Source organism: Aythya ferina, assembly GCF_964211825.1.
Source record: "Aythya ferina genome assembly, chromosome: 2".
In the NCBI taxonomy this organism is placed as follows: domain Eukaryota; kingdom Metazoa; phylum Chordata; class Aves; order Anseriformes; family Anatidae; genus Aythya; species Aythya ferina.
This window is the reverse complement of record NC_140297.1, coordinates 51,142,904-51,287,082: the sequence shown is the minus strand read 5'-3', so window position 1 is coordinate 51,287,082 and position 144,179 is coordinate 51,142,904. Positions and strand designations below refer to the sequence as shown.

At 41.7% G+C, this 144,179-nt stretch overlaps 1 protein-coding gene across 1 annotated transcript; it reads right to left on the bottom strand.

Annotated features, from left to right (window-relative positions):
• Positions 1 to 84,785: 84,785 nt before the first annotated feature.
• On the bottom strand, positions 84,786 to 141,627 carry MBOAT1 (membrane bound glycerophospholipid O-acyltransferase 1). Its single transcript, XM_084507665.1, has 13 exons — positions 141,440 to 141,627; positions 120,150 to 120,295; positions 119,515 to 119,592; positions 115,697 to 115,792; positions 105,808 to 105,863; positions 102,493 to 102,547; positions 99,502 to 99,685; positions 97,606 to 97,798; positions 94,521 to 94,624; positions 91,498 to 91,562; positions 90,003 to 90,135; positions 88,625 to 88,776; positions 84,786 to 86,579 (listed from the first exon to the last, which is right to left on the bottom strand). The coding sequence occupies exons 1-13, from the start codon at positions 141,617 to 141,619 to the stop codon at positions 86,447 to 86,449; spliced, it is 1,575 nt and encodes a 524-aa protein (XP_084363791.1). The 5' UTR covers positions 141,620 to 141,627; the 3' UTR covers positions 84,786 to 86,446.
• Positions 141,628 to 144,179: the final 2,552 nt, after the last annotated feature.

Below are 144,179 nucleotides of genomic sequence, written 5' to 3'. Positions count from 1 at the left end.
CTGCTGTTGCACTGACTTCTGTCTCATTAATTTAATAGGCTCCTGGACTGGGGATGAGAAGGTGGAGAGGCAGCCTTTACAGGCAGATTACTGAGCAGGGCTCTCTGTGCTGATTGTGAATCCAGATCAGAGTGAGAACTTACACTAAGCACCACCGCACTTTAGATACCCGTCCTGACTGCTGCAGCTGCCGCTTGGTGAGACAAACCAGGGAGAGGTGCTGAGACAGGAGCAAAATTAGCTCGTCATATACACAATCAGTACTTAGGTTGTCCTCAGCCCCTGTGTGAAGGAAAGGAGAGCAGCACCAGTGCCTTTGCTGACTGTGTGCATATACTAGTGCTAAAGGAGAGCATCAGACAGGGAGTGCTGCATTCGGATGAGAACACATTAGCAGAACGGGTCCCGCAGTAGTGCAGCACAGCTCCACTCTTTTAAAGGGGCTGGTTTGTTTTCTCCCTCCGAAGAAGGAAAATTCATTTGTGTGGGGAGGTCCAGCAAAATGCACAGTCCTCCCTGAAGCTTGTGAAGGACCTGAGCAGGGCATATATCTTCTGGTGGCCCAGGGGATCACTGAAACAACACGTTTAAACAGCTCTCACTTATGCTGAAGCCAATCAGTGTGTGTCAGTGAAGAAAAATGGATACAGGCTTCTACTTTATTAACTTGTCAGATTTCACATGTGAGATCACCTGAAAGAAATTTGGAGATTCAAAACATTTCCCATTTCTTTTTAGTTACATCAGGTGAGCTTGTGCATTGAAAGGACACTATAGGGGATGTCAGTGGAAGCAGGACAGGTCTGCAGATGTGTATGTTGTGAGAGACATTGAATCAACCTCTCTGCCAAAAGGGTGCTTGGGTAGTTGTGTGCGTATAGGTTCTCCCTCTCTTTATGTGCATGGGTGAGTGATAAAAAAGGAGGCAGAAACAGAAGGTGGACTCATTTTTACAGCCTCACTCCCTCATTCAGGGTGAGTAAAGCCATTTTACTCATCATACAGGATCTGAATCTTCCCAACTCCACTGTTTCTCCTCTAGGTTTTGTAGGGGTTACTCAAGTGCTCCAGGATCCCTGCTGAGCTATGGGACAGAAAACGAATCCATCAGAAAGTATGTATGTTGTCCCTTTATCATGGCATTCAGTAATGCGGAGTTTTCTGGACCATATAACAAAAATGCAGAATCTACATTATCCAGAAGCACAAACAGACCAATGACAGCATGAAAAGCAGGTGGAAACCTTGTTTTGAAGGCCCTGTGAGAAATGCTGCCAAAGGAATTGCAGTTTGAAGGGCTATTAAAAATAATAAATAAAATAAAATAAAAATATGCACTCATATGGTCTTAGCATTTTCAGTATATCCCCACCTCTTGGAAATGTTATGGATCCCAGGGGCTACACACTTTTCTGGAAGCCCACAGTCAGTAAAAAGGGAAACTTCCTTCAATGTCCCACCTAATGGCATTCAAATAAATATAGTTAAGATTTTTCTAACTGGAATGAACTGGAAAAAATAATTCAGGAAAATCTTTCCAGAATTTTTATCCAAATTGATTTCTTGGACTGTTTCCTAAAAGTTTATAGCAATTACAGACATTACTCTGGTATACTTAAGATTTGATCTGGCTTAAGGAAACAATCCCACATAGCTTTTTTTTTTTTTTTTCTTCCCAGGTTCTTGTAAAAGCACTCGCTACAATAGGCAGTGTACTTTTGGTTGTTTCCACATCACTCCTGCGTTCATCCTCTGGGCTGACACTCCCCAGATGTCCTTGTACAAGGGCAAAAGTCTTAAGAGTTTGGGGCCAGGGTGGGGGTTGAAACAGTGATCAGAAAGATTGGGATTATCTAAACATTAAAAGCAAACTTTCAGATGCTCATGATGCTCGAACTTTTAAACCCAATTCTAAAACCTCACTTTTAGAAAAACCTAATCCCAGCAGGACACAGAATAGAAAAACTCTTCTAGCATGTGTTAGAAGAACTGAGGAAGTGGTGGAGGGGCTTGAAGCTCATCCTTTGCCCAACAGCTATGGATATCTTCCCTCTAATTATTCAACAGTGCATGGAAGAGATAGGCCTATAAATAGGTTATACCTGACTGTGCAATGATTTTTGCATAAACACATATATGGTAATATCCTGGATAACTAGAAGTCATTGGGTTCAGTAGCAGCAGAGGGAGGTACTGAATGGTAAATCCAAGGGAACTACATGAGGAAATTGTCCATGTCTGAATGTGTGTCGTTATATCCTTTGACTTGATGATGATGGTGATCTTAAACTATAAGCCTGGTTTCTTTGCAAAACCACTTCTGGGCAAAGATAAGTACCTAACTCCCATGTAGGTGCTGCAAATTCACATACACAGGAGGAAGAGGATAGCATGTTTACATAAATACTTGTTCATGAATGCACCTCTCTTCTATTTAGATAGGGGATTATCTAAATCTATTTTTCTGTATTGCTCTTTTTCCAGGCATTCGGGTGGTGGTAGTGGTGAGGGGAGACCTTTTTTAAACTAAAGAAAATTACAGGAAGACGTGTTAACTGAGAGTGAAAACAGGGACAGCAGAAAGGTAGTGATGCCGACATCTTCATTGCTGTACGGACAGCTTGCAGTTCCCTATACCTTTTGCAACAAAGGTCTACAGTGTGAGTCTTACAAAACACTTGTTCACTTAGAGGTACCCAACTGAAAGAAATATTTGGTTGCAAGAAAACTGGGTAAGGCTCAACCCAAATAAGACAACAATAATCCTCTTTGACCAGAAAAAAAAAAATGTCAAAACAGGTGAGGTATATGCAGGGGGACACAGGACCAGAAAGCATCACCTGTGTCATTGAATTCAGTCTCCTCAGCCATAAATGAGTCAAATCCTATAATACTCTGGGATCTGGGAACACTTCCTAGATTCCTGGTCTGGGAGCGAGATATTCCCTGCTACTGGCAACGTCTGCTTCCAGAGAAAAGGAAACCTAAATGCAGGGGGAGCACAGGCTCCCCTATACCACTTACAGCTGCCCAGCCTGCCCCTCCAGCAGACCTTCACCACCCCCTGGTACCATCCCCACAAGCCATGTCTCCCAGGTAATAACCCAGTGTTGCTCCTAAAAGCCTCCATCAACTTTACCCTGCCAAAGTGCCTTCTTTCACTCCCTTTGGCAGGACAAGTCAGATGGCCCAGATGGTTTCCATGGGATGGGTACAGGCGACTTCTCAGCTGGGGCATACCAGAGGGCCAGCCTAGAGCTCATACTTCAGGGACACACTGACAATATACGCTGCACAGACAATATCTCCAGGTTCACAATATACTATACCTCATCGCTTATTGGTTGTAAGACAGAGAATAACAAAAAGACAGAGAATAATGATAAAAAAATCCTTTCATTTTCACTGGGAATTTTGAAGAGCTTTTATGTCCAGTTACAAATGTTGGATCTGTTGCACATTTCTATTTTGAAATTAAGCAAGGGACAAGTTGTGGGGAAAGGTTTCTAAAAAAATGTCCCTTTTCCAGATGCAGGGAAAAAACCTTGTTCTAAACACATGAGTGTGGATGTCAGAGTAACAAGATGGAAATTCCAATAGATGATCTCTTTCAAGCTAAAATATGGCAAAAGGCATTTGTATTAAATACACAGCATTACCTTACATTCCTATTTCTACTTATACCACTGTATCCATCCTCCCACAGGATAATTTTGGATAATGCACACTAAGGCAACCATAGGTAACACTACCATAGATAAAACATATGCTCACATAGTGGACAAAGGTAGCTGAGGCAAGTCTATAAGCTAACAGCCTCATCACACATATTCCTGCAGCTTCATGACCATACCTTTGTTTGGGCAGCGATGTCCCCATGCTGTTCAGTGGGATTCGGATGCAGGGCATTCAGAATCATTAGTTCATGCATTGAGCTCTCAGTTTATAGCATGCCCTTGGAAGCACTCATTCGTTCAAAGCAAGGGCACTGCCTCTAGTTTTCTCTGGTGGTTTTTCAAGTTCCAGTTCAGAAGTTTTTAGGATTTGGGGAACAGGGGATAAAGGTTTACTTAAGTCTAACTTACTCCTGTTTGCCCTCAAGATATGCCAGGGGGCTTCCTCTGATGCCTGGCATCTGATTCCAAGTGCACAAGCATAGCTGCAGAAACTCCCACTGCTTTAAGTGGTGTTACGGAAGATTTACACAAGCATAATTAAAGGATCCTTTTTATTTTGAAAATGATCTGGGTCAAAACCTGGAAGAAAACATATAGGGATTAATATGAACTTATCACCCCTACATTAATTTCCAGTGACAGACCCATTTCTTTCCATTCCATCTTGCTATTGCTCCCAAGGCAGTAAGTTGAGAAAGCCAGCTCTGCCCATCTCAGAGGTAATTGAAGTCACGTCTTCTTCACTCTTGGTGTTTTAGGTCCCCAAGGAAATGGACCATTATTCTGTCCACATTATCCAAGAAGACCATAGCAATTCTGTTAGAAATTGAAATTGAAAATAATCTAGGCAATCTGTTTGTATGAACTGCATTTTGCCTGTCCAGCCAAGTAGAATACAGGCTGCCTAACCAGCTTGTTCTGAATGCAAGCTCCATATTGTGAGGCTTGCAGTAAAAGGAGAAAAGTTGTTTAATCTTTTTCTGCTTTTCAGTGTGTCACCTGGAGCCCAGATATTCTCTTTGCTTTTTCCTGCCCCAATGAAATGTCTCTCCCTTTGAAGAATTTCTGCTATATGAATTATAATCTCTGCTCAGAGAATTAATATATTTTGCCAGTTTGTAGCCAGTATCCCTATTAATGCTATCTAATTGACTTATTTTAGAAACACACATTAAACATATGCTTTCAAAAAAAAAGCAAAGCAAAACTATGTACAAATCTTTCAGGAACTGGAAGAAAATATAGAAAAAATAAACTTTGCAGTCATCTCTCGGATGCTGGATCCTTCCAGACTCACAGCTGCTTGAATGCCTTCTGCCAGCTGAGTGAAGAGTTTGATGTGATAACAAAAGAGCTTCCCTGGAAAATCCAAAAATATGCCTGTAGCCCAGCAGCTGACCAGCTCAGCAGCACGGGTGACTGCAAGCACAAGCCGACAGTTTCTGTGTTCATTCCTCCAGCTCCTGACTAAATGCTGAGTCAAGTATAAGGGCACAGACCATATATTCAGACCATTCATCATGAGCACTGCAACCACTTCTGTCTGTTGATTGTGCAGGAAATCCTGGACAACAGATATTGTGGGTCACCCATAGCTCTTTTGTAATTGAGTACCACAGGGGCTGAAAGCCTGAATGCAGAGAGACACCTTCAAGGGTTTCTGAGTATGGTCCCTCATCCTGTTAAGGGTTTCTGGGGCTAGGGAATCTCTCTGTTTGTGGGGATACCCTCTCCAGCTGCATTCCTACAAGCAACAGCCATCAAAATGGGCACTGGGTACTGGGGCAGTGCCCCACAACTACAAGACCTGCTTTGTCTGGGTCCAAGCACTGAATGCACCCCCCCAGCCCCACTGACCCCCCTCTGCATCAGCTAGGACTCCCAGAGACTGTGTGAAGAGCATCTCTACTGACATCCCCTCAGGGCAGGAGAGGGGAGGATGATATCACAGGTGAATCATCCTGCTCAGATTATCTTCCCCTCCTGAGTGGTTAAAGATACCTCAGCAACATCAGCTTGGACTCAATAAAATTTTAGGGTGATGACAAGGTTGGTTTTAAACCTTCAGAAATGGGTGAGAGCACTTTTTTTTTTTTTTTTTTTTTACCAGGTAAGAGAAAAAGTGGTGGGAAGAGGGGGCTCCCCCTCGGTGCCTGCCCCTGCTCCTACTCCTACTCCTGTGCCTCCCCCACCCTGCTCCTGTGTTGGGGAACAGAGTCAGTGTGGGACATGCAGAGGAGGTCTGCGTGGAGGATGAGAGAGCTGCAGAGTGGGCTGTAAAAGAAAATTATGCTCTGATAATAGAGAAACACACAGGCCTTTCCCTCGGTTCACAGGCTGCGGTACTCTCATATTATTAACCTGATTTATTTCAAGGGAAGGGTCATTTTATGAAGAGACTGTGTCTAAACTTGATCCAGATAAAGGGCCACTAACAAAAGGCAGGCTTTGGGAAAACAAGCAAAACTCAGGCTGTGCACTCAGTAAGCACATTTTCTCGTTTTCAGTCAAGAAGCCATTGGCAGCATCAGTGCTTGAAAACTGCATGGCTCAGACATTTCTAAACCCTTTTAATCCATCACAAAGGGCTCCCTTGATTGTTGCTTTGTTTTTTTTTTCTGCTGCCCTACAGTATGGCTGCCAGTGTGTACTCCTGATAAGCAGTGAGCTATGCAGATGCTGCTAGGTTTCCCTGCCTTTGGTACCACACAACCTGCCAATGCCCATGAGAGGGACACATTAATGTGTCACAAACAATCGGGAAAGGTGACACTTCGTCCTCCCCTTGCAGTCCAGGAAACTTAAAAGAATACAAGATTAATTTCCATGGGCCAGAGCCTGCCACCCGTGAAAGTCCCTATTGCAACACATGGCGAGTTCTGCTTAAGCACCAAAGACACAATGAAACCCCCACGGTATTAATGCCGTTTTAATCCCCTGAGATTCAGAGTCTGGCATTGTAAATGTAATAAATTACAGTATAAGAGAGAGAACACCAGCTCCAAACATCAACATGTGCTTGAATCCATCCTGAGGTACGTGGGGAAACTGTGTCTCTTTTCTTGTATGACTGAAACTCCAGCATAGCCTGCCCTACTCCAAAAGTACCACAACAGTCTTTAAGAGACATATTCAAAACCATCAGAAAGAGCTCAGCAGATAGCTGGGCAGCCTCAGCACACCTGCAAGGTGACAACCAAGGCAAAATGGCCCATTGATCGCCAGGGATATCATGGGTCACACCACACAGAAGTGCCTACTGGGCTAAGTTACCAGGAGAACAAAGGAGGCATCACTGCTTTCAGCAAGCAGAGCAATTTCTGCTTATTTTCACAGTCCTGCTTCTCCCCCACAACATTAGCAGAGCAAACATCCCAAAGGGGAGACTGGCACAAGAGAAGCCCCACCAGCACTTCTGTGCACTTAGCCCAGAAGGGTGCACAGATGAGGGAGCACCTCTGCTTCATCCCAGGTGCAAAACTCAGTCATAAGTCTGGGAAAATGAGCTCTTTGACTCAAAGCATCTTTTCCTGAAGAAGCTGAAGATGCTCAGATCGTCTCTTGTTGCTGTTTGTGAAATGTTGTGGTTTTATCTGTAGGACGTGAGCATCTGTTGAGGTTGACCATGAAGCATTTTTTTCTTCCCCTCAAACCTCAGAAGAAAGAGATTATATTTCTGCCTGAGAACACATGTGCTTTTTTTGAAACTGTGTCTACACAAAGAGACGAAAAGCAGATTGACGCTCCGTATGAACTAGGTTCCTTGCAAATGTTACCCTGTGCCCTAGGACCTGGCACAGGCAGAACTGCTGTGCTCATATCTTTAAGCTACAGCAAAGAGGACTAAGCAGGGAGAACAGCAGGAAAGCAAACAGGGACAAACAGAAGCAGAAGAATAGCAGGATAAGGGGAAAAAATGAGAAAATGAAATACAATATGCTGATCTCTGAAGGACCTGGTGAAGCACAAATGGGCAGTGGGTTAAAGAGCATCTGCGTGGGGTGAGGGCTGCACAACACCAGGAATAAATCAATGCAGCAAAAGAGATAGAAGTGAACACATGCTTTATGTTCAAAATTCAAATGGAAAGACATTTCCTTGTCACTGCTTTAATACTAGATGTTAAATGTTCAACTTTAGCAGGAGAAATAGCCACCCTATCAATTTTTGATAAACACTAATGAACTCTTAAATTAAATTCCTAAATTAAAAACCATCCTCAATATCAAACATTTTTGAGACAGATGAAATCTTTGCAAATATTTATTAAGGGCACTCATTGCCATACCTACCACACCAACCTGTGCACACCTTTGCTTAGTTGTTGGACTCCCTGCTCACATTTTTACTGCTCAGCCCTGGCACACCTCTCCCCTGCAGCCGCTTGCCCTGCAGTAATGGTATTGCCATCCAGCCCAAGCTCCAAACACCAAACACTGCAGAGGTGCTTGGGTCTGCACTGCCCTTCCCTGGACGACATCTCACTAGAGGTGAGGGGAAGCAGGGTTAAAAAACTCAGTGTGGTTTTAAAAACATCATTTGATCTTCGGAATGACCACAGAGTAAAACACCTGATTTAGGAGTAACAGCTGCTCTTCACCCTTTAGTTACTAGCAGCCTCAGCCTTTAGTCCATCTTTTGTCTTGGAACAGAAGGAAGTAGTAAAGAGGATGTTTTAAAATGTTACTGCCTTCACTACAAGCAGTATGGACAGGAGATGAAGAGAGACAAACCCCATATCTAGCTTCTCTAGCCTGTGGATACCCCTATCTTAATTTTCAGTTTACCTATTCAATGGGTTTGCCCCATTAAAGCTGCAAGCTCCTTGATATGGGGATTGTACATCCTCCTATTACACAATTCTTCTGGGGACCTAGGGTGAGGTGAGGCTAATTAACCTGGAGTTATGATGATATGAAACATCACATGAAAAATATTTCTGTAAAGAACAGGAGTAAACACCGTAAGATGTAAAATTTTCAGTAGTGTGTTTTTTTTTTTTTTTCTTTTTTCTTTTTTTCTTTTTTGGCTGTTTTAGAAGAAAATTTTGTACTACAGCATTTTCCCCAGCCTGACCAATGAGTATTAGCTGGAATAAAATGCGATATTAATTTCCCTTGACAATAATTGAAGCAGCCTATGATCTTAGCAACCCTCTGGGTATATTCCTAAGGTCAAAATGAGAGTGTTGCAGTTGTATTGCTCTTTTATGACACTCCCTTCCCATCTGAAGGAAAAGCTACTAATCTAGTTAAACAATTGCCTTTCAGAAGACGAGGCTCAGGACTTTGTATGAGGATACCTAATGAAACACTCAGCCTGTAAAACACATGAAAAGCTCACAGAGCAAAGCAGTGGAATACAACTATTATCTAACATGTAGCACCAACAAATAAAATCGTCACCAGACTGAAACTGCTTGTTTTTTTATTCATGTCTGCACTGCAAAGTGGTTGAAGCCTAAAGCTAATGAAGGAAATAATATGCAATTCATCATGGTATATAGAGAGAAAGGCAGACAAACATAACTCTTGACTCGTGTCACGCCAGTGCCTTTCAACCTTTTCTTTACAGCAGCTTTCAGAAAAGGACCACATTCAGTGTTCCACTTCTCAGCTTGCTTTCATCCTACGGAGGAATGGCATCCCCAAACCCTGCTCCAACAGCCAACAGGAGCTTTGGAGAACTCTTCTTATGAACGTACACAAAATAAGGAAAGACAATCAGCAATCAGGCCTGACTTTAAGTTAATGGGGCATAATATAGGAGGAAAATAGCTAATCCACTGTCCCACATGCTGACGGCAGTGCAGACCATGAGCTGTGTGCTGTACCTGGTGAGGGATAATGCACGCTGGGGCACTGCTGGACTGGGATAGCACTCAGTCCAGCCTAGCTTGCCTCCTTCTCCCAGAAAAATGTTTTTTCTGGACACTGGGGGAAATGCAACTCATGCCATAGCTGGCACTGCCTCTATGTTGTGCACAAGGGTCCCAAGGGAGCAGCCTTTGCTGTCCCAGCCTTACTTTCCCTGCCACCAGGCAGCAGTTGCAACCAGCTGAGCCGGGGGCAATGTCCATTTCCAGAGCGTGGCCCCCACCCTAGGGGTCCCACCTGGGGACAGCAGCAATTTGGAGCACCAGGCACCTGCAGAGTCCCACAGGTGAGGGTGCTGAGCTCTTGCAGCCTCCTCCTCCACCTCACTGGCCTACGCAAAGCCCGAGCCTGGATGCATGTCAGCCCCTCCACCTGCCTGCTTTGCTGCTGGTGGCAACTTTGCAGCAGACAGCCTTCTTCTGGGATATTTCTGCACCTTTTTCAATAACTGGACCTGCTGCTTGTATGGGTATTTGGGCCACTGTAAGCATGCCTGCAGATGCAGATTGGCAGCTCTAAAATTTTAGTCGTGATTTCACTCAATTTTCATATTTCAGAAATGGAGCAAAACCTCATAAAGCACAGATCTAATGCATATAATACCAATTTGCTGAATGTCAGTGTATACTGACCTTCTATTACAAACACTGGCAGATGGCCATTCCTTTAGTACTCAAGAGTTGCCTGAATAGAAAATCAAGCGATGGCTTAGCCTGTATTTTGCCTCTGCATCAGTGCCCATAGCAACGTGCCGTGGTGGCCGCCTGAATGCGATGCCTCTGCCACAACCAGCTCCTATCCAGCACAGAAAAAGCCATTGGTGAGTGTGTGGTTACCATACCCAGTTCTGCCAAAACACCAAATAGCAAGACGGGGCAGCTGGGGAGCTGCTGGATGGCAAGCCTAGGTTCAGCCGCAGCAACCTGCATGCTTCCTGCAAGAGCTGCTTTGGTAGTAATGCTTGTAGGGTAGCCCCAGTTTTGTGGCTGGGATAGTCCTCCAGAGCCTGACATGCATGGGAACCATCCACCCCCTATATAGATAGTGTGTAATGTGCACCACCTGGAATTTGTCCATCCCCTTTGTCAGCATCCTTCAGCTCTTGCACACCAGAGCACATGCAACCTGAAAATTCTGGAAATTATAAATGCACTGTGGCTGCTGTTGGAAACCTCAGGTGGTGTGGCCATTTGCTGGGTGCTGCAGTATCCTGCTCCCCTGACCTCTTTCCTCCAGGACTGTGCTTTCCCCCTCCAAAGGGAAGGTACTCAAGAGATTTGAGGGCAAACAGGGCAGTGCTCTTGTGCAGCAAAGAGTAGATAGCTGCTCTGCTTCCTGATGGGCTCAGTGCCCGCCTCCTGGTTTGCAGGCACGATTTGCTTGCAAAAGAAACTGTGGGTTGAGGAGGCTTCATTTCCGCAAACCGGACTGGACCAGTGATTGAATCTGCAAGTCTGCTGGCAGGGACACTGCTGCTTTCCAAGTGTTTTCTGCTGATTTGTAAAGATGTTCAAGATCTCAGGGATATTCCCTGCCAGACTTTAGCAGTTCTTTTAATAGGCTGTGAAATTTTGGAATCAAACTATTTAAATGTTCTGACAACATAGCACATCTCCAGGTGCCTCACTCCACAATAAACATCCATTGTATGGCCTTCTCCCTGTACAATGCGGATTAATTTTAACCCTCACAACAGCCTAATGGAAAGAGCGTGCTGCACTCTAAATGCCAAACACTTGCTGAAAGCTTTCCTTTGTCAGAGTCTCCCAGTTTAGTCACCAGCAGCTTCTGAAAAGATTCCACAGAGTTAATGTTTCCATTTCTTTTAATTCGTTAGCAATGATGACACAGCCATAACACAGCTGTGCTCCAGCTCAAAGGAGCGAGAGCAAATGTTGCCCAGTGTTCCTCCATCCCTCTTTGCTCCTTGGCTCAGCAGTGGGACTGTGCAGTGTGCTGCTGTGCAGAGGATATGGTGACATTTTCCTATCTTGGGTGGAAAAGTTCTTCTGGAGGAAGCCTTTTTTTTCTTTCTTTTTCTTTTTCTTTTCTTTTTCTTTTATTTTCCTTTTTTATTTTATTTTATTATTTTTTATTATTTTTTTTATTTGACATTTTCTCTGTGAAAAGCTGACCTAATTTTCTGGGAATAATGTAAATGGTTACACACTTGAAGTATTGTGCTTGAGAGTTTATAGATAAAGCTGAACTATTTTATGGTTCAATTATTCCAAAGTACAGGGGATCCCTGTTGCATTAACACTTCACAAAGACCGTACGGGGGGGCTGCCTTGCTCTTTTCCATGCAAGTGAGCTGGATTTCTCCGTAAAGCCTTCAGCTTTGTTACTACAAAAGCCATTAGCACTATTAGTTTTAAAACACACATTAAAGATATTGTCCCCAGAGACTGTGTCTGGTGTTAGTGTTTGTACCAATACCCTGCCCTTTTCTGGACAAAGTCATTAATTGCCTGTTCTTATGCACAGAAGGTACGGGGAGAAAGAGCCTGAAGTAATTTAGGGATGGGAAAGAGGCAGAGGAACAGGCAGGAAGCAGCGCCAAGGTTTCAAGCCAAGGCAGGCAGTGGTACAAATAGTGAAGCAGCAGTTGGTGCACAGAGTAACCCTGGTGAGATGTTAGCAGGTGGCTGTCCAGGTTATCCTGACAAGTGCTCCCTTCCCACAGCAGCATACGGGACACAATGTGCTGGCAGAGCCCTGCTTCCTATTGCCTGGGCTGTGGAGGCCACAGGAGGCTGCAGTCAGCATCACATCATGGTAGCCTGCTAGGTTATGTTGTGGTAGTTCATATTTTAGACTAAAATATGGATGATCAGACCCTTTGCTTCACTCTGGCAAAGGACGAGGGTAGTGTTAACTACAGACTAGTGTGTGCTAAGTTGAAAATGTAGGGCAAGAGGAAGCATTTTCCAGCCTACCCTGCTTATTCAGTGTCTTGTCTTTGGAGAACTGGGCTGTACCAATGACCAAGATCCTTTCTTGGATACATTTTCTGTTGATCCAAAGAGGTGTGCAATTCAATGGTAGATTTGCAGTTTGAACAGGAGATTTTCTGACATTTCTGTGCTGTTAATCCATAAAAGCATGTTTTTTACATTTCTAACTTCTCATATTTGTAGGTTAATGTATTCCACCAGCTGGACATGCTGGTGGTTTGTACAAGAGTAGCTGTACCACCATCATTTCTCTTGTAGCTGTCTTAAGGGTGGCTCAGGTGCAGGTTGGCTACCTGTTCCCCAGCCATACCTGACTGCCTTAGAAACAGGACTTGTGTTCTTGAAGGAATTTTTTGTTCATTTTTTGGTAGTATACACTTTAATTTCTACAAGAATCTAATTAGTTTCAGTGATTAGGAGCACTTGTGGGTATAACAATCCATGGAAATATAACCTTTCAGAAAAATAATGGTGGCAAAAATATCCAGCAAAAGAACAAAAAGAAAGAAAGGAAAAGAAAATGAAACCCACAATTTTATGCAGAATGAAATAAATAAATAAATATATAGCCACTATGCAAATGCCTCTACCTATCTACCAGAGATTGTTGTAAAGACAAATTAGTTAATTGCTGCAAAGTGCTTTGAAAATGAAAAGGGATATATAAGAGGTGATTATTATTATTCACAACAATCTGGTAGGTGAAGGCATCTGTCTATTTTGTTTTATATATCCCCAGAGCTTTCCCAAAGCAACATTAGAAGAAAGGAAAAGACCTAAAATAGGAGAAGAACAATCCCAAAAGGGAGAGAAAAGGCCTGTGACATTTGTGAATAATAAAAATAATAAGCTACATATCAGATTAAAAAAATACCATCAGGAGTACAGAGTGAGAAAGCTACGCTGAGGTGCATTTGAACTGTTCTTAATGGATATGGAGATCATTAGCAGTGTGCTGATATTGCTGAACTGACACTGAAAATATTAAGTTAAATAGAAATATCCTAGGTTGAGTCTGTGTTACAACGACAGAAAAAAAAAAAAAAAAAAAAGGTAAAAACAAACAAAAAAAGTCTAGTTTCTGTGAGCTACACTTTGGGTTCTTTTTGGTACTAACCAGAAGGTCTGTTTTGTGTCCAAAGCCCCAGAATGATATGGGTTAAAGTTTTTATCCCATTAAAGGATCTGATGCAATTCTGTTGTCTTAAACACTGAAGAATGATGCAATGAAATCTCTAATTTAGTTTACGTCTGAATTTCACATTTGAGTCCAGAGTCTGTAGGATAGGATACAAGCCTCTGAACACTTCTATTAAGTGTTAGCTCCACTCACAAGGGCAGTTGCACCAGTCCCCAGGCAGATAGTCACCCACTTATGTCAAGCACTTGCAAAAGTGCTAGCGAGATCACTACACTAATTTTCAACATCAGAAAGTAAAATAATACCTGTACTGAGGCAAGACTCTTGATGAGTCTGTGGACTACAACATTTCATAGCAGTAGATTTCATAGTTGTGGAAAAATTAACTCATTTTTCTTTTTTCTCTTTTTTTTTTTTCTTTTTTTTTTTTCCCTTTTCTCAATATAGTAGCTAAATTATCACTTGCCCTAGCTATGAATCACTTCAGAGCTCATTCCTTAAAGGTACCCAAAATTCCCTCAGGTGTTTTGACATAATTCTATTACATCTTATTTCTGTTTAATATTAAATTCTTTTTTGCATGTTTAAATAAACCTGGAAACCTTTTTAGGGAACACAGCTTAATGGGGAACTAAGACTGAATGTCGCTATCTTACATACATTTTATTATTAATGGTAATTCATGCAGAACCAGCCACTTCACAAGAAGAGACTAAACACTTACACAAAGCTAGGTGCTTCTCTCTGACCTTAATTTGTTTCTGTACTTGAACAGTGGATTCCCTTTCAAAAAATAATTATTCCAATAAAGATTAAAAACCAATAACACGGTCTCTTTCTAGGCAATAAACAAAAGCAGGCTTTTGAGGGTGAGTGTTAGGAATACTTTTTTGGTGGTTACTCCAATAAACTAGAGGGGAAAAAGTCTCTTTGTAGGTCAGTATGGGGTGTCCTGAGACAAGAGAGGTGGAGAAAGAGACCTATTCATTCCCCTGGTGTTTTCTCCCCTGTCGGTAAGTCATGTTTTCTTGCAGCTTCTGGTAACTATTTGTTCATTTGCAGGGACCCAACAACACCTTGGGATTTTCTATGGCATAAAAGTTTTAATTTAAGTCCCTGGTAACAATAATTCTGGCATTTCAGCTAAGTGAGACTGGCATTTAGCATGCCAGAGACTGGTTGGACCCAGAAAAAAAGAAGAGACTGTTTGAAAGCTCATTCAAACCAATGGAAAAGCTCCCTCATTAAGACAGGATGTCTGGGTGGTCTTCTGGGACCAGGAGTAGGAACCTTCTGCTCTTTGGCTTCTGCACAAGCAGGAGAGGTTTCAGTGTGGTCTCTCTCAGAGTTACTCTTCACTTCTGGTGAAATGGCACTTCCTTCCAGGCACAGCTCAGGATTTTTATCTTCTGTCTGCCAAAACTGTAGATCCACAGGCACTTCTGGTCTCTCACAGTCTGTAGAAAGAGGTTTGCGATTTGTCCAGAGGAGCAAGGAAAGCAGAGAGGAAAGGGACAGGTTAGCTGAAACAGAACTTCCACTCCAAATCATTTGAAGGCAGTATTTATTTAGGATGCTTCTTCATTCTTTTGAATGAATAGTGAAAATGCTAACTGCAGTGCTATGTGTTTTTTCCCACCAACAGTCAAGAATGATACATAATTTGAGACATACCAGGCTACACATATAGAGATGGAAGGGTTAGCAGTAACTCCAGAAAATTTACTTTACCTGAAGTATTTATGTGTTTTCTGCTACCATAAAAGCTGGTTATTAACAGTTCTTAAAGTATTTCTTCAGAGAACATAGGGGACTTGGCCAAGGCAATGGCTAAGGAGGGGCACACAAATTGTAGGCCTACAAGGAGAATGTTCTTATGTCATTTTTCCCCTGCTTTTGGAAAAGATAGTGCGTGCACTGTGGGGAACAACTGCAGATGGAAGAACGTAAAGTGGCAAGGGTGCCAGAAAACAACAGGAAAGACAAAACAAGGATTCTTGGATTGGAACAGCCTTTCTATTAGAAATAAAAATAAAAATCCAAACAGTGTATGGTGCCTTTTGCAGTCCTTTGGTATTACATAGCTGTTGGCATAAAAATGAAAGCTGCCATATAAATCTGAAGCTGCTTGTCAAGACTCTGGAATATTATTCTAATAAGGCATCTACTATGGTCCTTTTCAGAATCCAAAGACATCCATCAAAGCAAGAGACTGAAATGGGTGGTTTGCAGTTTATATTGCTAGGCACTGTTTTGGAGAAAACACATTTGTGTTTTTTTTCTCTCCTAGGAAAGCAAAGTTGGAATTTGGACAAAAAAGAGTCTGACACTTTCTGAGTACTGGAAGAAGGGTCTGTAGATGTGCTTTGTATTTTCCATTCCATCTTTGACAGTGGCATAGTCACAGATATCTGCTGTTAGGATATAGTGGGTATTTCCCAACTGGCTAGCTATTAACGAACAGTACAAGCAAACAGTGTAGAACAGACACTATGAGCTGATATTTATGTCTCCAGAAGTTTGCCCTCTCAAGTCCATACTATGCACTTTGGACAATATGTAATTTTTATGTGTGGAAGGAAAGAATAAATAAGGAAGGAAGGAAGGAAGGAAGGAAGGAAGGAAGGAAGGAAGGAAGGAAGGAAGGAAGGAAGGAAGGAAGGAAGGAAGGAAGGAAGGAAGGAAGGAAGGGAAAGAAAGAAAGAAAGAAAGAAAGAAAGAAAGAAAGAAAGAAAGAAAGAAAGAAAGAAAGAAAGAAAGAAAGAAAGAAAGAAAGAAAGAAAGAAAGAAAGAAAGAAAGAAAGAAAGAAAGAAAGAAAGAAAGAAAGAAAGAAAGAAAGAAAAGAAAGAAAGAGAAGAAGAAGAGAAAGAAAGAGAAGAGAGAAAGAAGAGAGAAAGAGAGAAAGAAAGAGAGAAAGAAAGAGAGAAGAATGAGAAGAAGAGAAGAGAGAAGAAGAGAGAAAGAAAGAGAGAGAAAGAGAGAAAGAAAGAGAGAAAGAGAGAAGAAGAGAGAAGAGAGAAAGAAAGAGAGAGAAAGAGAGAAAGAGAGAAGAGAGAAAGAAAGAGAAGAAAAGAGAGAAAGAGAGGAAAGAGAAGAGAGAAAGAAAGAGAGAAAGAGAGAAAGAGAAGAAGAGAGAAGAGAGAAAGAGAGAGAGAAAGAGAGAAGAGAGAAGAAGAGAGAAAGAGAGAGAAAGAGAGAAGAAGAGAGAAAGAAAGAGAGAAGAGAGAAAGAGAGAAAGAGAGAAAGAAGAGAAAGAAGAGAGAAGAGAGAAAGAGAGAAAGAGAGAAAGAGAAGAAGAGAAAGAGAGAAAGAGAGAAAGAGAGAAAGAGAGAAAGAGAGAAAGAGAGAAGAGAGAAAGAGAGAAAGAAGAAAGAGAGAAAGAGAGAAAAGAGAGAGAAGAAGAGAGAATGAGAAAGAGAGAAAGAGGAAAGAGAGAAAGAGAGAAAGAGAGAAAGAGAGAAAGAGAGAAAGAGAGAAAGAGAGAAAGAAAGAAAGAAAGAAAAGAAAGAAAGAAAGAAAGAAAGAAAGAAAGAAAGAAAGAAAGAAAGAAAGAAAGAAAGAAAGAAAGAGAAAGAAAGAAAGAAAGAAAAGAAAAACAGAGGGTTTGGCCAACACTGGTACACTAACCATGATGAGAATGCTCCCTGAGGAGGCCACATGAACAGCTCAGTCAAAAAAATGCTTGTGTGGCAAGCCAGCGTCATCTAAAAAATCCTTGGAAACTGGGATAAGCTTGACTAATTTCTGTGCCAGCCACAGGACCAGCTTACAGTTGAGCTGGTTGCCAAGCCCCATAGGCAGAGCCCATGTCCCCTATTCATCACCCAGGTTCTCTGACCACAAGGCTTAAGCAAGGCAGTGCTTCCTTCCTCTGTTTATCCACCTGTAAAGCTTGCGTATTACCTGTCTGCCTCACAATGACATTACGAGGGTAATTTAACCACAGCTATAAAGCTCTTCTGAGATATTTGGAGGAAAGGTGCTATATTGGCCATCATGCTCTTCGTTATCATTAGAGGTGGCATTTGAGTGCCAGCTGAGTGCTGCGGGAGTCTGATCCAGGCATCAGCTGTGGCTATCGGTGGTAATGACCCAGATGATGAGAGTGGCTGAATGGGGAACAATTTTGGTGACCTGCAAAACAGTTTCATTAAAAATGCAGACTCCTGTGCAGTCAGGATTTAATTCAGTGCCTGGAGAAACCAGAGTCTTCTTATATCTTTTTAGGAAGAGGAAATTAATTAATGCTTTTCCTTCAGAAGTACTTTTCTGAAATAAACCAAGACTAGAAAAGAGATGGATAAAGATACTTGGAGGATTTTGCTAGGAGGCCAGAAGGCAGCAGGGGTCACAGGGAGTCTTCCCACTACCCGGGAAGGACACACATTTCCTTCTGCTGCAGTCTTTTCACTCCTCTTGCTAGCAGGACACCAGTGTGTAGCCAGCCACAGGTCTCTTGCACCAAATTTTAGGTTTACCTTGTGAAAATGAGTGTCCCTGTTGCCCACCCACTGCAGCCCAGTTATCCCACCTCCTGCTTCCCACCCCATGTTTTCCAGGACATCTTGTATGACAGAGGGACTGGGAGTGAGTGAAGGTAGATCAGTGTTTGCCTCAGGAAATGAGACAAAAACAGGAATCATACGTATGATGGAGCCAGCACAGAGACACCTCCCCACCCCCCAGCTTCTGCCCTGGTATCTAACAGAGAGAGCTTTTTGAATAAATATTTATACTAAACATAGTCAGGAATGAGAATTCATGATCTAAAATTACACAAATATTTGGGAATCTAGACACTGTAACTTAAGTGTTACTTAATCTCCAAGTGCAACCAAAAATATATAACTCCTTGGTTTACTAGCAGTGTCAGCTCCCCAAGTGTGGAGCTGAATAATTTAGGACAGAGGAGGAATTGAGAGGGGCTGAGCACAGAGCTTGCTGGGGAGGAGAAGAGCTCCCCTCTGCCTTCACTGGTGACTTTTTCTGGCCAGGAAGGCTCCAGGTCACCTTCAGGACAACCCCTGCAAATACAGGAGTGGGGAAAGAAAACAAAGGTAAAAAAGCCAACCCCAAAGCCTCCAGCCTGCACAAGCAGCGGGAAGAGACGGAGGCGGTGAGCAGCATGAGGTGCTGGAGCCTTCCTGTGGCTGTGGAGGCTGCCCAACACCTGCCACCAGCGAGGCTCAAATCTGAGAACTACAGCTGTAGCATAAAGGCGGATTATCACCCATCCAAACCAAATTCAATTATCATATCTATGCTGCTTCTCTATTTTTGTAACTGGAAGGCTATTATTAGGCTCTCTTCCTCCCTCCCTCTCACTCCCTGGTTTTAATACATCTCCAAGTAATGCTGCTGTAAAACATTCAAAAAAGTAAACATTAGCTTTAGGCCATTTGATTATCAGTTTCCCAGAACACTTCGTTCTGCCCTGCTTTATTCCATATTCCTTTAACACCAAAAAATAAAAAAGAGATGGGCTGAGATGGCTTTAATGAATCCACACTACAGTGATTCCCCTCTCTGTCTCCAGTGCTGGCCCTGGCTCTCTCTGACAATGATAAAAAGCCACCAGTTTACACGTGGTTGGAAAAGAGGTGGGGAAAAAGATTTTCCCTGGAAAGCATTGATATTATATTCTCTCTTGTATAAACTATAATAATAATAAAAAAAATTAGCAGGGTGCTGATCTGTAGCCCAGTTAGTGACTAGAGCACATTCTGCGCTAAAACAGGCACTGAAGAAGCGGGAGGTGATGGGGTGGTGGAAATACCTTTGAAGAGGCAGCCCCTGAGATGGGAGCACACTTGCCCCTGCACAGCATGGTGCCTTCTGTGCTGAGGGCTAGCACTTTGCAGTGATGAAGAATATTTTGTGGGACCATGCTATGTTTTTGCTCACATTAAACTGACACTCTGGAAAACTCCTGAGCAGGTATTGCCCCTCAAAGGCATGGTGAAATAAAGCCTGAGTGCTTTTTCCATGCACATGTGAGCAGTAGGAACACAGGAATGAAAGTGTTAGCAACAGCCCAGTTAATTCCTTGGGACAAGCAATGTGTCTTCCAATAACTTTTAGGACACCCACATGTGACTAAAACACAAAGAGGCCCAACCATTTGCTGAGTCCTTGAGGAGCTACTACAAATATGAGTAATAAATCATGATATCATACCCTAGCTTTTTGGTTGTAATTGGGTGGTTTTAGCTTCACAGCCTCTGCTTCAAAAGCTGCTGGTTGACTTAAACTCCTTTATCTCTATCTGTGGCACGACTCAGAGAGTTTCACAGGCAATAAAGTGTTTGGAACAAAATATAGAGATTGAGGAGGTAGGGTCTCATTTTCATGGTCTTGGGAATGAGCAAGGAGCAGAGCTCTGCCCTCAGTGCTATGAACTGAATCACATTAAGCATCTCCTATTCAAGACATGCCCCAAGGCCGCACAGGCTGGAGCAGGACTGCAAGCCAGGCATGCTGAGGTGTAGACTGTTAGTCGACTCACAGAAATATCCTTTCTCTATTTCTTACATGGGCCTAATTGAGAGAATTTGGCCCACTGAACACGCTCAGAAGAATCAGCCCACAACCCTCCACACAGACTGCTGCTTCTTGCAGGGCTGATAACACTCTGCATAAAGGCAGGTCTGAGTCTTCTGCTGGCATCCTGCTTTACAAACACATGAGAAACATGCGTGGTCCTTCACTGCAATGGGAAGATCTCAGTGGCTGCATATTGAAATGTGAAGCTGAAGATTTAGGTATTCCCTGCTTTGTTCTACTGTGAAAATGTAGCCTCTTTTAAAAGTTAATTTTAAAAGCTTTTCTATAAGATTCTTATTTACATCATTCTGATCATGTAAAGAGACAGAAATGAGCCAAGTTTTTTAATTAATGCCTGAAGTAGCCCTGAATTCTGCATTATATGAAGAGGTACTTCCCCTCTGCTTTGTTTTGTACACGTGCAACCGTAACACCATGTATTACTAATGAGGATGGCATGACCGCAGTAATACACACCAGAGTAAAACCTCCCAGGGAGTTAAATGCTTCTACAGTAGGTATTTGCAACTCTCATCATGTCTATGAGTCTGGATAAGGCAGGGGGGTTAGCCACACATTGTTTGGTAAATACGGAGAGGGTTGCCTTATTGCCTTTGTTTCAATGCCACTGATTAAAAATTTATCAGCAAGGCTGTGCAAAGGTGGGCAATTCATCTGAGAATATCCTTCAAGACTGAGGTTGGACTTTACTGAGGGTGGCCAGAGTGCTTTGGGTGAGGAAGAGCCTATCCCCAGAAGTTGCGTCTTGGGTGAATTCACATTGTTTTCATCAAGTCTCAGAACAATTTTGATTTCCTACAACAGGAGAGCAACTGGAGAGGCTGAACAGCTGGTGTAGTTTTTCACTTCAGCTGTTTCATGCAGTGGCTGTGGCTCAGTTTGCACTGTTGAAAATTTGGGTGAGGCCAGAATCAAACTGTCCTTGTAAGCAGTATCTCCAGGTCACCCCAAGAAGCTCTGCCACAGGGAAATCTTCTCCCTGCCCAAGGAGCTGCTCTGCTTCACAAACATGTACTCCTCATTGCTCTGAAAAAATTCGAAAGGAAAGGAAAGGAAAGGAAAGGAAAGGAAAGGAAAGGAAAGGAAAGGAAAGGAAAGGAAAGGAAAGGAAAGGAAAGGAAAGGAAAGGAAAGGAAAGGAAAGGAAAGGAAAGGAAAGGAAAGGAAAGGAAAGGAAAGGAAAGGAAAGGAAAGGAAAGGAAAGGAAAGGAAAGGAAAGGAAAGGAAAGGAAAGGAAAGGAAAGGAAAAAAAAAAGAAGCAAACTTGTTCAGCACTGTTGCTGTGCAGTTGTGTTTAACAATGTCCAGTTTCCTCACTGAGGGTGATGAGCAAAGGCAAAATCAATAATTCTCAGTGCTGTTTTCTCAAAAACATTTCCCACAGAATGAGAATGTCTCGTTTCTTGCAGGCAGATGGACAGAGCCTGCAGGATCACATTTGCTGGAGAGAAACCAGCTTTGAAAAGTTTCGACAGCCGGCATCGTATCTGGTCCATCTCTATCAAAATGAGTTCATTATCATTCATTTTTTGCCAACTGCCAATCAGTTCTTAAATCACTCTTCAAATTAGGATGTTACAAAAAAAATCAAAAGAGTCTCTACAGATACAGTTTCAACATTTACAGGAGTATTTCAGAAGTATTGTTCCAACAGCTGATGCTATATAATTAATGTATAAAATAAAGCAAAGTGACAACAGACCTCTGAAATTAGGTCTTTTTTTCATGATGTGGGTACAGAAAAAAAGCATGAAAAGATCCCCAATTCCTTCACCTACTCATCTACTAATAAACCACATTTCAGGGGAGGTGAAAATGTATTATTCTGAGAGACTGGTGCTCACTGTCCATACTTCTGTTTATGTCAAAGGGCTACACATCAGAATCTTCTGCAGAGATTCTGACTTTTCACTCAGAAATTTATCATCTTGCTAGTACTGTTCCTCCTAAACAAGTGTTTGTCAACATACAGCAAAGAGAAGCACACTTAGTCATACTGGTTTACCAGATTAAGGTATTTGCATATTTTCCTGCAAAATAAACTATTGTCACAGAGGATTAATAGGAAATAAGGAAATCTAGAAAACACCTCTTTTAGTGCAGATTTTAGCATGCAAGCCCATGTTTTTCACCTAATGTACAGCTGGTCTGCATTTGCTGATTTTTAAGTATGCAGTTCTTGGAACACAAAGTCTTGCCACTTTCCTCTCTTTTCATAGAAAATGCACAAAGATAATATAGGAATGTCACCTCTTAACAGTCCTTCCCACAAAAACAAAATTGCAGCAAAATCACAGCCCATCAGGTTTCTGAAGTACCCTGAAATCTAAGGAAGAAAGATGCCACATAAACAATGCCATTATGAAATGGTACAACCAGACTGTTTGCCTGAAAGGAGAGAGGACTAGGGAAAAATAAATAAATAATAAACAATAATAAATAAATAAAATACAAATATAAATACAAATAAACAAATAATTTTTAACTGAGTGATTTAAAGATAGATTTGAAGTCTAGCAAAAGCAGCACCCTTATGGGTAGTAGGTCTTTGACCTTATTCACAATAGACATGAATGACCTCTTCTAGCTTGGTCTTCCCAGGGGCTTTTCAATGACTCTGTGTCACCTCCTGCCACACCAGGAGTGCCCAGCCCCCAGCTCTTGGTGGCCAGCTGCTGCAGACCTTGGCACGGATCTCCTGAAGGCCACCTAGGAAGTCATGCCCAAGCAATAGAGGGAAGAGTTTTTCAGGCCATGCCTAAATTAATCTTTCTACCATCTTCAAAATTCATGTATACAGGTTAGATAACATCATGAGTTTTTGATGTCTGTGTGTGTATACATGTATGTATGCGTACATATGCACAGTGGCACCAGCAATACCCTGATGGGAACATAACACCTCAGGTTCACCCAGACTGGCTCTCCAAGACACAATGGGACACAGGTGGGTGAGCAACAGCACAACTTGAAGATAAATAAGATGAACCAACATAGGAAAAAGCTGTGGAACTCTTAAAGAAATGTTGATTGTCTAAACAATATCAATGCCTGATGGAAGATGCCATGATACAGGGCTGAAATGATGACCTGGGCTACTTTAGATGCTAGAAGTATTGCTACTAGCTGAAAAGTTTCATCCAAAAATAAACAAGGTTAAAACGACCTATTCCTCAAGAGCAAGTTGATGCATTTTGCATTTCGACATCTTCCTTCTCCCCTCAGCTCAAGGTTATTACTTTCACAGGGCGCTCTCCCCTGTTTTCTGCAGTGTATATTTTCTTAGTTTTCCTCACCTCCCCATTTATTTTTTTTTCTTCTTTTGGTCTCAAGAAAAATAAAATAAGAAACTGTTAAAATGGGGTAAAGAGTACAAAACAGGAAAAAGGTGCTTGTTACTTACTTTTTCCTAACAAGCAGAATACAGTTCAGAAAACAAAACAAACAAACAAACAAACAAAAACCCCACACCTTTATCTTTAAAATGCTTAAAGCGGGAAAAAAAAAAAAAAAAAAAAAAAAAAAAAAAAAAAAAAAAAACTTCTCAAGCAGCTTTAACATTTGATTAACAAGATTTGCAAATGTATTAATGTATTTAAAAGGCGTTTAACATTGCATCTCCCTGGTTTTGATGTTTCCAAAGTTTAAATCAGAGTCCCAGTCTCTCTCCCTTGTGCATTTTGCAACAAGACAAAATGGTTTCCTCTGCTCTGTGTTTTCTCTTCAGGTGTCACATCATTCTCCTTTGTCTTAATCCAGCACTACCTGTACTTGTCTTGCGGCATGCAGCCTGGGTGCCATCTATAGTGTCATCTTTATTTCCTCATTTGTGCTAATAAGGAGCGTTTAGGAGCTGCTCCTGCTCAGATGCTGCATTAATGAAGCACTAACATTTGTTAGGAGATATTCAGCGATGTTGACAAGTGACTTAGCTGATCAGAGGAGTGTGGTGGGGTTGGAGGGAACCTGTGTTCTTGAAATGTGGGAGGTGAATTATCTCTGCATTCAAAAAAATAAACACAGACAAGTTTGATGAGTTTAAATTCACAGAAGAGCTTTTTAATATTTCCTGAGGTCCTAATCAAAGAAGCATCTTAACTGGTCCCAAAGGGAAATGAAAGATGAAAGGAGCTGACACTGATGCCCACTCTACCTTGCCTGGTTACTAGTATTTTTTTTTTCTTCCTTTTTCACTTGTTACTAAAAATATCTCAACGGGTAAGAATTAGCAGTAGGATATTAATGCAAAGTCACAAACAAAAATCCATTGCAAAATGTAGCATACCTTTAAAATTTTAACATCTAGTAAATTAAAATCAGGGAAATTGACATAGATCGGATGAAAGAAGATACAGCACCTCTAGCTTATGCCAACTAAAAATAAGAATTATTAATGAAGCTAGGCTTTCTTCTGCTGTGCACATTAATTATTTATGATAATAATACTCTGCACTGCCATATTAAAGAATTTTCTTCACCCAGCTTCCCAGAAAACTCCATCTTCTGAAACCCTCAACATGTTAAAAACCACAAAAGAATGAATTCCTTTCAGTGTATTTATTATACTGGAAGATGAATATAGTCTTGGGTTATTAAACTGGAATGAAAAACACATCTTATTAGAACTTACATGGTGATTTTTATTCTCACTAGTTTCATATAAACTTAATGATGCAGACTGCATTTTTATGCTCATCTATTTTAAAATGGTGCCTGGAGCAAAAAAAGCTTCCATTAATGCCAGTTTGGTATTTCAAATACAATTTGATGTAATTTACTTCAAATATATGTGAACAGAGAAGGATAATGTTGAGAGCATTTTCTGGATTCAGATCTGGGTTAGCTCATGGCAGTGATTTGTTAAAACACAAGTTTTATGCTACAGAAAAAAAAAAAAAAAAAAAAAAAAAAAAAGGAAAACTAAACTGTTTTCAAAAAATAGAGTAAAATAAATATCTTTATATTAATTTTATTATTTTTTTTTTAGTTTGAATTGGCAGAGTTTAAATAATTAGTCCTGAAAATAACAACATTGCTTATAAATCAAAAACAAATGAAATTCATTTAATATGAGTATCGGACCACATTTATTTAGAGCTGTTTTGTTTATTGTGATTAGTCTACAATAGACTGTGACTGATTTTTCTTTACTTATATACATTTACATATTTACAATCCAAGTTTCATATAACCATATCTTTTGTATCGCTGTACTAATATTTCCATCTCTTTTGGCCCTATTTCTGCAAAACCTACATTTTTTATTTAATCCTATTTGCCTCTATACTGCTATTGAATTTTGTTTTTCTCATTCCAACAGTCCCACCAGTACAGATGCTTGTATTCGAATGCACACAACAGAGTCTGAGGGACTGGGTCCTGAGATATCACAGAGGCAGGTTTATCATGCAAGTAAAGGAGTTTTACAGCTAAAGAATTCATAGCTGAAAAATACCCATTATGGTAGAAATGTGTAGTTAAAAATGGTAGCTCTGTGTGTGTAATATTACACTATAAATTCATAGATGTATTACTTGAATATACACAGGGTCTCACACTTGCAGTGTATGTTGATATCTGAAGGAAAGGCAAAGCCTGAAGTAGAAATGATGACAGCGTGTGCATCACACAGGGGTTGTGTCTCCTGTTACAGTGGGCCACCTGCTATTTCCAAAAGCTAAAAGAAGGTAAGTCACTGCCTCGCTGCTCTTAGTGAATTCCTACCTATTTCTCTCTGTGGGTTTCAATTTTTTTTAATATTTTTTTCCCCTGAGGATTTGCAGAGAGTTAGGGGGAACCTTGAGATCAAGTAAATGTCTTAAGAGTAAGATTACAAAAGCATTGGAGAGCAGTAGGCATAGAGAGGATGGCAGCTCTGAAAGGGAGGTGACTATGTGGGCTCCACAGTGCCATACAGCTGGAGAAGGCTTATTTGATTTTATTTTGAAATCTGGATTTTAGGTCTCTCACACCAGCCAACCCAGTGACATGAAATGTATCTTTACTTGTGCATTTCTTTATAGATGCCGTATGTTTGTGTGCATAAAATGGCAGAGGCACAGCCTGTGTTGGAGAGCTCTTTGGTGGGCACTGAAAAAGAGAGAGGCATTAAGATACATTGTACTATTAAAAGCAAACAAACAAAAAATAAGCAACTGTCTGTTTGGTTTAAGTTTTCATTTCTGTAGAAACTGTGCCTATTTTGACCCAAGGGCTGACTCTGTGGCAGCACGTACAGGCAAAGGGTAGGAACCGGACCATTTGCTGGATCCTGACCTTTGTTTGCTCGGGCACTTGGCAGTAAGGGTAAGTCCCCAGTCAAAAAATACCCACTAAAACACTACAGACCATTCAGTGACTGCAGAGTCTTTGGGCACCCAAAGGAGAGCACAGCCTCAGTGAAAATGCTGGTGGGCACCATCTGTATTAAAGGTGATGACATGCTAGTATGTCATAGCTCTTGTTGAAAACTGGGTAGTTTTCATCTCTCTGTTTCTGATATAGCAAACAAGATGATTTCTGCAGCATATTCTTCTCGAGTTGATACTATTAGACTGATAGTGCTATTGAATCCAGGAAACCTCTTCTTTCACCTTGTCTGAAATGGTCAGCTTTTATGATTGCTCTTGGAGAAAACCTTCTCTTGGTTGAACTCAACTCCCCATCACTTCTACCTCTGATATTTAGAAAACACATATTCAGGCAGGATAGACTAACAAGAACTTTGAGTTACCAAGCTCTTTAGCTCCCACTAGATGTTTCCAGTACACTTAACATCAATCATTTGCTGATCCACAGAAGGAAAAATACCACTGATGTTCCACTGATTTCCAGAATAATGAAGGCAATAATGTAAAGAAACAAAAAAGCCTTGTACCGTGTAAATAGATAAATAATGCTAAGCCTTATTTGCTAATATGATGGAAAGTGTCTATAATTAAAGCATGGGAATGGGTATTTTCCCACAGAACAGACAAAACATTTAATCCTTCTGTATATTTTGTCAGATTAGTATGATACTATGCATTACCCCATCCACCCAGTGAATGCCACCATTGCCCACCAGTCTGGTGACAGCAGGCACAGGAGAATTTATCTCAGGCCCATATTGATGCTCTTGTCCCCTGGAAGGTGCCAACCAGGTCCAAGCTGGTGTGGTCCTGAGTGCAATAAGGCACACTGCGCACCAGGGCTTTCTGAGCTTGACACAAGTGGGAGACTCATACCTGTGTATGAAGATGATTGTTGCAGTATGGACTCATCTTTTTCTGTCTCCACTGCCCCAGCTCTGATGTTTTCAAATGAAAGGGGGAGCAAACAGTAGCTGCCCTTGGACCTCAGCAGCATCAAATATTAATTTGTAGAAAAAGAGTTGAAATCTGTGGCAGTTCTTTCTGCCTGTACAGCTAAATCCTGTACATGGAAGGGAAGAGGGTGACATTCATGCAGTAGAATACAGATAGAAGTCTCTTCCTACTTTCTGAAAGATAAGTGAAGTGAGAAGTAGCAACATATCACTGGTGATTTACAACACTTGCACATTCCGTTGTTTTTTGTTTGTTTGTTTGTTTGTTTGTTTGTTTGTTTTTGTTTTTTAATAAAAATCTAATCTGTGATTTACTTATTTAAATGAAATTTCAGTTCACCTATAACGCCCTCACCTTGTCCATAACAGTAAGACATGTCATGCGGCATGAACAGAATGAACCTCTTGCAAATGTAGAAATGGATTAAAAATGAATGTCTGTCCACCCTACTTTACTACTGCTGTGATTTAGTAAAAGACTAGTTGCTGTCAGATCCAGTAATTTGAGACTCATCTTACAACGAAGTATATATGCTGATGAAAAGCTGCTTTAGCAGCAGAGAGACTGCTAATTGTTTGATTATACAGGTCTTCACATTAATGAAGCACTATTCCATGGATTTGGAGCATGGCGTGCAACCAAATTACCACCCCAGCACTCAAGCTGTGAAATCTGATTATTCATTAGCCAGTCAGTGAGTGGTACAAACATCTTTTCTTTTTTCAAACCGTCAAAGGAGAGTGACTGCTTTTTTTTTTTTCCTCCACTCCTCTCTTTAAGAATATGAGGTTTTGGACTTTTATCAACAAGAGTACCTTACTCAAGATTTTACGAGCAAATGTGTTATATAAAGAAGGTCCCATTATTCTTCAAACAGTGCTCTTCTAGTATAATTTATCTTCCATGTTTGCTTAGTCCTGGCCTCCCCCGAGCCTGTCACTAACTGACAATTGTGGTGCACTTAATGAATTGAGAGTAGACTATATCCTCCCTAATTGACAAGAGTTACTAAAAGGCAAGAAACCTAAGTGAGGAAAGATCACAGTGCATCTGCCTTTACCAAGCAGACATGACTGAAAGCGAATGGCTGTGAAAGTCATTTCCAAACTTATCATATTAATAATTATCTTTTATAAACCTTTCTGCTCTTTTTTTTTGTTGTTGAAGGGAAAAATCCTGTCTCATGTAAACAATGAGATGGAGGGAAAAATGCACTAGGCTTTATTGGCAGAAAGGGCTCTCTTCTTTATTTTTTTTCTCTCCTTCCTTCCTTCCTTCCTTCCTTCCTTCCTTCCTTCCTTCCTTCCTTCCTTCCTTCCTTCCTTCCTTCCTTCCTTCCTTCCTTCCTTCCTTCCTTCCTTCCTTCTTTCCTTCCTTCCTTCCTTCCTTCCTTCCTTCCTTTTCTTTTTTCTTTTCTTTCTTTCTCTGCCCCCTTGAATTTCTCTGCCCACAGCAAACTTCACATAAGGGAGATTCCAGCTACAGATATTCTATTTTGTACAGTGAATGTAGCCAGGATCAGTTACAAAATGAGCCGAGTGGAAATCCTTCCTCACATAGTGGAGAAGTACTGACATCTCCAGCAAATGGGATTATCTGTAATGAGATTACATACAAAGAGATTAAGATGTGAACTGACACTCCTAGGAGATACAAAAGAGGCTCCTGAGACAACAGAGAAATGAGGTGTCAGAAGCAGAAGGTGGAATTGCTTCCTTGAGAAGGTTTTTCATGATAATGATAATGATCTTACCCGCATAATAGTGCCTTTCATCCAGGAAGATCCCCAAAGAGCTGTACAAATGCTGTACACCAGTTCTTTTCAGACCTTCATGGAAATGCTTCCACCTCTGGTCGGAGTACAGCAGCTGTTTAACCACGTATAACCTGACCTCACAGCAGCATTGGGCAGGGACTATTAGGATAAAGGGTGATCACTGAAAAACAAAATATAACTATAGAAATCTCAATTCTGGACACAGTCATTCCACAACACTAGATTGGTTTTTGGTTTTCATTTCTTTCCTTTTTTTTTTTTTTCTTCTTCCTGTTTTTCACCATTTACACTATGTTCCTATTACAATATTGGTTTTGTTCTACAAATGTTCATTAAAAATGCACTCTTTTTCAAAAAATTTGTGGAAAATTTAAGAGGCCAAAGCAAGTAGGAAAGAACAAAGCTGTTGAAAGTTTTGTTATGTTAATGCTTTGGCACTCTGTTCAGGTTCATCTGGAAGTGTAGTGCATTGACTGACACGTTAGACCCACACATGTCTGTTGAGAGACGCAGTTCTAAAAAACTTGACAGATCTTATTTGATTGACAAGGTTGTGATGGAAGTCACAACACCCCAGTGCAAATCAAGGAAAGACCTCATTTAAAAGTAACCTGTGACGGAGTCTGGGGTGGTTCGTTTTATCTCACAGAACATTACGTTACCTGGTGAGCCTTTTAACTTCTCTCCTTAAAGCTGGCTGGCAGCAGCTTTGTATGGAAAGCCTTAGAAGACAGGCAGTAGCTGTTGTCCAGAAGAAAAAGGTGGTAGAAAAAACACCCTTCAGTGCAGGCTTATAGCTCATCAGAAGAAGTGTCTCTACTTCAGGCAAGCCTTGAAGAAGTTACAGCAGTACACAAAATCCTCAGGTATAGCTCCTCTCTCTTGTGTTCTCTGAGTGCTTCATCGTTGTTCTCAGTAGATTTTATTAGTTTCCTTGTCACTCTTATAAATGGAGTTTAACAGGAAAACAAAATATATTTAGGCAATATGGTATATACGGCTTTGCAGCAAAAAAAGTCTCCTGTCAGATTCTTTCAACTTTCTGGCAAAGATAATGAAACTTTTTCCTCACTCCTCTGCTCTTGTTTGCTCTACTAGGCAACCCACCAACACCAGTGCCCAACGGACAGCTTGGTTTCAGAGAGTAGGCATAGCCCTAGCCCTGGATATTCTTCTTCTTCTAGCCTCCAAGTCTGGAAGCCTTAAGCCAAATTTGCTGTTCCATCAGTTGCAATGTGCCTGAATGACTGCTAGCTGCTCACGACAGCCCCGACACCCTCCAGCATCACGTCTGCTTGCTGCTCCTGGCCCTGCCTCTGCTAGCACTTGGTGACCCTGCCGTGACTACGAGCAAACCCCTCTGTGCTTCAGCATCCCTGTCTGAAGAATGGGTAATAATGCTACTTATCCTGGTAGGGGTGGCTTTTATTTTTCTGGCAGTCACAGTGGACGAAAGAAAAATACGGATCCTTGTAGCTTCCCTCAGGCACCACAGACCGTTAAAACCAATACAAATCACAACTCTTTACCTGCTGCCACTGCAGTTCGGTAATCTACCACTGACCTCCCGAGAGCATCGTACACATGGGAAATCTTGTTTTTATGCTTTCATTTTTGAACTGTATCACCTCATCCTGGATGAAAACCATGTGGTTATTGATGTTAATAGTGTTATAATGTTATCCTCATAAATGAAATCATTCTCTCTCTCTCTCTCTCTCTCTCTCCTGAACTTTTCAAACACTAAGATTAGGACTCTAAAAACACTTGCCAGAATGATCTCGTAATTTAAGGTTGTGGGCTTTTTCCTGGAACTTTTATTATACTGGCAAAAGTCTTAGGTTTGACTCACTTGTCTTAGAATAAAGCTGCCTTCACTGACGTAGCTTGGTTTACATGAGCAGAACATGCACCGCTTGTTTGATGCCACAGGCTGTATCTCCCCCAGGAAGATTTTGCTCACCTAAGCATCTTGACAAGACCTACACCAGCACTGAGCACAGGACTGTTGTCTGTCCTGCCCCAGCTCTGGGATGCTGCCCCCTGTTCCAGGCTGTCCCCTCGGTGCCACTGAGCCATCACCTCTGACCCATTGGGGTTCACTGGCTCCTGCACCCACTCAACACCAAAGGGCATGTCAAGAAAAGGAGGGCTGAGGCTCACCAAGCACTTCTGAAGTAAAGAGCTGTCAGCGGCTGCTCACCTGGGTGGGCACTCTGCTGCTGTCAGAAAGCAAATATTCCTGGCAAACCCTGCCATGTCCCAGCACGGACAGGAATCCATTACCCACTGGGGAGGGTCCTGCTTATCACTCTTGCTCTGCAGCATTCAATGATTTTGATCTCTGTCTGGGCTACTGACAAGTGCTTCCAGTCCAAAGCAAGAAATCCAGCAGCTTTCATCACCCACACAGAAGCTTTCATTTTAAAAATAATGCCTTTCAATGTCAGCTTGGCCAACAGCTGCTTCTAGAAGATTAGAGCTTTTCTCTGCCTTCTCTGGCAACCCAGATGGATTTGTTTGCCTAGTTTACATTGCACTGCATTGTTCAGCTATCTGTAAGCCTGATCAGTGCTGGCTTCCAATATTTCAAAGCCCATGGCACCATCATCATCTAATACCAATTATGGGGGGAAAAAAGCCTCTTCCAAGTAGCAGCTGTTGAGTTTGGGAGGGGCAGCGGGGTACCCTTTGTGCCTGTGCACTTAAATCAGCAGGATGAGAGTTATCAGTGCTCACATGACACAGCACTTTCAGGACAAGATGCCACATCTGATCGATTCCCAGATTTTCCTGGGTACCTATCCCAGTGGTGTCTACATTGTCATTTCTACATCTGGATGATTGCAGTTTTCCAGGAAAATCCAAGACAGCAAGAGTAGCGTTTCCTGACTGACTTGATTTTTGGCATCACCCCTTTTATGTCAGCTCCCAAGCATCCTGCACCACTTCCTGCTGAAAGCTGGTGGGCTTTTGCACAAATGTCTGAGAACAGAAAAGTTACACTGGAGATACTAGCAAATTCTGCATGCCTCAGCTTTGCCTTCTGACCAGTATTACAGTACGATAAGCATGTGCTTAGATGTCTCCTGTCACACATTCGTGGAGGACAAATGAGAACAGACGGCCAGATCCCTCCAAAACTCTGTTTTTTGTGCCTGCAGCTCAGCAGCTGACTCAGTATAGAAGTACCACCATCAGTGTCTGTTTTTTTGGAGCTGTTGTGTGCCCACAAGTCCCACAGACATCACGTACAGATTCTCCTCACTCAACTTCCTTCCCCAAAGCTTTCACAGCTCTGCTATTATCTTTCTGCTTCCCTAGCCTGCATCAACTAGCAAGTGTTGACGTATGTACTTCACTGTAGAGCACAAAGTCCAGTCACTGCAGAAATAGTCCATGACAGATCAAAATGCCTGTAACAATACAGATTTTCCTTGACTTCAACTTATGCCACAACAAAGCTCTTCATGAGTCATTTGGCAGAGACATTGTTCAGTCAAGAAAACATTCCTTAACTTGGGGACAATAAACACCCCTATTGCATATGCTGTCACTTCTTTCCTTTGTTTTATTTATAAGACCTTTAACATGAGAATAGCAGATTCTCTGTGGTTCTTCATTTTTCTAACTTTTTACACCTATTAGGAATAGTTCATTTCCACCTGCACATCAAACTTTTGCATGCACATACATGCAAGGCACCATCTATTTTTCATGGGCAAGCACAAGCTGTGAGGGAAACACTTGGGCATTTGAGATATAGACCCTAAATATGTGCAGCCCACGAAGAGAGAGATTATCATTTTGGATAGGAACCAATATTCAATCTGGGGTAACATTTGCACTGCCAGATGTCATAAAACTTGTTATTCCACATTCCTTATGCTAGAAAGTGCTACATCTGGCTCAGGAACACATCAAAGGCTATGTCTACACAGCATTTTGCAGGCAGACTGGAGCTCGATCTGACTGCACTCCAAGCCAGTCAGGAACCATGTGGTCACACTAGTGTGTGCCAAACCCCAGAGAATCAACCCAAATGAGAAAAAAAAAAAATGTATGTGAGAACAGTGATACATCAGAACAAGTCTGTGCCTCCCTGCAAAAGTGGCCTGTAGACATAACAGACTCAGGTTTTCAGGAAACCTCTGTGGGGTTTTAGACTTAACCTTCTCCATCTACCTGGCTGGTGGCAAAAGTAATGAAGTTTATTTTCATACAACTTTTTTTTTTTTTCTAAAATTCTTTGCTACAATGACAAATGATACATTTATGTAAAGCCAGAAAAACTTGACAGGCACCTGCTTCATGGGAGCTCCTTCAAGAAGGCCCACAGATCCAACAGTCTGGAACACACAACCTCAGTTCAAAGCAGCAGGAAGAACAAGGACCTTTGAATTTCTTCTTCTGGGAGCTCTCAATTATTTGCATGCTGAAGCCTTTCACATTTTTGAAACAGATTACTTTTTTGAAGTTCAGGTAGTATTCCAAGTTGGTTGCTGAAAAATTATCAACAGCTGGGACATGAGAAGTTGGGCTGTGCTAAGCCAGAATGAATTTGGTGTGGATGATGTAGCTAAACTATTATTAGCCTTCTTAAAATAATAATAATAATAATAATATTAACAACAACAACAATAATAATGTTTATCTCAAAACTCAATCCCATTAGTTTAAAAAAAGATTGAAAATTTGTGAATTATGTAAGCTCAGTTGCCATATAATATCACACAGACTGTGTTTATTAATCACCTTTATCCATGTGTTTGTGAAGCAGTTCAAGGTTTGCTTTTTCTCCCAGTTATCTGCATTTGGACAGAAGTCAAAAGTTGATTTAAAACATGGGAGAAGCGCTGAAGATGTACAGAAGCAAAATGGTTTCTTGTCCTTGGTTTTGCCATGTGTTGAAGCATCTGCCAGACCTGGAGCAGAGGGGAGAGTGTGGTAGACCTCAGCTTCTGATGTTATTTCATGGGGTCTGCTCATGTGAGCAATGGGCTCTGACAGCTTGAGATCTACCTTCTCTCCAAAGACCTTTCTCCAACACCCCCTTTATGGAAGAATGAATCTCATCCTACAATTCTATTCATTGTCCAAATGCATGCTAGGTGCTTTGTAAGTTGCTTGCAGAAAGCCAGTGTTCCTGACACAAAAGAATTTTCTGTATGAATGCAAATGATGAAACACCAAACAGATGGGTGACAGCTGAAGGACCACAGTGGAGAAGTCCTGCCTTTCCGCAGTGATGCAAGGTGTCTTTTTCTAGTCTTTGTGTGGGGAAACTGGCAATCTGATCTCCTCACCTGCATTTAGGAGTGGACGCCTATGTAGTGAAATAAGCGTGGTGTGTGGGTTTGTTTATGCAGATTTAAGCATAACTCATTTCCTCGGGTGAGAGCTGTTTGCCCAGACTTAGACAGTACAAATGCATGTGATTTACAACAAATTCAGTGGGAAGTCAGCATCTGGATCTGCAGTATTTCAAATTATTGCTTCATACTGAGAATGACGTGCCTCAGCTTTTACAGTGTTTCATGTGAGATACCCAAAGGAAATTTTCAGACTACTGAGTTATCATTGCTGAACTACTGCAACTACTATCATTAAATCTGTGTTAACATTTCACGCTAATGAAGTAATATTTAAGTTACCACCAAGGAGAATCTTGCAATACATCCTTAAGCCAAAGTGTGGGTGAGCACCCAAGATGGTTCCAGATTTTGTCACTCCAGGGATGGATTTTGCAAGAGGTCCATTTCTCCTTGAGTCCACATCCTGAGATACTGGGTGATATAACTTACATTTTTCTCTGGTATAAACTGGCTACCAGCTGTCATAAAACATGGGGCAACATTTATTGATCAAACCTTCTGGAAATTTGATATTCCCAAGCAAAACCTCAGCACAACAGATTTGACAGAGAAGAAATAACTCTGCCTGGGCAGAGCAGTTTTGTTTTTTACTTACAGTCACCGTGAACATATTATGGTCACCTCTCACCTATATTGCAAACATAAGGTCCCTAAAAGCAGTGGTAACTGAGATGTTACCATAGAGAAACACTGCTCAGATCTCTCTGGGTGACACTAAGCAGCCCATGTCTAAATTGCACTGGTGGGAGCCTTCTCCTAGGGCAGATGTGCAGTAATTGCTACCAGTCCCAGTGAAATCCCCACAAGCACCAGAGATGAAAACAGGCATGGGAGAGGGAGACTTTTGAAGAAACAGAGGATACAGTGAGGGAATTTAGACATGTTTTACAGTTGTCTTCTGGCATTTTTCTCCGAGATGGGGGGAGCAAGCATGTTAGCACCACAAGACCTGTCTCTGCTCATTTAGAGGTGAGGACTCCTGTGGACAACGAACAACCAGAAGCTCTCTTGTGTGGTTTAAGACTTCTTGAGGTCTAGCAAGGGGAAATGGGATTTTTGGTTCTGTTTGTGAGAAGAGAAAAGGAAAGACTACTTAAAAGAGACTCTTTGCTTGTCTCTGGAAAGCAGAGATCCTCTTGAGCAGCCTTAAGCAAAAGACAGTTGTAGTCATACAATACCATATTATAAGTCCATCTGCTTCACAGAAAGTTATGTTCAGTAGGTATTTACAAATCTAATTTCTTGCTTTAGTTGTTTTTCATCAGGATAAATGTGATGAACTTTAAGAAGTATGAAGTTGGGAGAGTAGGGACAAAAGAAATATAGATGAATTTCAAGGTAAAAATGTACACTCCATCCTCAATTCACTTAGCTTAAGTACTCCATGAATATCTGAACAGCTGGTGATTTTGCATATTGTATCATCTGCACAATGGTATGGAGATAGAAGGATATGTATAATAACAACAGGCTTTGGGGCTTAAGTGAGAATTGCCCAGGATTTTGTTGATATAAATCAGCTATCTTAGTGTAAGGGAGGATCTTATACTGAATTTTTCACTTTTTGCATTTGAATTTTCATTACAAAGCTGATTATTATAATTTCTTCTTTTTTTTTCTTTTTTTTTTTTAACCTTTTTAAAATCTTTTTTTTAAAAAAAAAAAAAAAAAAAAAGAAGAAGAAGAAGAAGCAAATCATCTCTGCAATAGAAATAAGAACAATGCCTCTTACTGGAGTTTTATGAATCCACTTCAATGTCACTTGAAAGTCTCCTGAAGAGTCGAGCTGTTTAGTTTCTATGAAACAGCCCAGGAGTCTCTCTCTGTCCAGCTCACGCAGCTAAGTTAAGCTCTTATTAAACTCAGTTGTTATTTTTCTAACAGATTCTTAATTACTGTTTTTTGAAGCAACAATCATCCCACGCTTCGCATTTGCTTTGTTTCTCCACCTCTTCGTGCGGTGCAAGCATGTGGGCAAAGCGTGGGAGGCTCCAAGAGCCCAAGCAATTGAAAATTGATGTGGCGCTTTAAAATAAAGGAATGATCCTTATTATAAAAGGGGAAAAACAAAGTAGCACACTGAGATAAACAAAGACACGCAGACAATGCAAGGAAAATAATATTAGCAGATGTTGAGCCAGCCGTTAATGATCTGTTTTATATTTAAATCTATTGCTTGAATGCTGGAGCCAGAACACCAAGGAGCGAGAAAGAAGCCTGGCAGCAGCCATGCACTTCACTTTTATTGCTGTGACTCCAATCATTGATGTTGTCTTTTTAAGTTATCAGTACACATTTTTTGCATGCAAGCTCAGTGCTGATGGAATTGCTCAGGCAACGTCCTGAAGAGAGGGAGAATCTTTCCTGAAGACCCGGCTCAGCAACCAGAGCAAACCTCCCCACGTGCCCCAGCGGGGAGCTCCTCTCAGGGGAATGGTGCTCGGCACTTCTTTGCTTGTAGGAGGGCGACTGAACTCTTCTCCAGGGCTGGCTCACCACACTGCCAGACCAGAACTTCTTGTCCAGCAGCTTTTTGACCATCACACCTGCCTCGCTGGCAGCCACTGCTGACCGAAGCCAAACCCTCCTGACTGTTTCTATAAGCCTGGCCTGCGCCAGCAAGCCCAAGATATTCTCCAAGCCATATCTCAACCCTAAAAACAGAGGCATTGCTGAAGAGATGCTGCCTCATGTCTGCAAGGAGTGGCTCCCCCACGCTGTTTTGGCAGCCCACTGGAGAGCACATCACCACTGCCTAGAGCCACACAGCTTGTGTCAAGTGATACCAGGTTCTCCCTTGTCTCATGTGTGATGGCTACCCATCCTCCCACACTCTCTCCTGGGGCAGCCCAGAGCTCCTGGTTATTGGCTTTGTCTCCTTCTCCTTTTAATTTACATGTACATTTGCATTCACTAATAAATACGCTGCTCCTACCTTTCAGGGTGGTATTTCCTGCTTATGCTGTTCTTGTGACTTTGGTAAAACTTTGTAAATCACAGATCCTGAGGAATGGGTGCAACTCAAACAACATATCAGCATCACAGTTGTCTGCTTGCTGTCAGCCTGACACAGAGAGGGAAAGTGATCTGTAAAAACAGCAGATTAAAAAAAAAAAAAAAAATCAACAACAACAAAAAAGGAACCTAACTGGAAGTGGTGGTGCTCCAACATTTACCTTGTGCTCCTCAGTACCCAATGCAAGGTTTGCAAGGCTGCAGGCAGCTTTTGACCCAGCCCCAGCCCACCAAGGTCAGACTGCATTTTTTACTACTTTCTGTCCCTTCAAGGGCAGGGATGTCCTCACTGTGACCTTTTAGGATCAATTCAATGTTGATTCTCCATGAAACTTTTGGATCTGTCAGGCCATTTTACTTTCTTATGTTACTATTCTTTTACTACAGTTTTTATTATTGTAATAAAAATATCATTACAATGTATTATTCATACCAATAATTCATACTAACGACTATCTAACACGTTAATAATATGGTTGTTTTTAAGCTATTTAGAACAGAAAAACTGAATCCATTTTACTTGTACCATGCTGATTTTAGGTCAGTGCATATTCTTCAGGTAAGGCAGGACGATACCCTCCAAATCGTGCTCTGGTTACAGTAAGAAGCTGTGCAAGGTACATGGCTCCTGCTCTGCTGCACATCCAGCTGGATAGCCATGGGCATCTGCAGGGTGGCAGTCCTCCAAGTTGATCAAAATGGATCAAGCATTAAATCAAACACTCTATAGATGCCTACTATGATGCTGAGGGTACCTTTGTTCATCACTCTCGAAATCCCACCTCTAAAAGATACCAAGTTTCTTCAGAAACTAATAATCAGCCATTACATGTTTCACAGATAGCCATTTTAATCTGTATTGATGTTAGTAACAATCCTGTTATTATCAGTGCGGAATCTTCTTCAAGCTAAAGGTAATTTTAGTTACTCATTTGGGATGAGGAGTCTCTTTTAATACTGAACTGCTCCCACTTTACTGCAGACTCCCTGTTGTTTAGACATGAGAGGCTCAGCCAAACCCTTAAAAACTCTTCAGTTCAGGCTATGTGAAACTGCTAGTTTTAAAATATTTAATCATTTTTTGGTGCTTTTTAACATTGAATAACACTACTTCTGACCTTACTTTTGTAACCCAACAGCCCCAAAAAATTAGATGCACATCTCTTTGGTACATCCTTTTCCATTCACTGAATGTCTGTGTTTGCAATTATCTCTGAGTGAGCAGAGTCAAGTAAAGTCAAAGGAAACAGAAAGCAGATCTGTGCTTTGAATCTTTCACTCACCACACTTCAGTAACACATTGCCTTGCAAGTCACTGTTGTGAATGCTAACATTTGGTGGTGAACAATTGGGACATTACTGTACTCATTATATATTAATAACACATGCATGTGTATCCTATTTTTTCTCCTCTTTCTCTCCTCTTTTCCACTCCCCTCCTCTCCCCTCTCCTCCCCTCCCCTTTTCAGGATAATTAACAAGGCAATAAACACGTAAAACTTAAAAATCACAGAAGTGGAAAACTGATAAAGGCCTCTGAAATGATACCAAGGAAAAAAAAAACAGATTCAGTGAACCAGAATAACACATAAAGTTATTGCTGTTAAGCTTTGCAGACAGCACAAAAATTGAAAGAATAATAAATAACAAGGGCAGGTCAGCTTTCCAGTAAGATCTAAATCAGAGGTGAGCTGAGCTAACTTAAACAACCTATGTTATGATGTAAACGAACCAAGAAGTTCCTTACACAGAAATAACAGATGCTGCTCAGGTTTACAGGGTGGGAGTAGGAGCTCTATATTTTCAGGAGCTTGCATACCCCAGAGAACCACAGCCAACAGAGAGCTGGTCCTCCCAAAGCCACTCCGAGATGAACAAAACACAGAGATAAAAGGTGCAGCGACAGTAACATCACTGCAAGAAGAGTAGGTGGGATTCAGACCTCTGCTGTAATAAGCACTGGGTTTGTCTCTCTCGTTAGCTATTTCCCTGTTGCTTTTTCCCCAGCTGAAAGTTCCTGGACAAAGTACCTATGCCAAGGTCTTAAGATAGGTGTAATGAACCATCATGACTAAATTTGGCAAGATTTCCTGCCTTGCTTCTTTTCTGTACCTCAGACTGTTTTGATCCATTTGTGAGAAATTGAGTTTTGGCAAGTTGAAGTCCTTTATTGCTGCCAGTGGTTAATCTCCACTGCAACGCATTCATTCAACCAGAGAAAATCCAATATTGACATTTGTACCTTGGGGGGAAAGGAGGTTAAACGCTGGATGTAAAATAAACTCCTAGACTATGCCAAACAACGGTATAATATCTGTATCATGGACGGGTGTGTTTCCTTCCCTGAGAACTCAGATGTAGCTCAATCACATCTGGACTCCACTATTACTCGACATAATCGGTCAAACGGATGCTATTGGCCAACATCTGTGCGTGTCCCTGATAGCCCATCTCAGCTGCTCCAGCCTTTTTGTGGTCCGCTGAGAACGAGCTGCTCACATGCTGCTAAATCTCTTCCTTGTTTCCACCTGCTAAATAGCATTAAAAGGCAGCTTAAAAGACATTAAATGCTCTCCCAACATTAATTTCCTCTGTAAGCAATTACTGTGCTGGCCGCAAGGATGTTTTGCAGTTCCTGGTAAGAAGGAACTGGTCTGTGTGGCCAGACGTTCGCACATGGGAAGGAACGACCCCACGAGCCTCGCTAAAGTGTGTTGTCACTGTTAATCATTTTCATTACCACTGTGCCTAAGAGTCAGCCAAAAATGAAACCCTGCAGTGTAAGGCACTGCACTAGCATACATTTGTGTGAGGCCATCGCTCCAAAGAGTTTGAAGCCCAAGAAGTCCGTGTCAGTGCCTTACCATCTATATTTAATTCTTTCAGTTGATTTCTAGAGCTGGGTTTAAAAGCTGTGAAATCTGTGTATTGAACAATGCCTTTTTTTTTTTCTTTTAGTTTATAGATTTATAGATTTAAACCTGTTTTTTAGATTTATATGCTTTTTTAGGCACATGTATACATACGCTTGAGTACACATGTATAGCCTGTATTTCAGATTATATACAGACATAAATATGTTGCTCTGGAGACTACTTCCCAGAGGAAGAACAGAGCAAACAGTATTAAATTCTCTCTCCCCAAAATTAACCATGCTTTATCTTGTGTATAGTGCTGCTGAAAATAAGCAGGACTTCTCAAAGGCTGTGTTTGTCAATGTGAATAAAGGTAGCAGGATAATACTTCAAGAATGACCCAAATGGGCTGGTTTTTGAACTGTGATTAAGCCTCTCAAACTGTTTCACTTAACTTAAAATCTCCTAAATGAGAAAATGACCTTTTATACACATTTTCATAAAAGGAATATTGTGGAAATGTTGGAAGTAACCTGTGATTCAGGTTTAACCATGTAGACAGAAATCTGAAAACCAGATGAAGCTAGAAATATACCAGTATTTCTGATTTTTCTGACGAAACTGAGAGCCTTCATATAAAGCTAGCTGTTAAGAATCTATGAACTACTTCTTTTTCTTGTTCCTAGAACTTCACCCATTCATAAAGAGTCAAAACAAAACAGTTAAACAGTTATTTATGCTACGGCATAGACTGTCTTGTCACCATGAACTTGTAGTACTTATCTAATGCCTTTCAAAAATTCTTGACATTTGCTGAGGCCAGTGTTACTCACCCTACACTTTGAATACATGACACTGAAGGGCTTAACTTATGATGAAGAAAACAGAGCTGGGAAAGTCAATCCTGACAAGCAAGTTGTTCTAAGATAGATGTTTTGGTTTGAGAGAGAACAAAAAAAAAAGCGAGGTGAGCAGCAGAAACTCAGATGCAGAGCTAATGATTAAAAAGAACCTTCACAGTGTAAGTTTGATTTCCATAACAGAGAAGACATCAACCACACAGAGCGGGAGTGACGCAGTAATTGGTGGGGCCTAGTCCAGCCAGGGGTAGATGGTGCATCTTTGCCAAGAAATACTATGGTCAACAGAGCTGGAAGAAATCGTCACAGGTGTAACACCCAGAATCAACAGGAGTAAGCTGAATCTTATTTACCTAGACAACAAGGAAGTTTTTGAGACAGCATCATACAAAAGGCTGATTTATATGAGAGGATTACTACAATTTGCTCTAAAGCATGATGCTTTCATTCTTAATTGGGAAGTAATTTATTGATTATAAAATGACATAGAGGTTTTCTCCTGCAAAACGTTCCGAGTAGAAAGACATTTCAAGGAGTGCCATTGGGATTTCCGCTGAGTCCAGTTTAGTGTAGCTCAGGTGAAGATATCTGTAATAACTGGGGAGGACGGTGATTGGATCCTCAACATGCAGAAGGAGTGTTTAAGAACCAAATTTTAAGAAACAGTTCATATATATGAAAACAGGTCAAATAAGGAATATATAGATTTTAATGGAGAGGTGCAGTGAATGAGCATGATACTGAGAGCAAAACGACATGTCTAAAACAGACCCTTCAAAGCACAATGCTGGTCACAGGCAAGGTGGGTAGAACAGTATCTTCCCATCACAAAGCTTAAAAATTGAAAAACTCTGTATCCTGCAAGACATGGGATGTAAATCAGTTGTGCTTAGCAAGGACCACAGTTCCATAGGGTCCTCTTCCTGGACTTTAAATACCCGCACACCCATTGCCAGGGGGACTACACAAGTGAGAGAATAGACAGTATGTCACCAGAGCTACCCTTTGTTGAATATTAAATTATATGACAGGCAATGGAAGTCAGCATCGCTGTAGCAGATAACCAGCCACTGGACCCTTGCCCATTGGCTAAGATATAGCTTGAGACAGTGCCCTTCTAAATCACCCTGGCATAAGCCAGTGGTAGGGCAAAGCAGCCACCTAGTCACCTTCTTGACTCTGCAAGGGGGGCTCCACTTCTAGCTGTGTTTGCTTTCACTTTGTTTCCTGTGTTTAATATACAAAAGCATGTAAAGTACAGGTCCTGCAGTGAAGACAAGATAGAGTTGTTTGTTTTCTGCTGGAAATCAAGAATTGGTTTCACCAGAAAGAAAGTTGTCCTGGTGCCATACAGGGCCAACTAGCAAGGAAATGACATCTAATCTATCGTGCTTGTTATCAGCTCCCTTTAATCTGGAGGCTATTCTAGAGATAGAGAAGGTGCATTACCAGCAAACAGGGTGAGCCTGTGATCCTAGGTACTCAGAGGCTATTAAAACTGCAATCTTAAGAAGAATAAGGGTAAGGTCTATGATTATCCCAGAGCTTCTGTTAAATTAGATGCAGTCATGGTTTTCCTTCACCTTTAAGGCCCCTCTTCATGTGCAGGGAACATTTATTACCAGCATCATCTTCATAATCTTGGGATGGAGGCTCATCTGGGGCTGGTGTCTTCCTAATCTTCATTAACTCTAATTTCATTATCACCTGTCCTGGAGTGACCCTCAGATCACTCACTACTTCTTTCTTTCTCCTCTGGGAAATGAATTTCTGTTTCTGTCCTCAGCTACTGAACTGCTTTTCTGAGCCCAGCGGCAAATAATTAATATCAGCAGTGTTCCCTTCATCTCTCACCAGTCTGGGTGCCCCACTCTGTCTTAAAAACTCTGCTGGTTTCTTGATTCATCTTTCTGTTTCTGCTATATGTGTTTTCAAAAACCCCTAGAATATTCAACTTGGCTCAGTAGTGTTGGTTCATCCCTTGTATGAGCTTTTCTCTTTTTTTATTTTTTTTTTAATTCCATCCAGTAATCTTCCTTTTCCCCACCTTCCCTTCCTTCATTTGACATTTGGTAGTGCTCATATGTCTTTTGCACGACACAAGAACCAATTTTTCCAGTTAATCATTCAAGTTCTTCACATGTTCCCCCTCTCACAAAACAAGAGTGTTCCAAAGGTGTGCTTGGGATGGCAGAGCATTGCCAGATTAAAGAAACAGAGTGTGTTAAAGCTTTTCCCACAAAAGAAAGGGTTCCACCAAAAAGTGCGGAGGCCCCACCAGCTGCAGGAAAAGTTTTTTAAAAAGCAGACAGCCCACCTCCCTCCCCTGGCAGTGGTGGAGGGTGTTGTCATCTGACAGCACGGCAGGGCAATAACATTTTATTTCTGTCCCGTACCTAACTAATGGGGCTGTTTGGCACTGAACAGAAATAAACAGGGCTGCGCAGGGGGACTGAGGGAGGAGAGAAAGGGAAGGAAACCTTTTCTTCAGCTCTGTCTTTGACAAACATCTGAGGTAATAAACAGGGAGTTTTATGAGCTAATTGCATTTTAATCAATTTGAGCTCTTAACTGCATTGGAGAGGCTGCTAACTTATATTAGATTCATGCCCGGTTTTACACCGAATCCTCACCAACAGCAGCTTTGTTATAACAAATCTTCCGCTGCTATCATCAACGAGGGCTATTGCTCCTGAGGAGCAGGCGGGCAAGGAGACCTTGGCAGAACAAAAACAAAGAGGAAGAGCAGGATCCTGTGCATAAACACAGGGAAAATGGAGCGATTGTGCCGCACGGCGTGAGGCGAGGGGGAAGTTCAGCAGCTGGCAGCAACCCACAGCCACCGGCCTTTGGAGAAAGAAATCCTGGCACGAGGGATTTAGAAGAGCCCGATAAAAATGCAGACGTAAATGCAGAAAGCTCCCTCCTCGCGCTCGCGTGCGTGTGTCCACACAACCGGCATACGTTAAGCCTTTAAATGAACATTTGGCCACGGGAACAGTAGCTATGGCAATACGCAGGCATGAATTTATGTACTGTACGTACATATCGCACAGAAAAGCTCTTCGTTTCTGAACTGGACTGGCAGCTGCTGAAATTTTCCCCTTCGCTTTCCCTAAGGTCTCAGGTGTGGGATTCATGAGCCAGTGTCTCAGCTAGAACAGGTGTCTATCGCTGTGTAAATAGCAATTAGGCCCAAATTTCAGACTTTTTTCAAATCCCTATCTGAGGAAAAGCCCAGGAATAAATAGTTGCTGTAACGGCCAGGGGTATTGTGTAGCATTATAGCCTCCAGCTGGGCTATTACATACTATAGACGGGTGAAGAATACAAGCACCTGACAGATGTGTTCTGTTAGCTTCATTAGAAAAGAAACAAAGAAACTCCTCAATTAATAGCAGTGGAGCCAAAGGGAAGGGGGGTGCGGGAGGGAGGAATCATAGCCTGTTATTTAAACAGAGTCAGGGAGCCTTTCACTGATGGCTTAATATGATTCATTAATAAAAACAGCTTTTTGAATGCCCAGTTTAAGTCAAAAGAAATCACTAGCGTGTTGAGTTGTTTTTTTTTTCTTTTCCTTTTTTTTTTTTTTTTTTCTGGTGGTGGTGGTGTGTGTGTGGTTTTTTTTTGTTTTTGTTTTTGTTTTTTTTTTTTTGTTTGTTTGTTTTTTTGCTATCAAAAGAAGGGCAAAATGACAAACTGGAGTTGTTGAATTCATCTGCTGTGATACTGCTCCTTCTCCAGCTCCCTTTTCATGGGGTGTTTGTCCCTTGGTGGTGGTGCAGTCCTCAAAATGGACTGGGTCACACTGTCTTTGGGTAAGAAATGTGCAGAAACATCCTAAGTCTCATCCAGGAAGCATTAGTGATTTAAAGGTGTCAAAATAGAGCTCTTCATGTAATAGAAATCAGATGTGTCTAGAAAGTCACACCTTTTTGTCACAATATGTTATTCCTGATTTAAGGGTCTGAATAACTGGTAGAGCCATGTTGAGTGTAGTTCTGTCTATCTCCTATTTAAAAGCAATGGAGTTCATATCTCTTTATTTAATGCAGTTTTAATCAGAAAAAAATATATATGTGTGTGTGCAAATATTATTGTACTGCAGCTTTTTCTTGTGCACAGGCATAGGAAAGGGCAGAGAATCTTGTGGCTGGCTACATAAACCAAACCTCTGCTGTTGCTTAAATGAAGATGAAGCCATCACCACCTTGTTATAACAAATGACAAATACAGTGTGATTCTTAAGCTGCAGTGCATACTGCTGTCGCTGGTAGTAGCAGGAACTCTCTTGCCAACACACATCTGAAAGAGAGGGAGGCATTTCAAGCATTTGCAAGTTCACAGAGCTTGCAATGTAAAACTGTGTTAAAGGATTTTAAATAAGAAATCATGGCAGTATCTCCATAGAGTTGTGTAAAATAAGTGGGAGGGAAAGGATAATTCAGCATATGAGGGTAAGGAAGGAGCCATGTGCTAGAAGTAGCCATCTTTTGCATCCTGACCTCCCAAGCTAGCCAAGAGAAGTCACCTCCAGGTTCACCAGCCTCCACCAGCACAAGGGGATGGTAATTGTGTGGTTCTTGCACAGCGACTGCTGGATCCATGTGGTACAAGTGTGGTGGTAGCAAAGGTAGTGCACTGAGCTGGTGGGCTGATTTGATGAGATGTATTGCAGAAAGATGAAGCAGACTGGAAATACCTATCAACTCCTTTCACGTATTTCCCTGGAAGTTGTTTTTCCCCCAGTGCATTAACTGAGGTTTTGTCAAGCCTGCCTCTAAATGAACTGAACGATGGGTCTTCCGTCACTTCCCAAGGGACAGTCGTCCACAACCAAATAGATCTCACTGTCAAGAAGATTTCTTTTATCTATTCAGCCTAATTTTTCCTATTCTTAATTTCATCTCATTGCTCTTAGTTAAACCCACTCCCATTGTCCTAAATAATTCACCTCCCTCAGGAATTTACCCCTCCAATTATTTGTAGGCCATTCTTTTGTCCCACTGTAGTCTTCACTTAGCTAAGCTATCTATATTTAATTCTTTTAATCTCTCTTCATAAATTAGTCCCTCCAGCCAGAGAGGGGAATGGTGTATTTGAGACATTATTCAGTGGTGAGCTCGGATGCTCCATTGCATTCTGGGGATATCTAGAGCATGGAAAATGCCTAGGGGAGGCCTAAACATTCATGTTATTACTTTTTTTTTTTTTTTTTTCCCAAGTGTTTGAACTGCCATAGACAAAGTGATATTTCTGAAGGAGAAAAATATAACCAAAGATCTCTGTTTCATTTTCCCTTTTCTGCCCCACTGTTGTAAATGTCTGCTTTGTCCTTAGTTAATAACCTCCATCACCAGCTGGCCAGCTCTTTCTTACAAGCTTTGCCTTCCTTTACATCCTAACCTAGGAACTTTTTATCTGGGAGAAAAGCAGAAAACCAGCCAGTTAGTGAAATAATAGGTTAAACTATATATGATAATACACAAATGCACATCTGTTGCAATGTGCTGGAGTTTTCTTCCACTAGGGCAGAAGCAGCTTTTTACTTGTGATAGCTGGTATCTTTGTAACAAAGATACAGTTTTTCTAACACACATAAATCCCAATGAATTAGAGAGCACCATGTGTCTCCTTTTTCTTACTCTACAGACAGAATCAGACAATAACTACATTCCTGTTTTTCCCACCCAAAACAAATGATTTGGAGGATTCAAATTTACAAGTTAGATACAAGCTAGGAACTGGTGTGTTTGAATTGTTGATTTCCTTTCTAAGGACAGTTTGTATGTCAGATCTGATAGCAAATTCTTCCCTTTAGGGAAATGATATACAATTATGTCTTACATTCACATGCTGCAAATTGCTCTTAGTTCAATTGCACTCTACACCTGAAGAAATTGAAGTGATTTATATCGGTCAGTGAGCATGGTGCAGTCTTTGAACCAGCTTTTTAAAATTAAAAAAGTAAATATTATTAATACTTTTAGTTTGTGGCACTTTTCATATGAAGCTTGAACACTACCTTATCAGCAAGTGGAATTTCATACTAGAGTTTATATCCTACTACAGTGTTAAGGTAACTATTAGTATTTGTTAAAGGGACTGCAACAATATTTGACTTTTGCACTGAAAAGGGATTTTCAACTGCTTTAAATAGTCAAAGACTTGGAATGACTGGGTCTGTGCACTGAAATCATTTAAATATCTAAAGGAGAAATGCAGAATCCAACACATGAACCAGTGCCCATAATTGGCTCTGATACTTCAACAATTTATTTATTTTTCTCTACAGCTGACTTAATACCATAAAATGGATTCAGTACTTGCCAAAATGCCTATTACAAAAAAAAGTCAAACAATTCATATTTGGGTCATGCAAACCTGAAAAACATTAGAGCTCAATAAATGATGTCTTCTGGAGGATATGAAAATAAACAGACTTGCATGTCATATGAACCATCTCAATCTTTAATCCATCTGTGTAGTGTGTTTTTTTCCCCTCTTTGCATTGTGGTAATACTTAGGATTCCCCTTCATGGACTCAGACACTTCTGGGTATAAATGCTGTACAATCATGAAACCCCAAATAATCCTTACCTCAAATGTGTTTACATTAAATAAGTATTTGGAGCAGGAGGAAGCTGGGGATATGAGTGCATATGCACAATAAAAGAAAAAAAAAATAGTGGAGTGCACAAGATGTTCTAATAAGAGATCCTTCCTTCCCTTGTTCCTTATCTTCCACCACAAGGCCTACTTTTCTGCTCAGTGACCAGAGTGATGGCTTAATGAGGCTGATGGTGGCTACCTCCAGAGTCAGGAGATGCCCATGGAGAAGACTTCTTCCATGAATTGTGAGAGTCTCAATTCCTTCCCTCTAGAGTCCTAGGGTCAATCTCCTAATGTGCTATCACCCCACATTCAATGGGTTTGCTCCAAAAGAGAGGAGGAGCGTCCATTTACTTCTCTTGCTATGTTTATGGGTCAACTTCAGTGAAAAAAAGAGAATATACACAGCCTAGAAAGTCTATTTTAATCTCTGGGTTTGTTATATTTTCTTCTTTCATCATACTGCATTGCAAATTATTCTAGTTCTATTTCTCTGGTGTATTAAACTAGTGCATTGCCAAGCCTCAGCTCTCCGTTCAGGTTCTGGCATCAAAGCCTTAGGCCAATTTTATTTCATTTGTATTTGCTGTCAGAGCAATGTCTTTATTCTAAAATGCCCTTCTCATATCAACTTCTCAGGTAGCTTGACAGAAGTAGAAAGTGTTAGGAAGAAAGCCCTCCCCCACTGCAGTCTGTAGTACTGTTTTAATATTTTTACCCTCTCTGGCGGGGGGATGTACAGCACTTTTCTATAAAATGGAGTGCAGTGTGCCATTTAGCAATAAAGGGTATTTTCTTCCAATCTTAGCTAAGCACTTGACCTGTTCACACACCCTTGCCATTTTATATATGTATATGTGCCTATACAGATATAGATGCACATATACGTACATAAAGCACACACTTTTTAAACACAGTCATGCTGCTGTTGCTCAGGGCTAATTTTTAACAGCATTTATTTTCAACTGCTAGTGGCACATTCATTTAATCACAAGCAAAATTTAAGTAAGGCAGGGTGAAAATCTATCAAGTCAAATTATGATGACAATGCAGTGCAGTGAAGCTGAGGCTCAAACTGGGACTGGCAGTGTTTTGCTTGTGGACATCAAGGATTGTGATGGAGCTGTGCTCCAAATTTTTTTTTATTTTATTTTTATTTTTATTTTTTTTTATGTGTGGCAGAAAAGTGATTTGAACTGGATGACAGGAAGCCCAAATCATTTTGCCATATTAGATACCATCAAGAATCCACCTGAGGATGGAAGTATTTGATGTCAAAGGTAACTCCAGAATTAGGGAAGGTAAGGACTGCTATAAAAGGGACATCTATAAGCAGGATGTGTCTTGCTATAAACAGAACATCAGAGGACATGGGAAGCATAAGGAAAATTTATCATCTGGCATTGCACTTTAAGCAGTAAACGTACTTGATAATAACAGTTTTTAGTCTTCATTTTGATGTTCCCTATTGTGTCTTGCAATGGACACTTCTGATTCTGACATTTTTATTCACCAAGCAAAAATATGCAAAAGCATTTTAAATGTATGCTGTCTATAAAATCACATGCTCTTAAACAGAAATAACTAAACATTAAAAATCCACTTGCAGACATACACATCTGTCTGTAGCATCCACATATTGGTGACACTGAGGACAATGAAATCCCTGGGTCATGTACTTTTACAAAGATCCTTATAAGCAACAATGCTGCCTGTGGTGCAAAGGGAACAATGTAATATCACAATCCCCTTCATCCTCTCTTTTCAGAAATAATGATTCTCACCCCTTCTCTTCTCTTCTCTTCTCTTCTCTTCTCTTCTCTTCTCTTCTCTTCTCTTCTCTTCTCTTCTCTTCTCTTCTCTTCTCTTCTCTTCTCTTCTCTTCTCTTCTCTTCTCTTCTCTTCTCTTCTCTTCTCTTCTCTTCTCTTCTCTTCTCTTCTCTTCTCTTCTCTTCTCTTCTCTTCTCAAAATAATGATTTGGTTTGCACAAAATACAGGCACCTCCACAAATACAAACACATGCATGAATGTTTTGAAGGATACTCCCTTTCTAGTGTTTTGTTTTGGATGGTTTGATCTGTGTCCTCACTGGTTTAAGGCAGAACAATGGGCTTCTCGGCTGTGGAATGTGTATGCTGAAACCAGCCACTGGATGAGACCTCCACACCAACACACTGAGCCCCACTAGGGGATTAGAAATAAATCTATTATAAGAAAATCATCACTGCATTTAGGATCCCACAAAAAGTCATGCCTGAGGAATGGAGTATTTCAGAAAGTAATTGATCTAAGCCGATATTTCAACATCAACAGTCAGGGAAAAAAATCTTGGTTCACTGTACTGATAAGTGATCACAGCTGATTGCGCCCATGTCCACAGTGACAACTAAAAGTCCTCAAAAATGTTAACAGCTTCCAGTAATATTTTTCTTTGACAACTCTGGGACAAGCTTTTTCATTCATTCACTGTTTTCTCTGAAAATTTATGTAAAAATTACGGGTGAGTCAAACCTGCATTTTTCTGTGCTTCCTTTTGCTCTTCCCCACAGCTTTTCTCCATTCTTTATGGGAATAACAAGTTGAGGTGAAAAAAAGAAACAACAACAAAAAAATAAAATTATCAAAACACTTCCCAGTAAAGTAACAATGGAAAACTGTGAAAGCAAAAGCAGTGGTAATTTTTTTCCAATTTTGTTGAAGACCTGTTTTTGCCGCAGAACAGGGAAGAGCAGAAACCTCTCTGAGGTCTACCTAGATACTACTGTCTGGATATATATTCGTATTTAGATACTATAATGACATGTGAGAGAAGGGAGATTTTTTAAGCAATTGGATGAGAAAACTACAGGAGTGAATCAAATTTTCTTTCTTTGAGTGTAGTATGCATTTATACTATTATCTCTTTACACATTATTCATACGATAATGTGTTTTGATGTGCTGCAAATTATAGAAGACTTAAAACACTAATTTTGAAAAAAAAAAAAAAAAAAAAAAAAAAAACTTTCTCTGCCTGCCTGCCTATCTCTCTTATGTTCTCTCTTTCACACACTTATTTTTTGTCCAAAAACTTCCCGGTTTTGATTAGAAGAACATACTCTCACAGCTAGGAAACCTGTGACTACACATTGAAGGGCACTCCTGTAGCTACTTCTACCAGGATCATACAGGGGTCGATAGTGATATTTTTATATTTCTTTTCTGGCCTTTATACTTTTCTGTCTGCTGCATTTAAGACCATACACTCAGAGGAAAATCTAGAAAACACAAATTTCTCTATGTCTATAGGAAAAAAATACATTTTGAAATATTTTTTCACACATACAACATAGCAACCAGAAACCATGGTTTTAATTCAATTAAGTAGCACCATTTTAGTCATGTCACATCAAAAGTTTGAGAAACTGGATCTGGATAATGGAAATTTATTGTTGTTATGATACAAGTCAATGACCGTATTAAGCCTAAAATCAGTTTATCACAAAGCAAACTGTATCTCCCAAGCATCCTGTTCCATACAAATTAAACACATCCAGAGCTAAGGTTCTGCATGAAAACTGAGGCTTTGGAAGTTATACCAGATGAAATCTCATTTCATTAATACTACCCTGCCACAGATCTGGCTCTGTTAATTTCTAGACAGGACTGCTTATGACATTTCTCAGAGCAGCAGAGCAGTAAATGGGCAACAGGAACAGTCTCGTCACCAATTTTACAGGCACGAAGGGTTTGGGGGAAACAGGTTTTCATAGTTCGCACACAGCTGCACATAGGAGAATTTTCAACAGGCAGAGCAACAGCTGGGGTTGTCTTATAAAAAAAGCCCAGACAATATCTACACACTCTTGAGAAACACATTTTCTCCGTGCTGGTTCTGCATATCTGAATGCCCCTGTTCAAGGCACATAAAGAGTTGCTGAGGGACTCAGTGGAGAAGCAAGGTGTCATAGGGAGTCATGAGCATTGGGAAAGGACATTGCCATGAGGGTAGTGCCTGGACAAGGGACAGGAGTTGGAGGCATGCCGGACCACTAGCACAGGCTGAGGGGGAAAGGTGGGTGCAGGAGGAAACACCTGGGAGAACCTCTGCTGAGATCTGGCTTGAGATGTGGGTAGTTTAGAAGTACTGTATTTCTAAAGATGACAGGAACAGAAGCCAGGCCCACCAAAGTGGTAGGCAATCCTGGGGAACGTCTTGGGCAGCTGCACCCTAGCATGGAGTTCAGAGTAAGACCATGCTCACCAAGTTTGTGCTCTCTTGGCAGGTGTGTGCACTTCTGCACTGGGCAAACCTGGTGTGCCCAGCCACACCAGACTCTGGAGAGTAAGCAGAATATAAGAGACATTCTGTAGTATTATCAAAGCACTTGGCCCACGCTGCTCCCGTATGGTTCCCACAGCACGCACCAAGCTCATTAGGGTTAAGAATGGTAAAGACTAAGATAATGCTGGTGCTGCTTACCCAGATCCTCCTGCCAGGAAAAGAAGAGGCAGAACAAACACTGGTGAGTTTATCAGAAACAAGAGATGATTTATTGAGAAAGTGTCCAACAATTACTCCTTTGAAGAAAGCTGGCACCTCGCCCCTGCAACAGTGCCTCTTACAATCTGCTCCAAAATTAGATAAGCAAATCCCTCCTGGCCTTGTCCCACCAGGAAGAGTGTCAGTCTACCGCATCCATGAACCCTGAACCCTAAGTACTTGATATAAAGTGACAATTGATAGTCAATAGTAATGGCTGACCCACTCATTGAAGCTAATTACACAACAGGAAACATCCTGTTTCAGTTCATCATTGTGCAATTCAATGCTATATTATTAGAGATATGAGGAAAGTTTCCATAGGAAGAGAAATTGAAAAGAACAGGGCTTCTAGCTTAGAGAAGTAACAAAAACAGGGCCTCTCTAGCCTACGTGACACACACACAAAAGAGGAAAAATCTACTTTTTTGCTATCTACTGTTTCTAATAATGAAAGAACAAGCAATAGATTAAAAAAAAAAAGAAAAAAGGCATTCAGTTGAAAATGATAAAAGGATATATTTATTTGTATACAATGGACAAATAACTTTTGTAGCTAACTGTCAACAGATATGACTGAAGGAAGAAAAAAAACGACAACTACACAGTATGATTAGGAGTTTATCTGGATATTAAGAATACGTGCCATTACAAAACTAACCCACCAAGCTGTAGGTTATTTCTCCTGCAGTCAGCAGTGAACACAACCAACAACACTGTTGAGTATTCCAGCAATATTTTATTATAGTCAGACTGAAGATTTAAAAGGATTCATTGAAAATAACTGAAAAATCACAATCATACAACATTTCATGTCTTATAAGTCCACGTTATTGATCATATGAATCAAATAATCAGATGACAAACAAGACAGACTGAGAAAATAATTGGTTGACAAATACTCTATTGTTTTTCTACTCTAAACTTTGCTCTTACAATCCCTTGGTACAATAAAAACAAAACAAAATAATAAAAAAAAAAAGTGCATTATTTTTTTTTTTATTTCATGAAAAGATATTTTAGGTTTTTGAAGTATATTTACATTATGATCATTTAACAGACATATCAAGCTACATCTTACCACAGATTTTCTCAATTTATTACAAAGTATAATTTGGGCCTTCTGAAAGAAGACCAAGGTTCAAATGATCCTGCTGTCCTGTCTCATCTGGCTTACCTGAAAGTATGGCCAGGCAGTCTACTCCTTGTCTACAAAGATTTTAACCTATGTTTTCTGAGGTTTAGTTCATTCTCATGAATAAATACTAGGCATTTTCTGCACATGGGAAAAATGAGTGGAGTGAGGTTCAACAGAGAAAGGTGGAGGTCCTAGTCTGCTTTGCTGACACCAGAAAGCAGAAGTGAGCCCAAATACATTCCGTGTTGGATGCTGACTCCAGTGCCACCACAGTTTAGGAGTTTCCAGTAGAGTTTAACTTGTCTTTCTAATAAGGTGTTTGGTTGATAGGTCTTGCAGTTTCATCATTGCAAATGGGTGCCAAACTTACTTCCACCCTTGAACTGACTTATTGTTAAATTCACAAGGTGAGCTACTGCATGACTAACTGATTAAAATTCAAAGTCTACAGGATGCTTCTTCTGCAATATGCATCTAACTTCAGGCTTGTGTTTCCCAAAACACAGCTTCAAGATAGGGGTTAAAAATGGAGGAAGCTATTGCAAAATACATACTGCAGCTCATTTTACATGCCTAAGCCTGCAAAATACCTTCGCTAATCTACCTCATACTTTCTGTCAAGCAGTTCTACTAGATTTGTTAAAAAACACATATGCAAATTTTAGGTAGAAAGACTTTTTCAGGAAATTGAACATAAGGGGTATCAAAATAAGACTTGATTACAAAAAGACATTAATTCAACTGCAACTCCTTCATAATTCAGAGTATTAAATTAATGCTTTATGAGCACATTACCTACAAGTTAATGTAAATGCTGCAACAAACTGAAATACAGAGATAGGGACTGCTCAGGAGTTCAGCTTGAATGTTTTCCACAGAGGTTTTATTAATCAGAACAAAAAGCTCAGTCTGACCTTTGTCAGTTGGTTCAAGGCAGTGAAGCTTCCTGAAAGACCACAGAAATGCCTCTGGCGGTTCTTGACGAAGCCAAGCAGCTAACCCTACTCTAGCGTAAGGGCTAGGTCAGACCTTCCTGCACCTTCCTGTCCTTCCTACTGTGCCAGACCAGAAGGCTGGCCCTGCAAAGCCACCACCATGCGCTGGTACCCACCAAGCCCAGCTGAACAGCAGCCTGCACCTGTCACACAAGAAAATCAAAAGCCAAAGCTCTTGGTTTCTGGCAACGTCCCCAGCATGCTGCGAAGCACACACATGCTTTGCAGTGCAGCACGGACACATTTCAGTCCTGTGCCGTAGCCTTTGGCTGAGCCACACAAGCCAGAGCACACTGAATTCCCACCCTGCTTCCTTCCAGTTTTGCATTTTCCAGCACACACAACAAGAACAGCTGGATCAGGAACAAGCAGAGAATTGCTTTTTAGTAATGTTACAAATGTTAACCTAAACAAACCAACAAACCGAAACCCAGAGCAGCAGTAATAGTGATGAAGCCGCAGCACTTTATCATAATTCCATCTAGCAAGATGGGATTTTTTTGTCAATATGTTTCATGCTCAGAAACTGTACTGCTCAGCGCTTTGACACTGCACTAGACACATTTTATTTTATGGCAAAAAGTTCCTTAATTTAAAATCACTCGCTAGATCCAGATCTGTGTCCCCTGTATTTGACTCCCACACAGGATGCCCATCTCACTCCATCAGGGCTCATAGCTATGACCACATCAACATGGTGCACTGGGAGAAAGTGCCAAGTTTGTGGCCATAAGTTCTTGATGCAATTTTCAAGGACATTTACTTGACAGGACATTAGAAAACTCTTTTAAGGGATTTATTCATTGGCAACCAATAAGGGTCTAGGACAGAAAATGTATTATTTCCTCTAGCAGATTAGCAGTGGAGGCAAGCTCCACGGGCCTCTACAAGTGGCTGGTATGTGCAGTCACAAATTTATAGTTGCAAAAGCAATTTATAGTAGGCAGTTATAGAATAACTTGAAAAATTACTTCTGAAGCTAGACAGTGGGCCTCTGAGTTATGTCATGGAGCATTAGGGTTTATATCACTGGTAGATTAAATCATCTCTAATACAGTGAGGAGTGCAGCTCCCCTTCCTTCTCCTTTGGGCATCCTCTCTCCAGGTCACATACCTCAGATCTCTGGTCTACACTAGATTTCACTCATTTTCTCCTCTGTCTCCAAGGTTATCTTCCCATATCTCTAACAACTTCAATAGCCAACTTCAATCTTTTTATATTCCAGATCCTTTCATTTTTCATCCTTAGCTTTTTTTTTTTTTTTTTTTAATTAGATGAACTGAAAAGTTCTGCAAGGACAACTTTTTCCTTCTCTGTTTCAGGGCACCAAAATTACACAAGAGGGGTTGATTTTTTAAAATCCCACATCCCCTGCCATGGGGATAACCTCTAAACCTACCCTCTCTTATTTTAAAACCATTACCCCTTGTCCTTTCACTACACTCCCTGAGAAAGAGTCCCTCCCCAGCTTTCTTGTAGGCCCCCTTAGGTACTGGAAGGCTGCTATAAGGTCTCCCCGGAGCCTTCTCTTCTCCAGGCTGAATTTATAAGGTGCTCTGAAGTTCCCCACAGGCTTCAGGAGGAGACAATGTTGAAGAGAACCTTGATGTCTTTGCAACAGCTTAAATATTATTAGATGGTTGATGAAAATGTTAAATATCAGCTCTCGAGAAAAAAAGCACAAAACCATCAAGTCCCCCAGAGTTCATCATTCTCAGTGATGAAGCAACTATGAAAACCAAAAGGCAGCAAAACCTATATTCAGTCTCAAGGCAAGTTTATCAGTGGCAAAGGAAGGCTTCCCACTGAATTTCATTTACCTTCCAGTGTCTACAGTGCCTGCAAACCAGTCCAGTGATATTGCTGTATCAAATACCTGTAACTAGTAACTTTGCCTCTAACTAGAGTTATTTTGCTGTTCCCATTTACTGAACTAGTAAAGTTATTTTACCTTCCAATGGTTTATATGAACGAAAAGGCTCTGCTCTGTAGGGAGTCACTAGGACCAGGATCAGCTCCACTCACCTGATGAATTATCTACCAAAAAAAAAAAAAAAAAAAAAAAAGAAGAATAAAGGGTCCCTGACCAGGATATGCAGGCTTCTGGCACTGTGGAGTCAACCCTCAAAAATCAGCATTAACTCCCAAGAAACAGGCAGCAGCCACTCGGTACCCTCCTGGGACTGCAAGGGCAAAGCCCTGAGGACAGAGCCGCTGGAGCTGTGCACACCGGCACCCTCAGCACAGCTAACAGCCTGCCATGGAAATACTGGTGTGAGATAGCCGTAGCCTTTAAAATTGGGTATGGAAGAGTAGAAGGGAGATGGTGTAAAATGTCACATCCAGACAAAAGAACAAAACGAAGGGGATTTTTTTTTCCCTTACAGCAGGAAGAAAGTACTCACAGGAGCTTCTTATCTCTTCCTCTGTCATTTTTTTCCCCTCTCAGGTTTCTTTCGTGCAGGGGAATAATTCTCTGTCTGTTGACACCTCTGCAGCCACAGACGTGTCAGCATGAGCTGACTGGGTGGAAAAGAAAAAAAAATATTTACCCCCAGCATTTCTGCGATCTGCTGCATTGCCATTGCGGCCGTGATTTATCAGGGCCCGTTACATATTTTAGCTTCAGCCTCTCAGTCACCCAGATGATGCCCTCTCAGCAAACGAGAAACAGCGTGTTGTGCAAGTTCTCAGGAAAGACGGCGAAGGGGAAAACAAGCAAGGATGCTTCCCCCCCCAATGCACCCCTAGCCCCCCAGCACCCGTCCGGCAAACTGCAGAGGTTTGGCAGGGGGCAGACACCCGAGAAGGAGAGCAGAGAGCTGCGGGGGAGGGGGGAGGCCGGAGCGCTGCTCCCCCTGCACTGCGCATCCCTGCGCGGGGGCAGATAAGAGGGAAAAGGTGAATGGGAACACTTGTCACAGCAGATGGCGGCTTTGATTTGCAGAAGAAAGCGATGGGGGGTGGTGGAAAAAACACGGGGAAGAGGGGGGACGAGGGTGGTGGGGAGGGGGCGGCCGCCCCTGCCCTCCCCAAAACCCGGTGCGCCCCCGCCTGCGCCCACAAGCGCTCCCGAGGCGGAGTGGGGCTGTCGGTAATCTGCCGGCCCTGCGCGGTTTGTTAGCGGTATGCTAATTAGCTGGAAAGCCACGCATTGATTTTTCCTTTTTTTTTTTTTTTCTTGAAAGGATTCGAGGATCAAATATCCATGAATAGAGCTGGCAAAACCTAATCTACTAATGGATTTAACTTAAGAGAAATATAAAGCTCAAAGAAAAATATGATTATTTGGGGGCTACTTAACCAGTACTTATCTTTAAAATACTTTTACAGAATTTTCATATTCTATTGAGGTGAAAAAATGCAATTATATTTTTAAAACATATTTGGCCAATAGCTCCAAAGAATGCCTTTTGTTTTTTCCTCTCCTCTCCTCTCCTCTCCTCTCCTCTCCTCTCCTCTCCTCTCCTCTCCTCTCCTCTCCTCTCCTCTCCTCTCCTCTCCTCTCCTCTCCTCTCCTCTCCTCTCCTCTCCTCTCCTCTCCTCTCCTCTCCTCTCCTCTCCTCTCCTCTCCTCTCCTCTCCTCTCTCCTCTCCTCTCCTCTCCTCTGCTCTCCTCTTCTCTTCCTATTGCTAACCTGGCATGACTCACCCAAATTCTCCACCAAAGCCATGAGCCCCCCATGGACTAGTTCAGACCCGAAGCAGAGGCACTTAGTCACAGGCAAGCATAGAATTAGAGAATCATAGAATCACAGAATCATTAAGGTTAGAAGAGACATCCAAGATCATCTGGTCCAACCATCCCCCTACCACCAATGTCACCCACTAAACCATGTCCCTAAGCACCAGGTCCAATCTTTCCTTGAACACCCCCAGGGATGGTGACTTCACCACCTTCCTGGGCAACTCATTCCAATGCCTGATTACTCTTTCTGAGAAGAAATAAAAATTAAAGACATCCCACTGTGATGGATCACATTGTGGAGAGCACTATAAAAGCACAGTGCAAGAAAAGAGTCCCAACTCCAAAGAAATGAGGCTTAGTGAGAGAAAAAAAGACCTCAGGCAAATGTGGACAGGAAGGAAATACAAGGAAATAACAGGAAAATACCAGTGAGCTGGACAAGCAGGATATCTTTCCAGCACGCCCACAAACACTTGTCCAGGCTTTTATAGATACCCTTATAAAAGATAGTTTCAAGGCGGGTTGGATAGAGATAATAAGCCAAATTTGGTATGGCTGCAGGGGATGCATCTTGAGCACAAGAGGCAGCAGGAAAGAAAACAGAGAGACACTTGTTTGTAACTTTAACAAGGCAACGGGGAAGAAAACACAGAGGCACTTGTTCAAAAATTTAACAGATGAGCAATAGAGACCAGAAAAGTGCCTGACTGTAGGTGGAAGCAGATATTTTATGAGTACACGAGAGATGGTAGTGACCCAGTGATAGGCTAGCTGGGGAATCAGTAGTGACTTCAAAAATGAAGACATGCAACTTATGCTTGTTGCAGTGCAGGAAGTCAAGCAAGTAGAGGGAATCCCTCAACACAGAATGACACGGCTGATGCAACAAGCTATACAAAGCATGCATAGTGATGATTGAGAGATTTGATGTGCTGGGATGTCTGGGTATGTAGACGATCTGATAGACAGCATGGCCACAAAATTTCAGAAGGTCACGCAGCTCCAAAACAGTATTTTACAGTCAAGACTGCCAGATTTGTGGTGCAGATGATTGCACTCACACAGTTGCATTGCATCTCCCAGGTATAAAAATGAACCAGCAGATCTGAACTGAAGGGCAGCTTGTGTCAAGAACCAAATTAAAGTCGGCATCAAGTGAGCAGAAGTCTAAAGTGCACTTCTTCCCTATAGTACTACAGAGGGTACTCTGCAAGCTTCCTTCTGGAGCTCTCTCCATGCTCTTTTCTCTCAGTGAGTCAGAATCAACTGCACACAGTTCACTAGTAAAAAGACCATTATTTTATCTGTCAGCAACAGCCTCAGCCTGTGCTGCCCTTCTGTCTTACACACCATTAACAAGCAAAGCCGTCCAATTTGAAATGAGCTGCCAGTCCTTGGGATGCTGGGTGTGTCGGAACAAAATCATGCAGGGGGTCCCATTCTGGGGTGGTTATTCAAGGTTTACTGGACCAAAGAAGTAGACCTTCCATTTCTGTTAGCACAGGGAGCAAATATAACTTTAAACAGAACCTTTCACACGTGGGCAGTATAATAAGGTGGATTTCTACATCATTCTTGATACATATTAATTCTCTAAAAAAATGGAATCTGTTTCCCCATGTGAATTTTTTTCACTGAGTTTCCCCATGTCTGTTGTTTTACTGGTAGAACCCCCTTTAGCTAATGAATGACTGTCATTAGATTCCACTGTGCTACTTACACTTGTGGCTCTCTGTGCCTGAAGAAACATCACGGGCTGCACACCTCACACCTCCACGACAAGGCACTGCTCCAGAATCCCTCAGCCAAGAGAAGTCATTTCAGGAGAGTTACAGCAGCCTGAAACCAGAGCAGCACAGGGGCAAATCAGACCTGTTGGGTCTGTGATACTGTAGTTGTCATCTTGTAATTCAATCAGTTCCCTACCTTACCTTGCGCATGCATGGTACCATGTTTTTGGGTTCTCAGACCTGTACAACTCTTGGCCAACAGTAAAGCTCCAACCTCAGCTTCCCACTTCAAGCCAACACTTCCTCCCCGCCAAAAAAAATCCCTTAGAAAAGTCTCTGAAAACTTTTCTGTTTCTAAAACTAGGGCTAAAATTCTCTGCACTTTGGATTCCTGGATGCAATTACCCTAGCAGGCCACAAATAGGTTTTGTTCGCTGCAGCAAGGAGATCAGGGCCTTGGAAGCAAACTTTAGAGAGTCTTCCATAACAAGGTTTGTGCATTTATTCTGCACATTATTGTATATTTATTCTGCAACCATACAATTTATTGTTAAGTATTTCTGGCATGTGAACAAAAAATGGCATGTATTTTGGTGTATTAGAGAATTATTTCATTGCTTTTTCCATAGATGACTTGTGATACTCACAAAGGTACCATCACAGTGCTGGAAAACATTGCCATCAAAATGCTCATGATGTTCAGCTCTGTGACTCCTATTTCATGGGACTTCAGGTTTTACAGACATTTGGCTTTCTCAGGCTCAATCCAAACCCAGGGCTTGGAAGACAAGAGCTGACTGCACATGAAATCAAAGTGATAATGGTGGCAGGAAATAATTGGGGAGATGGCAAAAGTGATGCTTGCCGTCTGGATGGAGGAAAGCCTTGCCCTTTTTTACCAGGCTGGAGAAGGCCTCCTGGATTTCCAGATGCTTTTGAATGCTCCAGTGGCAGCAGGAGCTATGAGTGTTTATTTCCCCTTCTCCTGTCCGCTTGGTGAGGAGATTTCAACCTCTTGTCCTGTTGGACTGTGTCGCCATTGTCTGTGCTTTTCTCATCTCCAGACTGGATCGCTGCCATGTGGTCTGCTCAGCACTACGTCTGAGGACCACTCAGAAACTTCAGCTAATTGCAGCATGCAGCTGCCTGCTTACATATCCACATTTCAGACACAAACCATAGAGCGCAGATGGTACACAGGCTGCGCCAATTTTCAGTTCATTTCCAGGTGCAATTCAGGCCTTAGTTTCTAAATCTCCTTGTAATTTCAACCTGCTGTCCCCCAGAGATTACCTCTGTTTGTGAACGTTAGGTCCACCACTGAGATGAGCTGAGGCATTTGAACTGACAGTCCCTGGAGAAGAACATTTGGGAAGGGCTTTTTTCTTAGCAGAAGGCCTGCAGCTCTTGAATTTGCTTCCTTGTGTGGTGAACCTTCAGGGCACATTGCAAAACTTGTCTTTTTTTGTTAAGCTTTAGTTTAATATATTCGGGTGGGCTAAGAAGGGAGGTTTTGATGAGGATACTTTTACTTTCATTGTTGTCATGGCAGTATAATTCAGTAGGGGATATGAGTTTTGATTTGTTTTTATTTTAACTATAGCTAATGCAATCTGAGATTGTGCACAGCATAAGTGAAATCAAATAAATAATTACAATTGCTTGAGGCCAATGTTGTTTACTGGAGAGCCTGGGAAGGAAAGACAAGTAGGGTATAGCTGTACTGGAAAGAATTAAGTAGACGTGGTCAAACTAAAGGGAGTTAGCCAGGTTATTTCTGTGTGCTCATGCTACAGGATGCCACTGACTTGTTTCTTTGCTAGTGGATTCCTGGGGACTGAAATTTCCTTCAAGCTCTTATTGACAGCTCACTGCAATATGTAACTGCTGTTGGTCTAGAGAAGAAAGGACAGAGATGCTGACCAATATACATTGCCCAGAAAAAATAATAATGTATATATATATATATAAATAAATACACAACCAACCAACGAACCAGAAACAAAACAAAACAAACAAACAAACAAAAAAAAAAAAAACAAACAAACAACAAAGAAAACCAAGCATGGAGTACAAGTCACAATAGCAGTAGATCCCAAAGACCCCTTTGTCAAAGAATTATCCTACCTTTCTTTTTCTTCTGATTTTAGTCTCTGCCATGGTCCCTTTGTGTGGCTGTCTCTGCTCATTTTTTCAGGTTCTTTTCAGCTGGGTTAGTACATTATGGATTTGAACTGAGCCGTCAAACTGAATAATGCTTCTGGAGAAGAAATGAAAACACCTAGAAAGAAGAGAGGTAGACTGTTGAAAATAACCAAGAGTCCCAGCTGATTCTCTCTCAAAAGCACATGTATGTACATATGTACAGACATATAAATATATATATAATGCATGCAAAAATCATTTCTTTGTGTAAATCCATAGTTTGGAAACACAACTACTCCTTTGATAGAGAGTTATATCCCTCCTAGCCAGAGATGTGCATATTTCTACTGAATAAAACAGTCAAAATTCATGGTTGCTTTTGGGTATGCAATGTTAAATGTAGATCTTTAATTTCTGTAGTTGTGTGTGGCCAAAAAGACTTCTTGCCTAGAGTTCATAGGGCAAAGCTGTGGGAAAAACACACCACAGAACTCACCCTAAGACCCAAGAAAGGAGAGAAACCCAGTTCCCCAAAGCATCAAACCAGGAAAGGACAGGAGAGAGCAGACCTTTGAAACTGTGCTTTCTTTACCTGTAGGAAAGCTTTGCTGATGGATTTTTGCTCCCCAGTCGTGTGAAGGGGACTGAAAGCTGCCTCAAAGAGACAGCAGAAGGCTTTTCTTTTCTTTCCTTTTTTTTTTTTTTTTTTTTTTTTTCCTAGGGTGGGCATTGGCTTAGAGCTGGAAGAAACAGTTTCATACCATCTGCTTCCCCCTCTGGTTCAGAGGAGAGGCAAAGGACAAGAATGCCATGCACCACACTTGGCAGCATGATTTACAGCAGGCCAATTTAAACTCCTGTCAGTAAAGCATTTATACCGCTAGATCATCATGTCTTCTACCACCATGTACATGACTAAGTGTGGGATCACATTGATGCAGCAAGTTAAAGATGTGCATCCAGTAGGTTTGTGTGTTTGCATTCCAGGCATTCTTAATCTATGTTGGGGTTGAATAACTCCATTTTAGTATGATTACCTACATTTCAGTTGTTGTTGTTTTTTCTTCCCTGATTTCATTTGTTAGCTTTTCCCTTGATTCTTGTTAGCTTTTTTTAAATACTGAAAACTTTCTCAGTGGCTTCATATTCATCACTCTTGCAACATGCACATAGTCTTTGGATGGCCTTCAGCCATACAGAGGAGGTTTAAAAAGACTTTAAAAATCACCTGTCTGGCTCTGAGTCTTGTTAAAACTCTGTATCATGACACATCTGAAACTGAGTCCCCATTTCTTCTACCTGTTGACAGTTCATTATGTCTGCCCATCCCAAAATAGATCTGTTCCTTCATCCATGAGAGACTTTCTGCACAATGAACATAAGCCCATAGAAAATGCATCCATTTAGCAAGGACTCCAAGCTCATTACACTGCATAAAGCAGATGTATAGGACTGATGTATATCTGTAAAGCAAACATCAAGATGAGCTACGAGTACAACAAACTTACTATTCACTTATTCCATTACCAATGTCATAAAGTCATCACCAATTATCCCAATGTCTTAAACAAATTACTCTTTACAGACGGCTTCAGTGCTGTTTTGCTCTTTAAACTCCCAGAATAGATGTCTATTTTTATAACTGTTTTTATAGGAGCAGCTCTCAGACCTGTGGGACCAATGCAATGCCACTAACTCAAATTCACTCAGAAATGAGTTGGCATTACAGAGCAGAAGTCCTGCAAGTCCAGAACTCAGTGGGGTCAGTTTAGTCAAAGAAGTTGGGAGCCAAAATTCTGCCCAAGGGATGCAGTTGGGAAGGAGAAGGAATGGGAGTGTTGTAGGAACTTCAGGTTGATAGTTCTGTGGTTTTGCAATTGAAAATGTGAAGAAAGGGAAGCAAATACTTGTTCTCTCAAGAGCTACTAGTTCTGTATTTTGCAGACAGACCTCATCTTGGCCCTACAAGCTTCTGTGAAGACTTCCACAGCAAAACCCACCACCAGGATACAGGCAGGAGTCATTTCCTCTGCAAGGGGGTCAGTATCTGCACTACATTGAGGACTGCAGGTGAGGAAAGACATATTCACACCTGACAAAGTCATTTTGGATGCTACCTGAGTCAACCTCATTAGCAAAGCTCAATTGTGGTGGCACATGCAGCCAGCAGAAGAGAAAGGCTATTGTTTAAGAGCAAATCTCAAAGTCACGGTGTGTGCCACCAGCTGCCAAGAGAGCACCAAGCCGATTAGGACAGGAGGCCTTCCTGGGGGCAGAGGATGCTATCTGCAGTGCAAGTAGCCTTGTGTAGCTGAACTCGTCAAAGCTGTGTTCCTGCCTGACAGACCCTGGCTGCTGCACCGGAGCGAGAACAAAAATGAACTTCCCCTGGTGAAAATATTATAGCCTTGGCAGGAGAGGACCTTGTCTGTAGGTTGGTATGAGTCAATCATAAGGGGCTTTTGTGTGCGTGCACGTACATGTGCGCGTGTGCACATTAGCAGAGCATTCTGTCAGGGACCGATTTTCAATGATGCAAGTCTCCTCTAACTGATAACACTCTAAATAACAGGTGAGTGACTCCTGGCAAGAAGGAGATTGTCTGACCTCATTGTTTGCCTTTTTTCCCCCCTCTTTGTTCTTCACAAATAAAGGTTTTTTAATAAACTGAAAGGTCCTCCGTTCCTGCCTGATGATAAAATGAAAGGAACCAGTGAGGTATGGTACAACGTGGCAGCAAAAAAAGAGAAGCTCATCAGAAAATAACAAAGGTGCAAGTTAAAGATAAGGCAGCTGTCAGAGATTAATCCTGCTGGCCTGATTGTTTTCTTTAATACCAAGGCCTGCAATAGCAAGCGATAAGTTTGCTGAGTAATTTGGTTTTTGGTGAGGAAATAAAATTCAGGTAGGCCTCATAATTGATTTCCTTTTCTTTAGTTTTCTAAACATTAAACAAAACAAAAAAACCCTCTGCTTTGACTACACTTCCCTTTTTTCAAATTTGCTCCAAGGCTGTGAGCTTCCCTCCAAGCCAGGTCTGCAGAGAGATAACTCTGAGGGCAAAAGCACACACTCTTTCTCCAGAATCCTCCCGGGAATACTTTTGTTTCATCCTCAGCAGTAGCTGCAACTCTTGAGCATGATTAATTCTGCCTGGCATTGGCTTCATTTTGCTATCCAAAAATGGGTAAAATGTGAGGTGGTGGAAAACTTCAAAAGGAACCCCACGCTGCACATCATCTGTGTGTTAGTATGGTACTAGACCTAGGTGGTGCGGCGCAAGAGGGCTGCAGTTCTCATTGTCCTGGAGAAAATGCAAGCCATGGGAGCCATCTATAAAGGTGGTAGCTGAGGCTGACCATCAGCTCACTGCAGATGTCTACCTGGTCCCTGCCTTTGTTCCCTTCGTATGGACATGCAAGTGGGAAGAGAGGAGACCAGGAGGGGTTATTTACCATGCCATGTCCCAGCAAGTCATAGCCAGGCCATACGCAGGCTGAGGAGCAGGGAGGTGCATGATGCTCCTGTGACAGACACAGCCAAGGACCTCGCCACAGGCAGCCTTGGACAACCAAGTAAAGCATGGACCCAGGAGAGGTTTCTCCTGAGCCTCTGGAGCAATCAGAGCATCACCTGCAGGAAAGCCCATGGGACATCCTCCCTGAGGGGATGGTGAACCCCCAGTCCCTGCCCAAACCTTACTTGTCTCAGAGCGCACACAGCCAGCCCTGGGGAGCCCGGGCACTGCACAGGCAGCAGCTGTGGGAGGAAGCAAGGGAGAAAAAGGTTAAGGAAGGAAAACCTGTCCAAACCAGAGGGTCTGTAGAAATGATACAGAGCTGCTCTCTGGGGAGGTGGTCCTGAGACAGTGTGTGTGCATGTGTGTGTGCACATGTGTGTTTGTGCATGTGCATGGTGCATGCACACACAAGGCAGCAGCAGAGCCTTATTTATTGTGACAAAATGAACAGCCCCCAGGATGCTCATCCAGCAGCTAATTTCTCATCTTATCTATTATGTGAATGAGATGGGAAAACAGTTTCCTGTTTTTCACAGATATCGCTAACATGAAAGATACCGAATGAATTCCCTTGAAAGCCATGCAGTCAGTTCCAGCCACAGACTCATTTGTTTCAATGGAAAGAATTAATGCAGTCAGGGCTGCCCATTGATAGGAAACAAGTCTATAAACCTCTCTATAGAAGCAAATGTGTTGCTACCACCTCCAAAGCGGATGAAAAGCTTGGCGGGCATTTTCTCCGCATGCATTGGTAGCACACATGCAGACACACACTTGTATACTACACCAGCACACACACACACGCACACACACACCCCCTTAAACCCTATCATTTCCCTTTCAATAAAAGTATTTCCAGTGTTATAATGCAATTATAATGTAATGCTATGTGAAAAGGGCAATCTGTACTATGGGATAAACCCCAGCAAAGGAATCTTTTTCCTCCAGGAACTTTCTAAGGGTCTTACATCAGGTGTAAATGCAAGAAGTAATGGGTGTGCTAAGCCATACATCCCCAGCAGAGTTTAGGGGAAGGCTTTGAAAAAAAAAATCCCATGTTGAGGGCAAACAGAGGGGCCAGCCAGCACTGCAAAAGCCAGGTAGTCATTAAGGGAGGTCTTATATTTCTTTCAAAGCACAGACTCAGAGGAGAGCCTATAAAACACTGGCTGTGTATGTCCACAGTGGTCTTGACCTTATTGCAGCTGCAGCCACGCAACTGTGCCATGGAGTGGGAAGTGAAATATCATGTTAGCAACTTTCAAGCTATTTCTGCCTATTTTATGTTGGTTCTCACCTCTTTACTTTTCCCAGCAGAGGGAGCATCTGGGTTTAGATGAAAAGAAGGGAAGGAGATACTGCCCTCATGGCAGAAGTCAGAAAAAACTCTAGGATCGCCCTTAACCTGTGCACAGTGTCCCTCCCCTGAAAACAAGTCCCACTGCCAGGGCACTCATCCCTGCGCTGCCAGTGGTGCAGAGGGGCTCTGCAGTGTGACTGAAGAAACACAGCCCCACATCAGCCTTTACCCCCATGCAGAGAGGCCAAAGCTCTGGGAGCCAGGTCACCTCAGCAGGCCTCCTACAAGGTTTCCTTTTCCTCTTTTTCTTGCTTCAAAGGCACAAATGGGAATAAGATGACTTCCATCTAAACATCAGGAAGCATCAGGAAGCAGGTGACAGCACTGCCACAGGCTGCCCAGAGAGGCTGTGGAGTCTTCCTCCTTGGAGATCTTCAGAAGCTGCCTGGACATGGTCCTGGGCAGCCTGCTCGAGGTGTCCCTGCTTGAGCAGGGGGTTGGACCAGGCGACCTCCAGAGGTCCCTTCCCACCTCAACCATTCTGTGATTCTGTAAGAGGGAAGGAGGGGACCCAATCTCCTTAAAATGGGACATATTCTCAAAGGGCAGTCCCAGCCCAGAGTTTCGTCAGAAAGGGAACCCTGGCGGGATACGGCCTACCACTTCTGACACTACCAGGGTAGGACGTGCACAGCCACATTGCACCATGATGTACTTTGCTTCTCCCAGTGACAGGGAACGGACTGTGACATCTGCTTCAGGTGTTCTGCCTGTGTCGCCCCTACAGTACCTCTTACCCCGGGTAGGCTGACGTGTGTCTTCTGGCTTGCTATCATGGGTGGACAGCCTGCAAGGAGGGAGAGCAAGGAGGGGAAGTAGGAAGGGTAGAGAGGAAGGGGAAGCTAAAGAAAAGTAAAGAAAATGAGAAGAGACAACTCCGGTGCTTCAACACAGTGAGAAGAGATGCCTCAGTTACACTGCAGCAAGGCACTAGTGTAGGAGAAATGAAAATAAATTCAGCCTACAGTCCTAATGAAGTAAATTCCAGAGTGGGCTGAGACCGTAACTGTTATAAATGAGGATCATTATCTTCACTCTGCAATTCTGCTCAGCACAGGGCACAGAGCACGGAGATAGGAGGAGACAACCTGGGGTGTGACACTGTGAAGTACAGCCCTGTCACCCTGATCTTGTCCCCTGACAAGGAGACTCAGGCAAAGGGCTAGCAACAGAGCTCTCTGCTAACCATGCGAGCCACATGGGCCATCTGGAAATCTCAGGGTTTTTCCCAGGATTTGTCCCATCTGTTCCAGGGTTTGTCCCAGATTTTGGTATGATCAGGAAAAGGTTTTCTGGATGCTGGGCTGGCAGGAGAAATGGCAGATCTCCAGAGGGATGGGTTGCAAGTGGTTTTGTGTTGTCATTTCGCTAGGGAGGCTTATTTGGCGTTCTTTCATCTTCTCCATGGAGTACCCACTCAGGATCTTGGGGTCAGCCTTTGTAGCCCTGGAGACTGGATCCAGCACTAGAAGGTTAAAGACACCAGGTGCCGCACAGAGTGCTTCTGTGCCAGGGATGGCTTATTGCTAACCCCCAGGGGAGCCAGGTGGGCACACTGTTGATGCTTCCTGCTGTTATATGTAAAAGAAAGCCATGCAGCTGGTGCAAAGCACAGCAGCACCTCTGCTTGGCAGTTTAAGATGTCTGTTGCACTTACACCGGGATCAGCCTGGGAGACCACCTCTCCCCACCAGATAACCATCTCCTTCCCACAGCAGCAACCAGCTTTGCCCCCACAGACTTATGATTTTTGTGGTGTGGAGCTTGTTGCCACAAGGAAGTGACCTCAATTCTCCGTGTTCAATTGTAAACTCTTGCAGCTGTGTCTCCTAACCTTGTCTTCTTCTGTCCCCTCCTTAAGGTCTTTCTGTACAGTTCTCAGAAGGAATGATGGAAGGGATGTGGTAACATGGACAGAGCTCTCTTTTGGTCCACTCTGTCACCATATCTACCTGTTAATACTTCATATAATTTTTAATGTCAAAATCATAAGCCCCTTTTGGTTTGGCTCAGGCAGGTATAACATTTAAGCAGGTGGCAACTTAGAGAGTTTCTGAGCATTTACCCCTAATGAGAAACGCTGGAGCCTAGATATGCCTGAGGAAATAAAGACATGATAAGATAAATTCACTGTAGCATTTTCACAGCCAGGTTCTTAAGAGGATGCTCTCTTTAACATTTCTCAAACACCCAGGCAAAAGCCTCTCATCTAGACTTGATGGAGACACATAACTCACATAAGAGGCTCTTCTGCAGGTACAGGTTAGTGGAGACAGAAATTTAGAGTGAATTTCTAATGAAAAACCAAAGGTCCTACCCAATTCAATACTTTTAGTACATATCTCAGTAGGAGCTCCATTATAAAAGACATTTAAATTAAATAAAACTGGGTGAGACTTTTTCATCTCAGAACATGTTAGCATTTTGAGGTCAGATTTTTGGAGTTTTCAAATGAAATTTGAGAATGTAATGTCAAAATGTTTTTAGGTGGTTCTTTTCAGTTTTTGTATTGTTTGTACTACTTACCGATTACATCAGGATAGTTCTGATAACTGACATGAAGGAATATCATAAAATTGCAATAATTAACTCCCAAATTAAATAAATCACCAAATGAACTAGTTCTTAAATGCTACAGGGCAAATTTCCAAAAGTGAAATTCCAGAGAAAATATTTAAACAAACATATTTCTGGTTCAAACAGGGTAGAAATAATACACCCAATGAACTGAAAATTCAAGTTTCAACCATCTGTGGTGAAGGCGTACATCTGAGCACTGCTCCCAGCCAGGCTGGCAGTGTGCTCACTTCTCTCTGACGATGCAGACTTGCACGTGCTGGGGCAGTAGGTCCCCTGCCTGACCTCTCCCAGTTTGGTCCATGTGGCTGTAGGAGGAGGGAAGGGCTGCAGGAAGATGGATAAAAGCCCCAGAAATCTGCCTGTTAAATACCAGCATTTCTTCCTACATGGGCATGCAGGACCATAGTGCTGCTTTTTGTGTACTAGAAAACCAGGCCAGATGCTCCTATATACTATTGTGCCACAGTAAAGGGCTCATCTTCAGTCTCCACCAGACCTGGGTGCAAATGTTGGGCCAAAGTTTGCATAAGATTTTGTGTGCATTGTGAATTTTTACTCACAAATAGACTAATTTTGCCCTGCAAAATCATCTTTTACATGTTCTAAGCAAATATGATCCACACAATCCCAAAGGGGCTGTGATAAAGATTCCAAAACCTTCTTGGTGCAGAGTACACCTTGCTTCAGGACCATAGGTTTCCTGGGTGCAGTGGCATTACCACCTGCAGTGGCATCACCTGCTAGAGCAGCTGAGGCTGCTCTAGCTCTCAGCACTCACACCTCCTCAGTGTTCGAGTAAAGCATAAAGACTGTGTTTCCCATGCAGTTTGTTGTAAGTACTTGAACAAATCACCTGTACCAGCATTTTCCAGAGCTGTTAACAGAATGTAGGGGAAAGCCCTGCAGGTTCCAGCATAGCTGATGCCCAGTGCCCTCCACTGCTCAAAGTCTTCCAAGATACCAGCTTGATAAAGAACACAAATCATGCTGAATTTCACTGGCAATGAATTTTTGGTGACTCAAGAGCTCAAACCAAAAAGGCTGCAGAAGCAAGGATATGGACAGCCCATATATGGTCCTCACAGATTCTCTTTGAATATGATTTTAGTTTGCTTTAAAATGTGGGACAAAGATGTTCTCAAGCCAAGCAGACCCTGACCAACACTGATAAAAGAAAGAAAGGTTGGAAATGGCTGGTTAAATCCAGAAGGACAGAGCACTGCTATTTTATTTATTACAATCTTCACAGTTCTAGGGGGGACATGGTAATTTACAAATGTAACAAGACCAGAGTTCTGCCCTGAGGAGCTGTTTTAGCTTAAATTAGGCAGACCAAGCATAAACAAGTCTGCGTAACAAGAACATCTAGAATTTAAATAGTAAATATTAAAAAAAATAAAAAAAAAATAAAAAAGTAGTGCTTGAGGCCTCAAGTCATCCTTTAATTGACAGCAGTTCAAAGGAAACTTTCCCAGGGGTAAGGCATTTCATAACTGCCTGCTGAGGGCTCCTTCCCTATCCCCCCGAAGCAGCTGGCTGCAGCAACTGTTCGTGATGGGGCTCAGGGCTCAGCACGGCGGCAGCCGAGCCACTGGAGCCTTTCCTCTGAAGCTCAGGGATGAAGCTCTGAGGCTCAGGGATGGCAGTGGAGGAGGTGGCTCCCCAAAAGATGCTGCGACATGCAACGGGGGGGGACAGATGAGAGGTCCATGCAGCAGCAAAATGCTGAACAAGGAAGGTGAGACAAGGGGTCATAGTGGGAAAGTCTGAGCTAGCCGTGAGTCAGGCCCTGGACAAGGATGCTGGAAACCTGGATTTCCTCCCAGCCTTGACCTTGGACAAGCTCCTGTGTCTCCATTAGCCTGCTTCCACTCCCAAATGCTGTCTGCCTTCATTATGTAGATTAGAAAGCTCTTCGAAGCAGTAACTGGCTCCTGCGATGTGCTTGTGCAGCACCGCTCACAACAGGATCCTCAGCTTGACTCAAGTCTGCCAGTGTTGCTGCAATGCAAAAGAACTATAATAATAATAAATAAGGAAGGTGTACTCACTTTGAAATCTGGAAAAATACTCAAAGATGGGCAACTGAAGGAAATTCAAATGAATGTCAGCTGAAGATCTCATTTCCAGTGTTGCTACTAATTATTATGTATGAAAAAAATAGTTTAGAAGATCCAAACCTGGCTTTGAATGATCATTCAGAATGGCTGGGATAAATTTTTCATTCAGTAAAAATAGAAAAATATAGAATTTTTGCATTAATTATGCTTTAGCTGAAAAAAATACACTTTTCAGGATTTTCCAAAAAAATAGTCATCATTTATAACAAAATAAGCATTGAAGCTACTACTGAGTACTTTTACTCCCTTAAAAAAATAATTACTTTCAGGACATTAAATAGCTGAAGAATTATTTTGTTAACAAATTGCATTAAAGGATGCTGTGGCCTATTTCACAAGAAACAAAAAAGTCCATTCTGGTCCCTGCACAATGAAAATAACTTTAAAAGTTCAAAATTTGATGAAACTGTTTTCCCGATTTGAGGCCTGTTCTATTTTTCATGTAGTGTTGACAAGAGCTAGATGAGAACAAAATTCAGTTTCCATCATCCATTCAGTCTCTGGCCTCTCTAACGATTAACAAAAGTGCTGTTTCGCTGGTGTTTTCTTGTTAAATGGAAACCCGTCCCATAGAAACAGAACTTGAAACCATCAAATCATTTCACAACCAACAGATGGTAACAGCTATATAAGCAGCCCTCAGCTGGTTTTAGCCAGCGACGTGGAGGTAAAAATTGCTGTATCACGATCAAATTCTCTCTGCTTCATCCATTTTTTTAACATTTCCTCTCCAAAATTTCTGTGGTCCGATTTTGAAGTAAGATGCCAGAGCAGGGCATCCTTCAGATGTAGGGAGCATCCTTCTCTGAAAGCAGGGACTGAGGGCAGCTCCCATTCATGACACATCTTTCTGCAGATGGGGATGTTAAACATGGAGTGCCTCTTTAACATGTTATCACGCCACTTGAAACTTCGAATCAACGCGTGTAAACCAACCACATCTTGTTGCTACTTTCCCTGTCCAACAAGAGAAGGTGTGCATGGGCCCTGGGGCAGGCTGCAGGTGGCACAGGGCTCGTCCCCATCCCAGTGCAGCAGGGTGAGCTCATTGCAGTGATTTCCTCCAGCATGATGCTGTGTCACAGGCTGATAGCATTGCTCCAGCCTTTAATCCAGGCTCAGCAGAAAAATCAGGAAGTATCTGAGAGACACATAAAACAGTGTCCCATTGTGCTGTCACCTAACAAAATCCTTTTGACTTAGCAAACTGTTGTTGTTCAACTGGTAGCTGCCTGTCTCTCCTCCCGAGCAGCAGTCCTCACTTTTCATGTATAAAAACTGCTGAGCAAAAGGGTCAGTGTAAAATCGGCTTGCACCCAATGCTTTGCTCTGTCTCCTAATTAACTTCTTAATTAGGAAATCTTTAAAAACAAAAAAAAAATCAAGGGAAATTGAATTCTCTGTTCATGTCTCCCACCTAACATGGCACACAGAAAAAAGATGAGAAGAAATAAGGGAGAGTTGAAAGACGTGGTATAGTTTCTGAAATCCAGATTAAGCTGTTCCTCATCACAGAGAAGATTTCTCAGCTTTGTCCTGACAGTTTATAAAAACATTTATTTCAAAGCAAGCAAGCCAGGAAGGCTGAGGGGAGTGGTGAGGAACAAGACGATGTGGGAACTCATCATGTCTGCACCCCACGTTCTGGTTTCAGCCTGGCAAACTGATGTGCATGGGGAAGCTGCCTCTGCTGCTGCCCTGGCTTTGTGCAGAGACGGCTGCGCTCCTGGGGCTCTCACTCCTTCCTCCTTCATACACACCAAAATCACCCGGGGGGAAGAAAGTAAATGGGCTAGAGGGAGGTTAGCTGGCTGCGTGCCCAGCCTTTTCCCTCACAGGTGTTTGTCCCCTTCAGGAGAATTTCTAGAGTGGGCTTCAGGTGCCACTCACAAGAGACCTGGGAAATAGTCAGAAGTGCAGGTACTTGCAAAAGGCACATGATGTGACAAAGCACTCATCACACCGTGCCACTATTCAATGCCACCACCAGGCAGAACAGCCTTCACGTACGCACACAGCCCAGGAAAAGTTTGAATTCAAGAAACTTCCACAGAAACTACCCCCAAAAAGCACAACTTAATACACTAACACTTTCTAGCCCCCAGTACAGTGACTCTCATGTAGCTGTGGCATTCAGGCAGGGTTTGCATGCAGCACTCTGATGCATCTTTATCTGGACAATTCTTCTTGTGTGTGTGTTTTTATTTATTTATTTATTTATTTATTTTCTGCCCATTCAAACACCTCCACTGTGCTCCTTCCTCTGCCTTAACCTTTGGGGCATTAACAAAGAATGAGCTACAAGGAGCCTGTAATGTTGTGGAAATAAGAGATAAAAAATCAGTTATGCAAAAGGAAGAAAAAACAAACAAAACATGACCTGAGGTTTTGCAAAAAGCTGCATAACCTGTCTTCAGGGCTGGAGGAGAAACAAACACATTTGGTTTGGATTAGTGAGTATTAAATCCATCTATGCGTAAGCTGCAGTATTTTTGCCATCAGTGCCCTTTCCTTTTTCCCTGCAAAATATTGTGGCTATTGCATAGTGTTAGCTGTTGGCAATGCTGGAACGATGTACGTACCTTCTTGAATCTAACCTGTCAGCAAGCTGCAGGTCTGTTCATTTTCACTTTTAGTCACAGAAAGGAAGTCTTTTTTAAACACGTGGTAAGAGAAAAGCTGAATACTTTATCAATTACATTAAAAATAAAATAAAATAAAATAAAATAAAATAAAATAAAATAAAATAAAATAAAATAAAATAAAATAAAATAAAATAAAATAAAATAAAATAAAATAAAATAAAAAGAGGGTTCCAGCGCTCTGCCCTCATTTGTATTTGTTTTTCTAAATATATCTGCAAAGAAATTGCTGTTTTCCTGGGCTGCTTTATTTATTTATTTATCTACCTATCTATTTATTTATTTATCTGTTTGTTTGTTTATTTATTTATTTACTAAGGGAACTCTCAAATTCCTGGGCGAGCACTGCCACCTACCGGGCCGTGCCCGGGGCTGCCGGGGGGGCTCGGTGGCCGCCCCTGCCCGTGGGGGGACCTCGGCCCCCTGACATCCCGGGGTGTTAACTGGGGGCTCTTATTCCAAGGGCAAATGGCGAGAGCCTCAGAAGGAGCCCTCTGACCAGGATGGGGTGCCGGTATTTCCCGAAAAGGGTCACCCCCCTGGGATTGGTGGCAGCACGGGTGGGCTGGTAGCACAGCACTTGGACATCCTTGGGTGCCCTACCAGCTAGTGGGGGCACAGACCAGCAGCACCAGCCTCTGCACCACCCATCACTGCTGGGGCGGGGGGGTGTGTGTGGGGGGGAGAGGTCACTATGTCTGTGAGTTCAGGCTTGCTTTTCATTTTATTTATTTATTTATTGACTGAACAAGTAGGATTTTACTGCGAGACTGCAGTCCTACAGAAAACGCAGTGGAGAGGTGGATGGGTTGCTCAAATTTTCAGCAAATCAGTCCAGGTCACTCACTGATCCTCCTCACTGCTGCGCACCATATTGTCACATTTTGTGACTGAGCACTTAGCGAGATTTTTAATTTAATTACAGCAATCTTCTCAGAGTGACCAGCTGATTTTTCTACGCTGCCTTCTGTGCTGCTGCCCTGCTCTTCAACCCTGAGCCAAACAACCAACTTTCATATTTCTGCCTTTGGGAAGCACGGGGGGGACAGCGGGGTTGTCCCTCCTGGGGTGGTGGGCAGGGCCCTGCTCCTGCCCCCAGCACACCTCCACCCCATCGGGTGCTGGAGGCCTGGACTAGGAGCAGGAAAGCAGGAGCCCTGGAAAAAAAAAAAAAAAAAAATGTTTTCCTCTGCGTGTTTGTGTGTGTGCAATTTACATAATAATTGTGTCTGTTGTCTGCAGACATGAATTCATTACAGCAGGAGGTAGGAGAACAGCCAGCGTCAGTATACATTTCAAATTCCTTGCTACGTCCTTGATTTACAAGGCACAACCTGAAACACTGAGGAGCTGCTTGCCTTCCAGGGAACTAACTGCACGTAGCAGGAGAGCTGAGAGGACTGAAAAATAAATAGATAAATAAATGTTTGTTTGTTTTGTTTTTAAGCACTCTGTTTTTTATTTTATTTATTTATTTATTTACAATAATTTTTAAGAGTTGCCTGCTGGGTTCTGGGCATCCCCCTGATCCCCCCACTCCTTCCCCTGCCTTCCTCCCTATGCATGCTCCATTGGCACTTGCATTAATCCAGGCCCAAAAGCGCCAAATTGATTCACTGTAAGGCGGGCACCCAGGGGCAGAAGATTCAAGGAACAAATGAATTCATCACCCCAGGGCCTTGGTGCCAGCCCAGCAGCAATACAGGGAGCAGCACAGCCCCTCTGCTGCCCACCTGCCTGCAGGACATGCATGAGCCAGCACATGTGCTCCAAGAAATGCACTGCTTAGAGAGGGGTGTAACAGGAGGAGGGAGCCCTGTGGAAAGAAAGAGGTCTGCAGTCATTACAAACGGACCTTCGCAGCAAGAACAACAGGGGAAAAAAAAAAAAAAAAAAAAAAAAGCTTTCAGGGAGATACAGAAAATAATGCTTTGCAATTACAGCCCACAGCTGTGTGCTGCACGCAGGTGCAGCTATTACAGCGATGAACAGTACACACTAAAGGTGCCATCCCTATGGGTAATGACAGTGGGGCTGAAAAGGTATTTTCATTTGCAGCCCTGATGCTGGGAAGAAAGGCAAAACAAAGCAAAAAGTCAGCCACGCAGGGTTCAGCCTGTCTGGAAGCTCTGGAGCAACGGGTGGGCGCTGGCCTAGGAGCTCCTCCACCAGGCTGGGGAAAACCACCCAAGGCACCAGGTAGCATCTGCATCAAGGCCATGAGGCTTTAGCAAGCAGGAAAACGGGCTGCTCCTTCTTTGCTATGAATAGGAAGTTTGGGGAAGTTTCCTCCCTTTCTTTTGTTTAAAACACCTGAACTTAGAAAGGTACCTGGGAGCACTGGAAAGCTGGGAGTCTCTCCTCCAGTCTCTTTCCAGACTGTTTTACCATGCACATCCTGTTCTTTCATCAGAAACAAGAGATACTGAAGATGATTAGCAGAAAGCTTAGAAGTGTCAATGGTGAAAAGTGGAAAAGGGATTACCCAGTGCAATCTGGCATCTCACCCCATGGTTAGATTATTATTATTATTATTATTATTATTATTATTATTATTATTATTATTATTATTATTATTATCATCATCATTATTATCATTATTATCATTATCATTTTTTAAATCTGTGGGTCACTAAACATTTTTCCACTGGCAGTGGAGATGCAAAAATTGTAATTGTAAATCTCCTGCCATCAGCTTTGCCTTTTTCTCTCAGAGTTCTTAGCACTTTTCAGCAGACCCGTGAGCATCCGTGGTGTATAGCCCCATATAGCCCCCTAGCAGGCCACAGGAACAGCTTTCAGGGGCACGAGGTTGTCCTAACCACCATCGCCGCTGCCAGCCCTGAGGTCTGTGCTGCTGCAGAGATGGCTAATTCAGAGCCAGCAGCGGGCACGAGGCTCGGGACCAGCCCTGCTGGGATCACCCGACCCAGCAGAGCATGGGGCAGGGTGCATGCCCCCATCCCCTGCCAGAAAGCAGCTGGATGCAGGCGGAGGAAATGGAAACCCCCAGAACCATCACAACAGCATCCTCCAGATTCCTGAACAGGTCCCAGCTCACCAAGGTAGGCAGAACCGAGGTCTTTTTATAGGCCTTGAAATGGAGGGAAGCATTAAAATTAATTTGAAACTTCACAGGAAGCTGGCATTATGGAAACAAAAGTGGATTGATGCACTGGCTGGCATACCCGTGCCCTGGGAAAGAGCTCAGGCAGCCGTTTCCAGAAAAGCTGGAGCCTGCTGGAGGAAAGCACAAAACAGAAAACACTGCTCAAAGGAAGCTCGCAGACAGAGTGGCAATGTGGAAGAAATTATAATGATTAATACAGTGCCTGAAGTGTGCAGGGGACTGCAGAAGATTGAAAAAAGGTCCCGGATTTGATTTTCCACTGCTCTTCATCAGCAGCAGTCATTTTGTACCAGCGCAAAGTGGGAGAGCAATCTTACCAGCACAGAACAAGTGCATTTTACATTGCTTTTCTCTCAATTTTCCTGCTGCCTGGATCCCAGGGAAAGGAGCAATCAAGACCGCTTGTCCCTGATCACTGGGAATCAGAGTCTGTGCTAGGACATAGACCATAAACAGACAAAGGCATCAGGGGAGAGGGAAGGCACCGAGAGCAGCTACCACGTCTGTCTTTGGGTAGGATGGAAGAAGGCTTGGCATGAGAATAAACTGGGAGCAACATCCATTGACCAGCTGCAGGAAAAAGCACAGTTTTAGAAGATACAAACTAATTTCTTCTCTTAATTTGATCAGAGTCGAGAGTTTTACTATGATCAGTCAATCTCTTCTCATGTCAAAGCAAACCCAATTAGAGCCTTAGATAATAAAGTTTTAAGGCTGCAGTTCAGATTCTGCCACCTTCCTGTATCCTTCATAGCAGGTCACCAGCAATAAATACAAATAGACAGACAAAACAGTTATAAAACACTACCAATCCCAAATATCAGCTATTTGGAGTGGGACCAGATTTCAGCTGACAAACAGCACACCACCAAGAACCATGAGATGCCACCATGGTTCTGGTAATGGGGCTTCTCCAGAATGAGGAGGGCTATGAGTTCAGCTCCTGCTTTGTGCTCTGAAAAGCTGTGGTGTGAATTAATAGGCTTCTCACTCAGATTTGCTGTGGGTGGGATAATGTTCTTGCCAGGTCTAACCGCAGAGCCTTGGTTCAGATGATCATCAAACCAAAATGCTGAAGGAGTTTTCATTAATATTTAATTAAGTAGCTTTTATAAGGGGTTAAAATGATGGGAAAGGGGGCTCATTAGGCATATAATTCCCTCAGTAAGTTAAAAACGCATAGGTTTGCCAGTGATTTATTTGCTGCATGATGCCCAAAGAAGCTGAGGGTTGCATGTTGCACTTCACTGTACATCACAACTGCAGCCTGCTGTTTCACTGCTTACAATAAATAAATCAGAACTGGCCTATACAGGGATGACAAAATCTCTGGACATGTGGTGAAGGAAAGGATTGACTGAACCTGACTTCCTCCCACCAATGCCTGAGCATCCTACACCATTCTATTTTTAAAAGCTGGAACACAAGACCCTTCTATAAGCTTCATAAGCCACCAAACACAGAGTCCCGGTGCCTCTTGCTCTCCTGGTATGCTGTAACCACACAGCTTTTCCCCACACAACCTCAGTTACACACAAGTGTTCCTCGATTCTGATTTACAGTCTGTACATCACCATTCGGCTAGGTTTCTCCCATGGGTTGTGCCTCTGTGACAGAAGAAGTATGCTCTGTCTCTCTGAAATCCAGCTTTATAAGGCTTCATAAAGACATTGAAATGTGTAGTAGTGTATCTCAATGCATGTTTATGTTCTGTGATAACGTTTGGACAAGGCTTCTGACAGAAAGAATAAAGAAAGGGGCAACATATAAAGAAATAGGCTACTTCCACCTATATCCAAGAGCAAACAAACAAAGGCAGAACTAAATTTTATAGATAGATCTTTTAGCTGATTGTTTTTAAAGTAGAAGAGGAACATTTCGTATCTGAATATCCAGAATATTCATCCAGCTCAGAAATATTTATCTACTCACTTACATGCTCTTGCGGCAGTGTCTCTGAATTCCTTAGAGTCATTAAGGGATTTTGTCCTCAAGTCATTCCCATTAGGGGAATATTCAATTTAGAAATTTGCCTCCTGCTCAAAGTTCGCATGTGAAATTCATGGTTCAGATCCCTCCTCACCACGATTCAGGTCAGTGCCCTACCCGCTCAAGAGACAGACATTTAACAATTAAACAGTCTGCTAGGCTCTGCCTATGCCACGGAGCCTGGAGCACTCCCCAGCCCTGGGATCCACGTGCCCTGGCTGCTTTCCTTCCAGGCAGGGGTGGTCTCTCCCCATGGGGAGGCACGCTGCTGGTCCCCCATGTGGACAGTGGGGGTCTTTGGACACAAAGCCAGCCCTAGGGCAGCTGAATGCTGCTGGAGAGCTGGGAACGAGCCCCCAGAATTACCTCACAGTGCCTGAATACCTTTTGTAAGGTCCTGTCCATTGCTTCAGGGTAAGAGCTAGGAGCAACCTGAAAGGCAGGAGGAGGGAAGGACATTTCTTGGCCTGGTCAGAAATGACAGAGCTCTTCACAGTGACAGTAGGAAACAAGTTATTTCTCCATTCTCAGACTTTTGGTATTAAGAATTAGCTATTCACTTTCCAGAAAACAGGGAATTAGTCTTTCCAGACTATGTGTTTAGCAGAGAAGAAATGAATCTTCATGAGCTTCAGACATATTCCCTCTTCTTCTCTTAGCCCCTCACCCCCCACCTCATATCTCTTCAATGCAGTTTTTCAAATAGTTTAATAATATTCACAGGGACATTAGATTAATTGGATTTTAATTCCAAATGACTGTGAAAGCAGAGAAGTGAGTCACCAGTCCATGCTAATGAGAAGATCTATTAAGGACCTTTCTCTGATAGACACATAGAGTAGGGTTATAAATATTTCATATTCAATTAATTGAATTTTGCCCCCTGTTATATGATGCTGCCCTGGAATGTTAATCAACTGGGACCAAAGAGAGAGAGAGAGGAAGAAAGAGAAGAAAAAAAATCTAAAAGAGAGGCTTGAAACAACATCAGAGCCATTCCCATCCCCAAATCCTCCCAGTTCACACAGTGCCTGTACATCAGAGCAGAGGCTTTCATACAGACTGCATCTGGTTCCATACAGTGGATAAATTAATGTTAATTAATCAGACAGTCATTTTATGAAGAACTGTGCGCAAAAGGTTATTTGAGCCCTGCTGCAAATAGATTTATAGGTATAATTGCCATGTTGAATGACCCTCTGTACACAGGCTCATTAAACTGGCCATCAGTCAAGACGTCTAATTGAAGCAGGCCAATAGCACGCCACTGGGACCATGTGGCTGTCTGCAAACAAAACCCCTCCACAAAAGGCAGCTGGGAAAGCCTCAGATAATGCCACTTGCTCTCCTGCAGGCAGTTCCCAGCACCATCCTCCGTGCCCACCTAACCCCCAGTCAGGAAGGGGAGAGGGGAGCAGGGCACTCCCTTTCCCATCCTGGCTTCACATCATCGTGAAAAAAACATGTCAGGGGAGAAGCTCCCTGCTCACTGTCCCTTGTCACAACCTCTCTGCACTTCCAGTTCCCACCTCCCCTGTTATTTCTGCTGTCTGCCTCCTAAAGGCATCTGCCTTTCTGCTCCCCATTGTCCTCACTGAGGATTGTCCCTCATTCCACATACCCAAGTGGCTTGGCACTGCACAGCAAGTATGAGGGTGGGCTACTTGCTGCATCTAAATTAACTCACAGGGGTCACTTTCTGAAGAAAGAGCAGGCAGAGGTAGAGTCTTGGAGGAGTGGGATTGACCCAAACCTTGGGAGGGCAGGGGGGAAGCATCGAGGTGACTCAGTGGTGACTCGAGGTGACCACGGTACAGAGGTGCACGTGGCGGGAGCAGAAAGACACAGGTGCTCCAGATTCGTGGTGGATGCATCTCCTCGCCTTGTGTCCACTTCCTTGTGCCAGTGGGCACTCAGCCACAAGAAGAGAGCTTAGTGTTTCTGTGACTCAGTCTATAAAAAATCATCTTTAAGCAAAAACTGCGCCACCTGCTGTGCATTGGGAGGTGTCATTTAAGAGTAACAATGAAAAAAGAATGCTTCAGAGACAGAGAAAGGTAAACAAATTAGTACACGTAAAAAGTATTCATGTTATTCAGCAGATCTTTTGAGTTTGCCTTGAATTGTCTATCTTGCTGATCAAATATAAACCATCCATCTTTCTGAAACAAAAACAAAAAAATGAAAGCAAACAAACAAAGCACGCTGGTACTGAAGCCACCAAGGCAGGAATACATAGGCACCATTATGAACAAAGAGAAATCCACGTGTCAAAGCAGTGACAACGTCACCAAGTTAAAACATTCCTGAAGAAGAGGGGCACCAGCTTCCACCACTGGACAGGGCAAGGGATGCTCAGCATGTCAGGGTGCTGGTTGTGTTTCCTTCCACCCTGTCCCACAGTTGCTGGCTTAGCCTTAGTGTGCCCCAAGCTCTTTTCCCAATACTGCAGGGCACGGTGGTCTCGTGCTGCATCCAACAACGATCCGAAAATGCTCCCAGACCTGCTGCCACCATTCATGCCAGGCCCTCACAGGCAAGCTGCAGCACTCCTAATCCAGATGTGCAGGGAACCACGCTACAGCAGAAAAGCCTCCAGGCAAGCCTTGGGTCTCACTTTCAGAACTGCTCTGTGAATGGATAGTAAATGAGGTCTTGAGGGCAGCCTCGGGGCACTTCTCAGAACTGTTTTTCCCCCACCCTGTGGTTCCCTTCCACAGGCAATAATTAAGTCAGGTGAAAGAGAGTAACCCAAGTTTTTAAGCATCTTTGCTCCCAATAAGGCAGCATTTCCTCCTGTAGCATTTTTTTTTTTTCCTTCTAACTAAGTCTTTTCTTTCTGGGTCCAAATCAGAGCCCATTCGTTGTGGCACAGCTGAAAAGCAGCATCTCCCCGCAGCTAGCCTGGCTGTACTGCTGCAAAACCACCCAGCCGGCGCGCTTGAACCTGCACTGAAAGCCTGCTCACCCACAGAGGGCACTAGCTGTAAACGTAACCGAGCAGATGCATTTCCACCTCGTGTCACACCAGCACTCCGTCGGCAGGCTGCAGCTTCCACCCAGGAGCAAATCCAGATGCTTAATGCACATCATTACTGTCGTCTCTATGAAGAAAGGGAGCAGCAGGCTGGCGATGTGCTAAAGACGAGAGCTAGATCTAGTTTGCTAAGCCTGCTTTTGCATATACAGAGAGGTAAGTGCAGGTTCACAGATCCTACCAATATCCCCACCAATGGGGTAAAAATCCATGGCCTTCTTACCCACCTACCTCATTTCAAGCAATGCAAAAATCCCAACTATGTGCTATGTATACATGCAGGGCAGCCAGAAAGTGAGGAAAAATATCTGCCTACCCTGTATCCCACGTTTGTACTGCCTCCTTTGCTTGGCATGCTCCAAGGGGACATGCAGGAATGTACTCAGGGAGGGGGGCAGCTTACATGACAGTAACGGAAAGTGCTTTGTGCTCCCAGCCCACCAAGGAAGTTGCTGAGTTTTTGCTTCTTTAAATACCGGCCCCAGAGCTAAACTGAAAAGCTCTATTCTTCATTTAGGCCTCTCACCCAAGTGGACCTCAATTTCTAGTTCAGTTTTAATGCTGTCAAATATGTTGAAAAATAACAGCTGGAATTCGTCTTCAGTCCAAAGAATGTGGAGGTTGTCTAATTTTTATATTCCTGCATCTAAAATAGAAACTTTGTTAAAAGAAATGTAATGCAATCTGCATTTTTCATTTCTGTCTGATGGTGCCGTATTTCTCTCTTATAAAACATCAGGATTGGTTTTGTCTCTCTATGATCTCAGCTCCCCAGGTTTTTGCATCAGTCAGAGCATGATTAGAAACTAACATCATATTGGTAATCATAATCCTGTCTTTCAGTTGCTGAAACACACCTTCGAAGTATTCACGGTTTTCCAAGTAAAGACCAGTAATGCCAGGCCAGTACATGGGATCCCAACAACACACATCCATAACCTGAATTTCTACTTTGGCTCTTAGAGTAAGTTACTGTTAGTAAACGAGGAGTCTCCTCTAACTAGTAGTGTCCATTTACAGTCTTTCTATAAGGCAGAAGCTTCTCCCTCTGAGAGATAACAAGGACAGGGAAATTCAGCACAGTGGATTTATAAAGATAGTTCTAAATAGCCTAATAGTTCCTGATAGCCTTTTTTTTTTTTTTTTTTTTTTTTACAGTAATTTAAATCGGTTTTACTTTTGCAAGACTGGCTTGTCTATGAAAGCTGCCTAGTCTACAAAAACAAAGTACAGCAACGATTTTAGATCATTTCTTTCAGCTTTAAGATTAGCCCGACTAGCAAGTTTCCTTGAGATGTAATGTTCAAAAAAAAAAAAAAATTTAATTCATTTAGCATATCACATAAAACCCACACTAACAGTTCTCCTTGAAGCCCAGGGCTCCTGTTTTCAGGCAGTTGCAGACTGAGAACACAACCTTATGGGAGAATAAGGGTTTGCTCCCTAACCCTGCCTTCATCACACTGTAGAAGCTGAAACCTGCAGCAGAAGTAGGTGGCATTAGAGTCAGCAACTTCACCTCTCATGAAACCCTGCAGAAGTTGCCCCACTGGCAATGCCTGGCCTTCCCTAGGCACTCAGCTCAGGAGAGGTTGCAGGCCATGGCGTGAGCACTGTACATACAGATCACAGGGCACAGAGCACCAGATACAAACCAGCAACCCCTTAAAGTGCATTTATTTTCCGATGCAGGTGCTAAAAAGATGACCTGATGGAAACGTTTGCCTTCTGCAGACTTGCTGAAGACTGGAGTATATGAATATGGCAGTATCCGAGGGAGTTTTGCCAATGCTTTTAATCTCCTTTCTCACCCAAGGAGCAGCCAAGGTTTGATCTAGCCCAGTGGGAAGGGAACAGCTCCAGTGGGCAACACAGCTCTCACAGCCACTCTCCGAATTAATTGTTAGGTGCCTAAGATGCAACTCAGGTACATCAAGGAAGAAAAAAACACACAGGGATAAACCGGAGACAGGCCAAGTTAGGGACAGGTCCTTCTTTCACAGACACATATGGGTGTTTTCTTGTCTTGCTTTCAACAGGAGCATGGTCTAGAGCACATCTATCCCGTAAAATCTAGCAGACCTAAACAGCTCCTTTTCTATGAGGCGCAGATTCATTCACCCATTTTCACATTTGACTTTCATTAATAATGCCAGGCAGTGACGCAGAGCGGTTTGTTTATTCAGAACAATCTTTTAATCCCATCTTGCCTTCAAAATAAATTACCAAATAAACTCTTCCATGAGCAATACTCTAAATCATGAGGTGGTCACAGGACAAAGTCTTCCCACCACAGAAAATAAAATCAAACATTTTTTAAACTTGTTTTGGTTTTGCTGATTTTTTTCCTCCCAAAACATTAGGATTCTGCAAAATTTTATCTGACATGAAAATCAGAGTGCAGTAAACAGCAGATTCTTTGATCAATCACACATCAGTTACAGAATCAAAAAATACCAGTACCTTAACAAAAGAATTGCTGCTACAAAATCCTGAGAAAAACATTCCTGGAGAAGGGTGAGAGTTTTTTGTTTTTAATTATTTAGTTTTGTTGATGTGTCCCATCTGTCTATTTTCCTGGGGTGAGTGGATTAAAACAAATAAACAATTTATTTTTTTTTTAACGACACAGTACTTTGCAGCAAGTTATCTCAAAATACTACAAGTCCTTAGAAATTAAAACTCCCAACATTCCTGTAAGCTAGGGACTTTACAAGCAGAAAAACTTGCATTGAAAGACTAAATCACCAGTCAAGATTGCACAAGGACTCAGTTGTGACTCTTGTGTTCATAGCCCATCACAATCTTTATTTTGTACAGAATTATTTATTATGGCTATCATAATTACTGTTCAAGTTTCATTTTAGTGTTATCCTGCTGGAAAGTTATCCCTTCACAAGATAGGATGCTTTGGAGTACCAAAAAGTCTGATGCATTACAAACCTTTTTCAGATTTAACTCATAACTGTAACCTTTAACACTCTAAACCTCCTCAGTTATTTTCATACTGGGATGGAAGTGCTGCATCACTCTAAAACTGCAAAGGCTGACGCAGCAATGAGCACTGTGTCATTACAGAAGCACAGCTCTACAGACCACAGGGTGTATGTCCCTTCTTTTACTACTTTTTCTTCCCCCCTTTTGTTTTGCTTTTACTTGGCTTTAGCTTTTGGCCAAGGCAGTTGACAGTGTTCCCAGACACCTATTCCCAAGGGACTTGTCTTGCCCTCATACCAGCAGATGCGACTCCGAGGAATGTGAAATACCTTTGCTGCCAAGCTCAGGCTGCAGTCCCTGCTCTGGGGTTTGCTGGGGAAAACCCTGTGCACAAAGCAGGCAGAAGGCAGCACCAGCATGTTGAGCAACCTCTTTTCTATGGTTTTCTACTCATACCATCTCTCTCCTCAACCAAGATATAAAAAAACCCTCCTGCCAGCCACCCACAGCACCAGACTATCAGGCAGCTGATCTAGCTCTTTGCTTGCTTCTTCCTGTCCCTTTAATCACCAGATTCTTTGATTAATAATTGTATATTTCTGTAAAAGGGCAAAAATGCCTCTCCATGTGAAAAAGTTTAAATATATAAAAACACTTCATAAAAATATTTATTAAAAAAATCAAAATGCCCCATGAGCCTGTAAACATAGCCTGTAAATCTCTGTTAACCGTAGTCATTTGAAATGCAGTCTTTCAGGCTCTTAACTGCCCTATCCAATAAGATTTTAAGATAACCGATAGAAATGCCACTTGTCTTGTACTTCTACTCCCATTGCTCCCTTTTTTCTTCTTTGTTTCCAATATGACTGTTTCCCAGCGTCGGCAATTTTGGAGATATCATTTGTCTTTGCTTTTAGCAGAGTTCTGTATGGCCTCATTTTGAGGCTTTCTTACGGACCGGGCTTGAGGTCTGATTGGTAACACGAGCAACACCAGGATGCTTAGAATGTGCATGTGAAAATACATGGACCTAGAAAAAAGCAGAAAGAGAATATTACATTTTTATTGGTAATAAGATGAACTGTACAGCCTTAATAAGCCCATGCAGAATCTAGTGCTAAGGGATGAATGCAGAAAGTATGAACATGACCTAGTAAGTACCAAAATAAACCCTTGATTCTCACGCAACCTATGCGTCAATGAAAATGTTGCCATGGATGTTAATGAGGCAAGGAATCAATCAGCAAACACTAGAATCCAAAATCTGACAGCTTGGATAAACTCACGTAATTTAACTCTAGACTTAATTCAGTTCATCTCTCTTTTAACATTAGAGTATACAAGGCTGCATTCTGAAGAAAAATTCTTCAAACTTAGGACGTAAAATTGTATCAGTTAAAAACAAAAAGCAACAATAAGCAACTGAATGGGAAAGAAAGAAATCATTTCAAATGCTGAAATCTGAAACAAACCAAAAGTTCACCTCTTATCTGAGGAAGGTTAGATAATGGCAACTACAGAAGAATCTTGTTTTTGAAGGCTACTACTCAGGGACACTTTAATTTGATATCATATTAGATATCAAATATTTTTATTTCAAATAATTTGGTATACACAGGATTGAACAGAAACCAAAAATACTTAACCTAGCCACATGAGGCAACTTGTTGAGGACCCGGTTTGGATACAGTAAGGTCCAACTATTAACTACAGAAATGCACTTTTGTATGGTCTCATTTATACTTTTTACCGTAGCTCTTAATTTCTTTGCAAGGTGCTTTGTGCTCTGAAAGTGTTCCCTGGTCCAGAAGCCTACAATTTCCTTGCTTAACATTATCTACATTTAGGTGTTAAGTTCAAATTCACTAGGGCAAAAAAAATACTAAGGTGATGATCCAGCTTTGGGCAAGGGTGGAAAATCATTTTCTCTGCTCAAAATCTGGGTAAAAGTAACAGTTCTCCCTTCTTAGACACTGGCATAGTAATACCAAGTTCTTTACACATATTTGTTTCTTTTGTTTTAAAGTTAGCAATGTAATCTTACATTTATATATACACATGGAAACATGGAACGGTCTCTTGTAGCACAAAGGGAACAAATTTACACACATGGCAAATTTATAAATGAGTTTAGTATTTTAGTCTTTTCTCTCCCTTTTGGTTCTGATTGCTCTTTACTACTTTTGCCTTGAAAGAAGAAAAATAGATATTAATGTAGTAACTGGGAAAGCATTTTACTAGAACTGGGAAAGATTTGGAGTCATTTCTATATGGTAAGTTTTCTGTGTTGAAGTCCAATGTTTTAAGAAAAAGGAAAGAAAAGGTCAAAATTAAAAACCTTTCAAACAGACTTACTGACAGCAGCTGTCTTGACTATCAGATTAATGTTTTTATTTTAGAGGAATGAATCATCTTTTTTCTTGACCAAAACCTGTTATTCTGACAGTTCACTGTAGAATCAAAGAAAAGTAAAGCCATATAGAGTAGTCTCCCTTTTTAAATTATTTCTGAATTTCTCTATTTCAAGTTATGTTTACTAGAGTATATTCAATATACTCTGCAAACCCAGTGCTTATTTGCACTTATTTTTGAGGGACCTATGGAAATATTCACACACAAAAAGAAAAACATAATGATTTCAAGAGGTAATAATCTGTCAGGTACCCTCTTATCTCCTGCTGATCAGTCACCTCTCCTGCTCCGTGCAGTCAGCAGCTGGAAACCTGTTCTTGTCTCATTGAGTCCTTCCTACTGTCAACTCACATTGTTCTTAACCTCTCCAGCCTTCACCACTGCTAAAGGCTGAGACTTGACTGCTTTGAAAAAGGAAGCTGAGTATGTGAAAAGTCAGATTAAATAACAACGCAAAAAGACTGAGAAGTAAGAGAGAAGGGCTCCTACTTGGCACTACTAGCTAATTAAGTTACAGGAGTACAGAAATCGCTCCTTACGTTATCAAATATCCTGTTTGAATTCCTTTCAGATCTGATGAAATGCCAATTGCCTTTCAGCATGCCTTGCATTATTTAACAAAGCCACACTAGTCTGAGGTGCCATAACCAGGAGAGAACTTACTTGTAAAACTTAACTGTGGGCTCAACAGCCAGCATTACAAAGGGTGCAACTGTATAGCAAACTGCTAGTTGAGTGACAACCCAGGTAGCAACGTCATAGGCTATCTTGAGAGGCACCGATGAGAGGAAGTAATGTCTGCAATTGCTTCTTATCTGCATGTCAAGGAAAAGTAAACAGAAAATTACATAAATTCACTTCTTAGGCAAAGTCACGCAAGCATACTGCAGCATATGTATTGCACTTATTATCAGCGTTATCACCAAAAAGTTTACATACCCTTTTGAAAGCACTGAGAGTCGGAAGGCAGGCAGAAGTGCATTAACTGTCATATCTAAGATCCCACAGTTAATCAGTGGTAAACAGAGAAGTGGCCCAATTTCCTCTGCCATAATCAGCAGAGCAGACTCTCATGCAGGAATCTTGGACAATAACCTCGAGGAGGGAAGTTGTTATGATCTGATCTTCCTCCCTCCCATTTTTATTTTTTTATTTTTTTTATTTATTACTGCTTTTCAACTGTGAAACAAAGTTACTTTATATGAACAAGTATGTGTTTATAGCTGGTCAGTTCTCTACAGATTTGGGTTTAACTTCACATCTGTGAAATGGATCCTCACAAAAGGAGGTAAAGCACGTGTTAAAACAGCATGCTCAGCAACTTGCTGTGGCCATAGGGGCTAACACTGACCATTAGCTTAATTCACCTTTCAGATAGACCTGGTTATTAATCCATATTCAAATGCTGAAAGAGAACAGAGGGGCTTCCCAGCCCTGACCAACTAGCTGGTTCAGCCTGAAGGATAAATTGCACAAGTGATAAATGCAGCCTCAGTGTGACATGAAAGCTGTTTTGCCTTTGGTGGCTCTACCCGAGACCAGTTCATAAACACAGAGCCCAGTTCACCCCATCAACTGCATCCACATGACAGCATTCCAGCTAGGGCTAATGCTCAGCCCATAACAGTTACTGTGAAAAAGTGGACCCAGAGCTAATTACAAGTCAGCATCCATGCAACATGAACTAGCAGAAGTCTGGTCTCTAGCTTAACCTTGAACACCATGCTAATTTGACTGCACAGACACAGCCAGTAGTACTCCCAAACTCCTACCTAACGATACACTCACAAGCAATGTTTTCTCTGACAGCCAGGGGCAGTATTGCAGCACGCAGAGAATTAGTGCTGGCTTTAACTGTTGGGGGTTCTTTCTAATTAGCATTAATACAGAACAAAATTTCAGTGAACATCAACCCCGCAAAGGCATGAAAGAGAGCTCGCAGCAGGGACAAGCTGCTTGACTGTGCCAGGGTGGTCCCTGCAGCTGATAGCTGGATAACGTCTAGAAAGGGCCTTGGAAGAGAACAATGAAAGGTACATACTGCTCTGGCTGCGAGTGTGATAAGGATTCCAGTGAGAAATGTAAAATAATATCCAGGATAGATACCATGCCACAGGGCCGACAGGATAAATGTTAAGGCTGTAGGGTACCAAGGAGCTCTGTCATAGCAAACACTGTGAAGAGGAAAACAAAACAAGAAGCTGAATACAGCAGAACAATTGAAACTGCAAATCCTTCTCAGCTGTTAACATCTTATTCTGTTTTCTTACAGGTCTCATCTTGCCTCGGTTACAGTCTGGGGTGTAAGGTGCTCTCCCTTTGATAACATGGAAGGTTAGATGGAAAGAGTTAGCAAGCTTTTATGCACTGAGTATCCAAAGAGTGCCTGCACAAATATTCCCACTGCTCTCAGCAGTCAAATAAATAGAATGGCAAAGAGCAGGGAAGACTTCCCATTCAAGTTTAGACTTCTAATCTGGAATTGCACACTACTCTTCAAAACCCTGATGGTAAATCAAGAGCAAGTAGAAGGACCAACAGACACCACCACACCCCTTAGTGGTGAACAGAAGTATTTTTAGGCACTGTTATCTGAGAGATGCTGGGATCAACAGGGAGTGCCTTTAGCTATTGCAAAGCAGGGGATTCCTGCTAAGTTTTGCAGCCCAAAATCTTACTCCAAAGACGGAAATGAATGATACCAGTTCAAGAATACATTATCAGGTCTATTTGGCTATCTGAGTTTTAGCAGAGATGCTGTGTTCCAAAGACAATAGTTGAGAAAATGTATTTCTTACCAGGAACATCAATTGAATTATGAAAAATAGGGGATAATAAGATAACATTTAACAACAAAAATAGTCACAATAACCATGATATATTTGTGCCTACACTTCAGACACTGCATTAACTGACTGTACACTGAGCTTTAATCATGCCAAAAAGTGTAACAAGTAACAGGACACAGTTCCATTTAAAAAAACTGAACTTAAGCTAATATTTACATAAGCCTTATCAGACAGATTAAAATCGGATCATCTCAATGCTATAACAACTCTCTTCTCCATATCCTAAACAAGGACTCAGTAGAAAGCTTCTTGTGATAACACCAAACTGGACTACACCAAAGCTCTTAAGATTCGGACTTCTCCCCAGTTCTAAATGAAATGGATCCTAGCGACACAACAAGGCTTGCCTCCGGTCATAATATGCATGGGAAACATAATACAGCACCATGAAACATTACAGCAAACACAATGGAGGCAGACACCAGCCTAAAAAATGCCATCAAAATGCTGTTACTTTTCCTTTTGGAAGATTTGAATGGTTCATTTCTGGCTTTTCTGCTCGTATATAAAATGTGGACATTTTAACATTTGCAACAACAAAACTTCATAGCATCAAAACCCACTGTGTTCCACCAACCTTTAGAGAGAACAAAAGACTATACATTGATAAGACTCACCATCAGCATTTTTTCAGGCCATCTAAAGTTTTTGGGTCTCACAAGCAAATTGCTGTTTCATCCCACTTACCGTTTTAGCCAGGCAGCTGTCTGAATGTTCCAGTTTTCAATGTACATTTTAAAACTTGTTGCAGTCTAAGAAAGAAGTTCACATGAAACGTTAGCACTGAAACCTGTAAAATAACACTTGCATTTTAAGTTAGAGAAGCTGAATGAATACAAGGGAAATATTTATTCTAGGAGCTAACTATTGTGAAGATTGTGCCACAGTCCATCATTACACTAATATATTTTGGGAGGGACATTAACTAGGTTGATTGCTCACTGCCAGCACTCGGCACTTGCTTTGTTTTGTAAAATTAAACACAATGTTTGGTTATTTTTCAAATTACGGGAAATCTGAAGAGCTTTCTTGTTTTAAACGTTTGGCCTTCCCACAGTTCATAAACAGCTTCATTTCTGGAAGAGAAATCTTGCCACCCATTACAGAGTCTGGGATTCCCTAGAGTGCTATTAAAACAAAGCGTTATAAAAACTAAAAGATATGCGTTATTATTTGGAGAAGGAAGGAGGAAAATTGCAAAAACATGGACAAAAATAAATTCAGGACTAAATTTAGAAGCTAACTTTCAGCTCACTATCCAGCTTGAGAAACTGGAGTGGACTCCAGGGCCCTGGGGAAACTACCTGTACCTCCTCACAGCATCAGTTCCCTCAGCTTGAGGAGACTGCTCAATCCTGTCAAGCATCAATTCCCCTAATCCTGGCCAACTCCACCTCTGGCAGTTCCCTGTTCCCGCTCCCCCTTGCTCCTTGCTTGCTGACAGAAACTTCCCAGGGTGTTTTCATCAAGCAGGAATAAATAACTGGTCTCCACTGATTCAATGAAACCACATTATTTTGTGCTATCAGCTGAAGGCATGGGCACACCAACCAGAAAGAATAAAGAGAACAGTTTCCAAGGGGAATATTCAGATACTTTTGCCTTTTCACAGAGAACACTGATGATTGGCACTGCATCCTCTGTTTAAAAAGTTAAAAACGATTAGCAATTCCCAATGCAGCACTGCCACATTTTAATAGCATTACTGCACGATTGCACCAAGAGAAGCCAAGAAAAATATAATTTCTCTTCCAACTAATATTGTCACTCTCTTTTGGCCTTCTTTAAGTTCCCATTACTCTACCAAGAGAGAAACTGGTCACTGGCTGTCAGAATATGCACACTGACAAGGTTTTCTTCAAGCCCTCCCCCACACATTTAGCCACCCATGTCCTTTTAATGTCCTCAAAACTCCTGACACATGCTTGTCTTCATCCAACCCCTACAGTCCAGGTTAGACTGTAGGCACACTTAGCACTCCACTTCCCAACCCTTAGCAGTTTTACACATGAAAGTGGCTATCCTGCTCAAAATGCACTGCACAATCACACTTCTCCCTTAAGTCCCAGAATTGTTGGTGCATACAGGAACAGTTCAAGGCTTACATGAAGCTCTGTAGTCTCTCTTCTTATTGCACACATGACCAAATCAATGGAGGCCTGGTGTTTTGGTTTGTTTTGTTTTTTGTTTTTTTTTCCCTGCTGACTCAGATGCTCTTTCAGATAACACTGGGCAATTTGGAAAGCCACAGTACATCATCCCTCCTGGCAGGACTTCTGAGGCCAGTATGACCCTTCTGCTTTATGCTCCTGGAAATAATTTCTCCACCCTGATCTCTGTTGCTCATCTGAAGGAAAAAATTCTGTAGAGCCCACAGTTCAGCAGGTAGAGGAGAGCAAAGGCTCCTGTTTCCTTTGTTTGCCTTTACTGAAGAGCACTGCCTACACTTTACTATCCTCATTCATACAGGAATTGCCCTAGCCCATCTAGGCAGGAATTGTTTCCTGCCCTGAAACTGAATTAGGTATTTATTCAAGATCTCTGAGTGGAACCTTGCATGCTATTGCTATCGAGGAGTAAAAGCATTTTTGGGATGTGTATTATGTACTACTCAAGGAGAGATGTATAATGAGGATTAAGATAAAAAACAGAGAAAGGATGTTGAGAAAGTGAGAACATATATACTTTCAGCTTTCGCATCTTTCAACATTTTTCAACTAATAATTACAGGGGCCCTTTCATTTTTGAGAAGAGCTATTGAAGCACACTTGCTTCATCACAGGTCATTCAGCAATAAAGCAGTTAACTTGTTATTTTCATCTGCTTTTCCTTTTAAAAGGATAACTACCGAATTACTGGGGAAAGTTCCTCTTATTTCTAAAGGAAATAAGCCTTTAGAAAGCAGTTTTAGACATGTAAACATTTTTACATCCCCCTTGCACTCAGAGAATATTCTTCAGAGCAAACAAATAACCATACTGGCCATCTCTTGCTTCAGAAAAAAAAAAACAAAAAAAAAAACCACTAACATAGTTTACAAAAGACTAATGGATGTTAAAAGCATGCTGCAGTCACAAGAAATATGTGTGACAAAGGTTTGAGAAATCATGTGGTTTGCTGAACAGAGCTCCAGATCAGCCACCCCGTAAGCTCTACATGGCCCTGCCAATCCTGTTCAGGTTACTCGGTTTGTACCTGTTACCTCTTGCACCCCAGCTTGTTTCCACTTACAAGAGGCCCTCCAGCTATACGCAGAGACCCAAACTCTTTCACGTGTTTGTGCAATGCCTATCGATGTGATGGCCTCTTTCACTACCAGCACATATTTCAGCTGGGTTACGAAAGGGGAACGCTGCAAGAAGCAGATAGATGCAATACACCGCAGATGGTGAAGAATCATAGCTGCGAGCAATTTATTGACCCGCTGAACTCAGCCACAATCTACAGTAATTGACTGCTCATTTATTAAACATCTGATTAATCATTTATTAGCCTTCTATAAACTATTTACAAATGCAACCTGAATACAGGGCATGACAAAGGCTGTGTGACAGACGCTATTTATCTGCCCAATAGATAAAACACAAAACCTCTCAAATTAAAGAGAAGCAGCCTGGTGGCATGGACTTACTTTCCTTCTAGCAGTCTCCCCGTTATCACGGCAATTTCTCTGTGCCTGTTATGCTAATGTAGCCACTCTTTTAACTCACCTCAATGTTCCAGATATTCAAATTGGACAACAGGTCCCAGCGGAAAGCACCTCTCTCATCAACTCCACTGAATCCATAACCAGCTGCATTGTTGACTGCATCTGCTGCAATATCAAAGCAAAATGGGTCAAATCAAACTGATGGAGGAGCCGTCATCTCTTACAAGTCTGTACGTCACTGAACACACATTCAAGCCATCTTTATAGTAATTAGCAACTTCTCTTTCAAAAAGAAGCTTCCTCTTAGTAAAGGGGCATTGCTATATGGCAACACAGGAGAATCACTTCCTGAAAAGGAAAGATGAGCTACTCCTTTAACAGAAGAAATAATAAAATAAAATAAAAATAATAATGAATAGAAATCATTTTTCCTATTATTCTCGCCATATCTATATTACACTGGAGATAGATGTAAAAGAGTTGTCATATTTATTAATATGTAATTAGTATTTTCCTCAAAAGGATATCAGGATGTCCCAGCACTTCCCAGAATTCAGAAAAGCTGTAATGTCTCCACAACACGATCACCATTTTGACTAAGGGTTACATCATGATTGTTTTAATTGGGACTTTTATTCATACTTTGGTAGATAAAGCCTTTGTCTTAAACCCATTGTTCAGTGCCTCACTAAAGTACCCAACCATCTCTACAAATCAAATATTGAGCAACTTCAGTTACAGACTTAACTACTACATGTGCAAATAAAAGCCTGGGTAACAGTAGGCATTTCACATGCTGTGCTCCCACTTGCTGTTGCAATGAAGCACAGCACAACTCCACAGGCTGAATGAATTTCTTGCTCTTCCTCAGGGTACTTGGGCAACTATTTCCCCTCTCAGCCTTGGCTGGGAGCCATCTGGTCATCAGGTCTTAAATAATGCTTTTAATGTGCCCCTGCCAGAAATTCTCTCCCTGTATACCAAGAAAACAGGAAGGGTTCATTATCTCTAGATGCAGACGCCACTGAGGAGATGGGAAGAAAAAGGAAAGCCAAAATACAGGTAGGTAGGTAAAGCTTATCCTTCTAGATTGATTACAAAATACAAGCCTGGAATAAGCCAAGCTCTAAAAAGGTCAGAATTTATTTCCAGAGACTGGAAACTGATTTTGCTTTGTAAGTGCTACAAATTTAGGCACAACTTCATGGAGAAACCCCAAAGCAGAACATCACAGAGAGAACCTAATTAACAGCAATAGCAATAAATAAATAAATTAATAAGCAGCCTTCTGTAATCTGAAACTTCCCATTTACTTTCCACTTTACTAAATGAGCTAGATTTTACTGATGGAAAGAATGGTCTCCCATTTTTCAGATCACGCCATGTATTTTTTATTTGAAAAAAGAAACCTGTCTAAAATTTACTGTATGGCCTGCCAGTGTCTTGCTATGAGAGCAGCAGCAAGCTGCAAGACCCACAGGACTATGCCTGGAAAGAGACTGTCACACCAGAGCAGAGGACTCCTAGGTTTGCTCCTCCTTGCTCAAAGGGTAGCAGGGACTGCTTAGTGTTTCTCTGGTAAATGCAAGAAATGAGAAATCCAGGGGCACAGCAACACTGCAGACCTGTTGGCCTCTTGCTTCACACACGGACATCTACAGAACAGCATGATTTGGGCATAAAAGCATCTCAACTTTCCTGCCCTCAAATTAATTGCAAAACCCCAACCTCCACAAAGTCCACCAGAGGTTTCCCTGTTGACTTGAACAGCTCTTATTGCTTTTGCTCTGCACAAACCCTTGGATGCAGGTGCTCAATTCCAAATTGCTTTCAACAGTAGCTCTGAGTCAAGTTTGCAGCTATGCTCCCATGACTATTGCTACTGCAAGGAGAAGCTGAATTTTCTGTCTTTCCACGGATCTGGAGGAATTCAGCAGCACGGCTCTCGCACAATGGCATGACTGTCCTCTTCTGAGAGCAGGAAGTGCTTATCAGCAGTTTCAGCAGGCACTTTTACAGTGCCTTGTGCCATGCCACAGGGAGCTAAACAGTAAAAGGATAAAACATCTGCTGTTTTGTTGCCTGGATTTGTAACATGAGGAACAGAGACCTTACCCACCAGCATGCAATGTATGCTTTTCCTGAAACCCCTCATCTGTAAGATATTTTTGCAGCCCCTAAGGCTCGCTCACTCCTGTCCCAAATCCAAACTCAGATATCTCTTTGATAATGGTCTTTTAGTTAACTATGACACTGGAAAACTTGTAAGTTACAAATTAATATTGGATCCCTCTAAAAAAACTTCCTGAGCAAACAATTCTTTATCCCAAAGCCCTTCCCATCCTACAGATGCCAGTCCTCAGTGTTCTTTTCTTGATCCATCTTGATTTACTCCCTGCAGTTCAATTACAGCCTCACAACAAATTTTCCTGGTTCTTTCCATCCCATCCCAATGACACCCTTCTCAGTTTTGGGTGTATATATCACTGTAGGATCTCCCTACATGCAAAGTCTTGTACACACACCAAAAAAAAAAAAAAAAAAAAAAACAGTCACTCAATTTTCAACCTAGGCTAGAAGGGTTTGACTCCTCACACATAGACAGGAGAAATGACTGCTAAAATGAAGTAGGCAAATATTAAAAGATTATTCTGACCACCAGTCTAACTGGCTTCCAATATCAAATATTATTTATTATTATTTTTTTAATTTCTCTTTCTAATGAACATTCTTCTATCTCTGCTCCTTTTCCTTGCAGAGGTTCTTGGGTCCATCCCATAGCCTTCTTCATTGCCCACCTGCCCTGTGGTTCTCCAGTCCTCTCTCTTGGTCACTCAAGGCTAGCCCCTCCACAAGACCACAGAGTGCCTCTGAGGCAAAGCCTAATTTTAGTTCTCCACAAGAACCACAACTTTCTAATATAGATGCATGTGCTAAAGATGTCTCATAACAAGAGAGAGGTCTGTACATCATAACATACTTGTCTACATACACTGCCTACAGGAAGACGTGTTTATCTCCTGGATGAACTACAGGTCTAGGGACTATTTTATTTCATTTACTTCCCACTACTTCAGCCCCAAACCCCCTCCCCATTTATGAACTGATTTGTTACTCACAAAAATAAGTAAAGCAGCCAGACTTACCTAACGTCCACGCGAAGTAATACTTAGGTTTTGCTGCCTGTGTAACAACGTACAGGTAACCAAGTCTTGATAAGAAGGGTGTTTTATCAAGAAATTCATTATCAATAATATATGCCATAGGAAAGTTCTTGGTAAGTGTCAAGAATAAAACAAGAGATACTAGTGTGATACACAGCTTGTACATCACTGCTCCCTGAAAAAGACAAATGACAGTGAAATATTCATTAGAAGCATTTGCTTAAGGGAAAGGAAAATACCAGTGCTCATGGCATACAAAAAGAATGTGATTCAAGAACCAATAAAGCTAGTGACAAAGTTGACAATAATTAATTTAGAAAGGGTGACAAAGAAAAGGCCACAGTATAACCTTATGTCTAATGTAGTTTATTGAACTAACTATAGTTGGCTGCAAGTGAGAATTTATAGTCAAAATTGGCCATGATCTTCCCCAGATTCCTACAGCAGTTAGTGGAGGTCCTAAAATGAGAAAGGAAACAAACTAACAAACAAAAGCAAAATGGAAAGGAGAAAGCTTTCCTATATGTACTGTCATCTCTTGGAACTGAAGACTGGGCTCCTCGTAGAAGCCAAAAGCTTCGGTATTCAGTACAACAGTGGGCCTTATTGTTCAGCTGCCATCCAGGTGCCTTGCTAAAAAACACTTGTCAAAAAAGCATACACAACATGTGTAACTTCCCGTGATATAGGGTATCTGCAGCACCATGTTCACTTCTATTGCTGCTCTCTAGCTTTTTATATATCAAAATTATCACCAGTCATGTCAGTAGTTAAAAGCTTCATTTCAAATAAGCATCAGGAGTAAACATTCCTTGATACAGGCATAATTAAAAAGGTAAATCTGACACTTGGATACCATGTAAAAATTGACTCGTGCATTCTCAGAAGATCAGTAAAAGTGCAATACGTTATTGAAACAACAATGAACTTTTGGATCCCAAGTACTCTTTTTATACCTTTTCCACGTTCAGTAATAAACTAACATGTGATTATTTTAAAATGGGTACAATGCAAATTTTAATATTCTCTGCAGACTTGCATCTAACACAAGATGGGCCTTATTCTGACCTCAGTAATACTAATGTAAATCAGAAGTAACACCACTGAAGTCAGTAGAAATACAACTGTATGCAAACAGGAATCAGATATGTAGCAGCAGATGCTCAACCTCAGAAAAGACATACTGCACTCACTCACAAAACTATGCGCTCAGTGTCACTTTAAGACAAGAGAGAAGAATCTGGTTCTCACACTGTTACCCTGTCTTACAATAAGGTAATTTATAAGAAGGTCTTACATAGTATTGAAAAATAAAACAAACATAGTATTGAAAAATAAAACAAAAGTATTGCACTTATTAACCTTGTACATGAAAAATGACCCCCAAGTAATTTTAAAGAGTGAAATTGCCTTGCAAAGCACCTGGGCACACTACAGTTTCTGATGGGCAATAATTCCTGTACGCCCAATGTATTCTGCATTACAGGCAGGATTTGACTTTTCTTTCTGACAGATGTGCTGTTTTCTTCTTCTGTCTGGAGCTGAACTGCAATTGATAGTTATTAGAACCTGCAGAATGTTCCCACTGCTGCACAAAGGACACCCATTGACCAGTGACCCATTCTGCAAGCCAAATACATTTGGGGAATTCAAGGGAAGACACCAGCCCCTTCACCCCTGACCCTGTGATAAAAACAGCAGCCACTTCACAGAGGAAAAAAAAAAAAAAAAACACAACAACAACAAAAACCACTACTAACATTTACTGGCAAGATAATCCAAAAATGGGTTTTCCTCTTCATTTTTAATTATGAGAATCCTGTACAAAGCTGTACTCTCCTGCCCTTTGCAATCAATCTTTGTCATTTTAAAACTTACAGTTGGAGAAGGATCAGGAAGTCTGTCATAACCCTTCTGCTTCCAGTTCACTTCTAATAGTTTCATATGCACATGCCTCCCTTCAATGAAGGCTATATAATCCTTATAATTGCTGCAAGGCCCAGCTATGATGCTCATAAAATTGAGGAGATAGCTTAAATACTCCAGTAAAGACGGTCTTGTCCTGGGGAAATCATCCACGCACAACAAAAACAAAACAAAACAAAACAAAAAAAAAAACACACGTTAAACACAGCAAAGGCTTCAGTAAACACTTTTTGTTGTACTGCCTGCTTCAGTCCTCAACTCTCTCCTACCACCTCCCCCCCAGATGAAAGCTTACTTTATCTTTTTGGGGGGTAAAGATGAATCACAGCCTCTCACATATCCCAGTGATGTCTGGCAGATGGCAGTCTGAACAAGGGCAACGTGGAAGTGCGCAAACTACAGGTGAACAAACGCTACCAATCTGAAAAGCTGTAGTCTTATTACTAAAAGCATTGCAGTTTTAAATTAGTCATAAATCTAAGTATCTACTCTCAAGCAAATTGACTTGCACGTTTTGGCCAGGCCAGCAGTAACAACAGCAAGAATCTGGTAGCTGTTTTGGACACCTGCCTGGTAAGTCATGGACCAGTAACGGCTGGCAGACCACAGGCTGAGTAACACCAGCCTAGCCAAGCTGTTCAATGCAATACTTTGTGTTGTTATGCAAACTACAGGGCAGGGAGCTTTTGAGACACCGACTGCCAGGCCTGAGAGGAGCTCTCAGCCACCCTTCTCAAAGCAGCTGCCAGCACAGTTCAGCCTTCTGAAAAATGGGAAGTGCAATGTGAGACACACAGGAACAGAATGAAGAGGCACTCCGTCCTTCTGTGCAAATAAAGGAAGTAATCGTGTGTATTGCATCATGGACAGGAAAAGGAAGTATGGGGGGGAAAAAAAAAAAAAAAAAAAAAAAAAAAAAAAACATAAATCAAAAGACATCTGAAGAAGAAAGTCGAAGTCCATCTTGGTTGCTATTTCTATTTTGCAAGTGTATAACCCACAAGTTCCTGTGGGAGTTTTACCATTAGATGTAAAATGAGGATTCACTGTCATTGCAACAGATTAGTAGAACAGAAAAGAAAGATGTGCAGGCCTCTCACTGCTAGTGTAGTTTCTAAAGTGCTGAGCTTGCTTTATTTACATGACAGAAAAACACCAATATCTATACTCAGCAGTGAGATACACAGTGCTCTCCATTAATGTGCTAATAGTCACCAAAGTAAATAAGGACTCCCCAAAAATGAGAACAGGAACTAAGGCACAATGCTTTAGGACTCTCCCGTCCAAGATACAGGTGGACATGCATAAACCAAAACCTACTTAAAATTCTTTCAGACTAAAACATAAATTTCTATGTTTTCTAGCAGAAAAATTAAGCAACAGTTAAGCAACTGCTGTTGTCTACTTTTATTCTGAAGTGGAATTAGTTTGAATAAACAGTTAGCTTAGCCAGGATTTTCTGCATTCACTCTGCTGGTCATTGTGGATGCTAGTGTCTGAATGATACATTGTCTGGTGAAAACATTTCACAGAAAGATGCAGCAAACAATTTGGGGTAAGGCTCATCTTTCTGTTCTGTAAAATTGTGATGGTGATTTGGGCTTCTGAGAGTAAGATAAAAATAAGAGTAAAAATAAAGTCATTAGTTTCAGCTTAGATTGTGCACGTGGGTGGGTGGGGAGACATGAGCAGTGCACGAAGGAATGTACAGAGGATGAGTAAGAAACAAAAACAGACCAAGAACAGAGGGAAGACAAAAGGCTGCATTACCAAAGGGGATTTAGAACTCCTCAGTTATGATTTGTCTGCCACCAACACTTGAGCTATTGGCATACACTTCTATATTGTGAGCTCATCTACTGTACAAAAAAAAAAAAAAAAAAGGACCAGCCTGTTTGGTGAGAATTTGACTAGAATTAATCATATGGCCACAAGGGCCCACTGCAGTTGAACATTATTGCTGTGAGCTTGAAAAACAAGCAAAAACATATGGGCCACAGCAAAAGTTATATAAGTCTCCCTACAGAATTTTTGCTTTTCAAGAAACTACTCTCTTCTTCCTTTTAGAAGCTCATAGGCAGATTTTCTGAGGGCTCTATCTTCTGCCTTAGAAACAATTTCCTTGGCCCTAAACATTCACTTCATGGTGAAAAGTAGTTATGAGAGTAATCCTAGTTCTTCTGAAAAAAAAAAATTCATCTGTATCAAGAGACAAGAAAGGAAAAAAGATGCTTGAACACGTGATTAATATGCTGTCTCCCTGTGAAAAAGGAGAAGATTAGTCACATAACTTGAAGGACTAATACTTGAAGTACTAATATTATGGAGGGAGATAGGAAAAATAAAATTTCACTGGGAATTTTGGTGAAGAAAAGCAGTACTTAAAGTGTCAAACAAAAATGGACTTCTGGTATGCAGTAGTTTGCCAGCAGAGGAAGAGTATTCTCTTGCGGAAAAATAGCATATCAGAGGTAAAATGAAGACAACAGACAAAAAGTCTGCACAATACAACCTTAGCCAGAATATAAAGAATTTGATTTCACCAAAGACTGCTTTTGTTTCACATGGAGGATACATTTAAGTCAGTGAGACCTTGCCATGACCTTAAGTGCGGTATTGACTAGCACAGGGTGATAAAGGCAGAAGCCCTAGGCCAAAGAAATAGAGAATAGAGCAAAGAAGTTTGTGTAAGGAGGGCACTAACAATGCTATTACAAAAACAAAATTCCTCAAGCAAATAGAAAAAACAGGAAACACTTTTATCCTTTTATGAACTGGGAAGAGGCAGGGAGCATTTTCATGGTTTGGACCACTTGTTACCTCTGACATTGCAAAAGGAAAAAAAAAAAAAACACACAACAAACTATAAACAAACTAAACAACAAAAACTAAACTTCTTCAGATGAAATTAAACATATATCAATGGGTGAATTAAATTCTTACTTTACAGCAAGCCGATTTTGCTCAGCAGTGAGTTCCTCAGCTTGTCGCCCTATTCCTGAACAGAAAAGTCACATTAGATCTTTTCAAAAGCTGAACACTGAAAGCCACCCCCAAAACCTTATGTTTGCATCCCATAGATAGGAAGTTCCTAAATCCATAGGCTTCAATATCTCTTTGTCACAAGCAATTTTCAGATAGCTCAATTCCCAACTTTTAGGTCAAGTATATTCACGTTCCCTCTATCACGGTTCCTTACCTCATCCCCCCTTTCTTACCCTTGCTAGGCTTTCGGGAGTAGTCGTAGTATTCCCACACACACAATGCAACTCGCAATGCCACCAACTGGCAGCAACCCCCAGCAGCCTCTGCTAACGGTCTGGTGCTGGAAAAACCTCTGTTCCCAGAAGCTGCTGCCTCATTTAAGCTCCAGCCTCCTGCTGGCTCCTTGGTGAGAAATGGAGCATTTCACAGCAGGAGGATCAGTGGAAGAGAAATGGGCTCTCAAGAAACAGAAGCTTCACTAGTGTGAACTAGCAGCCGGGCTGCCTGCTGCTGGAGCAAACCAAAACACACATATCAGTAATAATCTGGAATTTTACAAGGTCCAGTCTGGAAGGGCAACCTCCTGTTGAGTTCATGTGACTTTTGGGGCCAGGGGCAGAGCACAGAGTCACTGCCCAAGAGAACTATACAAAAGTCTTGTATGATGGCCAGTGTGTAAACAGATGTCACTTATAGCAAATATCTTAAAACCTTCACTCTGAAGCCTTAGCTGTGCTTACTGTGAGAAATCCCACTGGTTTCAGCAAAACTGACCACAAGATGAGTCACACCACTTGACACTGAGCATGCATATATATACATTTTCACAAGATCGGGGGCTTGGAATCACTCTACATTACTGTTCTCAATGCACCGGCCATAATTACCAAGGCACATCCACATGGCCCATTTTCTGAAAAGACTGCTTATAAGCTACTCTTATGCATTATCTCTTCACTGTTTCAGTTCCTAAATACTGGGAAGGGCATGAGCTCCACAGAACTATTAAGCACTTAGTTACTTAAAGGGATGGATATTTTTTTTGTCCGTTTCCATTTAAGGCAGCTGCATTAAATTTTTACAAATGGAGATTTGTCACCCATGCTTGAACTGCACGCTGCCTCCCTTTGAACAACTGCTCCATGTATGGACATTCACAATGTAATGAGCCTTTTCCACTATAATTAATCTGTAGGATTTCTGGTTTAAGACAAGCTTGGCACTGCTATCTGTTCCCTTCTGACTGTTCATTTACCTTCAGGATTCTAGGGGTACGTGTAGGCAGCACACCACTATGGCACACAGGGATACCTGAGCTAGCTGGCTTGAATAATAAGGGCAGAGAAGCCCCAGAGACTTTGTTGTGAAGGTTAACAAGGTCAATTAGCCCACGCAGAGCTTCAAGCTGCACTTGCTTATAGCCAGCTAGAAATAACAGACTGTATTGGGCGTATGTGACAAGGGTCTGGTAGCAGGGAAGCTGTAGGGGTGGCTTCTGTGAGCAGAGCCCAGCAGCTGCCCCTCATGAGATCAGAGTCAGCTCCAGCCAGCTCCGAAAGGGATCCACTGCTGGCCAGAACCAGATTCAGAGGGAGCAACACTCTTTGCACCTCTGTGAGAACAGATTTAAGGAAGGGAAAAAAATGGCTGGGCAAAAAGCAACTGGGAGAGCGAGGAGTGAGAAGCAGCTTTGCAGCCCCAAGATCAGTGCAGCATGAGGGCAGTTCCCCTGCGGCCTGTGGAGAGGCCCCTGGTGGAGCAGGCTGTCCCCCTGCAGCCCATGGGTCCCACATGGAACAGATCTCCACGCTGCAGCCCCCCCACGGGTGGAGGAGCCCCCGGTGGAGCAGGTGGATGTGGCCTGGAGGAGGCTGCGGCCCATGGAGAGCCCCCGCAGGAGCAGGCCCTGGGCCAGAGCTGCAGCCCGTGGAGAGGAGCCCACGCAGGAGCAGGGTCTGGGGGGAGCTGCCACCCACCCGTGGGGGACCTGTGCTGGAGCAGTTTGCTCCTGGGGGATGGATGGACCCTGTGGTACGGAGCCATGTGGGAGCAGTGCTTGAAGAGCTGCTGCATGTGGGCAGCCCCTGCAGGATCATTTTGGAAAGGACGGCATCCCATGGGAGGGACCCCACAAGAAGCAGGGGCAGAGAGAGACCATGAAGGAGCAACCGATGACAAAGTGTCAGGGACTGACCACAGCCTCCATACCACTGCACTGCTCTGGGGCAGGAGGTAGAAGAGGGGGCATGGGAGGGAAAGTATTCTTAGTTTGCTTTTAGTTCTCACTGCTCTAGTCTGTTAGCAATAAGCAATAAATATTAACCTCTCTATGCTGCATGTATTTTGCCCAGGATAGTAATGGTTGAGTGATCTCTGTGTCCTTGTCCTTGAGCCCCTTCCATTGTATTTTCTCCCCTTTTTCCTTTGAGGAGGGGGAGTGAGAGACCAGTTGTGGTGGAGTTCAGCTGCCCATCAGTGTGAAAACAACACACAGACCCATTCATGTACACTTGGCTTGAAAACAATGCCAAACCCTGCAGTTTGTTTGTGGCCATCACCTACATCCTAGATCACAGCAATTCTGGATCAGGTGACTCATTTAGTCACCCACAGCTTATAATTCAGTGGGCATTGGAAGTTCACAATGCACCATCAGCAGACGAGCAATAACAGTACTGATGACAACCGGCATTTCTAGTCTTTGCACTGTACTAGACGCAAGCATTTTACTAGAAAATAACAACACTCTTTGTCACAGCACAATGCAAGAATGAAGACAACATTATTTTGCCTGCAACTGTGCTTTTCCCAGCACTGGGAAAATGCTATTGAATTCCACCTCTCACAATTTATGCAGCATCATATAACTGAATATAACCTATCTATCCTAATGCTATCATGCACAGATTTGTTACATTAATGTTAATAGCTGAACCTATGTATCAGATACAACTTTTGATTTTTGAGAATCAAGAACTGATTCAGAAAGCTTAATAGAGTTGCACTTCAACATCTAAACAGTGAATACAGATACTAGATAAAATCCAAACTGGGCACCAAGGAAGCAGAACTCCCATAGGGGAAAACAGTTGTCTTCATTACTGCAAGGACAGTTTGACCCTAGAAAACTGATCAAAACTTGGAATTTCTTGTTTTTCCTCTTCACTTGGAGCAACTCACTGTACTACACTCACCCTCTCTGTAAATCAACCACAAAATGCTCTGGAATAAAAATGCTGTCTTCAGGATATGTGAAAAAATTCCCTTCCTTACCGTCATGTAGTTGGCATGCAAGTGTTGTGATCTTCTGTGTAATTATCATCAGTGGACTGTAACAAAGACAGAAACAACAGTTACACATCTTGTAATACAAATTATTCTCAACTTTCTTTCTGAATGTCTTTATCCCTTTAAAAGGCATAACTGTGTTAGCAACAAGTGGAAAATATCCAATTAAAACTGAAGGAGGAACTCAGGCATAAGACAATTGCCTGGGTTCAAAACAACCCCACAGTTACTTGCACTGGAATTTTTAATTGCTAAATACACACAAAGCCTTATTTTATTTCTCCCCACTCTGCCTCACTGCAAATTGTAATTCAGAAGAAATCACACTGCTAAGGAATAGCGGCTTCTGCAGTCCACTGTGCTCCGCACCATGCAAAGACCTGTAGGATGCAACAGTAGAACAGAATAGAGCAATGCTGCTGTAATGTAGCTCTGCATTTCCTTGCTGTTACTCTCCTATCAGCTGTCTCCTCAGTGCCCTAAACAAATGTTGACTCTGCAAATACACTTGCTTATTTCCACATGTGAATAGTCCTGTTGATAAAGTGCAAATACCAGAACAGCTGTCAGCACAGCGCAGTTTCCCCCCACTTTTTGGCTGTGCAACTGCTATGTGGACAGCTTGCCCATGATGTACCATCCAACTGGGAGTGTTTGGCACATGGGATCTGGAGTTTCCCAAAAACTGGCTAGCTCTATCTGGGCTACAGATACAGCACCAGGCTACAGCACCAGCAGCTCTGGGGACAAACACACAGTGAGGAACAGCCATTATATGCAGTTGTGTTGCTTATATTACCAGTATCTGGCTTTACAGAGCTTCTTAGCTCTGTGGGTAAACATGAGCCACCACAGCTGAGAAATAGAAAAAAAAGGCAGCAGGAGCCAGTGCCCAGGAGAGACCAGCTAGGAGCATTCAGAGGTACCTAAGTAGAAAGAAGGGGGGAACTATGGGGAAAACTAATCAGTCCTTCACAGGGAAAGACTCCACAGCTAATTGCTGTCCATATAGAGCTTTCAAGGGCTGAGGAGGCCTAAACACCAAATCCGGCATTGAGCAACTGTAATTTGGAAGAGCCAGGAAATTTGTAATTTTGGAAGAGCCAAGTAATTTTCCATGCCAGGAAAAGTGAGTGACGAGTACCTGCTGACCTTGCCTCTCCCCATCTCTCTGCTGCTGGAGACACCAGCATAGGATGCCCAGATATGCTGCTGTCTACAGCCCTGAAGTTGTAAAGGGTGATAAGGATATATATTTACTTTAAAAGAGTAATTTACGATGATTACATGTAAAACCAGTTCCACAGAGGAGATATTTTGTCTCTGAGGATTAATACAATAGATTGTTTCTCAGTTTGGTCCTAAATTATCAGTCTAAGTCATACAGAGGTTTCAGCTTTGAACATTAATGATGTCTTCAACACTTAAGTTAGAACAGGAGATTGTGTACCTGCTATTTATAGACTTCCACTGCTATGGGGAATTTTTTTTAAAGAGATGTAGATGATCACTCCAAACTGTACGACTATTTATTTTAAACACTGTAATATATTTTCTGGGATCCAGTGAAGCAACAAAAGTTGAAGGCTTTTCCTTACTTCAAGCAATGGATTTTCCCCATCAATTTCTCAAGGTAAGGGAAAAAAAAATACATTCAGTGATCTCTGTATCTAAAATATTAGTTGTCTGCAGAGGTTTTCAAGAGATTTCAAACCATCCTTCTCTAAACCAACCCACTTGCTATAATCAAATGTAAACCCAATAGCTAAGATAAACTGCTTGCAATCTGGTTATCCTGCTGTGATAAATCAAACTGATTTTCAAGGTAATTAATATGTTGAGCATGGTAAACAAGAATACTGGAAAAAAGACATTTTTATTCAGAAGAGGTCTCTTTTTTTATATATATTAAATATGGCTAATCTGTTTCAAGAGTACACATGGAATTTCATGTGGGTAACCTGCATTTTCTGCCCAAAGACACAGAACATGCAAAATCAATTTCTTAATCAGAAACTATTTTTATGGTTTCAATAGTCTCCACTTGAAATGTTGGTAAAAATACTTGCACATAAAATCCAGAACAAGCTTTGGTATACAAAGATCTGGAATACAACTGTAACACAAGGGTATGTGCAGCATCTCTCACCTGGTTACCCAGATCACTGGTTACAGCTAAAGAATGGCCAAATCCAATAATGGCTTTTCTTCATCTTCCAGACAGCTCCAGTAATGTGAAACAGTCATTCTAAATTTTATTCCAATTAATCCTTCCATTTTATGAAAAGTTCCTTATAAGCTGTTTTCAGCATTACCTTACACATCCTATTTCTCAAAGTATGTTTTCCCGTTCAGACAAAGTCTATAACTTTGCTTTCAAAGATACAGAAATCCCACTCCTTTAAGCCTATATAAAAAGCGTTTGTTTGTTTTTGTTTTTTTTTTTTTTAATCCTTAGGAGAGACAGAGTCTTTCAGTGAACCAGCAGTTCTAATGCAATAAACAGCTTTTTATTTTGTCAGTGCTTGACCCTTTAGCTTTATGGTTGAATACTAACACTTGTTTAAAATTACTTCAATTCGTAGTGTGTGTCTTACGGCAAGCACTTTATGCTAACATCGAAGTGGGTAACTTTAAACCTCAGGCTCAGAGCCAAAACTGTATGCCTTTAAGTGCCTAAATTTAGACACTTGACTTAGAAGATTGGGCCCCCCACTGTACAACATCTAAACACGGAGAAGAGAGAGGTCATTTTCATCTATATTAGGAATTCATATTCTAATTCATAGCACATTGTACCCCAGCAGAACAGATGAGTCTCACGTGCACTTTTATCAGAAAGGACATACAGTCTGCTTCCATCAAGCCCGAAGGCCAGAGAAGACACGTCATCAAATGTGACACCACTGACCCATGGGTGGGAGGTTAACCCACAAAATGCATCTAAAGCATCTTTAGTTCTCTCTCCTGCCACCTTCACATTGCAGGTCTACCTATCTGTTCTACACCCTGTTTGGGAAGGTAGAAACCTCCTGTATGGGAGCAATGGATGACACCCACTAAATCTTTCACAAGGTCAGCATCAGGTATCATCAAATGTTTCGCACAACAGGTGAGCAAGGTTTCAGGTGAACAGGGACCATCTTCCTCCCCCCCTCACCTGTCTACCATTCCCCCATTAACTCGATGTCACTGGCAGCCCAAGCCTTGGCTGCAGGAGAGGGCACAGCACAAGAAGGCAATAGCAGCACTGGAGCTCTCCCTTCTCCTGACACCCTCTTGGGATGTGGGACAACCCCTTCTGCACACCCACTCCCTGTTCTATTCCTCCCAGCAGACTCATGCATCTCTTCTCATCACACACACACACACACACACACACACACACACAGAGCAAGTCTAAACTTGCTTTTGTTTCTTCAGAATGAAATAAAAAAATACACCCTTCTACATATTTGCAGAGTAATGCATGGCAGTACAAGTCTTGAATCAATATTAAAAATCAGACAAGAAAAATAAATTTATTCAAGGGGGAAAAAAAAGTAACATCATTTACTAAATATGCACATGAACTTTGATTATTAAAATTTGGCTATACCAGCATAATGAATTGTCATTTCTGTTCAGCCTTTATGGTAACCTCTAATTTTAAATAGTAATAACGTACTGAATAAGTTAATATGTAAAATGTTAATATGTTAACATGTAAAATACAGAATCACAGAACCACAAAATCACAGAATGGGTGGTGTAGGAAGAGACCTCTGAAGACCATCTAACCAAGCAGGCTCACCTAGAAAACATTGCTCAGGATGGCATCCAGGAGGGTTTTGAATATCTCCAGAGAAGGAGACTCCACAACCTCTCTGGGCAACCTGTTCCAGTGCTCTGTCACCCTCACAGTAAAGACATGCCCTCTCATATTCAGCAGGAACCTCCTGTGCTTCAGTTTGTGCCCGCTGCCTCGTTCTGTTGCTGGGCACAATTGGAAAGAGACTGGCTCCATTCTCTCAACACCCTGTCCTCAGATATTTATACACATTGATAAGGTCTCCCCTCAGTCCTCTCTTTTCCAGGCTAAACAGGCCCAACTCACTCAGCCTGTCCTCATATGAGAGGTGCTCCAGCCATCTCATCATCTTAGTAGCCCTAATATCATATCACATATAGTCAAGTGTTTCTAACATGATAATATTTTAGACCTTAGACTCAACTGGAAAAAAAAAAAAAAAGAAGTGCTACAGATAAGAAAGGGAGTTTGCAAAACTATAAAACTTCAAATAATCTTTTCTTTCTCCCAAATTCTGAGAGAGATGGGCAGATTATTGGGATTGGGACAAACTGTTAGATTGAATTAAAAAAGAAAATCTAGACTTGCATTTACAGATGAAGCACAAAGATCTACCCCAGGACAGAACATTGCATAGAATCACAAAACAGTTTGGGTTGGAAGGGACCTTCAAGACCATCTAGTTACAACCCCCCGCCATGACAAGTTGTAGCTGCATTGTGCCACCTACACACGAAATATATTGGACAACCTTTAATTATTTTTTAAACTGTCCCAAGCATTTAATACGAAATAGTAAAGACAATTTATTTCATTAAATAAGTTTTTAGTGAATTTCTTTAAATAAATTATTAGCATGAAATTTTTTATTAATATGAAATAATTTATTTCAATAAGTAAAAAATCTCCGTTTCTACGTGAATTAAAATGCATTGAAAAATAACAAAATAAAGATGCAACAGTTTACAGAGGATGCTGAATAAAGACAAGGTTTTGCTCCCCTGAGTAAACCTTCCAAACAAACATTTCAGTTAATGTCATTTTCAAACATGACTTGTCCCACCAAAATTTGTCCAGCAGCACAGGCCAGGGAAACTCAGGATGTCTGCATTAGTTTGTGGTCTGCTATGGGGATCCTCCCCATATCACAGACAGGCTTCTGCACCAAGCAACCTTCAGTGCTTATGAGAGAAGACGTTTACGTTTACCAAGCAGACTCTGCTTGACCTTAGGTAATCCCATGGAGAAGTCTGGCACACACTAGCTAGAAATAGTTTCCACTGACCTGATTTCACTAAGAGAGTAGGTGGAGTCAAAGGGCTCATTGCAGGAAGAAAAAAAAAAAAAAAGCAAACATTTATTTCAGGTTTGTCTCTTTAACGTGGAAACAAGTATGAGGAGTTCACAGAGACACACTCCACTATGACATTAACTGTGCTGGCAAAGCGATCACTAAGCCAGGGACACCACAACAGCTTCAATAGCAACAGGCTCAGACTTCCCCTTTCGACAGAAAAATGAAGAACTGCTGAAGCATACACAGAGGAAGAACATTTCACTGAACATGCTCATGCCTCCAAAGCAATTTCCAATTTGCTTCTTGTTGTTTTTTGGTGAAAGATCCCAAACAGTATTTCACACCTTCATAACAGAAATATTTCACTTAATATAGTATTTACTTCTAGAAAAGCATCCCAGGGCACACTAGATATGTGGAACTTTCTGGTATCGACTGACTGCTTGAATCTTGGCTTGGTAGTTCCCATGTTGCAGCTCCTTCAGGGCTTCTGTGCAACCATGGTAAGTGATCTCAGTGTAGTGTCAAGGGCACAAAGGCCTGGCAAAATAGCCAAGCAGTGACCAGGCACAAAAAAAGAAAAGCAGCCCTTTATAGGGCAGTTTTAACAGCAGAAACCAGCCCCAAGCTTGCACTGTTTGCCCTGCACCTGCTCTGCTAATACTGCCTCTAGAGACTTGTTGCGCACCAGAGCGATCCAGAGCTTCTGGAACAAACACTGCAAACAACACACTGCACTTAATATATTTTAAGGAGAAGAAAATAAAAATAACCAACTAAACTCACAGGACCAGATAGTATTTCTGCACTGTGGTTCAACGCAGCATTAGGGGAACAGAGTAGTTCTATGTCTGTTTCCATCAGCAAATGTATTTCCTTTGTAAAAGCTGGCTGTTGTACCTTTGTTCTTTTCTTTTGTGGTTGACACTAAGCCATTGAGAGGGGAAAAACAGTAGAAAAACATGAACCTTCACAAGAATTCACTGCCTGAAGCGACACTCATTACTGAAGTATCTGGTTGTATGGCTTTTCTGGAGAGCTCTTTCAATGACCATCCTTTTCAGATCAGTTTGCTAATAACGCTGCTGTTTGGCACGTAGAATATAGCTAACAGGTTAAGATATCCACTAGTTCTTGGGAGCGATGTCCACAATAACACGAATGTAAGGGGTTTCTGTAGGGAGGAAAACTGCTTGCACCTCCCTGGTGATCCAGGCTCTGGTGTCCCCAAGACGGTCAGCAGGCTGAAACCAATGCCAGTATATATGGTGATTTTCACAAACTGAGCTTTTTTCTGTAAGGAATGGCACCAATAAGCTCACATATGCATGGCTGACCATTTCCTGACAGAAGGAGCTGCAATATTATGAAATTTTGCTCAGACAGTGCATGAATTCAAAGAGGAAAAACCTTTATGGTCTTAATCAAGCAAAGGATTAAAGCAGACACAAAACTTCACATGGATGAGGAGTTCCCCTGAATTCTGTCCAGATGATCATATGCATATGGTATTTGCTCATGTAGCTTGCTAGATTAAAGCCATATCTATTACTAGTTCTCAGAAATCCCATCCAAAATCCCTTGATTTTATTTTAAACTTATTTCTCCCTAAAGCCAGAGTATTACTATACTCAGTCTAAGCCTGACACGATGAACAAAAATGTATGTTAGTATTACCATTTTTATAACATTGTATAGAAACCAGGCAACTTACCAGCATAATCCTCTTAGCATAAAGAAGAAATAAGAGAAAAAGAGAGAAAGAGTTAGGATTTAGTTTTCCTTGGTACAATGTATAAATGCCATGCAAACCAAGCAAAATAAAATATGCATGTTTCTCTCAAAGACTGATTATGAGTTAAGGGGGGAAGCACAGCATTCACATATCTTACAATTAGTGCTGAAAAAAAGAAATTGGGTTTTCTTTGAGAAAGATGTCAGGAGAAAATTCCTAGGTTGTGTCAAAACATTTTTGTGAAATAAGATAAATGAAAGAACTTTGATTAAATTTAAATATGTATTTATATATAATCAAAATTAAAGGATAGCAAGCTGGATTTTGTCTTCATTAAAACCTGTCATGTAGTTTATAGAAGAGGACTTTTCATCTAAGTACAATGCAATACATGAAAACTCTTAATTTAAGAAGTTGCTGCAAGAAGCTTGAGCATCATTTTGATTGTGGGAGTCAGGACCTACCCTTTGCTGGACTTAGAAGAATTAACTAGTCACCAGTAGAGAACAAGTTCCCTTACTCCTTAAACTTGAAGTGATGAGTCACAGCTTGATCTTTCATTTTCCTTTACTTAAGATATGACTCAAAAGTTACACCTTGTTCTCTGTCCATCTCTACTCACATTTTACAAGCTGTGTTCACAGAAAGGAAAGGGGAAGACCAAACAAAAAGAACAACCAACAATTACTAAGGGACCAAAAACATACATTTTGAAACACACATAGAAAGGGTTATGCATGCAAACTGTTAAGTGCACAAAGCAGGTCGCAAGAGCAAACAAGGTATACCAACTTGCAGCACTGACATTGAGAAACATCCACTTAACATCTGGCTTGTCACCTCAAGGAATCAACACTAGAAAGCTGATGACACTAGAACAGGTTACGTGCCTATCTGATGTGGATTAAAACTTCTTCCTTGTAATCAGGTATCACCAGAGACTTAAGGGATACTGAGAGCTCAAATACAAATTAGCAGATGACAGGCTTTTTGTTCATTCTTAACAATTCCCCTAAATCCAGGGGTGTGCTTCTTTATTGTTTCCCCCATTATGTTCAAACAAAAGGCTGGGGGGCTGAAGGGAGATTGGCATTGCTACATGGATTCTGTTTTAGTAGTTTCTCAAGTTCTGACAGAGATTTTTAAGATCAACCAGCCAGAAGCCTGTTTGAATGCTTCCCAACTGTTGCACACAATATATGTGGAACCATCAAACATGCAAGAATGGGGAAGAAGAGGTTCAAATTCTGCTCATACATGGCAAAACTGTGGTCAAGGAGAATATTTTCTCTCTTTCATTCATAACATCTCTAGGCATGTGCACAAAGCTTCAGAGGGCATGTATTGTTCACAACTCAGGAAAACAGGTTGGAAGAGATTTATGGGGCTGATCTCAGTTTGAGCACTTTAGATGGCAAGTTTTTATTAATACCACTACAATATTTCATTTTCATTCTTTGTTTTCAAAATGTTACATGAAGATGTAGTTGCCATCTGTACTACAGTTGCCAGTTGTTTCCTATTTGGCAGTTTTGTATTTGATTGGTTTAAGAATTGGTTTGTATCTTAAGGATCAGGACTAAAACAAATAGTAAAAGTTCGGGTATTATTCTTTCACTACTGTTATCTGAAAGGTCATCATTAGATGAGTAGCTCCCTTTTCACCATGAGGGAAGAAAATGCTACCTAGTTTATAAAAACAACTACCATTCCTCTTCTGCCATCCCCAGTCTCAGCTGGATCCTTACTAAATGTCTTCAGAAAGAGACAGCTAACATGCCTCACAGTGCATTTCTGAACATGCTATTCAGAAAAGCATGCTCTCTCACATTGCTTTCTCTGTCTCATACACACACAGAGCTATAACATTCCAGTCCCATTTATAGGCTTCTTGGTATGCCACACTCATTCAGGACATGCTTTTGTGTATTACAAGAACCACAGAAAAATTAGAGAACTAAATTTCTCTAAATGTGTGAGTTCTGTTTCCTACCCCATCCTCTAAAAAAAAGTTCAAGAGTACCAAAATGACATATTTTTTTTCCAGAAATGTAATTAAACAGTTAAACCCAGCACCACCTCACACAGAGACACATGCACACACAGTAGTTTCCTACTCTATGCCTGTAAGACAACAGAGACTTGGAAGAGTCATCTATAACTTACTGTGACAGTTTACAGAGATTTTTCATGGTATGTTAAAAAATTACTCTGTACTCAGACATTCAATTAAACAAGTGGAATATGGATTAGCACAGTTTTTAATTCATGCAGAAAATATGCCTTCCTCTCATAAAATAAATATACAACATTAGCTGCCTATATTTTTGCAAAGCATCCTCTACGGCGTCAGGGAAATCAAACAGAGAGCCAACAGTTCATATAAACATCACCGTTCCACAGAAATGCATGGCATATTGAGAAGCTGTGCTGTTTAACAGCAGCCACAACCTGCTCCAAGGACAGAATCCATACCACGGGCACAAAGATGGACAGCTGATCTCTTCTCTGCTTACCCAGCTCCTCCAGCCAGTCGCCCCCCAAGCCTCCCTTCCCAGCAGCTAGAGCCCCTGGGGTGGGAAACACCCTCCCAATGCCACCCCTGGCCTCCTTCCCAGATGTGGATAAATGGGAACAGGGGAAAGGACAGCTCCAAGCCAATGGCCATGCCCACAAAAGTGGGAGGAGGGAAGCCCACCCCAGCCCACGCCACCTCTCAGGACTGAGCACCAGGGACCCAGAACACCAGCCTCACTGGCTCGCTCCTCCAGCACCTGCAAGAGACTGTGCAGAGCTGTCCTCGCAGGCTGCTAGGGGGGGAACCACCACCTACCTTCCTAACCAGGTAGCACCTAGCAGGGAAACAGCAGAAGCAATGAGTCACTAAAAAAAAACACAGTGTTTGTTCCTTCCTCCTTTAAAAAGGTCTTACAGAAAGCGTAAGCCAAACAGAATTGTGGGCGCTCCCCAGATAACATCAATATTATTCATAAAATGTGCTAAATTCATCTAATATTAATTGATGCAGGACCCAGCCTGCAGACTCACTCACCCGGAAAAATCTGTAGTGAGAATACCATAGTGGAATATGTATATTCGGCTTATGTGGCACAACGTGAGGTATCCCATAGCTACGACAAAGGAGTACCTAAAAACATAACATACAGAACACATAGTTACCGACACAAGTACCAACAAGAAAAGGAATCACTCAGACTGGGCTTGGGCTTGTTTAGGAGTGTGGCTTCGTTTTTGCAAATTATGTTGTTTACAAGTCCCAATCTATAATTCAAGATCTCACAAAATTTACAAGAGGATTTCTAAGGATTTCAACCCAGCTGAAAAATTAGAGATGCCTCCTCACACTGTGGGTAGGAAAAAAATAAATTAAAAAAAAAATATATATATATATATATGATCACTTCAAGTTGGGCATTCCAATTTTAGAGCTCCCCCTCTAGCATGCTATTTTGAAATTTGTCTCACTCATGTATTTGATGTATTGAAACCAGATGATGTTGCATGTGTTGAAGTTATCCATTGCCTTTTTTATCTGTACATGCCCTTTATTTACACATACAACTCTTACTGACCTACGAAAAACTATATTATTTCAAGTTTAAGATATTTTCTCTCTTCTGATTCTGTGTAAAGGCAGATAATGATGCATAGCCTAATCTTTTCAGTTCTAAATACCAAATTATGCCACTTTCCAGAAGAAGCATTCCTTACGTGGAGCTTGACAAATTCACTCTCCATTTTCCAAGATGACCCCAAAATTGGCGGGCAGGAGAGCAGCATGACACTGTCTACCATATGACTTGCGTGGTCTGAGGTCTGGAAGCATTGCAGCACCCAGGTGGGCCAGGTGTTGCACTTCTCACAACTAACTTCTCCCTCTGTTTACCCAAGCAAGAGAGAGGACACCAGGAAGGTGAGAAGCAGGTGGATATCTGGAAACAAGACTGGCAAATGAAGCAAACCAGACAGTGCAATGGTGAGCTGGGACACCAGAATGAAAGGCTTATATCCCATGGACTTGAGATTGGCCATGACCAGGCCTGCTGGAGTTCCCTGCATCAGGAGAGGCTAGCAAAAGAAGAAGACACAAAGACCTACAGAGGAAAGAGACTGCCCATCCTGCACACCCAGCAGAGCCTAGCCACAGGCAGTATCCTCCCCCACCAGACACAGAATAGGATGGGGCAGAGCAGGGAACTAAGGATGAAATCAAACAAGAACCACAGTTGGCAGATGACTGAAAATGAGCCAGGCCTTTCTCAAATTATGGCTGGCTTTAAAAGAAATTAGTTTTTTTTTTTCCTCCCTGGGGACTAATAAACTGTAGTGCGAGTGACAGTGATGTGTTTGAAGCCAAGGATCACAAGACAACCTGCAGTGCACGTGGTCGTAGCAAACAGCAGGATGAAAGGCAGGCTGAGGGGACATGACAGCTTCTTCAGGCGATTCAGAGCAGAATCTATCTTACTTTATCTCAGTCAGACATCCAGTCCAGTGAGGTCCTCGGGCTCCCTCTCATCGACTGAGAATGGCAAGTCACCCAGCCAAGATACATAACTGTGATAGATGGGATGAAGTGTCTAAAATAAGCCTCAGTGCATAAGTGTAAAGCACCTAGATTGAAATGGGGGTGTGCAGAAAGAGACACACAGAGTTGCTGCTGCAGCTGGGAGTGTTTCTGATGCTATATTAATTTGTCAGTTTATAGGTCTTGAAAGCTGGCAGCCTCACAAGAGACCATACCAGCTGAAAATAACCATGGAAAGGTGCATGCAGGTTAAACTATGTTGTTGCTTTATTTTTTTTGTTCACTCCCACTTGTATTTGGGGAGAGAAGAGGGGGTGAGAGCAACTCTTGGACTCCCACTACACAGGTCCCAGCATTCTCAGAGGCCTTCTGCATGCACAGGTCCAGCTGTTACACTTGATTTTTTCAAGTTTCTCAAGCCACTTGAATACAGTTATTTTGTTAAAATTAGTAATGTGTATGTGCTTCAAGTATAGTGAAATACAGTAGAAAAGACCTAACCCAATCTTCCCAGCCCTCCTAAGGTTTTTCAGCATGTTGAATTGCTATTTCACATTTACTCAAGTACACACATGACTATCTTGCTGTAGTAGATGACATTATGCAAACTGGCTTAGTTTCTATTCCTATGTATAGGTGTTTTTCCCATTGTGACTAAGTGGCTGAACAGCAAGAGTGAGGGGGTTTCCTGATGAAACCATGACAATTTCCTACTACCACTCCAATTTGTCTAGGAAGATACAAGCATTAGATGACTCCCTGCGTAGTCTTGGTTCCTACAGTTCATCTCTCTCACAGTTACGAGTTACTCCTGCATTTCTTCAAGAGATGGGCAGGGATAATGACTGGAAGACAAATAATACACATTTTTAACAACTTTTCCTTCTGTCCTCTGGATGGCATTTCTGTCACAAACATTGCCCAATTACTTTGAAAAAATATATTAATTATCTCTGGACTTCTGGGCTTTGCCTTCATACTCTGTGATGGGCTGGGGGAAAAAATAAATAAATAAATAAAATAAACCTTCTTCATTAACATTATTGTGCTAGTGCAAAATGCTAGTAACTGCTGTAAGACAGGCCTGTTGCTTATCATTCACATTTCTAAGCAGTCCTCGACAAATCATAAATTATGCTTCCCATTTGGATATCAGAGAGGGGTTGCCTCAAGAAGTGGTAAAGAAGAAGGGGAGATCTGAGCATTAGATCCTCAGACAGCCATGACCCTGAAGACAAGTGAAGAAAGAGTTTCGGATCCCCAGTTCAGACTGATGTGAATTCAGCATGCTGAATTAATCAGCAGCTGCAGAAAGAGCCACAGAGAGAAACCACCTGTAACACACCCAAACCAAACCACAGGGTGAACCACGTACTCTTAGGGATGCCAGCACAAAAGTAAAGTAGTGGGAAGAACTGCCAGCTCATCCCTCTAGCCTGCTATAAAGTAGCAGTTTTACAAATAAAATTTCCCAATTATGCAAATTGATGGGAAGCAAATAACTCTGCCTACACAATTTTTAAAATTCTTGTTTGCTATAAGAGTATGGCACCCACATGAGAAGGCTAAATGACTGAGCAGAGGAGTTCCTTCACAAGAATTTCCTCTTATTCAGTGAAAGAAGCACACGTAACTTCCACATAGTTTTCATTTTCATAAGAGTGCTTTCTGTCTTTCAGCTGGGAAGGCACTCACTTGATAGAGCCCTTTATGTGGCTTATGTGTCTTCCTCCAAGACATCTGTGCAGGGAAAGGAAAGATCCCATAGTCGAGAACTTCTCATGATGCTGCTGTAAGCTTCTGCTTCAAAGTAATAACGCATGTGGAACTTTCTACTTTTTCAAGCTCCAAGCCCAGCAGCTAATACAAGACTTATTTCACAGATCACTAAGTTAAGCTGCCACAATGACCCTAACTGAACTACCTAACTCAAGAATAAGTGGAAAATACTTAAAGGTCAAGCAGCGAGGGGGAAAACCCATTAAAAATGATTATTTAAAGCAATCCTCAAGGACACAATACCAAGGAGAAAATGACTTCATTATGTTCAAGAAACCACGGGATTGGGCATAAAATGCTAAGCCTGCAAAAGACTACTTTTGGGGCCAGCAATTTCATAGGGAAATGCAATATATCAAGGCAAAAACCACAAACTGGAATTACAGCTGCTTCTGTAACTAAAAGGACAAAGTCCCTACAAGTAACTGGGAAAGAAAGTAAGGAAATAAGATAAAGTGGTACTGGAAAAAAACCTCATGCTTCTCGATGAAAGGAGAGAAGCCCAGAGGAGCAGCTCCAGTCTTGTGGCCACAAACGCTCACCTGTGGATGTTGGGAATACTCGCCGTATTCATAATGCCATAGTTCATCATCACCAGGACAAAAAGATGAATGGAATACCTTGAAGACAACAAAGTGAATATTTAGGTGATTTCTTTGTGACCTTCAGGGGTTGGCAGTTCAGAGCGAGGGAATATTTTCTCATGTGAATGACATAAATGTGTGTTGATGCAGTAATCATGGATTATCACAATGGCATTTTTATAGCCTGAATATCCAATAAAAATTAACACTTATTGACAAGATGTCAGTGTGTTTGATTCAGAGAAAAAGCTGCCTAGCTCAAAGTGTACTTTCAAACTGGATGCATCTTTCCCAAACAAGCTATCTTCACAGCATACTACTATGGCTTTAACTGCCAGAACAAATACATCACAGATTAAATACCTCACTCACAAATGTTTTCATGGCTCATTTTACTCTGAGGGCTTGGGGTGGTTATGCTGGTAGGAATTTCCACCACCTCCCCCATCCCTCCCCCTTTTTTTTTTTTAATTTTAAAGGATTGTGAAATAGAAAGTGTCTTAAGACTAATAAAAAAAATATCCAGAAAAGCTGATATGGAGTTTAAAAATATTTTCACACAAGCCTTGTCTACTTGGTGATTAAATACTCACCACCCAAAGCAGAAGACAGCAAAGTATATTCCAAAGAGGGTGGCAAATGCATGGCGAACAGCAGAGCTGGCATGACTGGGACCCAAGTAAATACGAAACCAAAAGGCAGCCAAAAGGGCAAACAGTTGACAGGCTACAAAATTGATCTGTAAGAGAAGACAAAAACAAAAAAAAATATTTTAATTCTTGGAGGTGGAGGAGGAGAAGTCTCTCCATTCTCAGAACAATAAAGAACAGAGGTAGGAAAGGGAAAAAAAAAAAAAAAAGAGAGAGAAACTAATTTTTCTTTGTTTCTCTGAACTCTCATTTGTGAGCCCAAGTGGTGACTCTCCACCCCTCTCTGCCCTCCTGGTGCAAGGCAGAGGCCAGGAAGCAGACCAGCCTGGGCCCTAGACAGATGGAGTTAATTTAATTTATTCATCCGCCATCCTTTATTATTATTTTTAATTCACTCTGAGCTCTCCAGCAGCGTGTCATCCTAGACCACACAAAGCTAAATAGTCTACAACATATTAGCAATCACTTGGATTAGAGGATTATCTGAAACTATCAATCCAGGAGAGAAGGATATATTACTCTTGGACACACTGGCTGTCCAGAGGTTGTTGGCTTCAACCATTCTTGTCAAAATACATCTACAATGTGTTTAATGAGATGGTAGAGCCCCATATGGATTTTATTCTGGTGGACTACATCCAAGATGGTGCTGTTCAGTCAAACACTTTTATTAAAGGTTAGTTGGCTATATTACTGCCTGCACCACTGAAATCAAGGAACTGCAGCAATGCAATACAATAATGCAATTATTTAAATACTTGGATTCACTTAATTTTAGTTCTTTGGAGCAGGAACACCTATAAATATTATTTATCTACTTATTTACCGTTCCTGTAAATTACCAGCATTTGCAAATAGAAGATATTACAGAACTACACCTAAAAGCAAGGAGTTGGGCGTGTCTTATCATGACAGTACTTTATGCTTTCTTTGAATATAACAGTTCTTACTTTTTAAATCTTACACAGAAAATAAAGGAACACAATGGCACCGGTCTCACAAAACCAAAATTCTGCAGCATAAATTCCAAATACTCATTTGGCCTGTTGCAATACAGTTACACTCAAAACACTACATCCACATCCTCTCTCTCCCCCTTCCACAGCATAAAGGCTGAAGGGAGCACATCACTATTGGGCTGTTCTGACTTCATGCTCCCTACACATGCTTCCACAAACAATGAATGCACGGAAATGACTATTCAGTGAACCTTAAGGCCACCTCAACCTGTTCCCACTTATGGTCATATTTGTACATCCAGGGAAGCTCAATTTTGCGGTATGCAGAGCCTCTCTCATTCAGTGTACAGAAAGAAGGAAAGAGCAAACAGTCCAAGAAACCAGTTGTTTAAAAGACAATATCCCCTTCTGTGCAGCATTATTCATGGATGTTTTACACCACTAAAGAATGTTAAAGTAAGCAATCTTTTTTTTTTTTTTTTTTTTTAAACTTTCATCTACTCACTATATGTTCAGTCTGAGATGTTAATGATGGGACATCAGCAAAATTAAAGTGCAAGGTCCCACAGCAGACACACTCATAACAGCATTTATGTGGCTAAGACAGGTAACCATAGCAGCAGCAGAAAGCAAGCAGCAGCGACTTCATCACAAGCTAACACACAGTATATAACAGCACAGCAGCCTTGTGTACATATCCTGTCGCTAGCCCACACCATTGCTTCTTCAGAGCATGCATTAACTGTGCTACTGGGATTAAAGGTAGCAGGGGCACACCAGCCATGTCACTATTACATCTACACTTTGTTGCACAGATTCACCAAGACAATTTCTTCCTTATGCTGCTTTTGCAGAAGTTGGGGTAAATACTTGTACCGGGATAAAAGCAAAAGCACACCCTTTATGCTTTGGTTTGTCTTATAAACTATAGTCTTGGATTCTCTCCCACAAAATAACTATCATCCACAGTTTGGTTTGTAGCACCTTCAATTTGTACAGCATGCAACAGGATGCCTAATATCAAGATGCCAGCTCCACCTCTTCAAACATCTGTGGTAGAAGCACGCAGGGTGTGCTGGAAGGTCATAATGCTTCTGGAGAAAACAACATGAACACTGTGCACAAGATACATGTTTATAGTAACACATACACATTACAAACAACATGATTGGTTATAAAGGATTCATCAACAGGGGGAACAAAACACTAATAAACACATAAGCCAGGTAAATATAACAATTACTGATAAAACCTTTCTGTCACCCATCAGCTATCTGGTACTTGTTGGGAAAAAAAAAAAAAGGGAACAAGCTTGAGTACTGAGGAATATTTCTTGTACCTTTCCCACTGGACATTTGCACTTGGAATTCAAACACGGCATCTGATTTCTGTGTGGTTTAGCTGAACAGAGCACCCTGAAAGATCTAGAACACAATTTACTGCAAGACTGGCTTTTAGAGATGCTGAGTAACTGCAGAATACTTCTAGTGATCAGTCTCTAATGAGTTTACTTGAGCCAAGCTGAAAGCACAGATAAACCAAACCAAATCTCTTCTTAACTCCACCATGTCACAAAGAGGGGGGGCAGTTGTTTGTTTCTTGGGTTTGGGGAACGTAAGACAAATGCAAAAGTACCAGCAAAACTGGGGAACTCCATTCCAAGTGCTGTGAGAATTCAATCTGCCTGGAAGGCTGAATTCCTTGTTTAAAACTGAGCAGTGCCTCTGCCACCAGACCTGGTCTATTACTCTACAGAATAACAGAGTGATGTGATAGCTTTTTGTATGACTGCCACCTCTATTTAATTATTTATACCTAACCGTTTTAAACACATGCACTCACACACTAACACTGCCAATTCATTTGACAGTGATTTTACTACATTCCATTTAACATGCCTCTTATCCTTCACGATGCATATTTAAGGTGCTGAAGTGAACATATCCCTGAGAGTTTAAGAAACGCTGTACTGGATCACAAGCAAAGTAAGAGTCACACTTTCCTGTGCTACCTAAAGGGGAAAGAGTTCATATTACTCCTTTTTGGTTATTTCCACTGTTGCTAAAAACAATTTGTTGACAGTAAATTGAGGGCTTCTGAACTTGGATGGATGGTGTCCACATAAAAATGACATGGAAACAGAAAAGAAATTATATGGGAATTATTCCTTCAATTATCTCTCATCATGACCCATCATTATAAGTCATTTAACCCTTGTTTTTTTATGCTAGTCACATATATTCAGTGTTGTTCTTAATTTTTTTTTCCACATCAATTTTGCTAGCAGAAAAGAAACACCTTTCTTTTTTACACAGTCATTTTCTTCCATGGTCCAGCAAGTAAGATGTAATAAATCAGAGCCCATGGTACATTGCCAAAACAAGATACTATCTTCATTTTCCATGATTAAACTTTGGAGGATGTAAAGCCTATCTCATCACAGTATCCTGCACTGACATCTGGAAGACCTGCATCTGAGTCACAGCCAGCTGAAGGCAGCCTTACAATGCAGAAACAAGATATCTGTAATTTTGAAGAGAGAGAAAAACTGGAACAGATACAGCCCAACTGAATTGATAGTTATTGTCGTCCGGTTAATGAATTCTTTAATATCTAATAGTCTTGACTTTAAAAATTCAGGTGGCTCCAGAGCATGTAAACACCAGGTATGAACAAGGAAGAAAAATAAATCTTTGTTCCATCCTTTTATCCATTCAAATTCTCTAATAGCATTAACACAAAATGATGTTCAGTCTGCAAATCTGAATTTTACACAAAACTATCACTCTGGTCAAAACAATAGAATAAGCATGGATGATGTTGACACAAGAATAACTAAACATAACATGACTTCAAGATCCCCATACAGTTCTTCACACTAAAATCAAATCCCTTGAAGGACATAAAAGGTTCATTCCAAATTCATCAAACATTTGGAGCTTCTCCCATTTTTAACAGGGTAAAACCAACTTGGCAAATATTGAGCTGGTACTGTAGAAAGGGGAAACACTAACTCCTTCAGTTACCTTCTCAGTTATCTCTATCAACATGCAGGGTGCATTACATGGGGAAGTCACCTCCAACTTCCTAACCTTTCTCAGAAAAAAAAAATGAAATAAAACAAAAAAATTCTTGTCTTATCTTTTACTGGGTCTCATTAACCATCTGCAGTGGGACACTTTTATGGGCCAGTTGGCAAGTCACAACATCAAAGTTCCAAATATCTGGCATTAGATACCTGTCTCTAAAAATGTCAGCATCTGGAAGAAATGAACCCCCTGCCAACAACGCTGAATGGGAACAAAGATCACCTTTTGTTCTGGAGGAAAACTGGCTTGGGGGAATAGCAATTTGCCACACTTCACTTCCAGAAAAAGACAGGTGAATATGTAGTTTGGTGTACTGGAAAATGATTGTGGAAAACAAACAAACAAACACCAACAACAATGAAAACCAGAAATCTTACAAGGATAAAAAGGAAAGTCCTTTTCTTAGGTTGAAGTTCTTGAGATGGAAAACAGAAAACATGGCAGGAGGCAAAACCTGGCTTTACATCCTTTCACCAAGTCATGACAAATAGTCTTGGCTACTGCTCACCACAGTTCAGGGTAGGCTACTAATCATCCACTTTGGGAAGCTTCATTCCACTCATCCCACAATCCTTGCATCTGCAAATCTCCCTATTTAACAAAATGGTAATAGACATTTGAGGATTGCTAGATCATACTTGCGGAAGAGACAACAAGCTTAAGCAAGTAGTCTTTTATTTTAATGCTTTTAATATTTTCCTTAAGTATCAGGAAGAAACACCCTACATTCTGTTCTGACCACAAAAATACTTTGCTTTTCCTTTACTGCTTTCTTCCTGCATTATACTAGCAGAAAATCTGATCTCATTTTCCAGAAATCTAGGACGATATAACAAATTGACCACAGAGTTCTCTCCAAACTCCAAATGGCAATTAAGTTCATTACTCAAAACGGACAGTCCTCTGTATGCAAAAATCTTATTAATGCTACTAATTTGAGTTACTTCTCATTCACTGTGAAAATCAATACAATAAGTCACCCTGCTAACTTGTCACTTGTTTGATGACATGGTGTTGATGCATCCCCTGCAACATATAGCCCTTGCGCAAAAGCAGGCTTGATGCATGTTCATACATGCTCACAGACAGAGGTGCAAGTGAGTTCTGCACAGACAGACAAAATATTCCCAGCTGGCATTCAGGTCCATGCCAGCTTCATTGGACAACAGATAATGCAGATTGTCCTCAGAATATAGATAGCACAGAAGATACCTCTGCTCTTCTCCTAGGCCTTGAGCTTACCAGCAAACTGAAGAATAAGGCTTTAAGTCTACCATTCACCAGCAGAACTGGAGAATAAGGCTTTAAATCCATTGCACAAAGAAAGTGTGCAGTTTAAAAATGACATCATAGCCCATGGTCAAGATACTAAGTATTTGCTGCTGTCTACTAGTGAGGTACTGAGCAATAGTTTAAGAGACTGCTACAAGGTTGTTTTTTTTTTTTATCTTGTAAATTAGCATCTCTTCTCTACTCATTAACCAACTTACCACAGAACACCAAACAGCTGTTTTCAGTACTTGGAAAAGCATAAGGAAGCATATTAATAGAAACTACTGACGGCAACATCAACTTCTTCTCAAGTCATACCACTGCCTGTGGAGTCCAATAGTGGTAGTCTTTTTTGAACAATTGAAAAAATGAATTGAAAAAAAATATTTTTAATGGGGAATGCTATAATAAAACATTCCTCTTCACTGGAGATCAGCCTCATCTTCCAGTAAGGTATCATGCTTGCAAAGAAAAAACGAGCATTAGAGAAACGCAGTAACTTGTTTTTCTCTTTTTAAAAAATTATTTTTCACATAACCAAGGACAGCTGGCAAACAACATGTTTAAGTTCATTTTGTTGGAGATGCTTCTACTTTGATGTTGAAAAATAGACCTGCTGTTCTGATAGCATTTCGTAACATCCAAATTGTGATATTTGAAATGGGTGTGTCAAGATTTTCTCAAAGATATGTGATACTTTGTGATTTTTTTTCAAAATATTTTGATCTTCCAGACTATTTTTATGAACCCTAAGGACAAATATTCTCTGCAGAGATCACTTTACTATGCAGGGAAGTGGCAAACACCCCAAAAAGAAGGGCAGTATCACAGAAATCATGTCAGGTTTCTCATTTCTCTGAATTTGTGTTGTAGGAGCCCTGTGGAAGATTTTGAAGCAAAGCAAACAGTAATCTGAGAAATACCTCTCCTGAGGGAAGGAAGAGTACATGCATGATTCATTTCAGATTACAGGCCTCTTCGGCAGTAGCACTAAGTTCTTATAGCCCTGGCCTTTTTGCTGCTGATGTATGCTGAATATGGAATTGGTAAAGTTGAATATGCCAAATCGACTGCATTTTGGCCTGTTGTGCTGTTTTCATGGATGAATTCTGCTGTTTCCCTACTTACACAGTCAAATATCCTTCCGTGATTTAGACTATAAACTTGAAACAGATGTTCTTTCTGGATTACCTCTACAAAGCCACCAGCAGAATAATCACTAGCAGGACACACAAATAGAGCTACAGAACAGATTAAATTCTGTGACATCAGAAATTTAAAAAGAAAAAACAGATAAGTAAAAAGTCTGGTAAGTCAAGCCTACATCATAGTGCAGAGTTAGACATTCATACATACAGTTTCAATGGCTGATACATTTAACACGTGAACCAGATCCAAAGGCAGCCTTTAGCTTGCTGTCAACAACTCTTGCACTGAACTGTATTGACTCTGTATGTTGAACAGATGTTTAAGTAGTGATCATTTATGTGCAGTGATGTTCTGCCACTACCTGCAAGTCGGTAATTACTGTTCTCTCAGTGTCTAATGCCAAAACATAGTGTGATGAAATTCCTTTGTACCTGAGATAGCCAGCACTAAATTCTACTTATAATAGAAGCAGCAGTAAAATCAAGCAAGCTGGAACTTTTACTCATTCAGGAATTAAAATAAAATAAAATAAAAACAACTCAGAAGACCTTCAGGCTGTTATGAGAGCTGCTTCATTTCTTCAGGCTACGCAGCAGTGAGGCAACACTGTAATTACAGCACCTTTTACCCAAAAAGCGTACTTTAAACAGAACAACTTGACACACCTCTGTGCAGCTACTGCATTGCATGATATAATATGGCAGATGTCTAAAAGGAAAACTACAGCTATCAGGTCGAAGTATGGAGGATATTTTAATCAGAAAAGAAAAAAAAGAAAGATGAGTTAAATGTAGTTATCCAAACAAGAATTTTAACAGCAAAAAGAACTAGGACCACCAGCCTTGTGTTTTTTTACAAAAGCTTCTAGAGGAAGTAGTAAGTCACTAGGATCTTACACTTCCCATAGGAAAAATGGCATCTTCTATTTTCTACCTTCCTTGCTTAAGCACCAGATTCATACTAAAGTGGAGGGAACAGATCTGCTTTGGCATCACGTTATTCCAGCACTCCAGCTCTTCTCAGAGGATCCACTCAGAAGACCCAATTTAAGCATACTTCAAGGTAGAAGAGAGATGCTGAAGTGAAAATGAATGGAAACAAGGAAAAGAACAACTCCAGAAGAGTAAAACACAACAAAGCAGAGACATTGGTGCCTGTGAAGCTTCCTCTGAAAGTCCCCACAGCACTGGGTATCACCCATGGTAGAGACATCACAGCATTGCTTCCCTCCTTCCTCTGCCAGTTGCAGGGTTCAGGCATCTAATTTGAGTTTTTGTATTCTATAGTAAACAACTTGACAGTAACACTGCTAAGATATCATCAACACAGATCTGCATTTTTTCCCCAGATTCAGAGGTTTGATTTTTAAAAACTTAGAACGCAGCACAGCAAGTCAAGTACCTTTCTGCCTTGTCTGTGTAATAGACGTGATTTATTCAGAATACAGAGGAGGAAGACAATACTTAGGCATATATGTATACCCAGCCATCCTGCTGGCATGTCTGTCTGTGGCTTCAATGCAAATTATATTCCCCAACTACCAATGGAAGCTGCATGAATATAGGAATGGTACAACGCTTAGAGAAATGCTTCTCAAGTCCCAGCTCAGCAGCATGCTTAACTTTCAGGCCAGATGAAAACCTAGTGCCCATACATATCCACCAGTTTAAAAATAAAGCAGAAGGCTTCAAGTGCAATCCTGCACTAGAATGGGAACTGGCAAATCTAAAATAGTTTGCCCCATTTTTGTTGTTGCAATGTCTGTGCAATTCTATTTTCAGTTCCTTTTCTATAGAAAAATATGTCACACCATAGAAGTACACACCAACAAACCGAGCAGTTTTATTCACAATGATATCCCAGTGAGTGAATGCTATGAAAGAAACAAACATCCGCAAGGGAAAAAAAGCGCCAACTTCATGAGTTATTCTACGTGAAAAGAAAGTTATTGTCCTGTCCCCCCAAAATCCCGAAGGAACTGTCAGCACTGTGATAAATTTAAACCCATTGTCCTTGGAATAAAGTGCCTTGATCAAAGACTAAGACTTTCAGACATATCAGTGGTATTACGTTAGAATTTATTAGGCCCTTACACATCTAAATCTGGAACATCGTGTATTAAACTTTAAATCATTCTCTTAGTAACTTAAGACAAAGGCACTGTAAAAAAAGTAGCATATTAGGCTATGATTTAAAACTGTATGAAAGGACTTTGCTAAAGGAAGGTGTAGAATTTTTCTTTCCAAACACTGATGTCACTATCAGAGCCAGCCCATCAGAATTTCTTTATTGTTAATGGGGAATTCCAGGCTGCAATTAATCTACTCCTAAAACATAAGTCTGAACCAGGTCCTTCTACTGCCAATAAAAGGAATGGAGATGAATAAACTTAGCCACAGAAATGTACACTGCAGACTTAGGAAGATGAAGAGCAGCAATACTCCATGCATTAACAGAAAGAGGAAAGAGTCTCCGGACCATGATACAGGACTTCCATTTCATTGTAAGAGGTGGGATTGCCAAAAATGACCTACAATTCCTGGTGCTCACCCCACTTTTTGGTTTACCATTTAAAGCCAATTTAAAATAGCATAACATATCAGGAGCAGGTGTTCTGCAATAAACCAAGCCCACTTCAAGTGCTTGAAATAGAGTTAGGAAAAAAAAAATATCAGAAAATAATGTGCCCGTGTATTTACTGCCCAGTACGTGTGGAAGAGACACAGGTAACAATGCTCCTCTGTCCCAGGTGTTGTCAAACACCACCAGCTTCCTGCTTCTGCAGGCAGATGTTGCAAACCTCAACTCTTCCCTAAGTAGCTGTGCATCTCTGAAACACCCAGTAACAACACCTGCAGAAGAAGGGAATGAAAACTGGTGAGCACTGAAGAAAACGTTTCAAGCTGAGCTTAAAAACAATCCCTTCAGGGCACACCAACACAGACAGGTGAAGATCTATGTTCTTCTGCTCACAGTCCAGCCTAGCAAGACATGGGGCACAGACCTCAGGGTGCCACCAAACCCTCTCTGACACTGCAGAGCCACAGCATTTACTGAAAGGTACTGAAAATATTCCCAGCTACCTTCCAGCATGGATATCCTGCTGGCAAAAGAGGATACACAAAGATTTTGGGAAGCCATCAGTAAAGGCAACTGACAGGTTTTTCCACAAGAGAGGAAAAAGGAACATGATACCAGGGGAGGGGTGTATACGCTGAGCCACCTTTTTTGTAGTAACCTCTAGTCATAACCATTCATTTGATTGGGAAATCACATTTTCAATTTCTATTTAGGCAATTATCTTTGCAAACATAACAACTAGTAACTCTCTTTCTTTGTTTCTATTTTCTGGAGTTGCATGCAGAGTCTCCCATTCTCACCCCATACTTTGCTTCTACTGGCAAATACATTTTTCCAGATAACCTTTTTCTTCACTTTTTTATCCTTTTTCCAGAAGACCACGTTTTCTTTATTATTATTATTATTATTATTATTATTATTATTATTATTATTATTATTATTATTAAAAGGGACAATCATATTTCTCCTATTCCTTTGCTATACTGGTGACTGTGTAGAATCAGCAAGCCTCAGTAAACTGCCAACAGCTGATATTTGTTTTTACAATCATGAGGTTTCAGTCATAAAATACTACTCTTCCTTATTATTCTACAGTTTAAAAGGTAAAATTATTGCTCTGTGGTATTTAACGTAAAATGTGTTTATCTAACCTTCATTTATGCGGGCTGCAGACTTATTTTTAATCCCTTCAGAACCGTGGCAGGAAGAGAAGCCACCAATAAAACATGTACAGCTACAATATCCTGTTGTGACTGTTCTTCCTTTCCCTTTTTTTTTTTCTTCTCTTCTCAGAATTTGCAGCATACTCCAGCATTACACTCATTTATTTTGGATCTTGAACCATGCAAGAGGATAAGAATGTAGCCAGCTGTTGAGTTATGCCTGTGTTACAAGCACCTTACATCTACAGCAAATATCTCTGGAAGCTGGAGTTTGGAACTTGTCTAATTTTAGGTGCCTAACTTCAGACATTGACTGAAAAAGAATAACTTAAAAGTGACAACCACTGAGGACTTCCTGCAAGTCGAACATCTCACTGTCACTAAACTAAACTATCTGGAAATCATTAGTACTTTGCCAAAAAGTTGTGCCCTGAATGAATTCCAGGGGCTTCTCCCTCTCTCCCACACAAAAAGCAAAGCAAAAAAAAAAAAAAAAAAAGTTTCCTAGTTTTCAAACTTAGCAACCAAAACAAAACAAAACAAAAACTACAGGAAAACACACAGCGTAAGTGTCAATTGCTCAATAAGAAATGTAAACAGTTAAAAAAAAAAAAAAAAAAAAAAAAGAAAGAAAGAAAGAAACTTTGATTTTGCTACAAATTAGGCTTCACTTACAATATACTACATTTAAGGGAAAAAAATATTTTTTTTTTACCTTCCCTCAAACATGCCGCCTTTTTTGTATACCCCCCCAGAGGTCCATACTGTATATCATTCAGCAGATCTTTTGGGTTCTAACACCGACATTTTCCAAAGATAATTGCTACATCAGGAAGGGGAAAAGAAAACACACCCACTTTTGCATTAGTTAGTCACAGTATTAACGCTTTTCCCCAGAAGTACTTTTGCCATGCTTATGAGTCAGCAATAGCAGAAATCTAACTTGGTTTCCTCTGCAAAGGAGAGCAACCACTAGGCAACATGAGTATGTCTCTTTTTTTTTTTTTTTTTTCCCCTTTAGCAGTTTGGAGGAAAGAAAAGAATGCCCTTATATCTTCATATTATTAAAGTGAGCTATGCAGTGACAAGCGACTTAATGTCAAAAAAAAGATGAAAAAAAAAAAAAAAAAAAAAAAAAGCACAGCAACAAATGTCCAGAAACTCCAAACCAGCTCTTCTCAATCTACATTACAAACATGAAAACAGGTGGGGGAAAGAAATTCAACAATCATTTAAGTTGCATAAATAATTATAACTTCTTCAAACAAGCTCTTTATGCATAAAGCCTAAAAAAAAAAAAAAAAAAAAAAAAAAAAAAAAAGCTTTGAAAAAACTAGTACAGTGCATGACCTGCACGGCTAGCTTGCAAAATTTATTTTAACCTCTCTTTCTACTACAGCATTTTTTACTAGTAACATCTAGCTACTTCAGAAGCACTTTGAGAAAGTATTTCAGGTTTCAATTATTTATTTATTTAAGCAAACCTAAGCTATCTTAAAATACAGATGAAGTTTCTCCCACTGCTGTATCAGTCTCCCTGATGCTGGAAGGCACCCAAACAACAGGTAGTATGTACTTTGTACCAGACGAGGTAAAGGGGTCTCAGAAGGGGATGAAAGAGACAGGGATCCCCACTGACTGCTTGATGCCTCTCGAGGACACAGTTAGTTCCACCTGCCAGCAAATAAACGTGGCCATTGGCCAGCCAGCATGCAGAAATAGCCGAGGAGATGGCAAATAGCTGATCCCAGATGTGGGTAGTGGAGTCACACCTGCCACTTAGGGTCTTCCAAACCTGCCTGGTACATTGCCCTCATTAGCAGTTGTGCTGAAAGACTGAAGTGTCAAAGAAAAAGAAAAAAGAGGAGGCAGAAATTGAATCAATTTCCTCCCAATAATTACTTGAGCCCTGAAATTCGTCTAATTTAAAGCCTGACTCAACTCTATCCAAGCCAGAAAAACAGGAAGTCCAACTGAGATAGCTAGGCAATTCAGGTAATGGCACACGTAAAATGTATGGTTGATTAACTGTTAGATGACAGACTAATGATCAGCATGTCAGAACCCCATCAAAGGATGAAGGAAGACTACACCAGACACCTGCTGCACCACATCAGAGAGAATGAATGTGCGGATCACAAAACTCCCAAATACAGTGGAAGAGATCTGCAGCATGAACTGAGCTGACAGGAGATGTTCACCATGCGGATAAAATAACCTATTAAAATCAGAAGAGACATATAAAAGGATACACAAGAGGAGAAAACATTGCAAAGCATTTAAGTGGACAGTGACTTTCTATATAAAATGACAGGATAGCTGTAGGCTGGGCTCCCCAAATGCAGGGCGATGGACAGGTGAGCCTTCTTGAGTGTCAACTACCTTTCCTACAGAGATCTTCTTCTCCCTGTTTTAACAGTGTAAAGAAACTCAAGCGATAAACACAGTGTCAAGTCGAGCCCTGGGAGGGGAACATGCCTCTGGCAGAGCCACTCGCCTGTAATGAGAGCAGCCGTGCTCCGGGCTGCCAGCAGTGGCTCGGGATCCCAAAAGCATCAGCAATACCAGAGGAAGAGCTGCCAGAAGCCGCTTACTGCAGAGGGGACAAACCCTGAAAGGAGCCAGCAAAATAATATGTACTTCCAAAAGCTTTCCCTTTTAAGCTGTTAAGTATTTCACTCTGGATACTCGTGTTTTTTCTATAAACATCCAAGTCCTCACTGGCTTTGGGCAAGTCCTTGGCCTTAGCAGCATCCTGTTGAAATGAGTTTCACAGCCCAGTTCTGGACTGTATGCAAAATCATTTGCATCACTGTTGAATCTGCAGCCTTCAGTGTTATCACATCTTTCTCTTCATGTGAACAAGCACTAGGAGATTGAAGAGAAAAAGCCCTATACTTCCTTTATACTGCTCACATATTCTTTCACCATGATCACCCTTAGAAGTTAGTTTTCTAAAGCAGACAGCCCACTTCGCTTTTGCATATTTAAGAAAATAAGTCTAACTTGTAATTTTTTGTCTTTTACCTTGTTCATGTTTTCGTTCTGGTTTCATGGCAAAAAATACCCATAGTTATCCTTCAGCCGACTGGTGCAACTGCAACCAGACAAAAACACGATTATGTCACCATTCGCCTTCTACTCTGGACCTTTCTTTGTTCTGATTTTATTTGCTGTTTAGCACGAGCAGACCCTCTCTAAAACTTTCTTTTTCCCAATTGCTGAGCCCATTTTTTTCTCTGCAATTGCAGGTTTGCAATCAGGAAGTAGTACCCTAGCAGAGAAGCAGCAGTACAGGTAACACTACAATAAAGTTACATACTCTGAATGAAATACTAGTAAGATCACTCTCTTAGGACTCTATCATATCCCACAACGTACCACAGTTTTATGCCTACGCTTTCAACTTAGTGGTATAAAACAGACCAAAAAAAAAAAAAAACACCACACACACACACAAAAAAAAAAAAAAAAACACACCACCAGAATGGAGTGTTATTGTTGCTGTGGCAACCAGAGACCACAAATTCTTGCCTCAAGAGAATATGCGTGAACACAAACACAGACACAAAGGTACAAACAGCTGTGGGTGCTAGCGGTGCCTATAACTCACTCTGGATGTAAAACACCATGCCATCAAAAATGATGCAATTCAAAGAACAACTCCTTTAACTTCCCAGTCACAGTATTCAAACCATTTGTCTGCTCTGTTTTTTCCTTGTCTTTGACACAGCATACTTTGTAAAACTTTCCCAGAAATGCTACAGCAGAAGAGGTATAAATGCAAAGTAACTTAAACTAAGAAACAGCAGTATTTGTGAGTGAGCAAAGTAATTCTAAAAATGTCTCTCCTGCAACCAGATAAATCATTGATCAGCTGGAATTTGTTGGTGCAAATGCTGCAAAGCTAAAGAGCCAGTGATTGAAACTACCTTCTCCCTGAACTCATGAGATAAACAAAGTCAACACCATACCATTCTTTAACACTCCCATACTCTGATAACAGGAAGAAAAAAACCTACTTTCACTAGTTTATAATGCCACTTAAGCTGGGTGTAAGAGTTAATAATTAAATCTCTTCTACTCAACAGTACTTGGAAAAAAAAAAAAAAAAAGTTCAAAATAAAATTGGTATGTATGCGCATGAAAACAAGCACTGAAGTTATCTGAGAAATGTTGGGAGTGGGGGGTCCTCAAATGCCTTGTTTTTTTGCCCTGTCATCCTGCCTTCCCCATTCCTGCCCTATCTGCACAACAGTGCTGAAAGCCACTTGAACAAGAAACCACACAGATGAAGAAATTGCTCAAGTTGACCTAGAGCTGTTGTCACAAGATCAGGGCCTGTAGAAGGAGCAAGCAATCACCCTGTGCATGAAAGCCAGAAGCTGAAGATGCTTTCTTGGCTTGAGATAGGTATTTATTTATTTATTCATTGTTCTGCATGTTATCCAAAAGACTGATCTAAAGGATCAGTCCTTTGGACTTGTTTCCTTTCCCCTTTTTTTCCTCCCAGAGGTCTCCAGCCTGACTCACTTGCTGAACTGGAAGGCTGCAGAATTTAATCTGATACTGAACCACAAATTTTGAAGTTGCGAGTCCACAGGATCGCCAGATTTTTGTCTAGGATTTATTAGGCAGATACATGCACTCAGGTGTATCTGCCCTTTGTACATGTCATCTAGATAAGTAGCTCGAATGCTTCCAGAAGGCACCCCACTCACTTTAGCGTAACTTACAGCACACAGGACACACACAGCAGTTGTAGGCAAAATCCCTGTCATCCAGCAACCCCATCACACAGAAACACCCAGTAAGTGTTTAGAGTCCTCAAATACCATTTGCAAAAAAACATCCAGAAAGAGGCAGGTTATGTACTAGAAACCATGGAGGAATAATCATTCTAATATTTAGTATTTGTTTTCTCTACGACCAGACAGTACTGCTATCAGCGGATCGACTAACTTTCCTTCTAGTTGTTGGGAGCATTATTCCTGCTATTTAGAAAATACAGACGGCAGAATGCTTCAAGCTGGTAAAGCTGTCTAGTTAATGGTTAATGTTTCAAGTTTGGCTTTAAAAATTATTTTTCTTTTGGATATTTTATTAATAGAGGAATGATGGAGAGCAAACTATTTGGGAATTTTGAAATGTTTAAAAATAAATTTATCTAGTTCAGAAATCCACTTAGAAGTTTTGTGTACTCACATTGTTAAGATTACTGTTTTTTTACCTGAAAATTTCTTATCATGGGGGAAGTCTGAAACACTAAATATTGTTTCCACCCAACTCCGCTAAGGATGCAACATACTGTAAGCAGCCAAAGGAAATTAAAAAAAAAAAAAAAAATCACATCTGAAACTATGGTTTGTGTTTTTCTTTTTTCTTCGTACTCACCTATAGTTCTGCAAAGCTGTTTAAAATGCTTTAAGCCAGGAAGAAAAATAAAATAAAATAAAATAAAATAAAATAAAATAAAATAAAATAAAATAAAATAAAATAAAATAAAATAAAATAAAATAAAATAAAATAAAATAAAATAAAATAAAATAAAATAAAAATAAAATATTGTGAAAATTAACTTTCAAACCAAGGCCATAAGGAGGGAGAATTATCAAATCCCATCTTGCTCTGGGGAGTGACAAGCCAAAGGATTTTCCCTCAGCCCTTTATCTCCAAGTGCAGTTCTCCCTGCCTGCAGAGCTGCAACAGGGTGACCAAGCTGAACCCGATACAGAGCGGGCTGGATTCCACCTTATCAAAGTAACCAAACGAGCCTGACCAGTGCTGTGCTCTGAAGAAACCACCAAATTCATGTCAGGGGAATTGGCTGTGCCTACGTTAGCAAGTAATGTGGCCCAGAAAGAGCAGATCTGGAGAGAGAAGCAGGTAATGCCAAGGACCCCATGCTCAGATTACTCAGTGTGCCAAGTGGGGACAGTCAGGAGATTCATTCCCAAATTGTTATATTAGCTGCACATTAACAGAAATGCTCCCGCTATTAGTGGAGGATGGCAGAAATCTGTGCATCAGACTGTAACTCTAAGAGCAAGCCTGACTTTCTGGAAGCCCTCTGCCCTCTCACTAGACTACCTGAGGATCCAGAAGACCAAGTTTCATACCTTCAAGGACACCTGCAACTACTAAGTGACATATGGGATTTTTTTACTCTGAGAGAAACAAAGCCTGCTGACCTCAGACCCTTTACTTGGTTTTAGACAAATACAGGAGGTCAAATTCACCTCTGCACTGATGCCAAGCCCAGTGCTGCAGCTTCCCCTGCCCAGGGAGTACCAGCACCATTTTCAGCTTGGCAAGCCCCAAGAGCTGTCTGTTCTCACCTGTAACAGCAGCCAAGGAGCAGCCAGGGCATTAAATACCATGCCAGGCCAGCCAACACGCATAAATCCTAAGCATCAGGGGCTCCCCTGAAAGCACAGAGCCAGCTCTGTGCTTGGTGCCTAGACCCCAGTGCTGGTGCCCAAGCTTCATCACTACTTTAAACTGTCACAGAATAGCTGCAGAGCACTGGTAAATCACTCCTGATGTGATTAATTCATGGGGAAGGTTACAGGAAACTTTATGCAGCACTCTAATGCTTATTTTTCCAGGTCTCGCTTAACACAAATGAGAAGGAAAGTGCTTAAAAGGGGGAAAATTGCAAGCGGCTGATTCCCATTGCACTCTTGTCCCCTGCCAAATGAAAAACTTACTAGGACAGACTTTGTTTTCAAGGAACGAAGGGATATGGAAATATTTACACGCATAGTATCAAGACATCAGCCATGAGGTCAAAGACTCTGATGCCAAACTGAGGGAGAACATGTTGAAAAAGGCAATGCATGTTTCCAAGGCAGAGGAAAATGTGTATCGTTGCAATTGTTAATAATAACTGACCTGAACAAAAAGAAACACTTTGGAGACAGCCTTAATCCTTGGGAAGAGCTATGCCTCCACCTCAGGGCTGTCTCGGTAACATACAGCATCCCAGACCCTGCACAAGCAGAAGAGTGGCTTTGCTCTACACGCACAGAAAAGACGTGCAGAACCACGAGCACTACGAACTGTGCTCTGCTGGGGACCCAAAGCAGGGTCAGCCACACAGTGCCTCCATTCTTTAACAGATTGCTGTGTCCTTCAGGCCGTTATTGTAAAAAGCTAATGATTTCCTTTACAGACTACAGTTTTTCAGAATCTGGGTACCGAAAAGACAAAAAAAATCAAAATTAAAGCTGCTTTTAGCAACGTAAGTAACATCTCTTTGTAAATATGTATTAATACATTGATTTCATATTCCATTTTTCATTACTGTTTCTCAAATAACTGCAGGTTGCACAGCTTTCTTTTTTCCAGCTGAGGGCATGTCAGGCAGGGAGGCAGTAAATCTGACAGAGCTGCCGCAATTCAAAGCTAAAACACTGAATTTTCAATTGCAGGGTGACTGGCATTAGGAAATTAGAATAAAGCCAAGTTCATACCAAACCTGACCAGTTGCTGCTTCATCTTCAAGCAGCATTTTTCAGGTAAAAATCAGACATTAACTTCACTTTTCTTTTCAGTCAACTTCTATCTTCAGTTATCTTGCCTCAATCTGTAAAAAATTGCTTTTTTTTTTTTTTTTTTTCCCCCATCAGCACTACGTCTTCTAATGCTTATGTTAAAGACAGGTAAAGAAACCATCAGGCTCCCTGCTTAAGTCTGTCAAGTTCCTAGACAACTAAATTTTTATTTGTCTTTTTTGACCCCAAAAAACAAATTAGAAAATTTATGCAAATCAGTTGAGGACTAGTGAGTCTTCTGACAAGCTAAAACCAGGAAATGGGGAAGCAACACTGGAGTGAGAGCAAAACAGTAAGTTGAAAAACCGTTGCATTTAACAACCCCCCAATTTTGAGATCAGAATTTGTGTTGATGTTTGATAAAGAAAAAAAAAGTGCATATTTATCAACAACGACAATACCACCACAGTTCATGAGCAGGCTTTGAACTGTTCTTACTGAAGTAAGGGCATGAACACTTCTCTAATACTTCAGCTACTGCAGGGCCCAGATGCACGCCCTTCAGTCCCTCACAGAGTTAGCGTTTGATTCAAACTGTTGCCAAAACATGAATATGCAGGTCAGCTGTAGCGAAAGGATTAAAAGATAAGGTGCACAACTAGCAGCCAAAGCATCCCGTATTAGGTGTAAATGTATATTTTTCCCCTCGGGGGCAATGCAGCAGGCCCCATCAATGAAAACCCTCCAGTCAAAAACCCTCTGATATAAACACGAGAAGATTCTCATACACTGCTTTTTTGCGGGACGCTCCTTGAACACGACACATTTCCTTGAAAGTCAACAAACGTGGTACTGTTAGAGGCAGGTCAGGGTCAGGCCTGCTAAATGACATGGTTTGTTGTGGGGCAGCTGAGGTATGGCACCTGGGCAGCTGCTTCCAAGGCAACCCAGGGCACCAAGGAAGCTGTACTGCAAAATGACCCTGTCAAGTGAAACTTTTTTCAGTCATGTGTTTTAACCCCTTGAACCTGACCATCCGACTTCTAGAGATGCCCAGAGCTGAAGAAGGCATGGTAAAAATGCCGTATGGATAAATGATACCATTAAACATACTTTTATATACCTCTAGATTGTGCACTTATTTCTTTGCCGTATTTATATACAAATGCATTTTGCTTACAGAAATTACACTATTAAAAGTTTAATCCTTAAATTATCACATCTCACTGATTTATGCTAGAGGAAGATGTCCTAAAAGTCAGTGATTTAGGGTGCAAATGACCAAAAATAAAGAAGAAAAATTATATTTTGCCAAATGTCACTGTATAAACCTACTGGAGGGGATAGTGCTCCAGAATTAGTGATTTGTAGCATGAGTGACAAAAAAACAAAAAACAAACAATCAAAACAACCCCCTCTTTTTCCAAATGCTGTTGGAGGTGTGTCATTGACCTAGCAAGATATTTTTAGAACACAAGTCAGCTAAACTTCAAAGTCTGCTTTCATGGGATATGAGGATGAATTGAACACAACGAGTCTTTTCATCCTCTTTCAAGCTCATTAATCTTGTTACCGAATATAGCTCCTCCTTAAAAAAAAATGATATTTCAAGGTTAAATTCAAAGATAAATCATCCATTAAAGAGCCATGTAAATACAGTCTGAGACTTTGGGGCTATTTTAGCATCTAAAGCAGAAAACATTGCTATGTTCTCATGTGATACACTGTCTAGTAAATAAAAAATGAACAGCCTGCCAGGTACATCGTGCAGCTAGGAATTACACCCTCTGGCTTTTAAACCTATGTCACAGTTTGCAAAATGAAGAAAAAAAAAAAAAAAAAAAAAAAAACAATGTGAAAAATGACATTCTCAGGTTCATCCCTGCTTCCTATGGTTAGTGACACACTGGCTGCTTACTAGATGACAAAACATTTTCCACCTACCACGGCTGTAGCTTTTCTGACCTCGGCAATGAAAGGCTAACAATCACTACTTTCATTTGCCCGACCTTCAGCTCAACACTTTTTCTGATTTTTCTCATCGGCTGGAACCTCTCTCAGAGCACAGACCTCACAGAAAGAGGTCTGTGCAAAAGAAGTGACAAGCCCTCTGTGTTGAGGCGGCCACATCCAGCTTTCCTGCAGCTCTGTGCTCGCTTCACCTGCACACCTGGCACTGTGCTCTCCTGTTTTTGGAGGAGGAGGGACAAGAAAACCCAGCAGGCACGCACCCGCTGCCTGTCATCAGCAACTGGCTCAAACTGTCCCGGAGTCCTGGGACAGGCAGGGCACACAACCAGCTGCAGCGGCGCATCCTCTGGCCAGGAGAAGCATGGGGAGGATTTTCCCACTGCCAGCATCATCTTCATACCAGGGTGCTGAAAGCTTCAAAGGAAAAGCTGCAGGCCACCCAGTGGCATGGCTCAGTGACCCAGTCAGCCCAATCTTGGTGTGCTCCACACTGCTGCAAACAAGCTGGAGCAGCAAACGTACACTGCTCTGGGCCCCTTCCCTCCTTCCCTACTCATCAGTCACAGTGCACAGCACCTCGAACGGGAGGCAATGACCTTTCGTGTCCCTTCTCCTGAACTGTGGTATTAGCTGATTGATAATCATAAGCCTTTGTTGCTTCCAAGTTGTTGCATTGAGCAACAGATCTCTCTTTCATAGCAAAAACTTTCTATTAAAAAAAAAAAAAAAAAGGGGGGGGGGGGGGGGAATTAGCGTGTTTGGGGCTTTAATCTATGAAATGCTGTATTTCTTGCCCAACTTTAAAAACAAACAGCAGCAAAAAATGGTACGTAGCACCGGCTGCTCTGAACAGAAGAGAAAGCAGGTAACTGCCCATCTTCTGCTGACTTCTAGCAAGCCGTCCCAGGTGCCCGGCTTTCTCGGAGCACAGTTCAAGCTCCACAAACTTCCAGAGCGCACTTCCTCGTCGCTGGAAGAATGCAGGAAAAAAGGCAGCAGGTGCATGCAGGCTTGAAACAACAAAAGGAGGTGTGTGTGTGTGTGTGTGTGCAGGGTGGGGAGAATCAGCATTTTCTGCTGGAGGTCAGCGTAACCGGGAGGCTGTAAGCAACCCGGCAACGCCGCTGGCCGGAGCGCATTACTCCGGGAAGGGCTTTGTGCAGCTCGCTCTGCTTGGAAGCTGCTTTCCACGCTTCTCCGGACGGGCGCTCTGCAGTTCGCTTGCAGGGTGCTGGAGGAGCCGTGCCCGTGCTCTCTCCCCCGTGCACAACCCGGCACGGCACGGCACGGCCCGGAACCGTGCAGGCTGAGCAACCGGAGGCGTTACAAATCCCCCGCTGCTGCGACCTGCAGCATCCTCAGCACCAGGGGCTTCTGCCAGGGCGCTGCCGGAAAAAAACAACAGCTTCCCACCCAGGCAGCCGGCAAACCCAGCCACCAGCGCCTCCAGCTCGCCCCGGGGGGGGGCTGCACAGCCCTGCATATAGCCCAGCCAAGCCCAGCTCGGCTCACCCCGGCTCCCCACCCGGTCCCCCCGGGGGGGCTGCAGCTCACCTGGTCCAGCGGGATGCCCAGCAGCGCGCTCAGCGGGTGCAGCAGCGTGGAGCCGGTGGTGCGGTGCGGGGCTGCGGGCACCTCGGCCATGCTGCATCCCCGCCGGGGCACCTCCGCTCCGCACCCGGCACCCAGCACCCAGGACCCGGCACCCAGCACCCAACGCCCAGCGCCCGGCATCCAGCGCTGCCGCCGGGCCGCGGGGGGGCGCACGGCAGGGCGGGGACAGCGGGCCGGGGAGGGGCTCCCAGCCGTGCTCGTGCCCGTGTCCGTGCTCGTGCCCGTGTCCTGGGCTGAGATCCTCTGCATCCCGGCTTTGCCAGCCGAGCATCCTCAGCCGGGCGTCCCTTGCCCCATGCTGGTGCCGCCGGAGGTTGTAAGGGAGGATTGCCGAGCGCCCAGCGCTTTTGGAAACCCAGATGCAGTGACTTTTTTTTTTCCCGATAGGGGAAAAAATGAGGAAGGAGTGAGGGTTTTATCTGGTGCGATTAGCTTGCGAGTGAGATACGGTTATAAAGGTGCCCTTTTTTTCTGCCCCGCTTGCCTATCTGCAGGAGTGTTGGTGCACCTTCCCTGGACAATGCAGTATTGTGTCGCAGGGAGAAGTTGGGCAGCGCTGCAAAGCTTGCTGTTCAGCTGTGCTGCTGACGTGTTTAGGGCCTTAAGTGTCCCAAGAGTCCTCTGCAGGCTCAGCACCAGGCTCTTTCAGAGGCCATCGTTTTCTCCAAGTTATTGTCCAAGCAAGCCCTACTGAAAGTGCCCTGCTTGTACTATACTGTGCAAGTGAGTGCTAGCCTGTAAAATCGAGGCAAAAACTATTCTGTAGGAAAGTTTTACAGCAGTGACATTCCCTATTGCTTAATACATACATACATACATACACACATGCCTGCACACATATGCTCAAAGCAGGACAAGAGAGCCGTTTGGAAGGACTGGGTAGCCATGTGTAAGGCTGCCTAACATTTTCCAGTAGAAGTCCCTCTTTCCAGTGTAAAATTTCCCAGCCTGAAAATGTCTGGATGGAACTTTCCGTGGGCCATGTCTGCCACAAAGGGATTGCTTGTTGAACTTCGGCTAAAATCGTTAACCTGATTTTGGGAACAGAATACAAGTGATTTATTACACACACTACTCTGGGGCAATGACTTCAAGTTTAGGTATGGTAGTTGTCCTGGGAGCAAGGAAGTGCCTTTCTCTGGCCTTGTGAGACTATTCAGCAGTGACCAGCCGAGGGAGTCCTGGGGAAAAATACACACATCATGTATATGGATAACTGGGAGCTCAGTGTATAGCTTCTCTGAAGGCCATAAGCATTCTTCATCAGTTCCTCTGTGTGAGCAGGCTCCCTGTCTGCCTGCCCCTGAAGGAGCAGAGCAGGACACTACAGGGCTCCAAGTGCAGGAACTGAGGAGTGTGTGCCTGCCTCTCACGGGCAGTACTCAGCCACCTCATGGGGTGTGGAACAGAGAAAGAAGCAGCTGGAAGGAGAAACGGGTAGGTAGAGAAAGCCAGAAGTGAAAGCACCGGAATTAGAGAGGTGGCAGTTCTGGCAAAGTCCAAGAGAGAGCACGCTCCTGTCTCAGCAAAGACATGTTTGTGATACACTGTGCTTAGACTAGAAAGCTCTCCTACACCCAAAGAAGCTTGAATGGATCCAGCTGAAGTATCTTTGCACCACTGCCATATATTTGTTATAAACCTATTTGCATGTGGGAATTGTGTGTCGCTGTCTGTCACCCCCTCTCTGCTGGCAGGACCACCAGATGTGGAATAGCTGTGACCGGTCAGCCCAGAAGGCTGGTGAGGTCTCTTGTCACTGACAGGAACAACTGTGGGTGCTTGGACAAGGCATCCAAGAAACATGCCAAGCACAGAGCAATCCTCTCACATTGTACTCTCCCAGCTCCTAGCCATCAGATGCCTGAGATGGAAATTTCATCTGGCATATGATGTTTAATAGCCGCTGGTGGGCCTATGTTACATGCCTCATGTCTTTTGAATTTAGTCATATTTGTGGCCTCCACAGTATCCTGTGAATTCTGCTATTTAATTATGTGCTGTATGAAAAAGTACTTCCTTGTGTTTGTTTTAAAGCAGCTGCCTTGTAATTTCATTGGGTGCTGTGTTGTCCTTGTGCTGTGAGAAGTGAATAATCACTGCTTAATCACCTCTCCTGTGCTATTCATATCTTTATGTATCCTCAGTTGTCTATTTAATCTCTCATTATATGGACCTTACTGATCTCTTTGTTCTTCCTTTCCAAGCTTTTCTGCATCTATTTTTGAAATAAAGAGACTATAGATGTACGTAGTAGCAATATTTTGTTCTATATTCCTTCACCAAGAATTCCCAACATCATCCCCAATGACTTCAAAGTCTGTTTTCTCAAAGGTAGTTTAAAAACCAACATGCATATGTATAATCGAGTTGTTTTTTTCCTGTTTAGATTTATCAATATTAAATTTTAACAATCCTTAAATTGCCCTGCAACACAATATTGTAAAATCTGTTACAACTCTATAATCAAGCTTTGATTATCCTGAATTATTTCATATCCTTTCTAAGTCTGTCATCTCATCTCCTTTTCCAAAACCTTTTTAATGTGTTCAACAGGATAGATCCCTTTGTATTAATTCCCAACTCGATATTTAATTTCTCACCCTGTGTTTATTACCTTTCAAGCAGCTGGAAATCCATGAAGGGATAGTTCCTACTATTCTCGAATTATTTAATTGTT

Bases quoted from the DNA above. Each gene is read 5' to 3' on its own strand.
- MBOAT1 (XM_084507665.1), bottom strand. From the start codon at position 141,619: ATGCCGGGCGCTGGGCGTTGGGTGCTGGGTGCCGGGTCCTGGGTGCTG. The intron at 102,548-105,807 runs GTAAGGAAGGGA...TTTTCTGTTCAG, and splicing joins TGCATGCCAACTACATGACG to GAATAGGGCGACAAGCTGAG. The intron at 97,799-99,501 runs GTAAGTTTTAAA...TGTCTTTTTCAG, and splicing joins TTCCTGATCCTTCTCCAACT to GGAGCAGTGATGTACAAGCT.